This window comes from Haematobia irritans, chromosome 2, assembly GCF_050003625.1.
Source record: "Haematobia irritans isolate KBUSLIRL chromosome 2, ASM5000362v1, whole genome shotgun sequence".
In the NCBI taxonomy this organism is placed as follows: Eukaryota; Metazoa; Arthropoda; class Insecta; order Diptera; family Muscidae; genus Haematobia; species Haematobia irritans.
The window spans coordinates 226,711,022-226,855,200 of NC_134398.1; the positions used below are offsets into that span (position 1 = coordinate 226,711,022).

The 144,179-nt window shown below is 33.7% G+C and overlaps 1 protein-coding gene across 1 annotated transcript; it reads left to right on the forward strand.

Annotated features, from left to right (window-relative positions):
- The first annotated feature begins 7,220 nt into the window (after positions 1 to 7,220).
- Positions 7,221 to 117,221, forward strand: LOC142225310 (uncharacterized). The gene is made up of 6 exons (XM_075295084.1): positions 7,221 to 7,303; positions 52,772 to 52,922; positions 54,304 to 54,519; positions 105,983 to 107,773; positions 109,248 to 109,309; positions 117,101 to 117,221. The coding sequence occupies exons 1-6, from the start codon at positions 7,221 to 7,223 to the stop codon at positions 117,219 to 117,221; spliced, it is 2,424 nt and encodes an 807-aa protein (XP_075151199.1).
- The last annotated feature ends 26,958 nt before the right edge of the window (positions 117,222 to 144,179 follow it).

Consider the following 144,179-nt stretch of genomic DNA (forward strand, 5'->3'; position numbering starts at 1 on the left):
TATAAAAAGGAGGTCCCTTGTCATTGAGCTTAAAATGGAATCGGGCAGCACTCAGTGATAACATAGAAGTTCACCAATGTGGTGTCACAATGGACTGAATAGTCTAAGTGAGCCTGATACATCGGGCTGCCACCTAACCTAAGCAAATCGGCATAGCTTTTGGGCATAGCTCACATTTTCGAACTTCAATGGTTTTAGTCCAAGTGGTGCAGACAGATAGATGCTATTTGACGCTGTTTAAAGGAAGTTTCGCAGGTTGAATGCTGTGTACGATAAGTCTTCATCTGTATCGCCACTGCGCAAACAGATTTTCGCAGAATTTTGGAATTGGTTACAAACGAGCCGTTTTCATGTGGCCCACATTCTGTTATCGAATGGTTAAAGTGGCAAAAAACACTATTTCCTATTTAGGAGATAGCTGAAAGGGCATGCATATTAAAAGATCAAATAAGTCAATACCTTATGAAATTTGAGCCTCTTAATACTGTTGGCCCTGTAAGCGTTGCGTTGTCCTTCTCCGGACAAAAAGTGCATCTGTCAGACCTTTTTGTGGTAACTCGATATAATGTCTGCGTGTTTTCTCCATCCACTGGTACATACCGGATACCAAGAAACTAAGGGAATGGTGGGCTATAAATCGTGTACGAGATCCCAAGAAGGCAAAGACAATTCCATCGGTTGGAAAGGGTATGACAACCGTTTTTATACCATCCACCATAGAATGGGGAGTATATTAACATTGTCATTCCGTTTGTTACACATCGAAATATTGCTCTAAGACACCATAAAGTATATATATTCTGGGTCGTGGTGAAATTCTGAGTCATCTGAGCATGCCCGTCCGTCCGTCTGTTGAAATCACGCTAAGTTCCGAACGAAAGAAGATATCGACTTGAAACTTGGCACAAGTAGTTGTCATTGATATAGGTCGGACGGTATTGGACCACTTTTACGTATAGTCCCAAATAAACCGACCCCCAGATTTGGCTTGCGGAGCTTCTTAGATAAGCTCATTTCATCCGATCCGGTTAAAATTTGGCACGTGGAGCTGGTATATGGTCTCTAATGACCATGCAAAAATTGGTCCATATCGATCCGTTATTGTAAATAGCCCCCATATAAACCGATCCCAAGATTTGACCTCCGGAGCCTCTTGGAGCGGCAAAATTCATTCGATCCTGTTAAAATTTGGTACGTTGTGTTACTATGTGGACACTAACAACCATGCAAAAATTGGTCCATATCGTTCCATAATTATATATAGCCCCCATATAAACCGACCTCCCAGATATGACCCCCGGAGCCTCTTGGAGGAGCAAAATTCTTCCTATCCGGTTGAAATTTAGTACGTGGTATTAGTATATGGTATATAACAGCCATGCAAAAATTGGTCCATATCGGTCCATAACTATATATGGCTCCCATATAAACCGATCCCCAGATTTGACCCCCGTAGCCTCTAGGAGGAGCAAAATTCATTCAATCCGGTTGAAATTTTATACGTGGTGTTAGTATGTTGACTCTAACAGCCATGCCAAATTGGTCCATATCGGTCCATAATTATATGGTATATAGCCCCCATATAAACTGATCCTCAGATTTGACCAGCAAAGTTCATCAAACTTGGATTTGGTTGAAATTTGGTATATTGTGTAAGTATGTGGCCGCTAACAACCATGCCTAACTTGGTCATTATCGGTCTATAGTTATAAAGGGTGATTCTTTTGAGGTTAGGATTTTCATGCATTAGTATTTGACAGATCACGTGGGATTTCAGACATGGTGTCAAAGAGAAAGATGCTCAGTATGCTTTGACATTTCATCATGAATAGACTTACTAACGAGCAACGCTTGCAAATCATTGAATTTTATTACCAAAATCAGTGTTCGGTTCGAAATGTGTTTCGCGCTTTACGTCCGATTTATGGTCTACATAATCGACCAAGTGAGCAAACAATTAATGCGATTGTGACCAAGTTTCGCACTCAGTTTACTTTATTGGACATTAAACCAACCACACGAATGCGTACAGTGCGTACAGAAGAGAATATTGCGTCTGTTTCTGAGAGTGTTGCTGAAGACCGTGAAATGTCGATTCGTCGCCGTTCGCAGCAATTGGGTTTGTGTTATTCGACCACATGGAAGATTTTACGCAAAGATCTTGGTGTAAAACCGTATAAAATACAGCTCGTGCAAGAACTGAAGCCGAACGATCTGCCACAACGTCGAATTTTCAGTGAATGGGCCCTAGAAAAGTTGGCAGAAAATCCGCTTTTTTATCGACAAATTTTGTTCAGCGATGAGGCTCATTTCTGGTTGAATGGCTACGTAAATAAGCAAAATTGCCGCATTTGGAGTGAAGAGCAACCAGAAGCCGTTCAAGAACTGCCCATGCATCCCGAAAAATGCACTGTTTGGTGTGGTTTGTACGCTGGTGGAATCATTGGACCGTATTTTTTCAAAGATGCTGTTGGACGCAACGTTACGGTGAATGGCGATCGCTATCGTTCGATGCTAACAAACTTTTTGTTGCCAAAAATGGAAGAACTGAACTTGGTTGACATGTGGTTTCAACAAGATGGCGCTACATGCCACACAGCTCGCGATTCTATGGCCATTTTGAGGGAAAACTTCGGAGAACAATTCATCTCAAGAAATGGACCGGTAAGTTGGCCACCAAGATCATGCGATTTGACGCCTTTAGACTATTTTTTGTGGGGCTACGTCAAGTCTAAAGTCTACAGAAATAAGCCAGCAACTATTCCAGCTTTGGAAGACAACATTTCCGAAGAAATTCGGGCTATTCCGGCCGAAATGCTCGAAAAAGTTGCCCAAAATTGGACTTTCCGAATGGACCACCTAAGACGCAGCCGCGGTCAACATTTAAATGAAATTATCTTCAAAAAGTAAATGTCATGGACCAATCTAACGTTTCAAATAAAGAACCGATGAGATTTTGCAAATTCTATGCGTTTTTTTTTTAAAAAAAGGTATCAAGCTCTTAACAAATCACCCTTTATATAGCCCTCAGATAAAGCGATCCCCAATCACACAAAAATTGGTCCATATCGGGTCATAATTGTATATAGTCTCCATATAACATACAGCGATCCCATGTTCTCTAAATACCGTGCAAAAGTTCATATCGGTTCGTAATTATTTGTAGACTTCCCTTTATATAACTTTTTTTGGCTAATACATACCACAAATGGACTAACTTACAATTTACAAGACGGCGTTAAGAAGTTTTAAGATACCTGGCCTTCAGTAAGCATTACCGAAATCACAATCTTTAGTAGAAGTTTCTACGCAATCCATGGTGGAGGGTACATAAGATTCGGCCTGGCCGAGTATACGGCCGTATATACTTGTTCATAAAATGAAGTCCTCATTAAACCGATCACAGGGCTGTACTTATTGTACCTCCAATTGCTACTTTTTTCTACTATGATACATTTCTGTCATTAAATGCCATACTTTTGAAACTTTTTAGTCGCGTTATGTCAACGGTTGCCATAGTTGGTAGAATTACACCAAAAATTGTAGATTTGTTACTGTTTGGTGGATTGGTAGAATTCTTGATGTTTTGGGAGATTCTGCAAAATATTCCTCTCCAACTAAGACGTACTTGACACATTTTTTATAGAATAAAATTTTGACAAAATTTTCCATGTTGACAAAATTCCTATAGAAATAAAATGTTGACAACATTTTCTATAGAAATAAAATTTTGACAAAATGTCCTAAAGAAATAGAATTTCAACAAAATGTTCTATATAAATAAAATTTTGACAAAATTTTCTATATAAATAAAATGTTTACAAAATTTTCTATAGAAATAAAATTTTTATAAAATTTTTTATAGAAATAAAATTTTGACAAAATGTACTAAAGAAGTATAATTTTAACAAAATTTTCTATGGAAATACAATTTTGATAAAATTTTCCATAGAAATAAAATGTTGATAAAATTTGGTATAAAAATACAATTTAGACAAAATTTTCTACAGAACTAAAATTGTGACAAAATTTTCTATAGAAATAAAATTTTGACAAAATTTTCTATAGAAGTAAAATTTTGACAAAATTTTCTATAGAAGTAAAATTTTGACAAGATTTCCTATAGAAATAAATTTTAATTTGTTACTGTTTGGTGGATTGGTAGAATTCTTGGTGTTTTGGGAGATTCTGCAAAAATATCCTCTCCAACTAAGACGTACTTGACACATTTTTTATAGAAATAAAATTTTGACAAAATTTTCCATAGAAATAAAATTTTGACAAAATTTTCTATAGAAATAAAATGTTGACAAAATTTTCTATAGAAGTAAAATTTTGACAAAATTTCCTATAGAAATAAATTATGACAAAATTTTCTATAGAAATAAAATTTTGGCAAAATTCTCTATAGAAATAAATTTTTACAAAATTTCCCATTGAAAAAAAAATGTTGACAAAAATTTCTATAGAAGTAAAATTTTGACAAAATTTTCTATAGAAATAAATTTTGACAAAATTTCCTATAGAAAAAAATTTTCTATAGAATTAAAATTTTGACAAAAATTTCTATAGAAGTACAATTTTGAAAAAATTTCCTATAGAAATAAATTTTGACAAAATTTCCTATAGAAATAAAATTTTGACAAAATTTCTTATAGAAATAAATTTTGATAAACTTTTCTATAGGAATAACATTTTTGACAATAGTTTCTATAGAAATAAAATGTTGACAAAATTTTCTATAAAAATAAAATTTTGACAAAATTTTCTATAGAAATAACATTTTGACAACATTTTCTATAGAAATAAAATTTTGATAAACTTTTCTATAGGAATAAAATTTTTGACAATAGTTTCTATAGAAATAAAATTTTGACAAAATTTTCTATAAAAATAAAATTTTGACAAAATTTTCTATAAAAATAAAATATTGATAAAATTTTCTATAGAAATAAAATTTTGACAACATTTTACATAGAAATAAAATTTTAACAAAATTTTCTATAGAAATAAAATTTTGACAAAATTTCCCATAGTAATAAATTTTGACAAAATTTCCTATAGAAAAAAATTTGACAAAATTTTCTACAAATAAACCAAAATAAACCCAGCCAACTGCACTCAAATCGATGATTTGACGGTGGCAAAGGAAAAGAGATATGTTTGTAGGAATTTATTTCGGAATAAGCCGGCTATCATGTAAAACCTTTTGTCGGAAGGTTAAAGTGTGGTTCATTGTTGGGTTTAATGAACTGCCTGAATTTATTCTGATAATTGGTTGATAGTTTTGCTGCAAGTAGAGGATGCTGATGAGGAATGTGGTAATTCCGAAACGTGCGTCCATCCAACCATCTTGCAGTCTATAGGGCTTTGCCCAAATAAATTTGACAAACATTATTTTCCTCTGTTGGTTTAGCTACACTTGTAGTTTAGTCAATGCATGGTTTTTAGGTGAAATCAAAAAAAAAAAAAAAAAAAAAAAAAACAGAAATAAATTTTGACAAAATTTTCTATAGAAAAAAAATTTACAACATTTTCGAATAGAAATAAATTTTTGACTAAATTTCTTATAGAAATAAATTTTGACAAAATTTTCTATAAAAAAAAATTTTGACAAAACTTTCTATAGAATTAAAATTTTGACAAAATTTTCTATAGAATTTATATTTTGACAAAATTTTCTATAGAAATAAAATTTTGGCAAAATTCTCTGTAGAAATAAATTTTGACAAAATTTCCTATTGAAAAAAAATTTTGACAAAAATTTCTATAGAAATAAAATTTTGACAAAATTTTCTATAGAAATAAATTTGACAAAATTTCCTATAGAAAAAAATGTTGACCAAACTTTCTATAGAATTAAAATTTTGACAAAATTTTCTACAGAAATAAAATTTTGACAAAATTTTCTATAGAAATAAAATTTTGACAAAATTTTCTATAGAAGTAAAATTTTAACAAAAATTTCTATAGAAATAAATTTTGATAAGCTTTTCTATAGGAATACAATTTTTGACAATAGTTTCTATAGAAATAAAATTTTGACAAAATTTTCTATAAAAATAAAATATTGATAAAATTTTCTTTAGAAATAAAATTTTGATAAAATTTTATATAGAAATAAAATTTTGACAAAATTTTACATAGAAATAAAATTTTAACAAAATTTTCTATAGAAATAAAATTTTGACAAAATTTCCCATAGTAATAAATTTTGACAAAATTTCCTATAGAAAAAAATTTGACAAAATTTTCTACAAATAAACCAAAATAAACCCAGCCAACTGCACTCAAATCGATGATTTGACGGTGGCAAAGGAAAAGAGATATGTTTGTACGAATTTATTTCGGCATAAGCCGGCTATCATGTAAAACCTTGTTTCGGAAGGTTCAAGTGTGGTTCATTGTTGGGTTTAATGAACTGCCTGAATTTATTCTGATAATTGGTTGATAGTTTTGCTGCAAGTAGAGGATGCTGATGAGGAAAGTGGTAATTCCGAAACGTGCGTCCATCCAAACATCTTGCAGTCTATAGGACTTTGCCCAAATAAATTTGACAAACATCATTTTCCTCTGTTGCTTAAGATACACTTGTGGTTTAGTCAATGCATGGTTTTAAGCTGAAATAAAAAAAAAACAACAGAAATAAATTTTGACAAAATTTCCTATAGAAAAAAAAATTGACAACATTTTCTATAGAAAAAAAATTGACAACATTTTCGAATAGAATTAAATTTTGACAAAATTTTTTATAGAAATAAATTTTTGACAAAATTTTCTATAGGAATAAAAATATATTGGATTGAATAAAATTCAGGAACTAAGAAGTTAATTTTCAAAGTGACAGTGTATCTCCCAACTACCACTTTAACCTTAACCTAAGCTAACCATCTCCCAACTCGCTACGGCCAAATTGGGTTATGGACTGCTATATATTTTGGTAGACTTAATACTTCTCGTAGTATAGTCGGCCCCAGTCGTTTTTTTCAATTATAGATGTTTCTGCAGTTTTTTCTAACGTTTATCTTATTCAATAATCCTTCATTGATTATATTGCATTTTTATGCCATAGACAATAGATGGTTTTCCATAGATACATTAACAATAACAAAATTCCTTTGGGTCATTTGTTGGAATTTTCAGTTTAATGCAGCATCATCATTATCAATACCGTGACCACACTTCATGGTATGAATAACAAAATCCAGATATCGATGACGATGGTCGTCGGTGATGATGATGGCGATGACGATGATGATAATGCAAATGTTGATATGATTCGCAACAATGAAAAGCTATTCAAGTTGACCACCAAATGAGTGCGTGTGTATGTGGTTTTAATTAAATGCAATTAATTATATTTTAATACATTATTAATCGAGATATTTTCATATGGGTGTTGTCGTTGTTGTTGTTGTCAATGCAGTTTGCTTTGGTATTGTTTTTGGTTTCACAATACAAACAGGAAGGATACTTAGCTCAACTAGCACTATAGCAACAATCAAGCATGACCAATACCACAATAGGTAAAAGGGATGTCATACATAGATAAAAATATTACCAATATTTTTCCAATTGAGATTTTAAAGATTAAAGACAAGTATGGAAAGTCTTAAGTCGGGCGGGGCCGATTATATTATAACCTGTACCACTTTGTAGATCCACATTTTCAATACCATATCAAATCTAAAGGTTTGTCCCAAATACATACATTTAAATCAGGACAGAATTTGTTAGACTTCTACAAAATCTATAGACTTCAAATTTAAGTTGGCTAATTCCCTGAGGTGAAACACAAGGTTAGTAAAAAATATGGGAAACATTTAAATCTGATTTATTGGTCGATAAATATGTTTTCGAAGTATAGGAAAATTTAAGTCATTCTTACATGTTTTCGACTTAGCAGCGACGTATTTTCAAGGAAAATGTGGGTATTTTGGCCATTTTTTCCCAAATTGGAAAAACATATATATGAAAGTTATATCTAAATCTCAACCGATTTCAATAAAATTTGATATGCATACTTACTAAGATAATTTTACTCCCTGTACACAATTTCACGTAATTCAGAGTACAACTTTGGTCTCTGTGGTCGTATTAGACGTAATCAGGCGAAAGATATATATGGGAGCTATATCTAAATCTGAACCGATTTCAATAGAATTTAGCACACTTGACTATACAACTAATTGTACTCCTTGTGCAAAATCTCAAGCAAATCAGGGTAAAACTCTGGCTTCTGGGGCCATATAAGCCTATATCGGGCGAAAGATAAATATGGGAGCTGTATCCAAATCTGAATCGATTTCTTCCAAAACAGAAGCTTGTGCCAAATTTGAAGTCGATTGGACTAAAACTGCGACCCGGACTTTGACTACAAAAATGTGTTCGTAGACAGACGGACATGGTTATATCGACTCAGGGGCCCACCATGAGCATTTTTTGCCAAAGACACCATGTGTCTATCTCGTCTCCTTCTGGGTGTTGCAAACATATGCACTATTATACCCTAGGCCAAAGGGGGTGGGTGGTAAAATAATTAGATAATTTTAAGCTTCTTTTTATTTGTTAGAAATTAATAATTCAATTAATTTTAGTCATTTTTTTTTTCAATATTTTAATTGTTATTTGTGATTTGTTCTTCAACATAAATTTATCGAAAAGTCAATTGTTAGTCGATATTTTCGCAGATAATGGGATTTTTTTTATATTTACTCCGACTAGAACGAGATCTTTCTTTCGTTTCGTATTGGCCACTGGACCATCATGGTCCATAAAATCAATTAACAAAAGTTTGTTTAATTACCAAAATTGTTAAACCTTTAAAAAAATCAATCAACAAAAATCAATTTTCCATACCGATGTTTTACATAATGTGGTGATTTTGTATGCTAACTTCGACTTCGATTTTTTTCTCATACTTAATCGATCTTTTTATTACGATTCAAATCTATGATGTAATTCTACCCAAATCACCCAATTATCGAAAATCGATGTAGACATCGCAAATCGATTTAGTCATCGACTTTCATACCCCAGCAAAAAAAGCGTCGCCAAAAAAGTAATGAAGATGTTCTTTTTGGATCCAGAAGTAGTGCAAAATTGGCGCAGAAGCGATGAATTTAACATGAGCTTGTCATAGGACGGAAGTCCTCCATTTCAACAGCCGTTGCACTGAATTTGCATCACTTCTTTAGGTGTCATCCGAATTCAATGTTTTGGATGTAAATTAAAAAATTCTGTGATATTTTGTCAAATAAATAATTTTTATAATTTTTAATGGATTCTTACGCTTGTCTGAAACGTTTGACCTCAAATATTTTCAAAAATTCACAATTTTTTCAGATTGGATTTAGCATTTTTTTTTCGAAAAATTTAAATAATTTGTACCATTTTATGAATTCTTAAACTGTTTTTAACCAATCTGAAACAGAAACAGTTAAAATTACCCATTAAAAATATGAAAAAAGCATGTTATACAAAATTGAATGAAAAGAACTTCCTGTATAGTTAAAATAAAGAACATCATTAGGAGTACTTTGCTGGAAGAGGTTTTAAAGTTGTGCCTTTGGAAGAACTTCCATTTTTTTTTGCTGGGACCAAACCAAACTATCTATGATGAAGATGATATCCATATAAACACTTATATCCATTTTCAAAGCAACTTATTGGCAGTTTATCCACAGTTTTTTTTATTGTCAACCTAGGTTTAAAGTATACTTTGACTTTTTTTCATATGGGAGTTATTCTAAGATCTCTTCTGAAAAATTCTTAAAAATTTCTTATTTGTCTTAAAACATGAAATTTAACAAAATAATCCCTATCATCGCATATCCTAATCCCCACTTGTCTCATTATTTTGTGAAACCATCTCCCAATTGTCATACAATTCCCGTTTGGTCGATGATCATTTAACTTTTAAATGCATCTGAATTGTTAACATTTAATAACTTAAGTATTTGTTAATAAATTTGACATTTCAATTTATAAATGGTGAGCAGTTGTCCAATGCGAGTGGGTTGTAAGAATCACCAATGGAATCATATAAAAATTATAAAGATGTTAATAAATAAATAAATAAAATGTTTTCATTTTCAATTAAATTGAAAATAATACTCTGGATATGCAATTATCATAAATACATTTTAATCCATATATTGAATAAGAGAGATTCACATAAAGCAATATAAATAGAGTTGTCTAATTTTTATGAATGTGATTTGTATAACAAAATGTTTATGAAAAAAATGAAATGGAAAATGAAAATAAATGTTTTAGATATTAGAGAATATTTACATTACTCAGTAGTAAGGGAAATAGAGTCATATAAGAATTAACAAAACCTCTTGAAATCAGGTCTTGAGCACGGTTGTTACAGTTAGAAGAATTCTACCAAAAATGGTAGATTTTTTACTGTTTGGTAGCTTGGTAGAATCTTTGATGTTTTGGTAGATTTTGCAAATTATTCCTCTCCAACTGAGAGGTACTTCATAAATTTTCTATAGAAATAAAATTTTGAGAAATTTTTTAAAGAAATAAAATTTTGAGGAAATTTTCGATAGAAATTAAATTTTGACAAAATTTTCTATAGAAATAAAATTTTGACAAGATTTTTTATAGAAATAAATTTTGACAAAATTTTCTATAGAAATAAAATGTTAATAAAATTGTCTATAGAAATAAAATTTTGAGCAAATTTTCTACAGAAGTAAAATTTTGATTTAATTTTCTATTTTTGTCCTTTATTATATAAGCATTAACAAAACCTCTTGAAATCAGGTCATGAGTACGATTGTCACAGTTGGAAGAATTCTACCAAAATTTGTAGATTTTTTACTGTTTGGTAGATTGGTAGAGTCTTTGATGTATTGGTAGATCTTGCAAATTATTCCTCTCCAACTATGAGGTATATTACTTCACAAATTTTCTATAGAAATAAAAATTTGAAAACATTTTCTATAGAAATAAAATTTTGAAAAAATTTTCTATAGAAATAAAATGTTGAAAAAATTCTCTATAGAAATAAAATTTTGACTTAATTTTCTATATAAATAAAATTTTGAGAAAATGTTCTACAGAAATAAAATTTAGACAAATTTTCTGCAAAAATAAAATGTTGAGAAAATTTTCTACAGAAATAAAATTTAGACAAATTTTCTATAAAAGTTAAATTTTAACAAAAAATTATATATAAATAAAATTTTGAGAACATTTTCCATAGAAAAAAATTTAAAAACATTTTCTATAAAAATAAAATTTTAAGAAAATTTTCTACAGAAATAAAATTTTGACGAATTTTATATAAAAGTTAAATTTTGACAAATATTTTTATAGAAATAAAATTTTGACGAAATTTTTTATAGAAATAAAATTTTGAGAAAATTTTCTATAGAAATAAAATTTTTACAAAATTTTCTATAAAAATAAAATTTTGACAAAATTTTCTACAGAAATAAAATTTTGAGAAATTTTCTATAAAAGTTAAATTTTTAATAAAAATTTCTATATAAATAAAATTTTAAGACATTTTTCCATAGAAAAAAATTTTATAAACATTTTCTATAAAAATAAAATTTTGAGAAAATTTTCTACAGAAATAAAATTTTGAGAAAATTTCTATAAAAGATAAAATTTTACAAATATTTCTATAGAAATAAAATTTTGGCAACATTTTCTGTAGAAATAAAGTTTTGAGAAAATTTTCTATAGAAATAAAATTTTGACAAAATTTTCGATAGAAATAAAATTTTATTTGTAGAGTTTTTAAGGCTTGAGGTAATGTTATAATAAAACAAAATAAAATCTTAGTTTTTTTTAGTGTTTTATTTTTAATTTTTTCCAATATTTCGAAAACCATCGTTGTCCGTCCTCAGGGAAATTAACTTTAACAAAAGAAAATAAACACATGACCTCAAGCCTTACAAACTCTACAAATAATTATACTAAAAGGTCAACCATACAACAACTACAAGAAATAAAATTTTGAGAAATTTTCTATAAAAGTTAAATTTTTAATAAAAATTTCTATATAAATAAAATTTTAAGAAAATTTTCCATAGAAAAAAGTTTTATAAACATTTTCTGTAAAAATAAAATTTTGAGAAAATTTTCTACAGAAATAAAATTTTGACGAATTTTAAATTTAAGTTAAATTTTTTTTTAAATTTAAGTTAAATTTTGACAAATATTTCTATAGAAATATTTTTTTGGCAACATTTTCTGTAGAAATAAAATTTTGATAAAATTTTCTATAGAAATAAAATTTTGACAAAATTTTCTACAGAAATAAAATTTTGAGAAATTTTCTATAAACGTAAAATTTTTACAAAAATTTCTATATAAATAAAATTTTAAGAAAACTTTTTATAGAAAAAAATTGTAAAAACATTTTCTTTAAAAATAAAATTTTGAGAAAATTTTCTAAAGAAATAAAATTGTGACAAATATTTCTATAGAAATAAAGTTTTGGCAACATTTTCTATAAATTCAATATCTAATATATAAATAAATTCAATATAAATATATAACAAGTATATACGGCCGTAAGTTCGGCCAGGCCGAATCTTATGTACCCTCCACCATGGATTGCGTAGAAACTTCTACGAAAGACTGTCTTCCATCATCGAATTACTTGGGTTGTGGTAATACTTATCGATGGTAAGGTTTCTTAAAACTTCTTTACATCGTCTTCTAAATTGTAAGTTAGTCCATACGTGGTTTATATTTGACAAAAAAATTGTGTATAGGTAAGTCTACAAATAATTAAGAATCGATATGGCCTTTTGCACGGTACTTAGAGAGCTTTTATGGGGGCTATATACAATAATGAACTTGATATGGACCAATTTTTGTGTGATTGGGGATCGATTTATCTGAGGGTTATATATAACTATAGACTGATATGTACCTGTTTAGGCATGGTTGTTAACGGCCATATCTAGCACAATATACCAAATTTCAACTGACTCGGGTGAAATTTGATCCACCTAGAGGCTCAAAACCCAAATCTCGGGATCGCTTTATATGGGAGCTATATATGATTATGGACTGATATGGACCACTTTTGGCATGGTTGTTAAATATCATATACTACACCCACGTACCAAATTTCAACCAGATCGGATGAATTTTGCTTCTCCAAAAGGCACCGGAGGTCAAATCTGGGGATCGGTTTATATGGGAGCTATATATAATTATGGACTGATAGGAACCAATTCCTGCATGGTTGTTGGATACCATATACTAATATCACGTACCAAATTTCAACCGAATGGGAAGAATTTTTCTCTTCCAAGGGGCTCCGGAGGTCAAATCTGGGGATCGGTTTATATGGGGCCTACACACAAAAAATTTTTTCTCTGATTCAATCACCAAATTAATTGATCCAATTAATTTTTTAATTGAAATGTCTTCAATCACGAAAATGATAGTATCAATCACAGTTTTAATTGGGCATAGAAAAAATTCTTGATTAAAAAATTAATTGATTTTTTCAGCAAAATTCAATTAATTTTTTAATTGATTCAATTAAAAATTTAATTGATGTTGATTGCAAAACGCAATTAATTTACTAAGGTAACTATTTTTAAAAAGGTAACTATTTTTAATTACTTAGTTAGATTGGCTTAGAGTTTTTATTTGGATTAACAAATGATTGTTTGAAATACATTTTTAATTAAAAAAGTAAAAAAAAACAGCACTTTTTTAACTGAATTAGTCTTCCGAATTTGATTAAAAAGTTAATTGTATCAATTAATTTTTTAATTAAACATTTTAAAAATTTCAATCATTGACTTAATTAACTTAATGTTTCTATCATGATTAAAAAGTTAATTGTATCAATTAATTTATTAATTGAAAAAATTTTCAACTTCAATTAACTTTTTAATTGGAATTATTTTGGTGATATTTTTTTCTGTGTATATATAACTATGGACCGATATCGACCAATTTTTGCATGTTTGTTAGAGACCATATACTAACACCACGTACCAAATTTCAACCCAATCGGATGAATTTTGCTCCTCTCAGAGGCTCCGGAGGTCAAATCTGGGGATCGGTTTATATGGGGTCTATATATAATTATGGACCTATATGGACCAATTTTTGCTTGGTTGTTAGAGACCATATACTGACACCACATATCAAATTTCAACTGGAATTTTGCTCCTCGAAGAGGCTCCGGAGGTCAAATCTGGGGATCGGTTTTAATGGGAGCTGTATATAATTATGGACCGATTTGGACCAATTTTTGCATAGTTGTTAGAAACCATATACTAACACCACGTACTAAATTTCAGGCGGATAGGAAGAATTTTGCTTCTCCAAGAGGCTCCGGAGGTCAAATCTGGGAGGTCGGTTTATATGGGGACTATATATAATTATGGACCTATATGGACCAATTTTTGCTTGGTTGTTAGTGTCCACATAGTAACACAACGTACCCAATTCTAACCGGATCCGATGAATTTTGCCCCTCCAAGAGGCTCGCGAGGTGAAATCTGGGGATCGGTTTATATGGGGGTCATTTACCCAATTTTTGGCATGGTTATTAGAGACCATATACCAGCACCACGTGCCAAATTTCAACCGGATCGGATGAATTATGCTTATCTAAGAAGCTCCGCAAGCCAAATCTGGGGGTCGGTTTATATGGGGGCTATACGTAGAGGTGGTCCGATATGCCCCATTTGCAATACCATCCGACCTACATCAATAACAACTACTTGTGCCAAGTTTCAAGTCGATAGCTTGTTTCGTTCGGAAGTTAGCGTCATTTTAACAGACGGACGGACGGACATGCTTAGATCGACTCAGAATTTCACTACGACCCAGAATATATATACTTTATGGGGTCTTAGAGCAATATTTCGATGTGTTACAAACGGAATGACAAAGTTAATATACCCCCATCCTATGGTGGAGGGTATAATACAATTTTTAATTTCCGTGTTAGATCGTACTACCAGAATCCATTTTAAGTTCTCCTTTTTTGTAGACGTAGATACTTTCCTATGATGGTGCAAGGGATATTTATGCACCCAAATTGTCGCTAGTAGGAGAGATCAAAATATATAATAAATAAATAAATTTATAAACTAAAATAATAGTACATTTGTTTTGAAGAAATTTTTTTTATACACAGAAAATTTTACGAAAAGTTCAAAATAATTTCTTTGGTAAAATTCAATGTTTTTTTGCAGGTATAATTACTACTATAGAAGATTACATTTATCAAAGTTGAGTAAGATAGGTTAATAATTTAGGGGTTTATATTCAAATTTGCTAAAGTCGGGCGATACATATATATGCGAACTATATCTAAATCTGAACCGAATTTGATGAAATTTGGCACACTTTAAGGGTACTACAAAAATTAGTTTGTGTTAAATTTGAAGACAATCGGGTAATAAATAAGCGCACTATGATCTCATTTGTCGAAATTGGGCGATACATATATATGGGGACTATATCTAACAATGATCCAATTTTTCCCAAAACCAACAGCGCTAGTCCTTTAGCCAACACGTTGTACCACATTTTATAAAAACAACAAACTCAGAAATTAGAATTACATACTGAAGAAAGTGATTTTGATGGTTAATATTTTTTAATATATATGTAATAAAATTAATTTAATAAAATGAGAACTGCTTTCTACTATTTACATCAAGTTCTTGGTATATGACACTTTCTTAATAAAGAAAATAGGAATAGTAAAAAATATTCCAAGTGGAATTATAATTCTGATCCCTCTATAGTAACGCACTTGGAATAAGCGCGATTGACTCCTATTTTGTTGGTAACATTTGATTTTGATAAGAAATATCTATATACCATGTTTGAAGATACTAGATTGATTTTTACATAATTTTTGTCGCAAATTTTCAATTTCCGTAATATAAAAATTCCTCAAAAAAAAAACGCAAAGTTAGGAGGGAATATTTTTTGTTAATATTAAATTTTATTAAAAATTTGTACTTTTCTTGCATTTCTAACATTAAAAAAGACAAAGACATTCCTAAGTATGATTCCAGCCAAAAAAATGTGGTTTTATAGTCTCGACTATGTATGAGAAGTCTTCATTTCTTTGCCCCACCAAAAAAAAAAAACAAAAAGTGTTTTTCATTTGTTTACTTGTGCGGTGATTTTTTCCGCTACATTTTCCATTTTGCCATTCATTTAACATGAAATTGTTTTGCCCTCGTCTCAAAACGAAACAAGGAAAATATGTTGAATTAGCAAAAAAAACAAAAAAAAACACCAGTAGAAGAAAATGTAAAATTCATCCAACACCAAAAAAAATGAAATTTTTTCATTTACTTTCCCCACAAAAAAAAACTTTTGTTCCACAATAAAGATTCTGATGAGATTTACCTCCTAGAATCAATTTTCGTTTAGATGCTGGAAGTATGTTTTTGAATTCAAATTATTTCTTCTTTTATTTTTTTTTTCTTTTCGTGGATATTTTGAATGGAAATGCCGTTTCCTGTAGATATGTCTGCCACGACTGAAACATACCACAGCCGATTTGTGAAAATTGATTATTCCAGGGGACAGAGTCAATTTGTTAGCAATTGATCCTTGGCGTAAATAAATTAAGCTCATTGTAGAGAAAACAAACGTAGATTTTAGCATAATATATTTCGCTTTGCTAGTACGGTAATTTAATCGACATTCTGTTTTCGGTTTTTGGCGAAAACGAATTTTTTCTTTAAGATGAGCTAAAATAATTGCATATTTTTTAGAAAACAAAAAAGAGAGTAGAAGGTTGTTTAATTTTAACATGAAAGGGATTTTAAAGTTAATTGAATGACATTTTGTCTTCCAAAAATAAAGATCATAAGTTCCTCATTAGAAATCTGTTAGAGTCGAACAATATAGCCATGGCTGTCCATCTCCTGATATATTGGAATATTGAAATAATTAGGGACGCAAATTAAAAATTCTATTTTTTTTTTGTAATGTTTGATAATTTATTTTGAAAAAAGTGTAACAGACTGATTGAATCGAAGCACTGGCCATTGCTAGCCATTACTCTTTCCCATCTTGCTGAAAACATACGGATATCGCGACGAGAAAACTTGACTTTTGATTGAATCTGCCAATCGGCCAAATTTTTGGCTTTCTCATAAGAACGGGTTTGGGAACATGTTTTCCAGCGTTATCGTGCTGCAAAATCACAATGTCATGACTTTGCAAATACTGTGGCCATTTATCACGCTCCAATGCAACAATTTAGTTCGACTCCTGTTATCGTTTCACTCGGTGGCAACTACATCACACCCAGCTGCTGCCATAAAATATACATCATAAACTAGCAAGCCATGGTGCACTGGAAAATGCTGAAACGAAACGCGACTGTCAACAATGAGGTCTACATTGCCCAGCTAAACCGTGTAAACGAGGCTGGAAAGACCCCATAGACAAGACTAATGGCGATTTCGATTGGGAAGAAATGTGCAACATTCTCGAAATTGATTGCAAAATACGAAGGACACTGTCAGAGCTTTTTGATCCTGTATCCCTCACAATATTATGAATTAACAATAACTGTGGAATGACACTATTAGTTGGACGAAAGCACAATAAGGGAAAAAGTAGTGTAAAATCAAGGCAACATATGTTTTGTGAAACGAAAACGTCCTAAGTCATCTTGATTCTTCATAAAATCAGGCTCCATGATGCCCAAGTCGTTAAAACAACACTCCAAGAGTTAGAATGGAAGGTTCTCCACTGCTTCTTCTTCATTCACCTGCTCTCCGAATCAAAGATTCAGCGAATAGTCTTCTTTAGATCTTTGATGAATGTTTTACTTTCAACGGTACATCAGTGCGTATGTGGAACTCAAAGGAATCCCCCACATACAACATACGCCACCATGGCAATGTTTTGGAAGCCATTGCACAGTGCTCACCACTCGTGCTAAAAATAATCTACCAAAATTTTACCAAAAACCTACCCATTAAAAACCTATTTAAGTTTTTCATGAAAATTTTGTGGTTAGTGTGAAAAAATGTTTTTTCTTCGAAATAAATGTTTTATTATTTTATTTTAGCTATTTCAGTTACTACTTCTACCTAAAGGGCGAACTAACTCACAATGGACTTTGATAGTAAGACCTAACACGAAAATTAAAACTTTTAAAAATATTGAATATATAGAACATTTTGTCAAAATGTTATTTCTATAGAAAATTTTGTCAAAATTTTATTTCTATAGAATTTTTTTTTTAATTTTATTTCTATAGAAAATTTTGTTAAAATATTATTTCTATTGAAAATGTTGTCAAAATTTTATTTCTATAGAAAAATTTGTCAAAAATTTATTTCTATAGCAAATTTTGCCAAAATTTTATTTCTGTAGAAAATTTTGTCAAAATTTTATTTCTATAGAAAAATTTTTTAAAATTTTATTTCTATAGAAAATTTCGTCAAAATTTTATTTCTATAGCAAATTTCGCCAAAATTTTATTTCTATAGAAAATTTTGTCAAAATTGTATTTCTATAGAAAATTTTGTTAAAATTCTGTTTTTATTGAAAATTTTTTTCAAAATTTTATTTCCATAGAAAATTTTGTCAAAATTTTATTTCTATAGAAAATTTTGCCAAAATTTTATTTCTATAAAAATTTTTTGTCGAAATTTTATTTCTATAAAAAACTTTGTCGAATTTTTATTTCTATAGAAAATTTTGTCAAAATGTTATTTCTATAGAACATTTTGTCAAAATTATATTTCTGTAGAAACTTTTGTTAAAGTTTTATTTCTATACACAGAAAAAAATATCACCAAAATATTTCCAATTAAAAAGTTAATTGAAGTTGAATTTTTTTTCAATTAATAAATTAATTGGTACAATTAAGTTTTTAATCAAGATAGAAACATTAAGATAATTAAGTCAATGATTGAAAATTTTAAAATTTTTATTTAAAAAGTTAATTGATACAATTAACTTTTAATGAAATTCGGAAGACTAAGTCAGTTAAAAAAGTGATGAACATTTTTTTTTAAATTTTTAATTAAAATTTTTTTCAAACAATCAATTGTTAATCCAAATAAAATTTCTAAGCCAATTCAGAATGTAATTGAAAATAGTTACCTTTTTTAATTACTAAATTAATTGAGTTTTCCAATCAACATCAATTAAATTTTTAATTGAATCAATTAAAAAATTAATTGAAATTTGGTAATGAAATTAATTAATTGTTTAATCAAGAATTTTTTCTATGCCCAATTAAAACTGTGATTGATACTATCATTTTCGTGATTGAAGACATTTCAATTAAAAAATTAATTGGATCAATTAATTTCGTGATTGAATCAGAAAAAGTTTTTTTTTGTGTGTAGACACCGCAATTTTTATCAGATTTGCCTGAAATTCAAAAACTAGAGGTATTTTGGGTCCAATAATAAGTGTGCCGAAGATGGTGTGTCGGTCCATGTTTCAGTATAGACCCCATATAGCCCGATCTTGTTGGGCTTCTCGACCACGGTTGCCACAGTTGGTAGAATTTTACCCCAATTAGTAGATTTGTTACTGTTTGGTAGATTGGTATGATTTTTACTGTTTTGGTATTTACACACAAAAAAATTTCATTAAAATTGAGCAAACGAAAAATTTTCATTGATATAAAGAAAAATTTTCATAAAACAGACAGAATTTTCTATAGAAATAAAATGTTGACTAAGTTTTCTATAGAAACAAAATTTTGACAAAATTTTCTATAGAAGTAAAATTTTGACATAATTTTCCATACAAATAAAAATTTTGACAAAAATTTCTAAGGTAAAAAAATTTGAGGAAATTTTCCATAGAAATAAAATTTAGACAAAAATTTGTAAAGAAATAAAATTTTTAGGAAATTTTCTATAGAAATAAAATTTTAACAAAATTTTCTATAGAATTAATCAATTGTTAATCCAAATAAAATTTCTAAGCCAATTCAGAATGTAATTGAAAATAGTTACCTTTTTTAATTACTAAATTAATTGAGTTTTGCAAACAACATCAATTAAATTTTTAATTGAATTAATTAAAAAATTAATTGAAATTTGGTAATGAAATTAATTAATTGTTTAATCAAGAATTTTTTCTATGCCCAATTAAAACTGTGATTGATACTATCATTTTCGTGATTGAAGACATTTCAATTAAAAAATTAATTGGATCAATTAATTTCGTGATTGAATCAGAAAAAGTTTTTTTTGTGTGTAGAACATTTTGTCAAAATTTTATTTCTCTAGGAAATTTTGTTAAAATTTTATTTCCATAGAAAATTTTGTCAAAATTTTATTTCTATAGAAAATGTTGGTAAAAATTTTTTTCTATAGAAAATTTTGTTAAAATTTTATTTCTATATACAGTTTTGTCAAAACCTTAATTTTTGCCAAAATTTTATTTCTATGGAAAATTTTGTCAAAATTTTATTTCTATACAAAATTTTGTCAATATTTTATTCTATGGGAAAATTTGCCAAAATGTTATTTCTATGGAAAATTTTGTCAAAATTTTATTTCTATACAAAATTTTGTCAATATTTTATTATGTCAATATTTTATTTATTATACTATGTCAAAATTTTATCTCTATAGAAAATTTTGTAAAGATTTTATTTTTATAGAAAATTTTGTCAATATTTTATTTCTATGGTAAAATTTGCCAAAATATTATTTCTATGGAGAATTTTGTCAAAATTTATTTCTGTAGAAAATTTTGTCAAAATTTTATTTCTATACAAAATTTTGTCAATATTTTATTATGTCAATATTTTATTTATTATATTATGTCAAAATTTTATGTCTATAGAAAATTTTGTAAAGATTTTATTTTTATAGAAAATTTAGCAAAAATTTTATTTCTATGGAAAATTTTGTCAAAGTTTTATTTCTATGGCAAATTTTGTCAAAATTTTATTTCTATAGAAAATTTTGTCAAAATTTTATTTCTATAGAAAATGTTGTCAAAATTTTATTTCTATAGAAAAATTTTTCAAAATTTTATTTCTATAGAAAATTTTGTCAAAATTTTATTTCTATAGCAAATTTCGCCAAAATTTTATTTCTATAGAAAATTTTTTAAAATTTTATTTCTGTAGAAAATTTTGTTAAAATTCTATTTCTATTGAAATTTTTTTTCAAAATTTTATTTCTATAGAAAATTTTGTCAAAATTTTATTTCTATAGAAAATTTTGCCAAAATGTTATTTCTATAAAAATTTTTTGTCGAAATTTTATTTCTATAAAAAACTTTGTCGAATTTTTATTTCTATAGAAAATTTTGTCAAAATGTTATTTCTATAGAAAATTTTGTCAAAATTGTATTTCTTTTGTTAAAGCTTTATTTCTATAGAACATTTTGTCAAAATTTTATTTCCCTAGAAAATTTTGTTAAAATTTTATTTCCATAGAAAATTTTGTCAAAATTTTATTTCTATAGAAAATGTTGGTAAATTTTTTGTTTCTCTAGAAAGTTTTGTTAAAATTTTATTTCTATGGAAAATTTTGTCAAAATTTTATTTCTGTAGAAAATTTTGTCAAAATTTTATTTCTATACAAAATTTTGTCAATATTATATTATGTCAATATTTTATTTATTATATTATGTAAAGATTTTATTTTTATGGAAAATTTTGTCAAAATTTTATTTCTATAGAAAATTTTGTAAAATTTTGTTTCTATAGAAAATTTTGTAAAATTTTGTTTCTATAGAAAATTTTGCCAAAGTTTTATTTCTATGGAAAATTTTGTAAAAATTTTATTTCTATGGAAAATTTTGCCAAAATTTTATTTCTATGGAAAATTTTGTCAAAATTTTATTTCTACGGAAAATTTGTCATAATTGTATTTCTGTAGAAACTTTTGTTAAAAGTTACTTTTATTTAGTTTATTTTATATATTTCGGCAAAGGGCGGCTATTATAAATCTTTTTTTCGGAAGGTTCAATTGTGGTTCACTTTGGGTTTAGTGAACTGCCTGAATTTATTCTGATAATTGGCTGATAGTTTTGCTGCAAATAGAGGATGCTGATTAGGAATGTGGTAATTTCGAAACGTGCGTCCATCCAACCATCTTGCAGTCTATAGGGCTTTGCTCAAACAAATTTGACAAACATTCTTTTCCAATGTTGGTTAAGCTACACTTGTAGTTTAATCAATGCATTTTTTTTAAGCTGAAATCAAAAACCACAAAATGATTGAAGAATAAACCAACAATAAATTTTATGTCTATGGAAAATTTTGTCAACATTTTATTTCTATAGAAAATATTGTTAAAATTTTATTTCTATAGAAAATTTTGTCAAAATTTTAGTTCTACACAAAATTTAGTAAAAATTTCATTCAAATAGGCAATTTTGTCAAAATTTTATTTTTATAGAGAATATTGTCAAAATTTTATATCTATAGAATTTTTATATCTTTATCACAATGGACTGAATAGTCTAAGTGAGCCTGAAATTTAATCGGGCTGCCACTTTAACCTATCTATAGAAAATTTTGTCAAAATTGTATTTCTGTAGAAACTTTTTTCTATAGAAATTTTGTTAAAATTTTATTTTTATAGAAAATTTTGTCAAAATTTTATTTCTGTAGAAAATTTAAAAATTTATTTTTAGAAACAATTTTGTGAAAATTTTATTTCTACTCAAAATTTAGTGAACATTTTATTCCTATAGACAATTTTGTCAACATTTACTTTCTATAGAAAATTTTGTCAAAACTTTATTTTTAGAAAGAATTTTGTCAAAATTTTATTTCTATAGAAAATTTTGTCAAAATTTTATTTCTGTAGAAAATTTTGTCAAAATTGTATTTCTGTAGAAACTTTTGTTAAAGTTTTATTCCTGTATAAAATTTTGTTGAAATTTTATTTTTATAGAAAATTTTGTCAAAATTTTATTTCTATGGAAAATTTTGTCAAAATTTTATTTCTATAGAAAATTTTGTTAAAACTTTATTTTTAGAAAGCATTTTGTAAAGATTTTATTTCTACACAAAATTTAGTGAACATTTTATTCCTATAGACAATTTTGTCAAAATTTTATTTCTATAGAAAATTGTGTTAAAATTTTATTTTTATAGAAAATTTTGTCAAAATTTTATTTCTATGGAAAATATTGTCAAAATTTTATTTCCGTAGAAAATTTTGTTAAAACTTTTTTTTAGAAAGAATTTTGTCAAAATTTTATTTTTAGACAGAATTTTGTCAAAATTTTATTTCTATCGACAATTTTGTCAAAATTTTTATTTTTATAGACAATTTTGTCAAAATTTTTATTTTTATAGAAAATTTTGTGGAAATTTTATTTCTAAAGAAAATTTTGTCTTAATTTTTATTCCTAAATAAAATATGTGTAGTACTCCTTAGCGGGAGAGGAATATTTTGCTAAATCTACCACAGTTGCCAACTGTGGCAGTGCTTCGAAAGCGGCAAAAAAAAAATATGTGCTGCGATTTTTATTCTACTTTCTGTTGGTTGGACTATATGGATGTAGAGCTTCGAAAAAATAAAATGTTGTCTATAATTGACTAGACCTATTTGTAAAACATATTTGAATTTTAACCTTTTTTGGTCGAAAATGGGGTTAAACTACGTGGATGGTGTACAAGAACAAATGGTCCGATTTTAGCCAAGTTAAATATTTTGTGTAAGTATTGGTAGTGGTTTTTGAACCAAAAAAAGAGAATAAAAACCAAAAAATAAAATAAATTCTTTGTTTTGTTTTTTATTATTGGTTTGTGCAGCTTAAGACCATTGTGTTGACTAAACTACAAGCGTAGCTTAACCAGAGATGGTCTGTATCAAACTTTTTTAGGTTTGCGACTGTCGCAAAGTTGTAAACGTCACATACATGTCATAAATGTAGAAAAAGTAACAAAAGTCGCAAATTCATGATACTTTAGTCGCGTCAGCTAGGCAGCAAATTCGATGTTATTCAAGACGATGGTATGTGCGAAGAGAAGGTTTTAGTCCCCACATTTTCCCTATTGCCTTTTGCACGAGTACAGGATAACCGTGGATTTTCTCGTCCTTTCTTAGCTTTAAGTTCAGTCTCCTGTCCAATATAACCCCAAGGTATTTTGCACACTCCCCAACGGGAATTTCGATACCACCTAAGAAAATAGGCTTGACCGTGGGAAAACTTTCACAAATTTCTGCAGAAACTCACAGCGAATGCTGTCAAGCTAAATTAAAAAATGTTCAGGATTTCTTCTATTCAAAATTATGTTTTCTACAGTAGGTTTACAACTTTTGCGACATACGTATTATACCGTCGCAAATGTATGTCGCAAAAGTCACAGTTTGTGACAGGCCAACCCTGACTGTGAACCGTCATGGGCTCATGGGCTCAATGCCACACCCGGAGAAAAAATACTTTCCTCCGAAACGAAATTTTAGACAAAGGAAATTCTCCTTTATTGTAAGTTAGTTTTAATGTAAATTAGTGTAGTTAATTAGTAAATTAGTTAAAAAAAGTTAATGTTTGTCTAAAATTTCGTTCCTCATAATAGAAAATTCTTCTTTGAGTGCCATTTCGACCAAACACCAAAAAAGGTTTCCTCCCTGCCCTCTTAGTAATACTGGTGACATTTATGAGTGTTTCAAAACTTCTCTAAGTGGTTAAAAAGGAGGTCGCTTGTCATTGAGCTAAACTTATAATCGGGCAGCACTCAGTGATAGGAGAGAAGTTCACCGCTGTGACTAGGGTTAATGACGTGAACAAAAGACACAGTAGTGAGCTTCCTGATAATTGAGTTAAATATAGAATCGGGTAGCACTGATTGATAAGAGAAAAGTTCGTCATCAATAGTATCACAACGGACTGAAATATCAGATTGCCACTATAACCTAACTTAACGTCGGATTTATTTTTTCAAATTAACGGTTATGTTTTCCATCGCCTTATCCGTTGAACCGACTGCAAATGAACACCAGTATGTAATTTAAAATTGGTTCATTCAACGAAGTCAAATTTCAATGGCATCGAAGAAAATTATACGGGAATTTTTTGTGGAAATTGTTGCAATCTTGATTTACATTTCATCACCACCCATCCCATATTGCTAGACAGTAATACCAACTCCTTTTGCCTCCGATAACTTACAAATACAAAGTTCTACATTTTCGCCAGATTGCTTGGCACAATCCAATTTGATGGGGGGAGGGAAGCTGAAATAACTGTTCCCATGATTGGCATAGCTGGAATGATGTTGATGTTGGAATGGAATGGTAGTGACTGCCTTCTTTTCCATTGACTAAAACATCAATGCTCCGTGTCGCAAATAAATGAAAACAAATTTAATGTAACACTCATTTGGATACGGTGGTCATGACGGTGGTCATGACGGTGGTCTGGTACCACAAGAATCAACAGACGTTTGTTTCTTCTTCATTCATTTACAATTCTTCTGAGGATGGCAAATGATTTTTGCTGTCTCTGCAAGGGGATGGATGGAGTGAAATAAATGATGATATTCTGATTTGTTTATTATTTGACAATTCCAATGCAAATGCTGCTCGATGTTTGGGTATTATTCCAAGACTCCAGTATACCAATGCGATTACTTGAATGGATGAATGAATCCAGAAACCAAGAAGTCAGTCAAGCCGACAGTAAGAAAGAAGGACGGACAGACTAACACAGAATTGAGCATTGTAGCATATCACTCTTACAAAATAAATACGTGCTACAATGATTGGATTGGGGGAAAAGAATTTCTTTGCCCGCGTTTTTTCGTGTAAAGAGCTCTTCTCGAGGACCCATACTTCATGGTAAAAAATTGTCATTACCTTCTGAACGTTGCTGTACTGCATTTAATTTACCTTTTAATTGTAATTGTGTAAATATTTATTAAGACTCCAACAATTTACATTTGATCTTGAGAATAAAATATTTCACTATAGGAGTTTTTTTTCCACAAGAATAAATGTCCTGTGTTCGTTATGTACCTTGGTAATCATGAATGGAATCTGAATCTTCGATAAGAGTCATTGAGCAAAGATTAATTTTTATCCAAACCATTGACTATTACCACTAATGTGGTGCCATTGATATTGACAATGAATGCCATATATAGGTAAAGTATAATTATTGTGTTCATTGTCGCCAGTATTTGTGTGGCTCTTGTTCCCAAATTGGGAGGCTTCCTTTCGTCACCAATAAATTTTGGACAAAATTTTATGAAAAAAAAAAAATAAAAAATTAGGTTTTTCAGCAGAAAACCAATAATAATTTAAAAATGTAAAAATATATATTATTTTTTGTCATACCAGCTTGCGAGCTGCAAGTAAGATCAAGTTTCCGAAACACAACATATAGAGGTCGGTGATCGTCTTCCAAATGTTCGCAAAATGAAAATGAGAGTTCGGTTACCATTATTTCTGAACGAAAATTTACTTCTTAACACCCAAGCAATAAAATTAGATGGTTCGTAAATATTAAGGTGGATCCTTATTCATTATTTCTATATTTATGGGATATATTTTGGCCGTGATGGACACTGATGAGAGGGCAATATTTAGGCCCGAGTTCTCACGAAAGAATTTCACAATTATAGAAAAATGTCTTAGCCCAGCAGAGTAAAATTAGAAATTAGCGTTTGGGTCTCCGAAATAAAATCCTGTGTCCATTTATAGTCAAAATTGTATCTCTATAGAAAATTTTATCAAAATTGTATTTCTATTGAACATTTTGTCAAAATTATATTTCTTGAGAAAACTTTGTCAAAATTTTATTTCTATTGAACATTTTGTCAAAATTATATTTCTTGAGAAAATTTTGTCAAAATTTTATTTCTATAGAAAATTTTACCAAAATTTTATTTGCTCTGTTGGTTAAGCTACACTTGTAGTTTTAAGCTGAAATCAAAAAAACAACAACACTGATTGAAGAACAAAACCAACAATAACAAAACAAAAGGAATAAAAAAATTTGTCAAAATTTTATTTCTATGGAAAATTTTGTTAAAATTTTATTTCTATTGAGAATTTTGTTAAAATTTAATATCTACAGAAAATTTTGTCAAAATTTTATTTCTATAGAAAATTTTGCCAAAATTTTATTTCTATAGAAAATTTTACAAAATTTTATTTACATAGAAAATTTTTTAAACATTTTATGCCTATAAAAAATGTTGTCAACATTTTATTTTGATAAAAAATCTTGTCAAAATTTTATTTCAATAGAAAAATTTGTGAAATTTTATTTCTGTAGAAAATTTTGTCAAAATTTTATTTCTATAGAAAATGCTGTCAAAATTTTATTTCTGTAGAAAATTTTGTCAAAATTTTATTTCTGTAGAAAATTTTGTCAACATTTTATTTCTATAGAAAATTTTGTAAAAATTGTGTGTTCTATAGAAAATTTTGTCAACATTTTATTTCCATAGAAAGTTGTGTCAAAATTTGATTTCTATAGCAAATTGTGTCAAAATTTTATTTTTATTGAACATTTTGTCAAAATTTTATTTCTTTAGAAAATTTTGTCAAAATTTTATTTCTACTGAACACTTTGTCAAAATTTTGTCTAAATTTTATTTCTATAGGAAATTTTGTCAAAATTTTAATTTCTATAGAAAATTTTGTCAAAATTCTATTTCTATAGAATATTTTGTCAAAATTTTATTTCTATAGAGGATTTTGTTAAGATTTTATATCTACAGAAAATTTTTATCAAAATTGTTTTCTATGGAAAATTATGTCAAAATTTTATTGCTACAGAAAATGTTGTCAAAATTTTATTTATATTTAATATTTTGTCAAAATTTTATTTCTATAGAGGATTTTGTTAAAATTTTATATCTACAGAAAATTTTATCAAAATTGTTTTCTATGGAAAATTTTGTCAAAATTTAATTTCTTTAGAAATTTTTTTCAAAATTTTATGTCAATAGAAAATTTTGTCAAAATTTTATTTCTATAGAAAATTTTGTCAAAATTTTATTTCTATTGAACATTTTGTCAAAATTTTATTTCTTTAGAAAATTGTTTCAAAATTTTATTTCTATTGAACATTTTGTCAAAATTTTATTTCTATAGAAAATTTTGTCAAAATTTTAATTTCTATAGAAAATTTTGTCAAAATTTTATTTCTATAGAATATTTTGTCAAAATTTTATTTCTATAGAAAATGTTGTCAATTTTATAGAAAATTTTATCAAAATTTTTTCTTTTTTTATTTCCAGTGAAAATTTTGTAAAAATTTTATTTCTATAGAAAATTTTACCAAAATTTTTAGGCTGTAGCCAACTATCAAACCTTTTTTCGGAAGGTTGAAGTGTAGTTCACTTTGGGTTGAGTGAATTACCCGAATTTATTCTGATAATTGGTTGATAGTTTTGCTGAAAATAGAGGATGCTGATGAGGAATGTGGTAATTCCGAAACAGCTGTACATCCAACCATCTTGCAGTCTATAGTCCTTTGCCCAAATAAATTTGACAAGTATACTTTTCCTCTGTTGGTTAAGATACACTTGTAGTTTAGTCAATGCATGGTTTGAAGCTGAGATCAAAAACAACAATAATGAAACCAACAATAACAAACAAATCGAAAAAATTTTTTTCTATAGAAAATATTGTCAAAATTTTATTTCTATAGAAAATTTTGTCAAAATTTTATTTCTATAGAAAATGCTGTCAAAATTTTATTTCTATAGAAAATGCTGTTAAAATGTTATTTCTATAGAAAATTTTGTCAAAAATTTATTTCCATTGAAAATTGTGTCAAAAATTTTTTTTATAGAAAATTTTAACAAAATTTTATTTCTATAGAAAATTTTGTCAAAATTTTATTTCCATAGAAAATTTTGTCAAAATTTTATTTCCATAGAAAATTGTGTCAAAATTTTATTTCTATGGAAAACTGTGTCAAAATTTTATTTCTATAGAAAACTGTGTCAAAATTTTATTTCCATAGAAAATTTTGTCAAAATTTTATTTCCATAGAAAATTGTGTCAAAATTTTATTTCTATGCAAAACTGTGTCAAAATTTTATTTCCATACAAAATTGTGTCAAAATTTTATTTCTTTAGAAAATTTTGTCAATATTTTATTTCTATAGAACATTTTTTCAAAATTTTATTTCTATAGAAAATTTTGTCAAAATGTTATTTCCATAGAAAATTTTGTCAAAATTTTATTTCTATAGAAAATTTTAACAAAATTTTATTTCTATAGAAAATTTTGTCAAAATTTTATTTCCATAGAAAATGTTGTCATAATTTTATTTCTATAGAAAGTTGTGTCAAAATTTTATTTCTATAGAAAATGTTGTAAAAATCGTATTTCTATAGAAAATTTTGTAAAAATTGTATTTCTATAGAAAATTTTGTCAAAATTTTAATTCCATAGAAAGTTGTGTCAAAATTTTATTTCTTTAAAAAATTTTATAAAATTTTATTTCTGTAGCAAAATAAAAATATAGAATAGTTGTTACTTATTAGTTGGGTAGGAATATTTAGCAAAATCTGCCAAATCATCAGGAATTTTACGAATCTTCCAAACAGCAAACAATCTGTAAATTTTGGTAGAACTCTATCAACTGTGGATACACTGGTGGTGATTCCTCAACCTCAAACTGATATTAAAATTGAATTCAGATATTTTATATTCACTTGAAATTTTGGTCCAATAAGTACGATCACAGGACTCTCATAGGACGAATTAGAACGCTTCGATGGTGAAATGAAGAAAAACTGGTTTGCATAGCAATAAAAGTGCAATGACTCGTACCACCCGATTCTTGTTTCGCAACCGCCAAATTGGGAGCCATCGTGTTGCAATGGTGAGCATACTCGCCTGGCTTTAATCCCAGTTTTAAACAAACATCAAACATTTTTAGCGATAAATTATCCGCTCTCAGTAGTGCTGGTGGCTTTTTCGAGTGTTTCAAAGCTTCCCAATTTTTGGGTATATGGATGAGAAGGAAGAAGTATTGCTTTATATTTTTTTTATTAATTATACCACGGTACATTCAGGATAAATTAACTTTCATTAACTTTCAACTTCAGTGTCTTTAGATAAAAAATAGCAATGAAAGATTCTGTTTTACCTTTGTGTGGTGTCAACCCAAAGTCTTAATGAGGAAGACCACAAATTACATTTACAAAAAATAGATTTACATCGGAATTTATTTATTTTATTCAAGGCATCGACTCACGCATATATAAATCAGGTATAAACATGAGAAACGCATATAGAACAACTCACCCAATAAGAAGGAAGGAAGCAGTTTTTTTTGTATGCATTTCCAACTAACACCATGACCAAAAATTCACACATACACACATACATGGAACGTTAAATATCAGATTGAATGAAAGATGTGAGAGAAGCACATATTTGAAAATAGGAAGACAGACACAGACGTACGCATACAAATAAAGCAAATGTCATTGCAAGGATATCACCGCTCTTCACTGTACGCACCCATTTCGACTTGTCTGTCATTTCCGTTCAAAGGCAATCAGTGCTTAAATGGTTCACCATAAAAACAAAATTCACTGTGGAATTGACTTTAAAAACACTCCGCAGTGCTTTTTGTGGCATTTATTCGTTTATTTGAGAAGTTAATAATGGGTTTTTATGTGCGTCTCTTCCTTTTGGGATTTTCCTCATGGGTGGATTTTCTTTTATGGCTAAGGCGTGTATTTGTTTAGCTGCGTTGGTTAAGGGGGGGTGGGAGGGGCGAAGAGAAGACAAATGAATGAATTGCCAGGGATGGGTTAAAATAATGTGCGATGAGAATGTGTGTGGTGATATTCTAGGAGCATATTCTAGGAAATCAATTCGGTGTTTATTTTATCGAAATTAAATTTTCATGAAATTTCCTATGCGAAATATTTCTTATGAATGTGATAATTAAATTTTAAAAAGGTTATTAAATCTCGAGTAAATCTTGACAATCGATTTGATTTGTGGAAAGAGAAAATGTTTCTACTGAATGACATGTTTTTTTAACGGTCGTTCTCAAGGAATAGAAGAAGGACTTTGTCAATATAGTATAATAATTGAAATGTGTGGAACATCTAGTCAAGGAAACCGATGTGGAAATCTGTAACAAGAATATTCCCCTTCGCATATAAAACAAGTAAGGAAAGTCTAAAGTCGGGCGGGGCCGACTATATTATACCCTGCACCACTTTGTAGATCTAAATTTTCGATACCATATCACATCCGTCAAATGTGTTGGGGGCTATATATAAAGGTTTGTCCCAAATACATACAATTAAATATCACTCGATCTGGACAGAGTTTGATAGACTTCTACAAAATCGGTAGACTCAAAATTTATGTCGGCTAATGCACTAGGGAGGAACACAATGTTAGTAAAAAGTATGGGAAACATTTAAATCTGAAGCAATTTTAAGGAAACTTCGCGAAACTTTATTTATGATTTATCGCTCGATATATATGTATTAGAAGTTTAGGAAAATTAGAGTCATTTTTACAACTTTTCGACTAAGCAGTGGCGATTTTACAAGGAAAATGTTGGTATTTTGACCATTTTTGTCGAAATCAGAGAAACATATATAAGGAAGCTATATCTAAATCTGAACCGATTTCAACCAAATTTGGATCGCATAGCAACAATGTTAATTCTACTCCATGTGCAAAATTTCAAGTACATCGGAGTTAAAAATTGGCATCTGTGGTCATATGAGTGTAAATCGGGCGAAAGCTATATATGGGAGATATATCTAAATCTGAACCGATTTCAACCAAATTTGGCACGCATAGCTAAAATGATAATTCTACTCCCTGTGCAAAATTTCAACTAAATCGGAGTTAAAAATTGGTCATATGAGTGTAAATCGGGCGAAAGCTATATATGGGAGCTATATCTAAATCTGAACCGATTTCAACCAAATTTGGCACGCATAGCTACAATGCTAATTCTACTCCCTGTGCAAAATTTCAACTAAATCGGAGTTAAAAGTTGGCCTCTGTGGTCATATGAGTGTAAATCGGGCGAAAGCTATATATGGGAGCTATATCTAAATCTGAACCGATTTCAATAAAATTTGGCACACTTGACTACGCTACTAATTGTACTCCTAGTGCAAAATTTCAACCAAATTGGGGTAAAACTCTGGCTTCTGGGACCATATTAGTCCATATCGGGCGAAAGATATATATGGGAGCTATATCTAAATCTGAAGCGATTTCTTCCAAAAGCAATAGGGTTCTATTCTGAGTCAAAACACATGCTTGTGCCAAATTTGTCGATTGGACTAAAACTGCGACCTAGACTTTGATTACAAAAATGTGTTCACGGACAGACAAACATGGCTATATCGACTCAGGAGCCCACCCTGAGCATTTTTGCCAAAGACACCATGTGTCTATCTCGTCTCCTTCTGGGTGTTGCAAACATATGCACTAACTTATAATACCCTGTTCCACAGTGTGGCACAGGGTATAAAAATTACAAATGAAATTACGATATTGGGAGTGAAATTTAAAAATGCACGATTTGAGAATTTATTCCGAAAATAATTATAACAAACAGTTGTCCATCAATAGCCATTACCTTTTCCCATTTTTCTTGGAACATACGAATATCGCGACGAAACCCCGACTTGTCTTTTGACTCTATAAATCGATCCAATGTTTGGCTTTCTCGTAAGAACGAAAATGCTGATCATCCAGGTCAGTGTGGCCAGTATTTTTCTGGATTTTTCACCAAATTTGAACGCTTTCGTCCCCAAAAATCATCAATTTAAATTAAAATTCCTCACAAAAATCCCCAATAAATATTTGACAAGCTTTTATACAATAAATAAAGAAATAGGTTCTGCTGTAGAAAATCAGTAAAATTGAAAAATATGCAAAAGTTTTGCCGTACTATATAGGGAACTGCAATAAGATCAAGATTTCAAAACACCAGGAGACGGTGAGAACACAAAAACAACAACAAGAGACGGCCGAGATATGAAAATGGGAATTTAGTAACCGTGTATTTATCATCGAAAATTTACTTCTAAATACTAAAGTTATAAAATGAGGTGGTAGATCAATATGAAGATGAATCATGATCATCATTTCTATATTTATAGGATATATTGTCCAAATCCGAGATGAATACTAATAAAGGGTAGTACTTAGACCTGAGTTCTCACGGAAAGATTTAAAAATTTAGAAAGATATTTTAGCTAAGCTGAGTAAAATTATAAATTCAAGTTTGAGCCCCCAAAACGAAATCGTGTATCCGTTTCTAAGCCAAAGGCTCCAATTGCACCCATTTTTATACCATCCACCCTAGGAGGGGGGGGGGTATATTAACTTTATCATTCCGTTTATAACACATCGAAACTTAGCATAAGTAGTTGTTATTGATGTAGGTCGGATGGTATTGTAAATGGGCCACATCGAACCACTTTTTCGTATAGCCCCCAGATAAACCAACCCCCAGATTTGGCTTGCGGAGCTTCTTAGAGAAGCTAATTTCATCCCATCCAGTTGAAATTTGGTACATAGTTTTAGTATGTGGATCCATAATTATATATAGCTCCCATATAAACCGATCCCAAGATTTTACCTCCGGAGCCCCGTGGAGGAGCAAAATTCAAACGATCCGATTGAAATTTGGTACGTGGTGTTGCTATATGGTCCTTTACAACCATGCAAAAATTGACCCATATCGGTCCATAAATATATATAGCCCCCATATACACGATCCCCAGATTCGACCTCCGGAGTAGAGGTGTGCACGTGACACGAAATTCTCGTGACACGCGTGATTCACGATAAGACAAGGACTCCAAATCGGGAGTTCGGTTTATATTGGGGACCATACCAAATCATGGACCGATGCTCACCATTTTTGGCACACCTCTTTATTGTTCTAAATAAAAGCTACGATTTCTATAAGCCCAAGACCCCAAATCGGGTGGTCGGTTTATATGGGGACTATATCAAAACCTAAACCGATATACCCCATCTTCGAACTTGACCTGCCTGCAGACAAAAGACGAGTTTGTGCAAAATTTCAGCACGATTGCTTCATTATTGACGACTGTAGCGTGATTACAACAGACGGACGGACGAACATGGTTATATCGTCTTAGAATTTCTCCCTGATCAAGAATATATAAACTTTATTTAGTCGCAAATCGATATTTCGATGTGTTACAAACGGAATGACAATCTTATTATACCGCCATTATCATTCTATGATTGTGGTGGGTATAAAAATATGAATAAAAATTTAATTAAAAGAATTTTCTGTGTACTTAAAAAAAAGAACATCTTTGGGAAAACATTTGAGTAAATGTCTTTAAAATTGTGCCTTTAGAACATCATACAAATGTTTTTGCTGGGTAGCTTAATGACTCGAATCTGGAATCTGAAGCTTTGTATATTTGTATATATTATATAGGCTCACTATTGTCTATAACCAATATAGACGACGATTCTCCGAATTTTAATTTTTCTATAATTTCAAAATTTTCATACAAATTTTCGGAAATTTTGAATAGGATATATTTTTAGGCCCATAAAAATATGTCCTAAAACGATTCAATTTTTTATTAGAAAATAGGAAAATATAATCAAATGCGGTTTATATTTAAGCAACTTAGGTCAGATAGTTTCTAAATAAAATCTTGACACAGTATTAATTTTTTTATACCCTCCACCATAGGATGGGGGGTATATTAACTATGTCATTCCATTTGTAACACATCGAAATATTGCTCTAAGACCCCATAAAGTATATATATTCTGGGTCGTGGTGAAATTCTGAGTCGATCTGAGCATGTCCGTCCGGACGTCTGTTGAAATAACGCTAACTTCCGAACGAAACAAGCTATCGACTTGAAACTTGGCACAAGTAGTTGTTGTTGATGTAGGTCGGATGGTATTGCAAATGGGCCATATCGGTCCACTTTTACGTATAGCCCCCATATAAGCGGACCCCCAAATTTGGTTTGCGGATCCTCTAAGAGAAGAAAATTTCATCTGGTACATGGTGTTAGTATATCGTATCTAACACCCATGCAAAAATTGGTCCAAATCGGTCCATAATTATATATAGCCCCCGTAGAAATCGATCCCCCGATTTGGCTTCTGGAGCCTCTAAGAGAAGCAAATTTCATCCGATACGGCTGAAATTTCGTACATGGTGTTAGTATATGGCCATGGTCATTAGAGACAATGCAAAAATTGGTCCACATCGGTCCATAATTATATAAGGCCCCATATAAACCGATCACCAGATTTGACCTCCGGAGCCTCTTGGAAGACTAAAATTCATCTGATTCAGTTGAAATTTGGTACGTGGTGTTACTATATGGCCTCAAACACCCATGCAAAAATTGGTCGAAATCGATCCATAATTATATATAGCCCCCATATAAACCGATCCCGAGATTTGGTTTTGGAGCCTCTTGGAGGAGCAAATTTCATCCGAGTCAGTTGAAATTTGGTACATTGTGCTAGTATATGGCCGTTAACAACCATGCCTAACTAGGTCCATATCGGTGTATAGTTATATCCCAGCAAACAATGGTGCACTATTTCAGCAGGATTGTAAGGGAGAGAGGCAGTACCAACTGCTTACAAAACAACCGAATCAGCGCTGATTTTTGTGGGCGATGTCCCGATTAAGAGCAACTTCCACATAGCGCTGATATAATTGCTCATTTTAATAGAAATATTGCTTAGAAGTGATATATAATCTTGAGTATAGCATTGTTGGCGTGAAGGAAAAAATCACTACTTTTCATGCATCTATACTGCATGAATTGGTTGCAATAACGTAAACGAATGATCATAAACTAGTTTGATTACTCGTTTACGTTATTGCCACCGATTCATGCAGTTGCTGGGTTATAGCTCTCAGATAAATCGATCCCCAATCACACAAAAATTGGTCCATATCAAGTTCATAATTGTATATAGCCCCCATATAAGCGACCCCCATATTTCAAGTCCATGTCGGTTAGTAATTATTTGTAGACTTACCTTTATACACCTTTTTTGTCTAATATATACCACGTATGGACTAACTCACAATTTAGAAAACGATGATAAGAAGTTTTAAGATACCACAACCCAAGTAACTCGATTGTGGATGACAGTCTTTCATAGAAGTTTCTACGCAATCCATGGTGGAGGGTACATAAGATTCGGCCTGGCCGAATTTACGGCCGTATATACTTGTTTTTATTTAAAACAGACCGCTTATGTAGATGCTTTCAATTTCTTTTGTTTTGTTAAAAATGTAAATGAACATTTTAACACTTGTACATACTCACACGCACACATGAACACACATAAAATTGTGTTGTAATGACATATTGGACTATGTTGCATTTGATGTAAATTTAGAACACACACACATACTTTAAAAAAAGAACAAAAACAACTTACCGGAAAGTGTTAAGGATTGTATTGAGGATATTGTGTAGTTAACATATAAACATACATAAATCAATATGTGTTAGAATATGCATGGGTGTGTGCGAGTGTGTGTGTGCGTATGTCTGCAAAACAGGATATTCATACTTTTTCCTACCAAAGAGTGTGAATACATGCAATACATTCACACTCTCCGTTTTAACATCTCATGTAGCTGATGTTTCTCACTTTGATGACTGTCGTAACTGTTGTTTGGCTGCTACCATTTTTCTTAAAATCCGATTTGCTTCTAATGGAACCCCTTTGCAATGGCCAAGTGTTGTCAATGATGGTTGATAGAGAGTATGAGAGTATGAGGTTCTCCTTGAAATATCCTTTACTTCTTGCCTTCCTTGTGTATTTTCTGTTGTTGTGTTGGTGTATTTTATTGTTGCTACGTGAGAATTGTATTTGAAGGAGTTTTTTTTTTTTCTGTTTGTTAGTTCGTTTTCTTTCAGACAAATTGAACGAGATTTATTGGAGTTGTTAAGTTAAGTATTTCTGTTATGGCTGGGACCTGCTAACACAATTTATTGTGATTTCTTTATACCCTGCACCATGGCATGTGAGTGTAATCGGATAGTTATTTGGTTTGTAACCAAATAAAATATTGGTTTTTGGGCTACACAAAGTAAGGTTTTCTTTATTAGTATGTAATTCTTAGCCATGTCTGCTGGACGATCTTTTGTATGAAATCATTTTGGAATATCAGAGTTGTTTATAAATCCAATAACAATAGATGAGTAACGGTATGTTTTTATTTATTTTAAGGAACATTTGCCTTACTTCAAAGATCTACAACTTCAACAGAGGGACGCAAAATTTCAAGATTTGTGTCCTAAATTTAATAAAAAAAAATTTTTTTGAAGCAAGGATTATAAATTTTCTTTTAATTAAAATGTCATTATTTTAAAGAATTTTGTCCTTAGCAATGTGTAAATTTCGAGTACTAAAATTTAAGTTGCACACTCTTCCATATTAGGTCAATACTTTTTTCAGTGCAGAGGAGTATTTTTCAAATATTTCGTAAATGGTCCAAAAAAAGTTTGACATTCATTATGGTCAAAAATTTGCCTAATGTGAGCACAGCCTAAGATAGGAAAACAAAGTGTATGAAACTATCGAAGGCGTTCGATATATACTACAATTTTTTATTCCATAAAAATAAGAAGCCAGAAAATGTCAAAGAAAAATTGGACAAAAATTTCTCGTTCCTAATTAGACAGGGTGGCTGATATGTAATGCAACAAAATTAAGCTATTTTTTTTAATTTTATTGTTTGAAGCAAAAAATATCAAAAATACCATCAAATTTTTAAATAAGTTTACATTTGTTCGAAATGGCGATATTTGGTCCCATTTCCGTCGGAGAGCCATCATGAGAAAATCGACACTTTGGTATTTTGTAGTGCCAGCCTTACTTTTCAAACTCTCTCATTCAAAAATTCCAATAGATTGAAATCCAGAGATTTTGGTGGCCATTGTGCGGTAGAAGTCAAGCGAGGAACCGACTTTTTAAGCCATTTTTGGTTGACACTTGCTGAGTTCGATGGTGCTCTTGGAATGTTCAGGGTCTGTGACCTAATTATTTTTCTGCCTAAGGCTTCAATACTGCCTTTAGGACATTTTCCCGATAAGATTCGGCATTTATTTTAACTCCAGGGTCAGTGAGTAAGAGCGGACGCTGTATTTGGTAAAACTTACATATCGACATACCCGCGACACCTTACACGAAAATTGCTCTGCGGTATTTTGGCCCATTCCCGGCAAAGCGACGTCTTGAGACGATCAGCACTTTGGTATTTTGTAGTGCCAACCTTACTGCCTAAAAAGCACCAAGTACACAAGTCCAAAGGAATGAGATCCGGAGATTTTGGGGTCCATTGAGCAGTAGAAATAACAAGTATATACGGCCGTAAGTTCGGCCAGGCCGAATCTTATGTACCCTCCCCCATGGATTGCGTAGAAACTTCTACGAAGGACTGTCATCCACAATCGAATTATTTAATTGGGTTGTGGTATCTTAAAACTTCTTACCGTCGTTTTCTAAATTGTGAGTTAGTCCATACGTGGTATATATTAGACAAAAAAGTTATGTATAGGTAAGTCTACAAATAATTACGAATTGATATGGACTTTTGCACGGTACCTAGAGAGCGAGAATTGAAATATGGGGGTCGCTTATATGTGGAATATATACAATTATGAACTTGATATAGACCAATTTTTGTGTGATTGGGGATCTATTTATCTCAGGTCTATATATAACTATAGACCGATATGGACCTAGTTAGGCATGGTTGTTAACGGCCATATGCCAGCACAATATACCAAATTTCAACTGACTCGGACGAAATTTGCTCCTCCATGTGGCTCCAAAACCAAATCTCCGGATCGGTTTATATGGGGCTATATATGATTATGGACTAATATGGACCACTTTTGCATGGTTGTTAAATATCATGTACTAACATCACGTACCAAATTTCAACCGAATCGGATGAATTTTGCTCTTCCAAGGGGCTCCGGAGGTCAAATCTGTGGATCGGTTGATATGGATGCTATATATAATTATGGACCGATTTCGACCAATTTTTGCATGGTTGTTTGAGGCCATATATTAACACCACATACCAAATTACAACCGAATCGGTTGAATTTTGCTCTCCCACGAGGCTCCGGAGGTCAAATCTAGTGATCGATATATGGGGGCTATATATAATTATGGACCGATGTGGATCAATTTTTGCATTGTTGTTGGAGGCCATATACTAACACCATGTCCAAATTTCAGCCGGATCGGATGCAATTTGCTTCTCTTAGAGGCTCCGCAAGCCAAATCTGGGGATCGGCTTATATGGGGGCTATATATAATTATGGACCGATGTGGACCAATTTTTGCATGGTTGTTAGAGACCATATACTAACACCATGTCCAAATTTCAGCCGAATCGGATGCAATTTGCTTCTCTTAGAAGCTCGGCAAGCCAAATCGGGGGATCGGCTTATATTGGAGCTATATATAATTATGGACCGATGTGGACCAATTTTTGCCTGCCCAGAGCTTCAATATTGAACTTAGAATATTTTATCGATAATACTCGGAATTTATTTTGATCCCATGGTCGATAAATACAAATGGGTAGCGACCATCGGCCGCTACAGAGGCCCACATCATTACCAGTGGCGGAGATAGAGTTCTGTTGGCCAATAGATGTAAATTTTCAATTGAGCTCTTTGGTCAGCAAACCCGATCGTTTTGTTTATTCACAAACTGTTCAATTTGCAAGAGCTTCTCATCGGAGAAAGCTCATTTCGGTAACTTGCAACTCCTTTGCTCTTTCCAGTCTTACTTTTTTTGTGCATCGAGGCGCAAAAAAAGTAAGAGCACATTTGGGAACTGCAATTGCTTCAGTCCAAGTTCATTTTTCAATATGTGTAGCATTCTTTCTGACGATATGTTCAACTCACGGACAAGTTTTCTACCACTCGGTAACATATTTCGATCAAATCGGGCTTTCTCTTTTCAGATCATTTCTGGTGCTGTTACCATTTTGTCGTCCACTTTTTGGAGTCAATGTAAAACTACCAGTATCACGGTAACGATTTATTCGCATATAAAGTCTGATGACCTTTAACGAAAGTCATTTGTGGTTTTCCAGCCTAACATAAAATAATCGCACTATCACGCCAGAATTCCATATTGAAACTCTTTTCAAATGTATGCGATTAAAATGATTTTCGTAAAAAATAAAATTAATTGTCACTGAAATAAATCTGTCAGCTGTCAATCGAGCGGCTTAAAATGTTAGCAACCTGAATTTGGTTGAAACACATATCAGCCACCCTTTATGTATCGAACGAACATCGTGTATGTATCAAATTCTTTTTCTTTTTCTAGCATTTTTTAATATGTCTTCCATAAAAACCAATTCCAAATTTTGGGAGGGTGTATGATATTCGACCTGGCTGAATTTTCTTGTTTTTTAATCTCGTTTCCCTCTCATTGGTTTTGCCATCACATATTGAAAGTTTTACCTTTTCTGGGTGAAAAATTTCCCCAAAGTCGTATATTGATATAGAAAAAGCAAAACACATATATTTGTTTTTGGTGGAAACGTATGTAGATTTTCCTAAATAGACATATTCTACGTGAGTGTTTTGATGCGAACGGAGATGATTTAAAGGGGGAAAAATCACTTACACGTAATGATTCTTGTTATTTTTATGTTCTCATAAGGGGGAGACGACCCTTCGCCATTAAAAAATGCCTTTTATTTATATTTGCTACCCATGAAGCCATGGGATGCTATTTTAAAAGCAATTGCAAAAGTATTGGCATATTTTAATTAATCGATTAAATGAATTGACTGAAATTTAGATTAAAATGAAAGAGTCATTTTTTTTTGATTTATTTTGGATAGGGAGACAAATCGTGACATTTTGAACATTTAACTTAAATTCTCGAATTTAGTAGAAATTTGTTTTTTTTTATACATATTTGGATTATGAGGAAAACATCAATGCACTTCGCTATTTTTAACGTTATTTATTAAAGGTAAATTTTTACTGTTTCTACCAAACAGTAGAATTGTTTTGTTTTGGTAGATTTTACAAAATGTTCCTCTCCAACAAACAGTAGTACCTCACAAATTTTCTATGAAAATAATATTTTGACAAAATTTTCTTAGAAATAATATTTTGACAAAATTTTGTATAGAAATAAAATTTTGACAAAAATTTCTGTGAAAATAAAATTTTGAGCAAATATTCTATAGAAATAAAATTTTGACAAAATTTTCTTAGAAATAATATTTTGACAAAATTGTGTATAGAAATAAAATTTTGACAAAATTTTCTATAGAAATAAACTTTTGACAAAATTTTCTATAGAAATAAAAGTTTTACAAAATCTTCTATAGAACTAAAATTTTAACAAAATTTTCTATAGGAATAAAATTCTATCTGTTGTTCTGATCCCAGCTTAAAAACAATTGCGTTGACTAAACTACAAGTGTACCTTAAACAACAGAGGAAAATAATGTTTGTCAAATTTACTTAGGCAAAGCCCTATAGACTGCAAGATGGTTGGATGGACGCACGTTTCGGAATTACCACATTCCTCATCAGCATCCTCTACTTGCTGCAAAACTATCAACCAATTATCAGAACAAATTCTGGTTGTTCACCAAACCCAAAGTGAACCACACTTGAACTTTCCGAAAGAAGGTTTATGATAGTGACAACATTTTCTGTAGAAATAAAATTTTGAAAAAATTTTCTATGGAAATAAAATTTTGACAAAATCTTCTAAAGAAATAAACTTTTGACAAAATCTTCTATAGAAATAAAATTTTGAAAAAATTTTCTATAGGAATAAAATTTTTTTCATTCGTTTTGTTTTGTTATTGTTGGTTTTTATTCTTTAATCATTGTTGTTGTTTTTTTTTTATTTCAGCTTAAAACCATACATTGACTAAACTACAAGTGTAGCTTCACCAACAGAGGAAAATAATGTTTGTCAAATTTATTTGGGCAAAGCCCTATAGGCTGCAAGATGGTTGATGGTGGCAAAGGAAAAGAGAGATGGTAGTACGAATTTATTTCGGCATAAGCCGGCTATCAATGTAAAGCCATTTTTCGGAAGGTTCAAGTGTGGTTTATTGTTGGGTTTAATGAACTGCCTGAATTTTTTCTGATAATTGGTTGATAGTTTTGCTGCAAGTAGAGGATGCTGACGAGGAATGTGGTAATTCCGAAACGTGCGTCCATCCAACCATCTTGCAGTCTACAGGGCTTTGCCCAAATAAATTTGACAAACAGTCTTTTCCTCTGTTGGTTAAGCTACACTTGTAGTTTAGTCAATGTATGGTTTTAAGCTGAAATCAAAAAAAAAAAAAAAAAACAACAACAAGGAATAAAATTTTGACAAAATTTGCTATAGAAATAAAATTTTAAGAAAATTTTCTATAGAAATAAAATTTTGATAAAATTTTCTATAGAGATAAAATTTTGACAAAATTTGCTATAGAAATAAAATTTTAAGAAAATTTTCTGTAGGAATAAAATTCACTATAAGAATAAAATTTTAACAAAATTTTCTATAGAAATAAAATTTTAAGAAAATTTTCTGTAGGAACAAAATTTGACAAAATTTCCTTAGAAATAAAATTTTGACAAAATTTTCTATAGGATTAAAATTTTGATAAAATTTTCTGTAGAACTAAAAATTTAACAAAGTTTTATATAAGAATAAAGTTTTGACAAAGTTTCCTTAGAAATAAAATTTTGACAAAATTTTCTAGAGAAATAAAATTTTTACAAAATTTTCTATAGAAATAAAATTTTGACAAAATTTTCTATAGGAATGAAATTTTGAAAAAATTTTCTGTAGAACTAAAAATTTGAAAAAATTTTCTATAGGAATAAAATTTTCACAAAATCTTCTTACAAATAATTTTGACAAAATTTCCTTAGAAATAAAATTTTGACAAAATTTTCTACAGAAATAAAATCTTCTATAGAAATAAAATTTTGACAAAATTTTCTATAGAAATAAAATTTTAAAAAAAATTTCTGTAGAACTAAAAATTTGACAAAATATTCTATAGGAATACAATTTTGACACAATTTTCTTAGAAATAAAATTTTGACAAAATCTTCTATACAAATAAAATTTTGAGAAAATTTTCTAAAAAAAAAGTAAAATTTTGAGAAAATCTTCTATAGGAATAAAATATTGACAAAATTGTCTATAGAAATAAAATTTTTATAAAATTTTGTATAGAAATAAAATTTTGACAAAATTTTTTATATAAATAAATTTTTGACAAAATTGTTGATCTTGACAAAATTTTGTATAGAAATAAAATGTTGACAAATTTTTGTATAGAAATAAAATTTTTATAAAATTTTTTATAGAAATAAAATTTTGACAAAACTTTCTATAGAAATAAAATTTAGACATAATTTTCTTATAAATAAAAATTTGACAAAATCTTCTATAGGAATAAAATGTTGACAAAATTTTCTATAGGAATAAAATTTTGATAAAATTTTCTATAGGAATAAAAAATTTACAAAATTTTCTATAGAAATAAAATTTGTATACAATTTTTTATAGAAATAAAATTTTGATAAAATTTTCTATAGAAATAACATTTTGACAACATTTTTGATCTTGACAAAATTTTGTATAGAAATAAAATGTTGACAAATTTTTCTATAGAAATAAAAATTTTAAAAATAAAATTTGGGTTTGGTAAAATTCAAGTTTTAGTAGATTATTTTTGGCTCGAGTGGCAACAATGATCCCGACCCTACCAATGCCAAAAAACGACATATCCCTAAAGTTCATTTGTAAAGACCATCTAAGTCTCTGATATCTAAAAAAATACTTATATTTTCACAAAAACATCAATATTACCATCAAATATAATTAAATCCAATTGAACTTTGCATGATTATAATCATGATTAGCATGTCAGTCAACGTTTACTTTAGTTGGGTTTATGCTCCTTAGTTTGCCTTTTAAGTTTAATTATTTCTTCTATACTATAATCCCAATTTAGTATTCTAAGAAATGGAATTTATGTACACCTGTGATTCTTGAGCAAATACCACAAAACTCTTTTATACCACAAAAAATCTTTATCCTTTCATCATATCGTTAACCAAAGAAATAAATAAAACAAATATTCTAACGTTGCTTGAATTTCTATCAAAATTTTATTTCAATATTTATTTGACTAACTTGTATCATCTCAGAATGAAAAATGATTTTGCCACAAAATCGTTAAATGATTTACCAATGTCAAGGAAGATAAGGGAGAAACGTAATCTTAAAATCAATAAATAGAAAGCAAAGGATCAAGGGACCAAGTTTGGCGTAAGCGATACAGGGTGACTGATGTGTATTGCAATCAACTTTAAAACTGCTCGTCTGACAGCTCACAATTAAGTTAGTTTTTTTTTAAGTGTAGCATTAAAACAAGCTGACAATATTTTCCCACCAATTATTTCCCCTTCATATATTTGTATATAGATGTAACATTTAAGTTTGTTTACTTTTGCAATCGAAAGGATTTATGCTGACACAAGTTAAATTCCCAATGAATTTCTTCACCACTGCGATGGGGGAAACTACAACGATTTTCCACTCCAATTCAAATATCACCTTGTTGCAATGTGAGTCTAAGTATTGGCAAAGCAATACAAACTGTAATGCCAATGCCATGGTTTCATTCATATACACCAGCAATTGGATAGGATGGAGCAACCTTGGGATGCATTCCAATGCATATCACTTGAGCATCTGAACGATTTCTATGAAAATGTCAATCATGTGAATGGAATATGCAAATTGTGACATAAATGACATTTTAGATATCATAACATACAAATTTCACAACAAACACACACACACAGCCTTGCAATAATAAGTGTGTGGGAGAGATTTGATATCTTTCTCTACCATTGCTTATGCTAAGAGTTAAGTGAAGATGCATAATAGTAAGACTAACATGCATACAAATGTCAGTGTTTCGTTATCTGGCATAGTGAGTTGTGAGATCTTTGTATACAAATACAGAACCACCCATACACTTAGGCAAACTCGAACGCATTTCCCATTGTTCGATTCAATGACAGAGAAAGTGAAGAGAGAGAGAGAGCGAGTGAGGAAGAGACACGACATCAATGTACAAATATTTACTAAGATTTGTTGCCTTCATACACTCATTTATGTATGTGTAAGGTGGCTATACCATAATGGAAATGCATGCTGTGTGGGTGTGTATATGGGCTAGGGATTTGAGAGATCTGTGAAACAATCATCATAACAGAATTTGAAAATTATTCAATATTAGATTTGAAGATTTCTATTATCTCCGTCTTGGGTGTTTACATCCAATGCAATCTTAAAATTCTTGATAAGGATTTTCATGAAAGGTAAGTACAAGAAATTGTGTGCTTAAGGAAATGCATCATTAAAGATGGAAGAAAATGTCAATTAGGCTGATAAACAATTGACATAGAAGATTAGGGAAATCTTAAAAGGGAATGATTTCTTGTTCACAGGCCTAGAAAGCAACAGAACGTGATTACAGTCGATAGATAGGCAGATAACTGCCGATGGGTTTAGCATTTTACTCTGATCAGGATTACATATACTTCATATAGCAAAGAATCTATATTTGGATATTGCCAATCGAGTATTTAATTTACCCCATCTTATTTTATTTTTTTAATTTATAATTAATTTTATTTCAAAATAAAAATGTATTTACAATTCATATAATTGCCCCAGTTCAATTCATAATTGCCCCATTTTTGAGGCTATTGCAAGAAAAACATAAATCTGACAGACAGTTTACGATATTATTTTATTTTTTTAGGCTCTTTGGAAAATAAAACATTATTTTAATTAATTTTTAGTAAATAAAACAATTTGTTTCATTTTATTTTTTTTCGAGTTTTCTTTATTTACTTTATATCCAAAACTTCATTTATTTATTCATAAAATCTTTTTATTTTTATACCCTGTGCCACACTGTGGAACAGGGTATTATAATTTAGTGCATATGTTTGCAACACAAAGAAGGAGACGAGATAGACAGATAGTATCTTTGGCAAAACTGCTCAGGGTGGACTCCTGAGTCGTTATAGCCATGTCCGTGAACACATTTTTGTAATCAAAGTCTAGGTCGCAGTTTTAGTCCAATGGACTTCAAATTTGGCACAAGTTCTTGTTATGGGTCAGAATAGAACCCTATTGATTTTGGAAGAAATCGCTTCAGATTTAGATATAGCTCCCATATTTCGACGAAAAATACCAACATTTTCCTTGTAAAATCGCCACTGCTTAGTCGAAAAGTTGTAAAAATTACTCTAATTTTCCTAAACTTCTAATACAAATATATCGAGCGATAAATCATAAGTAAACTTTTGCGAAGTTTCCTTAAAATTGCTTCAGATTTAAATGTTTCCCATATTTTTATACCCTCCACCATAGGATGGGGGTATATTAACTTTGTCACTCCGTTTGTAACACATCGAAATATTGCTCTAAGACCCCATAAAGTATATATATTCTGGTTCGTGGTGAAATTCTGAGTCGATCTGAGCATGTCAGTCCGTCCGTCCGTCTGTTAAAATCACGCAAACTTCCGAACGAAACAAGCTATCGAGTTGAAACTTGGCACAAGTAGTTGTTATTGATGTAGGTCGGATGGTATTGCAAATGGGCCATATCGGTCCACTTTTACGTATAGCCCCCATATAAACGGACCCCCAAATTTGGTTTGCAGACCCTCTAAGAGAAGCAAATTTCATCCGATCAGCCTGAAATTTGGTACATGGTGTTAGTATATGGTCTCTAAAAACCATGCAAAAATTGGTCCACATCGGTCCATAATTATATATAGCCCCCATATAAACCGATCCCCAGATTTGGCTTACGGAGCCTTTAAGAGAAGCAAATGCCATCCGATCAGCCTGAAATTTGGTACATGGTGTTAGTATATGATCTCTAATAACTATGCAAAAATTGGTCCACATCGGTCCATAATTATATGTAGCCCCCATATAAACCGATCCCCAGATTTGGCTTGCGGAGCCTTTAAGAGAAGCAAATGCCATCCGATCAGCCTGAAATTTAGTACATGGTGTTAGTATATGGTCTCTAATAACTATGCAAAAATTGGTCCACATCGGTCCATAATTATATATGGCCCCCATATAAACCGATCCCCAGATTTGACCTCCGGAGCCTCTTGGAAGATCAAAATTCATCTGATTCAGTTGAAATTTGGTACGTGGTATTAATATATGGCCTCAAACACCCATGCAAAAATTGGTCGAAATCGGTCCATAATTATATATTTCCCCATATAAACCCATCCCTAGATTTGGCCTCCGGAGCCCCTTGGAAGAGTAAAATTCATCCGATTCGGTTGAAATTTGTTACGTGATGTTAGTATATGGTATCCAACAACCAGGAATTGGTTCATATCAGTCCATAATTATATATAGGCCCCCATATAAACCGATTCCGAGATTTAGTTTTGGAGCCTCTTGGAGGAGCAAATATCATCCGAGTCAGTTGAAATTTGGTACATTGTGCTAGTATATGGCCGTTAACAACCTTGCGTAACTACATAGGTCCATATCGGTCTATATAGCCCTCAGATAAATCGATCCCAATCACACAAAATTTGGTCCATATCAAGTTCATAATTGTAGCCCCCATATTTCGGCCCCGCCGGACTTTAGACATTCTTTACTTGTTTTAAGTTTAAATTTTTGAAGATTTTTTGTTTTGTTTGTTGAGGGTGTTTGATTTCCCCATATAAAGGTATACTCTATCAGTTAGCTAGAGTATATATATGTGTGTATAGATGTGTATGTATGTGTACAATATATTTTAGATATATGTCTGAGTGTTGGAATTTACAATTTTAATTGCATAAATATGCAAAAGTAGGCAAATGTTATACATGGATACATTATGGCAATGTGTGGTATCATAACGACCACTAAACCACCAACTCAACGAGATTGAAGCTGTCGCATAAGAGATATCAAAAGGCTTATCAACAATCCCTTCTTCTAACTAGGATGGGCGGAGAGGGATTTGGGTCTTCTGGCAGGTGTAAGGGATAGCGATTTTCATCCAAATTTAATTTTTACAGGTGGGGACAGAAGTTGTATTTTGTATGCACGTGAGATTCCTATTTCGTTTTAGGACGCTGATATGCACAGTGGTCTTAAATTGTACCATATTTTGGGCGGGTGGCACATTTTAAAATAGAACTGGAAAAATTTCGTTAACTTTTATTTTTTATTTACTTGCTAACTTAATTTAGTAATAGTTTATTGGCCATAAATGGTCAATAAGTAGCTGGTGGGATGTATCCAAAAGATTTAAGCCTATTTTGGATATATGCTACCTATAGATATATGGTTTCACCATATTTTGAAACCCATTCGGATTCAGCTATGATATGGAGGTCTCTTGTCATTGAGCTAAACATTAAAAAAGGAAGTTTTGGTCAGCATATGGTTCGATTCATGGTTTTGACAGGTAGACTCCTTTCCTGCGATGGATATCACCTACATTTGTTCAACCAGATTCACTGTGATCGAATTAGGATAAAGTTGCAAAAATTCAGAATGTTGGACATGCATAGACTTACTTATAATTAAATCTAATAATAGGAATTTTTACTGGAAACATCAGATTTTGGATAATAACCACATTGCAGTTTTAAAGGAAACATACAATTCTCGTCAAAATATCTAAGAAAAGGCGATGAATTTGGAATAAAAATTTGTATAGCCACACAGAAAAAAAATATTTGTTGTCGTCAATCACAGAAACCAAAATCAAAAACAAGTAAGGAAAGTCTAAATTCGGGCGGGGCCGACTATATTATACCCTGCACCACTTTGTAGATCTAAATTTTCGATACCATATCACATCCTCAAATGTGTTGGGGGGCTATATATAAAGGTTTGTCCCAAATACATACATTTAAATATCACTCGATCTGGACAGAATTTGATAGACTTCTACAAAATCTATAGACTCAAAATTTAAGTCGGCTAATGTACTAGGGTGGAACACAATGTTAGTAAAAAAATATGGGAAACATTTAAATCTGAAGCAATTTTAAGGAAACTTCGCAAAAGTTTATTTACGATTTATCGCTCGAAATATATGTGTTAGAAGTTTAGGAAAATTAGAGTCATTTTAATTCGACTCCCTGTGCAACATTTCGACTAAATCGGAGTTAAAAATTGGCCTCTGTGGTCATATGAGTGTAAATCGGGCGAAAGCTATATATGGGAAATATATCTAAATTTGAACCGATTTTAAACAAGTTTGGCACGCATAGCTACAATTTTAATTCTACTCCCTGTGCAAAATTTCAACTAAATCGGAGTAAAAGATTGGCCACTGTGGTCATATGAGTGTAAATCGGGCGAAAGCTATATATGGGAGCTATATCTAAATCTGTACCGATTTCAATAAAATTTGGCAGACTTTACTACACTACTAATTATACTCCTAGTGCAAAATTTCAATCAAATTGGGGTAAAACTCTGGCTTCTGGGACCGTATTAGTCCATATCGGGCGAAGATATATATGGGAGCTATATCTAAATCTGAACCGATTTCAATGAAATTTGGCGCACTTGACTACAGTACTAATTGTTCTTCTTGTGCAAAATTTTAAGCAAATTACGATAAAACTCTGGCTTCTGGGGCCATATAAGTCCATATTGGGCGAAATATATATTTGGGAGCTATATCTAAATTTGAACCGATTTCTTCCAAAATCAATAGGGTTCTGAGCCAAAACACATACTTGGGCCAAATTCGAAGTCAATTGGAGAAAACTGCGACCTAGACTTTGTTTACAAAAATGTGTTTACGGACAGTCGGACATGGCTATATCGACTCAGGAGCCCACCCTGAGCATTTTTGCCAAAGACACCATGTGTCTATCTCGTCTCCTTCTGGGTGTTGCAAACATATGCACTAACTTATAATACCCTGTTCCGCAGTGTGGCGCAGGGTCATTTTTACAACTTTGGTATTTTTTGTCGAAATCAGAAAAACATATATATGGGAGCTATATCTAAATCTAAACCGATTTCAACCAAATTTGGCACGCATAGCTACAATGCTAATTCTACTTCCTGTGCAAAATTTCAATTAAATCGGAGTAAAAGATTGGCCACTGTGGTCATATGAGTGTAAATCGAGCGAACGATATATATGGGAGCTATATCTTAATCTGAACCGATTTCAATAAAATTTGACACACTTGACTACATTACTAATTGTACTCCTAGTGCAAAATTTCAACCAAATTGGGGTAAAACTCTGGCTTCTGGGACCGTATTAGTCCATATCGGGCGAAAGATGTATATGGGAGCTATATATAAATCTGGGAGCTATATATATATATATATATATATATATATATATATATATATATATATATATATATATATATATATATATATATATATATATATATATATATATATATATATATATATATATATATATATATATATATATATATATATATATATATATATATATATATATATATATATATATATATATATATATATATATATATATATATATATATATATATATATATATATATATGGGAGCTATATCGAAATCTGAACTGATTTCTTCCAAAATCTATAGCGTTCTATTCTGAGCCAAAACACATACTTGTGCCAAATTTGAAGTCGATTGGACTAAAACTGCGACCTACACTTCGATTACAAAAATGTGTTCACGGCCAGACGGACATGGCTATATCGACTCAGGAGTCCACCCTGAGCAGTTTTGCCAAAGACACCATGTGTCTATCTCGTCTCCTTCTGGGTGTTGCAAACATATGCACTAACTTATAATACCCTGTTCCACAGTGTGGCACAGGGTATAAAAAAACAATAAGTTCAAAAACTAAATTTTACAGGAGAGCAAAAATACACCTTTTAGTGGTCACAAAAACTTCTGTAGAAAACATCTGGAAAATGCTTAATAATTATTTGGGAGACCTTTTCAATATAGCTTATTTTTCCACTTAACCAAATTCATCTAGCACCTCCCGATCGAGAAAAAATTGGCAATTACTGATAACTTTGCAACAGTGTATTTTATCAATCGATAGATATGTACTAGAAGTATAGGACAATTTAGGGCATTCTTACATGTTTTCGACTTCAATTTAAGGCATTCTTACATGTTTTCGATTGGACTAAAACTGCGACCTAGACTTTGACTACAAAAATGTATTCACAGACAGACGGACATGACTATATCGACTCAGGGGCTCACCCTGAGCATTTTTGCCAAAGACACCATGTGTCTATCTCGTCTCCTTCTGGTAGAGGTGTGCACGTGACACGAAATTGTCGTGACTCACGAAAATTTTCGTGACTCACGTGTGAATCGTGTGTCACGCTGATGGCAAATAAAATAAATAATTTCTTCGTGAGTGTGCGTGAGTAACGAATTTCGGTAAAATAAGCTCACGAAAATAATCCCGCCTACGGACACAAAACGCTTACGAGTTGAATTCATTTACAACTTAATGGAACCTGGTATGTTAAGAGTTTAATATTGATCTCGATTTTAATCCTGTTCATGTTTTCAGAAACGTCTCTAAGGTAAATTACTCATAAAGTTATTCGTGAGTCACGACAATTTTCGTGAGTCACGGTATTTTTCGTGAGTAATGGTATTTTCGTGCGTGATTGTGCGTGAGTTCAAATTTTCTTTTCGTGAGTGTGCGTGAGTTCTACCAAACAATATCGTGCGTAAGTAAGATTTTTCCGTCGTGAGTGTGCGAGAGTAATACATTACAAACATATGCACTAACTTATAATACCCTGTTCCACAGTGTGGCACAGGCTATAAAAATTCGAGAGTTATGCTGCTTTTCACGATTCTATATCTCCCGATCTAGGGCAGATATAAAAAATCTGTAAAGACAGGAAGAGGCGCCTTCAAAAACTATACACAACATAATTTTGAAAAATTGTTCTATCTCGACTTATGGGGTTTTGTCATAATTCCACAGAAATTTAGCATAAGTTTAATAATGGACTTCTTTTCTGTGTGCATTAGCATGATAAGAAAATTTAAATTTTTTTTTTATTTTTTTATATTGCATTTTGCTTTTAAACCACTGTGCTTTGTATGAAATTCTTTTGCGTTTTCGTTGTAGCGTTACGTTGCGTCATTTCGTATGCTAATGTAAAACAAAGTGTGATAGCACATTTTTTCGTCTGGTTATGATACTTGTTTGTATTCCATGTTGTAAGTACTAACTTCCCTCATATAGAGGTGGAAATAAAATTAGAGTGTAATGAAATCGAACATAAGATCAGTTTTTGTCAGTGTGAGTAATTCTTAAATAAGAAAAACCAATAAAGTCTCAAGACCTGATTGAAATAAATTACGAAAAGACTGTGTGAAATTAATAACAGTACACTAAAAAAATGTTGACCTATATTGAAAGATTATATAATCGAAATTAGGGCACACAATTTTGAATGGTCTCCAAAAAAAAACTAAATATTTGTTTTGTACATACATAAAATAACTTTTGGTTTTTCGGTTTGTTCTCCAACATTTTAATTATCCCATTTGATTGTCTGAAGTTTTTCTGAACTTTCATAACACCCTAATATCTCACGCTAAGTGTTGCAACAAAATTCATTTAAATATCTACCTAAATATGTGTATAGATGAATGGCCGTTGATATGCATGCATAGGAGGTGTGTGTGTGTGTGTGTGCGCGCGCCTTTCTCTCTTGAAAATCTATTCTCAAAGCCATGAGAGTGTAATATCCCATCATCTCTCATCATCTCTTTATGATGATAGAGTAGAACACCAACACGGAAGGAAGCTGTATGCTGCTGGTGATGCCGCTGTTACCTTAATGCATTTACAATGTTTTATGCATGACAATAACTTTTTCATAGTTTTTTTTCGGTTTTGTTGTTGTTGGTGTTGATTTTTTTTCAGAGGGCTTTGTTCAATTGTTTGCTAAAAATTAATTAATATTTTGTTGTAAACAGGATATAAGCAATTTCCAGATGATGATAAAATCCTAAAGTTATGAATTTATAAATTTATGAAATAGAGCTTAGCTATTGAAATCGCATTTGGTAAATTAGAAAATTTTTGGAAAGTGCTTAGGTAGAGAGCATTACATAATGCTCGGAACATTTTCCAAAGTTTCTGTGGAAGAAGTAACAAATAAGGAAAGTCTAAAGTCGGGCGAAGCCGACTATATCATACCCTGCACCACTTTGTAGATCCACATTTTCGTTACCAGATAAAATCTGTCAAATGTGCTGGGTGATGTATATAAAGGTTTTTGTTCCCATATACATATACATACATTTAAATCTGACTCGATCTGGGCAAAATTTGTTAGACAGAATCTATAGACTTAAAATGTAAGTCGGCTAATGCCCTGAGGTGGAAAAAATATGGGAAACATTTAAATCGGAAACTTTACAAAAGTGTATATATGATTTATCGGTCGATAGATATGTATTAGAAGTGTAGGAAAATTTGAGTCATTTTTATAAGTTTTCGACTAAGCAGTGGCGATGTGACAAAGCAAATGTTGGTATTTTGACCATTTTTGCTGAAATCAGAAAAAAACATATATATGGGAACTATATGTAAATCTAAACCGATTTCAATCAAATTTGGCATATACAGTTACAATACTACCTGTGCAAAATTTAAATCGGATTACAAATTTGACCTCCTAACATATATACGAGGGCAGTTCGGAAACTTCTTAGCCTAGCACAAAAAGCTCGATATGTCATATTAATGCCCAGATTTTCAATAACAAAATTGGTGAATTTGGATATATTTTTGATAACTCAGACATTGATATTGTATGTGTATCGGAAACATGGTTTAGGAGTTCGACACCAGGCTCTCTCGTGGGTTTGAAGGGATACAAGGTATTTAGGGCAGACAGATCTAGTCGTGGAGGGGGATCCGCAATATATGTCAGGGATTACCTACGGTGCAATTTGTGTATGAAATCTGGCGATGGGCAGTCAATTGAATATGTTTTTGTGCAAATTATTTCCTCCTTGAGCAGGATTCTGATTGGTTGTGTTTATAGACCTAACAACTCCATTGATATGACGTGTTTCTTTCCTTATAGTGATGTTGTAATCTCTGGCGATTTTAACTCTAATATTATAGTCGATAGTCCATACTCATAGATATTTTGTTTCGTTAGTGAGCCAACCAAAGTTTTGTTTTACGATCAGATTTCTGCCTCGTGTTTTTCGAAGCACGATTTGATGTTTATGTTATATCGCTTTCAGGTCCGTAGGAAACAGACAACGTACACCTTTAGGGATTTTAGGAATATTAATTATGTCCTCTTGGAAGCATTGGCTTCGTGTGTAAATTGGGATCTAATGAACGGTATGGTATCCGTGGATGACCAACTCTTTTTTCTGCAGGATAATGTTAAATGTCTTCATGACACGTTATTGCCTTTGAAGGCAATAACGTGTCTCTTCGAATTCAAAGCCATGGTTCAACGATGAGGCCGGGATAGCTATAAGGGAACGAGACTTAGCCTTTTCAAGATGGAAACGGTTTAGAATGTCTTCTTTGCGGGAGGAATTTCGTGTGCTTAGGAAACAAGCGAATGTCGTGATAAGACGCGCTAAGACACGTTATTTTTATGACCGATTCTCCTCGGCTTTGGGATCGAAACATACATGGAGGTTAATACGGGAGATTGGATTAGGCAAGGACTCAGGTAGCGATTATTTATGTAATAGAACGCAGTCTGTCTGTAGTAATGAGATGGTTTCAGAAGTTTTGTCCATAAATAAAGAGGTTCGACAGGGGTCAATTTTGGGTCCACTACATTTCTCCATGTACACAAATGATTTACCGTGCCAACTTTTGTTCAGTAGGCGGATGACGTCCAGTTGTATATTTCGAGCCCAGTTGCGGAACTAGATGATTGTATTTGCAAACTGAACTTTGACTTATCTCAAATATACACTTGGGCGACGGCGAACGGGCTTTGTCTCAATCCTCCGAAATCGAAATACATCGCGATTGGTTGGAGGCTCTCTAGTTCAATACCTTCTTTGGATGTTAGGATCAATAATGAACGCATTTTAAATGTAACGACTGCTAGGAATCTTGGCATTGTTTTTAACAACACCCTCACCTGGTCCAATCATATAAGTGCTGCAATCGGACAGGGTTATTCGAAGCTGAGTACACTTTGGTCGACTCATTGTTACACTCCTCTTTTTGCAAGCTGCGATTCGGTTAGTAGGCGCAGATTGAATGTATTTTTATACCCTGCGCCACACTGTGGAACAGGGTATTATAAGTTAGTGCATATGTTTGTAACACCCAGAAGGAGACGAGATAGACACATGGTGTCTTTGGCAATAATGCTCAGGGTGGGTCCCTGAGTCGATATAACCATGTCCGTCTGTCCGTCTGTCTGTGAACACATTTTTGTGATCAAAGTCTAGGTCGCAATTTAAGTCCAATCGCCTTCAAATTTGGCACATGTTCCTACTTTGGGTCAGAATAGAACCCTATTGATTTTGGAAGAAATCGGTTCAGATTTAGATATAGCTCCCATATATATTTTTCGCCCGATATGCACTAATATGGACCCAGCAGCCAGAGTTTTATACCGATTTGCTTGAAATTTTGTACAAACATAACACTTAGTTGTATAGTCAAGTGTGCAAAATTTGATTGAAATCGGTTCAGATTTAGATATAGCTCCCATATATATCTTTCGCCCGATATGGACTTATATGGCCCCAGAAGCCAGACTTTTAGCCGAATTTGGTTGAAATTTTGCACTAGGAGTACAATTAGTAATAAAGTCAAGTGTGCAAAATTTGATTGAAATCGGTTCAGATTTAGATATAGCTCCCATATATATCTTTCGCCCGATATGGACTAATATGGTCCTAAAAGCCAGAGTTTTGGCCCAATTTGGTTGAAATTTTGCACAGGGAGTAGATTTAGCATTGTAGCTATGCGTGCCAAATTTGGTTGAAATCGATTCAAATTTAGATATAGCTCCCATATATATCTTTCGCCCGATATGGAGTTATATGGCCCTATAAGCCAGAGTTTTGGCCCAATTTGGTTGAAATTTTGCACTAGGAGTACAATTAGTAATATAGTCATGTGTGTCAAATTTGATTGAAATCGGTTCAGATTTAGATATAGCTCCCATATATATGTTTTTCTCATTTAGACAAAAATGGTCAAAATACCAACATTTTCCTTGTTAAATCGCGACTGCTTAGTCGAAAAGTTGTAAAAATTACTCTAATTTTCCTAAATTTCTAATACATATATATCGAGCGATAAATCATAAATAAACTTTTGTGAAGTTTCCTTAAAATTGCTTCAGATTTAAATGTTTCCCATATTTTTTTACTAAAATTGAGTTCCATCCTAGTGCATTAGCCAACTTAAATTTTGAGTCTATAGAATTTGTAGAAGTCTATCAAATTCTGTCCAAATCGAGTGATATTTAAATGTATGTATTTGGGACAAACCTTTATATATAGCCCCCAACACATTTGACGGATGTGATATGGTATCAACAATTTAGATATACAAAGTGGTGCGGGGTATAATATAGTCGGCCCCGCCCGACTTTAGACTTTCCTTACTTGTTTTTACTAAAATTGTGTTCCACCCTAGTGCATTAGCCAACTTAAATTTTGAGTCTATAGATTTTGTAGAAGTCTATCAAATTCTGTCCAGATCGAGTGATATATAAATGTATGTATTTGGGACAAACTTTTATATATAGCACCCAATACATTTGACGGATGTGATATGGTATCGAAAATTTAGATATACAAAGTGGTGCGGGGTATAATATAGTCGGCCCCGCCCGACTTTAGACTTTCCTTACTTGTTTTTACTAAAATTGTGTTCCACCCTAGTGCATTAGCCAACTTAATTTTTTTTCTCGCACTATATATGGAGTTTCACTTGATGAACTAGTGTCAATTAGGGGCCTTTTATTTCTACACAAGATAATACACTCGGAAGTTCCGGCATACCTATTCGATAGACTTAGATTTGCTCGTTCTAACAGAGGAAAAATACTTATACCACTGGTGCATCGTTCATTGGTCTCTGATTGGTTTGATTTTTCATATCATCCATACGTCTCTGGAATACACTTCCACATAATATTCAAACAACAAGTGACATTTTCCAATTTAAAAAGATATTATTTGATTATTTTGGCTTATAGCAGAGGATAAATTTCTATTGAATGCTACATTTATTTTTTTTTCTTTTATTTAATTTTTGATTAATAATTTCTCGTTTTTTGATATTTGTTAATTTTTTATTGGTTTATTTTTTTCTTTTTATGGTTATTTTTTTATTTTTCTCCATTTCATACACCTTTCAATTTTTATTCACAATAATGTAATTTTTATATCAATTCAATTTGAATCGTATATTTTTTTTTGTTTTAATTTAACTACTACTTATTTTATATAATTTCGTTCAGTTTTTTTCTTCTTTTTTTTTCTTCATGGATTCACAATATCAAATGTAAATTTACCAAAACTTTTATTCTTAGGTATTATAATGTTATTATTTTATATTAAATGGATAATTGTAACATGTAACTGTAATTATAAGAATCTTGTTGTACATGTCATAAATAAAACAATCAATCAAAACAGAAAAAAGTTAAGTGTTTTCGAAACGTCCATCTCTGTTATGAACACATGTTAAATTTTGTTAAGATCTGGAAACTCCTTCATATAGAAGTAGGTGTTCAAAAAAGGCGCATCCGAAATTTTTTTACAATGTAAAAATTAGAAATGCGTGATGTCATTAAATATTTACATAAAAATGGTTTATCGGGATAAGAAATTCATAATGATATGGTGAATGTGTTAGGTGAAGAAAGTGCTCCTTCATATGCAACAGTAAAAAATTGGGTTGCTGAATTTAAACGTGGTTGTACAAGCATTGAAGATGAACCACGTAGTGGACGTTCAAAAACAGCAACAAAAACATAAATTGTAGCCAAACTGCATGATATGGTATTAAATGATCGACGAATAAAAATGCGTGAAATTGCTAAAATCATGGGCATCTCAAATGATCGAGTCCATTGAATTTTGCATGAAGAACTACAGATGAAAAAGCTTTCTGCAAGATGGATGCCGCATTTATTAACAGTCGATCAAAAACGCATAAGAATGAACATTTCTCAAGCTTGTTTGGATCGTTTTAAGCGAAATAAAATGGATTTTAAGCGTCGTTTCATAACTGTTGATGAGACATGGAACCAACACTATACGCCAGAGATAAAAGAACAATCCAAACAATGGACTGAAGCTGGATGAAGTGCCCCAAAGAAGGCAAAAACAATTCAATCGGATGGTAAGGTTATGGCAACGTTTTTTTGGGACTTCAAAGGTATTTAATTGATTGATTATCTGCAAAAGGGTAAAACAATAAATGCAGAGTACTATTGCAACCTTTTGGATCAATTAAATGTACAAATTCGAGAAAACGTTGCTTGAGTTGCTTGCCCCTGATTTAGCTCCCAGTGACTTTTACCCAAATCTAAAAAAAATCCTTGCTGGCAAGCGTTTTACCTCAAATGAAGATGCAATTACAGTTGTAAACCACTATTTTGAAGACCTTGAGGAAAACTGTTTTAATCAAGGGATAGAATTGCTATTTAGAAAAAAATTGTTGACAACATTTTCTATAGAAGTAAAATTTGGACAAAATTTTTTATAGAATAACAAGTATATACGGTCGTAAGTTCGGCCAGGCCGAAGCTTATATACCCTCCACCATGGATTGTGTAGAAACTTCTACTGAAGACTGTCATCCACAATCGAATTACTTGGGTTGCGGTAACACTTGCCGATGGCAAGGTATTTTAAAACTTCCTAACACCGAAATATATACCACATAGTCCATACGTGGTATATAGTAAAATAAAAAAGACCGATTAAATACGTATATAATTAAGTATAAAGTTTCTAAAGAAATATAATTTTGACAACATTTTCTTTAGAAATAAAATTTTGACAAAATTTTCTATAGAAATAAAATTTTGACAAAATTTTCTATAAAAATAACATTTTGTCAATGTTTTCTATAAAAATAAAATTTTGGTAGATTATTTTTGGCTCGAGTGGCAACCATGATTATGAACCGATTTGGACCAATTTTTGCATGGTTGCTAGAGACCATATACTTACACCATGTACCAAATGTTAGCCAGATCGGATGAAATATGCTTCTCTTAGAGGCTCCGCAAGCCAAATCTGGAGGTTCGTTTATATGGGGGCTATACTTAAAAGTGGACCGATATGGCCCATTTGCAATACCATCCCACCTATATCAATAACAACTACTTGTGGCAAGTTTCAAGTCAACAGCTTGTTTCGTCCGGAAGTTAGCGTGATTTCAACAGACGGACGGACGGACGGACGGACGGACGGACATGCTTAGATCGACTCAGAATTTCACCACGACCCAGAATATATATACTTTATGGGGTCTTAGAGCAATATTTCGATGTGTTGCAAATGGAATGACAAAGTTAATATGCCCCCCATCCTATGGTGGAGGGTATAAAAATCAATTCAATCAAAAAAATGTTATAATCGTTTAAAAGTTTATATCAGATTGTGAATAACTATGAATGAGTAACTGTAATATTTTCACAAAATCGTTTATCGTATACTAGCTTGTAATGCCTTATTTGAAATTTTCATATTTGTTCACATTTGCAATCATTTTCTCTGTAAAATTTATATCCATTTCCCCCGTCCCCCATATGTACATATATATTTTCTGTGGTATATCAGCAGCAACTTGTTGAATTTTTTTTAACAAATTGTTATCCTATATTTTATTGCTTTTCAAACAAATACATGCACATGTACAACTCGATCGGACATGTACAACTCGATCGGATCGCACATGTACAACTCGATCCTGAACACATCCTATGTTGTTACAGAAATTAAGTGGAGGTTTGTGAATCGTCTCTCTGTCTGTCTCTCTCTCTCCCTTTTTTTCATTCTGTTGCATGCTCTTGCAGTTTGTCGTGTTGGAGTTAGTCATACGTTTAGTGTTACATGTTGTAATGCTCCATAGTAAATTGTCGTAAATCGCATTTCCTTTGTACTCCTGTTCGAATACTTGCAACACTCTATAAACACTTCCGTTTGGCTTTCCGTGACAAACATAGTCCTGCGTATAGTTTGAAAAGGAATGGTTTGTTGTTTTTTTTTTTTGTACTATTTTGTCAATGGTCTTTGGGGCACAGTGTACCTGGATGTTGAATTTACTAAAAACGGTGATACATTTGGATAAATTTGAGACCATTTTCGAGATTGAGTATTTCACAAATACCCCAGCAAAAACTTTGGTATACAATAAATTAGGCAGTGCATCCACACTGCATGAATCATTGGCAATAACGTAAACGAGTAATCAAACTAGTTTATGGTCATTCGTTTACGTTATTGCAACGAATTCATGCAGTATATATGCATGAAAGGTAGTGCTGTTTTCCTTCATGCCAACAATGCTATATCACTTCTTAGCAATATTTCTATTAAAATAAGCAATTATATCAGCGCTATGTAGAAGCTGCTCTAAATGGGGACATCACACACAAAAATCAGCGCTGATTCGGTTGTTTTGTAAGCAGTTGGTACTGCATCTCTCCCTTACAATCTTGCTGAAATAGTGCTCCATTTTTTGCCTAGTTCAATTACTGAGGCTTTCGTTTTATTTTCATTAACGGTCCTGTAATTGAAAGTCTGAAGTTTGGGTTTGAATCTTAAACATTGAGATTTTGGTCTCTTCGCTGAGCTTCCGGCAGTTTATACGCTGAGATTTTGGTGAACAGTTTAATCATTGAATTTGTAACGTGGTTTTGTCGTCGGCTGAGGTAGACCAGTGGTCGTCCAGGATCAACTTTAAGGACCCACAAACCTTAAACTAAGAACACACGATTTGGTGGTATTTATACAATAATGCTACTATTATCGAACTTTATTTATTTGACCTTATATACGTATAATGTTTATGTTTGCACGGTATGCTGAGGGGTCGGTGATTTATTACGTAGCCTCTTAGTACTGAAGTCGGTGTATCGGTTGTTGACGATTTGGTTCGGCTAAAGTCTTTGTTGCGGTGTTCGATGATGATCGGTTGGTGATTCGGTTGATGGTTCGGTTGTTGATTCGGTTGATGATTAGGTTAATGGTTCGGTAGCGGTGATAGTAGTTGCTGGTCAGCCGTCGGTGGCTGCCGGGTGTCGATGAGTCGGTTGTGTTGGTTTGGTCGGCTGTCGATGGTTGGCCGATGTTGATGATTCGGTTGATGCGGCGGTATGTTGATGGTTCGGGTGATGTGGCGATTCAACGTTGATAGCGATGTTGACAATCCGAGTGATGTGGTGATTCGGTGTTGATTGTTGATTCGTGGTTAGGTTAGTAACAAAACTACAAACTAATTGTCGAAGCTATTAGTGCGGAAGCAAGCTAATAGCCGAAGCTATTAGTGCGGAAGCAAGCTAATTGCCGGAGCAATTAGTGCGAAAGCAAGCTAATAGCCGAAGCTATTAGTGCGGAAGCAAGCTAATCGTCGGTGAAACAATTAGTGCGGAAGCAAGCAAATAGCCGAAGCTACTAGTGCGGAAGCAAGCTAATAGCCGAAGCTATTAGTGCGGAAGCAAGCTAATAGCCGAAGCTATTAGTGCGGAAGCAAGCTAATAACCGAAGCTACTAGTGCGGAAGCAAGCTAATAGCCGAAGCTATTAGTGCGGAAGCAAGCTAATAGCCGAAGCTATTAGTGCGGAAGCAAGCTAATCGTCGGTGAAACAATTAGTGCGGAAGTAAGCAAATAGCCGAAGCTACTAGTGCGGAAGCAAGCTAATAGCCGAAGCTAATAGTGCGGAAGCAAGCTAATCGTCGGTGAAACGATTAGTGCGGAAGCAAGCTAATTGGCGAAACAATTAATGCGGAAGCAAGCTAATAGCCGAAGCTACTAGTGCGGAAGCAAGCTAATCGTCGGTGAAACGATTAGTGCGGAAGCAAGCTAATTGCCGAAACAATTAGCGCGGAGGCAAGCTAATAGCCGAAGCTATTAGTGCGGAAGCAAGCTAATCGTCGGTGAAACAATTAGTGCGGAAGCAAGCTAATAGCCGAAGCTACTAGTGCGGGAGCAAGCTAATAGCCGAAGCTATTAGTGCGGAAGCAAGCTAATCGTCGGTGAAACGATTAGTGCGGAAGCAAGCTATTTGCCGAAGCTACTAGTGCGGAAGCAAGCTAATAGCCGAAGCTACTAGTGCGGAAGCAAGCTAATCGTCGGTGAAACGATTAGTGCGGAAGCAAGCTAATAGCCGAAGCTACTAGTGAAGCAAGCTAATAGCCGAAGGTATTAGTGCGGAAGCAAGCTAATTGCCGAAACAATTAGTGTGGAAGCAAGCTAATAACCGAAGCTATTAGTGCGGAAGCAAGCTAAATGCCGAAACACTTAGTGCGGTGGTAGAGTTCCTGCCGCTTAGTGTGAACTGACTGAGGTCGTGTCACTCGTCGTGTTCAATACCCTTCGGCTGTCGGGACTCTTGCTCGTTGTTCAAAAATATCGAGTTTATATTCTCCCACAGCCACAACGTAGATGAGAATTATGCTCATAGCAAGCAAAAATAAATGTTTCTCAAAGTCAGATTGCCCTATGTGTCATTGACTTCATACCCACACATACTGAAGAGAACGACAGTTGGTATGTGGAGAGTAGGGCAGTGGGTATGTGGCCATAAAAGGCACACATACGTTAAACAACAGGAGGCACAATCAAATAAATCTATGTACGGACGAATACAATACAAAAATGTATTTCGTTCCGTTACAAATTTTCAGTGTTTGCTTTTTGAATTGCAATTTGAAGTCTCAGTGAAACCTGATTGATTGATACTTTGATCTGCAGTTTAGACTGTGAAGCCTAGCCTTACAGTTCAATCACTGCGAATTTGGTACGGTAGTTTGACAGCTGATATTTTGGGCTTACAATTCAAACATTAAATTTTCGATCTATGAATCAATGGCTGAGGTTTTGGCCTACAGTTCCACCACGATGCCTAGAATTGAAATTCATACACTGAAGCTGAGGTTTTTGGTGCAAACGCTAATCTTTCTGCTGGTAGTTCTTAGACTGAGGTTTTGGGATGCCACTCAATCAGTTCGGTCTTCAGTTCAAATAGAGAGTTTTCGACCTGTTACTAAAAAAGTGAGAGTTCGGCCTTCAAGTTAAGCAACTACTGGAACTTTGTGCTGCAGTTCAATCACTGAGACTTCGGTATCAATTTTATATATAGAATGGTGGGGTCTGTTCTTGAAACGCTAAGTTTTCCGGTTGTAGTTCAATCACTAATGTTTCGTCCTGCAGTGCATTCACTGACTCGACTCGTTATTCAAGTATTGAGAATTCGGTCTGCTGAGACTATAGTCTGCAGTTCAAACATGAAATGTAAGCCTGCAGTTGCACTACTGGTGATTGATCTGCACGTCAATCACTGAGACGGTGTTCTGCAGTTTAGACCTATAACTCAACCATTTATCCACAATTCAATCAATGAGTTTTATGTGTTTTGTTCACCAGATATAATTACTAGTGTTCCTATTCCTTAGGCTAAGTGCCTAATTACGGAGGCCATGGCAATGATTAAGTTACTCCTCAAGCAACTTGAAAATCACTTTACAGTCAGTTGGAACTTTCCAATAGTGACCGATGATTTCTTTGATCCAGCAAACCATACTTCTTTATACTTTTCAAGTAGCTCCGTTAGGCTTTACATTCAAGTAGCTCCGTTAGGCTTTAAATGACAGTTAACAGAAAAAATTGCAAGTATCTTCTCTCCGTTTAACTTTATCAGAGCAATATTCAGCAGTTAAATTCGATAGCTAGATCTTCATGAAAATAGGTTATGTTACGCATATATGTTATGTAATGAATAACTTCATTGTATTAATGAAAAATGTTCATTTTGAAAATGAAAACATTTCGTTAGCTTAATTATACCCTTCACCACTACTGTGGTACAGGGTATAATAAGTTTGTGCATTTGTATGTAACGCCAAGAAGGAAAAGTCTGAGACCCATCGTTTAGTATACCGATCGTCTTAGAATTAAATTCTGTGTCGATTTAGCGATGTCCGTCTGTCTGTCAGTCCGTCTGTCTGTCTGTTGATGTATTTTTGTGTGCAAAGTACAGCTCGCAGTTTTAGTCCGATTGTCCTAAAATTTGGTATAGGGTCCTCTTTCGGCTCAAAGACGATCCCTATTGATTTTGGAAAAAATCGGTTCAGATTTAGATATAGCTGCCATATATATTTTTCACCGATCTGGTCATAATTGGCGTGTATATCAACCGATCTTCTTAAAATTCCGTACATCCGAATATTTTATGAGTCTCGAAAAACTTGCAAAATATCAGCCAAATCGGTTCAGATTTAGATATAGCTCCCATTTCGACCGATTTACACTCATTTGCCCACAGAGGCCAATTTTTTGCTCCGATTTAGTTGAAATTTTGCACAGGAAGTATAATTAGCATTATAGCTATGCATGCCAAATTTGGTTGAAATCGGTTCAGATTTAGATATAGCTCCCATATATAGCTTTCGCCCGATTTACACTCATATGACCACAGAGGCAAATTTTTAACTCCGATTTAGTTGAAATTTTGCACAGGGAGTAGAATTAGCATTGTAGCTATACATGCCAAATTTGGTTGAAATCGGTTCAGATTTAGATATAGCTCCCATATATAGCTTTCGCCCGATTTACACTCATATGACCACAGAGGCCAATTTTTAACTCCGATTTAGTTCAAATTTTGCACAGGCAGTAGAATTGGCATTGTTGCTATGCGTCCCAAATTTCGTTGAAATCGGTTCAGATTTAGATATAGCTCCCATACATACGTTTTTCTGATTTCGACAAAAATGGTCAAAATACCAACATTTCGTTGTAAAATCGCCACTGCTTTGTCGAAAAGTTGTAAAAATGACTCTAATTTTCCTAAACTTCTAATACATATATCGAGCGATAAATCATAAATAAACTTTTTCGAAGTTTCCTTAAAATTGCTTCAGATTTAAACGTTTCCCATATTTATACCCTTCACCACTACTGTGGTACAGGGTATAATAAGTTTGTGCATTTGTATGTAACGCCAAGAAGGAGTAATCATAGACCAACCTTTTAGTATACGGATCGGCTTAGAATTAAATTCTGAGTCGATTTAGCGATGTCCGTCTGTCTGTCTGTCCGTCTGTCTGTCCGTCTGTCTGTCCGTCTGTCTGTCTGTCTGTCTGTCTGTCTGTCTGTTGATGTATTTTTGTGTGCAAAGTACAGCTCGCAGTTTTAGTCCGATTGTCCTAAAATTTGGTATAGGGTCCTGTTTCGGCTTAAAGACGATCCCTATTGATTTTGGAAAAAATCGGTTCAGATTTAGATATAGGTGCCATATATATTTTTCACCGATCTGGTCATAATTGGCGTGTATATCAACCGATCTTCCTCAAATTCCGTACATCCGAATATTTTATGAGTCTCAAAAAACTTACAAAATATCAGCAAAATCGGTTCAGATTTAGATATAGCTCCCATATATAGCTTTCGCCCGATTTACACTCATTTGCCCACAGAGGCCAATTTTTTGCTCCGATTTAGTTGAAATTTTGCACAGGGAGTAGAATTAGCGTTGTAACTATGCGTGCCAAATTTGCTTGAAATCGGTTCAGATTTGGATATATCTCCCATATAAAGCTTTCGCCCGATTTACACTCATATGACTACAGAGGCCAATTTTTAACTCCGATTTTGTTGAAATTTTGCACAGGGAGTAGAATTAGCATTGTAGCTATGCGTGCCAAATTTGGTTGAAATCGGTTCAGATTTAGATATAGCTCCCATATATATGTTTTTCTGATTTCGACAAAAATGGTCAAAATACCAACATTTTCCTTGTAAAATCGCCACTGCTTAGTCGAAAAGTTGTAAAAATGACTCTAATTTTCCTAAACTTCTAATACATATATATCGAGCGATAAATCATAAATAAACTTTTTCGAAGTTTCCTTAAAATTGCTTCAGATTTAAACGTTTCCCATATGTTTTTACTAACATTGTGTTCCACCCTAGTGCATTAGCCGACTTAAATTTTGAGTCTATAGATTTTGTAGAAGTCTATCAAATTCTTCCAGATCGAGTGATATTTAAATGTATGTATTTGGGACAAACCTTTATATATAGTCCCCAACACATTTGACGGATGTGATATGGTATCGAAAATTTAGATCTACAAAGTGGTGCAGGGTATAATATAGTCGGCCCCGCCCGACTTTAGACTTTCCTTACTGGTTTTTTACTAACATTGTGTTCCACCCTAGTGCATTAGCCGACTTAAATTTTGAGTCTATAGATTTTGTAAAAGTCTATCAAGTTCTGTCCAGATCGAGTGATATTTAAATATATGTATTTGGGACAAACCTTTATATATAGACCCAACACATTTGACAGATGTGATATGGTATCGAAAATTTAGATCTACAAAGTGGTGCAGGGTATAATATAGTCGGCCCCGCCCGACTTTAGACTTTCCTTACTTGTTTTAAATTATCTTTGTGTCTGCCACTGTGCCATGTTCTAATAAAGAATTCATTGTGTTAGCTGCTGCTTACCTTCCGCAATCGCCAAAAGTGAAACATATGTGAGCACACAGAATAAATTCACTTAAACCTGGCTGTTATAGAGAGAGTTCATAGTAGAACGTCTTTCTCCTTTTAAGCGTGAACGAAGCCAATTCCTATGCTATATTCGCTATTCTATTCCATGAACATGGCTGGTGACGATACCCAACAACTCCCATGTGCAACACCATTAAATCGTATTATTTAGTTAGTATTAAAGCTTACTGAACATAATTTATTTGGTGTAAGCTCCTTGGCTAGCTACCAAGCTCCTCTATTCACTGCGTACAAAGCTCCACAAATTGTTGCTTTGGTCTTTGGTGTTGCCCGCATTAGTTGGGGAAAAAATATCGTGACATTTTCTTCTTTTTGGTCAGAATACCATTTAAATAAAGTGCGATTTATGTTATGTGTCTCGGTGACATTTTTTCTGGTGTTTTATTCCATGTAACATTATTCACTTCTGTTTTCATCTGGTGGAGCTGCTACCTACCTGTGAGCCAACGAAATACCAGTAGGATTTATGGATCGCAAAGAGGTGAGGAGGTATGGTAAATTTGTCTTGAAGTTTTTGGGAAACATGAGGAAATTTTCGTTACCTTTCATAGCAGTCATCTCCCATCTATTCTGGATAGAAATTTTAGGTACTTTATTTCATTTTTTGTTAATATTTTGTAACTGTCTCTTATATTTTGTCTTCTCTAGCTCTCTTCTAAGCTGGAAACTATTTGTCTGAATGTATTTTTGCTTGTCTTTATGGAGTTATGGTATGAGCGGATATTATGTCATCTGGATGTGATGTTTAAACATCTTGATGCTATAACGATGACTATGATGATGATGGTGGTGGTGGTTTAAAATTTCCGGATATAAATATATTTTATGATGGATATTTAAGATTATTCATTGTTTGTGTCTTTTTTTTTTAAATCAAACACCCAGGAGAATTTTTGGTATCTATGGGCGGGCAGAATCTTATGTACACTGAAGAAATATTGACGGCCGGGCCATACGTGGTATATATTAGACAAAAAAGTTATGGATAGGTAAGTCTACAAATAATTACGAATCGATATGGTCTTTTTGCACGATACGTAGAGAGCCAGAATTGAAATGTGGGGATCGCTTATATGGGTGCTATATACAATAATGAACTTGATATGGACCAATTTTTGTGTGATTGGGGATCGATTTATCTGAGGGCTATATAAAGGGTGATACGGTCAAAATTTGGTCAAGGGAAAACGCGTGTAAATCGGTCGTCCATTACCACGCAGTCAAACTTCGCCAGCATCGTCGGGGATCGCGCTTTGGCCGTCGTATTTTGTTTATCATCGCGATTTGGAGTGACTACCTTCTTGTAAGTCGATAGTCCGGCTCGTTTTTTGGCTCGATGCACGGTTGTAGACGATACACCCAGCTTATTTGTAGCATCTCGGAGAGAGAGGTTAGGGTTTCGCTTGAAACTACCGGCAACTCTCTTTGTCGTCTCAGCGGCTTCCGGTTTTCGATTTCCCCCCGATCCAGACTTCCTGGCTGTCGACAAACGTTCCCCAAACACTTTAATTACATTTGTAACGGTTGATTTGACAACTTTTAGCGATTTTGTCAGCTTTGCGAGTAGCTCGGATTTTCGCGATGCGCGAGCAAAATTTTGATACGCTGCTCTTCTTGCTTAGACGGCATTTTGACAACTGAAGAGTGAATTCCAAAATCCAAATAGGAGCAACATTCTACACACACACACCTTCAAAATGAGGGGTGTTCAGGTTTTTTAAATGCAAAATTGAAAGAAATACGTCAAGTTTATATTGACCAAATTTTGACCGTATCACCCTTTACAACTATAGACCGATATGGACCTAGTTAGGCATGGTTGTTAACGGCCATATACTAGCACAATGTACCAAATTTCAACTGACTCGGATGAAATTTGTTCCTTCAAGACGCTCCAAAACCAAATCTCGCGATCCGTTTATATGGGGGCTATATATGATTATGGACTGATATGGACCAATTTTGGCATGGTTGTTAAATATCATATACTACCACCACGTACCAAATTTCAAGCAGATCGGATGAATTTTGCTTCTCCAAAAGGCACCGTAGGTCAAATCTGGGGATCGGTTTATATGGGAGCTATATATAATTATGGACTGATATGAACCAATTCCTGCATGGTTGTTGGATACCATATACTAACATCACGTACCAAATTTCAACCGAATCGGATGAATTTTGCTCTTCCAAGGGGCTCCGGAGGTCAAATCTGGGGATCGGTTTATATGGGGCCTTTATATAATTATGGACTGAATTCGACCAATTTTTGCATGGGTGTTTGAGGCCATATATTAATACCACGTACCAAATTTCAACTGAATCAGATGAATTTTGGCCTTCCAAGAGCCTCCGGAGGTCAAATCTGGTGATCGGTTTATATGGGGGCTATATATAATTATGGACCAATTTTTGCAGGGTCATTAGAGACCATATACTAACACCATGTACCAAATTTCAGCAGGATCGGATGAAATTTGCTTCCCTTAGAGGCTCCGCAAGCCAAATCGGGGGATCGGTTTATATGGGCGCTATATATAATTAATGTCCGATGTGGACCAATTTTTGCATGGTTGTTAAAGATCATATGCTAACACCATGTTCCAAATTTCAGCCGGATCGGATGAAATTTGCTTCTCTTAAAGGCTCCGCAAGCTAAATCGGGGGCTCGGTTTATATGGGGGCTATATATAATTTTGGACCGATGTAGACCATTGTTTGCATGGTTGCTAGAGATCCAATACTAACATCATGTACCAAATTTCAGCCGGATCGGGTGAAATTTGCTTCTCTTAGAGGATCCGCAAGCCAAATTTGGGGGTCCGTTTATATTGGGGCTATACGTAAAAGTGGAAGTCCGACCTACATCAATAACAACTACGTGTGCCAAGTTTCAAGTCGATAGCTTGTTTCGTTCGGAAGTTAGCGTGATTTCAACAGACGGACGGACGGACTTGCTCAGAATTTCACCACGACCAAGAGTATATACTTTATGGGCTCTTAGAGCAATATTTCGATGTGTTACAAACGGAATGACAAAGTTTATATACTCCCCATCCTATGGTGGAGGGTATAAAAAAGTTTCCATGATTTTAAAATGACACGTTGCCGGTAATAGGCCAAAATAAGGCAGAGCCATTTTCGAGCAGCTTCGTTGTTTGTCGGTCATAATTCGTGCTAAATATAGCCAATTTGACCAAATCTAAACGGTTTTAAAGCCATCCTGTGTCACACGGTGCCAAGTCAGAACTATACGGCGGATGACCTATCAAATCGATAAAGTGTAGTAGTTAGAAACGATGTGTGAGAGCTGCCATTGTCGTGGTGAAGAGCGATATGTATTCGGCAGTTGGTTTTCCTGACAAAAACCTGGCAAACAAATGTGTGTCATTCAGAATTGTGTGGTACGATTGCCAGATGTCCAGTTTTTCCGAAAAACCCAGCGATCATTTGCTTGGAAGTGCTAATCTTGAAACGTCCATACAGCCGAATGCTGTTTACTTTCGTGCTCATATGCGTATCATACACTTTTCATTGCGAAAACATTAATGATTTCCGGAACAACAACTGATTTTGGACGAGCTTTACGAAATTCGCCGTAGAGTGAACGTCAACCTCGGTTGAATTCATCATACACTGGTTCTTGACGGAACTTTATTGCCAAAAATTTAATTAAGTTCATCGGTGCACTTTTGTTGAGTTAATCCACGTCAAAAGTTGAAAAAATATTATAAGTTTGATGATATTACCTATGATTTGATTATACAGGACTCTGGGCTGCTCCCGCTTCACTCTCTTGTATATATTTCCAATAACATCCTTTTCCAAGTGATATGAAACTTTTACTTTCAATGAAAATTCACGACACGCACATCCTGATGACTTTTGCCGAGAAAAATCCTTGTAAAGCTCTTCATAGGATACCAAAAAAGGATGCTCTCCCGTTGGTCATTCACATTAAATATTTCAAGTAATAAAAATATCTCATATCAATTTCATGCTGTGCTAAATAACTTCCGCTGGTCATATCCGAAGGAAAAATTCATTCTCTAGGAAAGATAGAGAAAAACACTAACATTTTTCTAGAGAAAGTTTTCGAAGAAAAAGAAAATTCATAAAAATTCTGGGTAAACGGAAAGATTTGAGAAAAATGATTTCTCCGTTTGCCCCTACATATGAGAGATGAACAAAGTCTAAGAATTTATGCATTGAAGTAGAAAAGTGAGTTTAGTTGCAAGAAGAATATGGTCAAACAATAACATATGCAAAATATTGCATATTATTCTCACACACACACACACATACACACAGTGTGGAGGAAAAGAGGAAATTGTTTCACGTTCCAGGATTCAAGGCATACACTTGAACACTCATCGATTGCCTTAACATGGCACTATGGTGATGGCTATGGATGTATGTTAGTTGTCTACATATGTGTGTGTGTATGTGGGGGTTATGTAAATGCTAAGTGGGAAAATATCTATTGCTTACTTCCGCTTCAATTGAAATGCCGTTTGGTCAACCGAGCATATAAAATATCCTTAAGATATGAAAAAAAAAAGTTTTACATTGCATGGGGAATAAATATGAGCATGAGGACAAACCAGAACTCCAAGGAAATAAAACTCAAATCTTAAATCGCCCAGCTCCTTTAGATTTTCTTTACAGCATTCCCCTTTTCAAACATAAAGCTATTTGAAGTCATTGCTGCAGTCCTTAGCAATCCAATGGCCATTGCATAAAAATCCCACTCTAGACTAAAGCATAGAGGCACCAAGTGGTTGCAGCCAAATAACAAAACACACAAATGGATAAAAGATTCTTGAGAATAGAATAAAAAGGATATGCAGTTATGCTGATTTCCATTAAAATGGAATATTCATCCCTTCCAGCAATTGCCGATAAAAAGTCAAGAAAAAAATTTCGCAAAAGCGTTTGAAGCCAAATCGAGCTGTTCCTTATTCCTTATCGTTTTGCGATTTCGGTAATGTGGATGCCCGCTCTTGTCCATGGCCATGGACAAATGGACCATGAAACATTTTTATATGATTTTATATATGTAGTTTTATTGCCTTGTAATCGTTTGGCTTAGTAGTGTCATAATAATAGATAGTATGCAATAATAACACAATAATATAATCCCCAGAGTGCTAGAGTCAGTCTTTAGAAATGCATTTGCACAGTGGTTGGGAAAAGTCGTTGTGAGAAGGAATTATAGACATTTTTGAAATCCAAATAATTTTTATTTTCAGAATTTTACACACAATATTGAGAGGTTTTTATACAGGATGTCTGATATGCAATGCAACAATATAAAGTACTATATTTTTTAATTTTTATTTTTTTTTTTGTTCAACAGATGTCGAAAATAATATAAAATTTTAGAATCGGTTAAGATTTGTGTCTCTGCGGCATTTTGGCGCAGAGATCATCCCGTCTTGGGATGATCGACACTTTGAAATTTTGTAAAGAAAAATTGGGGACTTTGGGGATTTAATAAAATCGGATAAAGTAGAAGTAAATTTAAATTGGAGCTGTATCCGAGTAGTGCGATCAAGTTAACTTTAAAGAAAAAAAAGTAAGCTATGTTATGGGAAAAATGAATTATCTCGTGCGAAAATTGAACTAAATTGTATTCCAAATTTTGAGATTAATTAAATTAACGAATAGTTTTAGACATTTTTGGATTTTTAACTAGTACTTACGAAATGGATTCTTCTCGAAATTCCAAATCATTACCATTTTAATCACGCTGTAGCTCATTCTTACTATTTTTGAGAAGTCTATGAAAAACTTTTTCTGCTTTAATTAGCATTGAACTAATTTTTTATGCTATTGACATTTTGCTGGCATTTAGTTCGTGTGATTTTTGAGACATACTTGGAATATCGAAAAATTCGTGAGGCTGGAGAAAATTTCTTACAAAATTATAAAAAAACAGAAATTTTTTGCAATAAATATAAGTTCTTTTCAGCATTCATTTTACAACGGTTTTTTATACCCTCCACCATAGGATGGGGGTATATTAACTTTGTCATTCCATTTGTAACATATCGAAATATTGCTCTAAAACCCATAAAGTATATATTCTGGGTCGTGGTGAAATTCTGAGTCGATCTGAGCATGTCCGTCCGCCCGTCTGTTGAAATTACGCTAACTTCCGAACGAAACAAGCTATCGACTTGAAACTTGGCACAAGTAGTTGTCATTGATGCAGGTCGGATGGTATTGCAAATGGGCCATATCGGTCCACTTTTACGTATAGCCCCCATATAAACGGACCCCCAAACTTGGCTTGCCGATCCTCTAACAGAAGCAAATTTCATCCGATCCGGTTGAAATTTGGTACATGGTGTTAGTAAATGATCTCTAACAACCATGCAAAAATTGGCCCACATCGGTCCATAACTATATATATCGCCCCCATATAAACCGATCCCCAGATTTGACCTCCGGAGCCTCGTGGAAAAGCAAAATTTAACCGATTCGGTTGAAATTTGGTACGTGATGTTAATATGTGGCCTCACACACCCATGCAAAAATTGGTCCACATCGGTCCATAATTATATATAGCCCCCATATAAACCGATCCCCAGATTTGACCTCCAGAGCCCCTTGGAAGAGCAAAATTCATCCGATTCGGTTAAAATTTGGTACGTGATGTTAGTATATGATATTTAACAATCATGCTAAAAGTGGTCCATATCAGTCCATAATCATATATAGCCCCCATATAAACCGATCCCGAGATTTGGTTTTGGAGCCACTTGGAGGAGCAAATTTCATCCGAGTCAGTTGAAATTTGGTACATTGTGCTAGTATATGGCCGTTAACAACCATGCCTAACTAGGTCCATATCGGTCTATAGTTATATATAGCCCTCAGATAAATAGATCCCCAATCACACAAATATTGGTCCATATCAAGTTCATAATTGTATATAGCCCACATATAAGCGACCCCCATATTTCAATTCTGGCTTTCTACGTACTGCGCAAAAGTCCATATAGATTCGTAATTATTTGTAGACTTACATACCTTTTTGTCGAATATATACCACGTGTGGACTAACTCACAATTTAGAAAACGATTTAAGATACCACAACCCAAGTAATTCGATTGTGTATAACAGTCTTTCGTAGAAGTTTCTACGCAATCCATGGTGGAGGGTACATAATGTTCGTCCTGGCCGAACTTACGGCCGTTTATACTTTTTTTTTTTTAATGCAATATGCCCAAATGCTTTCGTAGGCTCGTATACAATAAAATGAAATGTAACTGAAATTTATTTGTGAACTGTCCGACGAGCAGTTTCGAAATGATAGCAACCTCAAATTGGTTTAAATACATATCAGCCACATTGTATATGACATAATGTGAAAAAAAAGAAACCCAAAGAAATTCCACTTCGGGTGCCTGTTTTTCCTTCGAATGGGATTTCGAACGATTTACACGTACTGGGCACAAATGTAGACCCCCTACACAGAAAAAAAAATTTTGAGATTTGTACTCATTTTGAGGTGTATTTTTTAACTGCAATTCTCGAAATTACAGCTTGAAGAAAAAATCATTGGTGCCAACTCAAGACCATTTTAACCATGTTGTAGTTCATTCTTGTTATTTTTGGGAATTGTACGAAAATTTTCCTAGGTTTTTGTTCATATTTAATGAACTTATGTGTACAGTATTTGATCTTTATACCCACGCTTAGTTCATAAAATGTCTGAGACGTACTTAAAAAAAAGAAAATTTCATTGAGCTGAGGAAAATTTGGCAAATAATAATAAAATTTTTTTGCAATAAGAAAAATAAATATTGGCTTTAACTACAGACCTTTTTTTTGGTGTATGCATTAAAAACTATGTAATATTTACTACCTCTAAAAGTTCATTGAATGGTCTTATCAACTCCACTGTTCAAAAGTCAAACAGAGGGGTGGTATGGATCAAATAGCACAGATGATCGGTTGAATGATAGTAAGACTAGGATGGACGAACGTGAAAAAGTTCAATTTAAAAATAATTTGAAGAAAAAAATAAAAACCAAAATGAAAAACGAAAGAACCAAAAGAAGAACCATAGCACAAAGAGAATTGATAGAAAAACCTAAATGCCAAAGCAGTGTATGTCCAGTTTCCTGTTCTATAAATCCATGAGATTATGTATAGATGTGTTAGTCTGCTTCCGTCTAACAAAAAAATCCATGAAAAAAAAAAAGATACGAGTATGCTTGCTAAAGCGTTTCTATAATGTCATACTCTCCAGGCTTCGTCAAAGTATCCTTTAAAAGTGTCCTCTGCTTTTCTTTGATTCTTCTTCAAGAACTTCTTAAATATCCCAAGAATATGATTCAAGCTTGGGGGAGGAAAAAAATCATAAAAGGATATCCTTTTCCTTCTTGTCTTGAACATTGTTTTTTTTTGTTCACTTCCAAAATACAAAAGGCAACTTTAGAGTAGCATTGCACAAAATTTGTTTCCATTTACATTGGAATGAGCAAAGAAACAGAAAAAAAACCAAACGTGTAAGTTCTTGTAAGTTTTGACAATCCTAAATACCCAAAGAGGCCTTTTGGATATTGGACATTCTTGAATTTAGTTTTTCATTTCACCAATTCTCTGGTTTGCTTGTTTTTCGATTTTTTGTGTGCTCGTTTTTTGCCTAAGAGCTTAAAAAGTTTATAGATTTTTTTATTGAAATGTTTTAGATTGTTTTGGTGCAATAGCTTGTATGGCTGGCTACAGTGTTGCTAAGAGGTAGGTATAAAATTCAATTCAACATTCGCTGGTGTTTCCGTAAGTACTTGGTGCCTAAAAAACAAGTAAGGAAAGTCTAAAGTCGGACGGGGCCGACTATATTATACCCTGCACCACTTTGTAGATCTAAATTTTCGATACCATAGCACATCCGTCAAATCTGTTGAGGCCTATATATTAAGGTTTGTCCCAAATACATACATTTAAATATCACTCGATCTGGACAGAATTTGATAGACTTCTACAAAATCTATAAACTCAAAATTTAAGTTGGCTAATCCACTAGGGTGGAACACAATTTTAGTAAAAAAATAAGGGAAACATTTAAATCTAAAGCAATTTTAAGGAAATTTCGCAAAAGTTTATTTATGATTTATCGCTCGATATATATGTCAGAAAAACATATATATGGGAGCTATATCTAAACCTGAACCGATTTCAATCAAATTTGGCACACATGATTATATTACTAATTGTACTCCTAGTGCAAAATTTCAACCAAATTGGGCCAAACTCTGGCTTCTGGGGCAATAAAAGTCCATATCGGGCGAAAAATTTATATGGAAGCTATATCTAAATCTTAACCGATTTCAATCAAATTTGGCACACATGACTATACTACCAATTGTACTCCTTGTGCAAAATTTCAAGCTCATCGGGATAAAACTCTGGCTTCTGGGTCCATATAAGTGCATATCGGGCGAAAGATATATATGGGAGCTATATCTAAATCTGAACCGATTTCAATCAAATTTGGCACACATGACTATATTACTAATTGTACTCCTAGTGCAAAATTTCAACCAAATTGGGTCAAACTCTGGCTTCTGGGGTCGTATAAGTCCATATCGACCGAAAGATATATATGGGAGCTATATCTAAATCTGAACCGATTTCAATCAAATTTGGCACACTTCACTATAGTTCTCTTTGCGCTAAATTTCAAGGAAATTAGGGTAAAACTCTGGCTTCTGGGTCCATATAAGTGTATATACGGCGAAAGATATATATGGAAGCTATATCTAACTCCGAACTGATTTCTTCCAAAATCAATAGGGTTCTATTCTGACCCAAAACAGAAACATATTCAAAATTTGAAGTCGATTGGACTAAAACTGCGACCTAGACTTTGATCACAAAAATGTGTACACAGAAAGACGGACGGACGGACAGGCGGACGGACGGACAGAAGGACATGGCTAAATCGACTCAGGGACCCACCCTGAGCATTATTGCCAAAGACTCCATGTGTCTTAGTGCATATGTTGCAAACATATGCACTAACTTATAATACCCTGTTCCACAGTGTGGCGCAGGGTATAAATATGGGAACATTTTAATCTGAACCAATTTTGAGGCAACTTCGCAAAAGTGTATTTATGATTTATCGGTCGATAGAAATGTATTACACGCAAAAAAATAATTCTTTCCTCCCAAACGAAATTTTAGACAAACAAAGTTCGTTTCTTATTTGCTTTTCGCTGTAAGGAAGTGTATTTGGAAGAAAAGTATATACTTTTTGTGATAAACATTTATTCTTTTCCAGGATTTAACAACAATTTCATAAAGACTAACTAAAAAAAATTTTCTTGCTAATTGCATTTTCCCTCACATCTTTCTCACATCCACAAGTTTTTTTAGTTCTTAACACATTTTCCTGTAATACCAACAATGTTGAAGAAATTATACGAATTTATAAATTTTTAAATTTTTTTTACCTTTCGCCTGGACAGAGAATCGAACCGCGGGCCATGCACTTTGTAAGCCAACACACTAACCACTGAGCTATGTACCTGTTATGGTCATCAATAGATAATTATCCATATAAGTTATATTTATATAGCATAGCTTGCGGCGCCCACGAACCGAATAAACAAAGTTTATTTAACAGAAACAAACATTTAGTTTGGCACCGTGGAACAGTGGTTGCTACGTCTGACTCTCATGCCAAGGGTCGATCCCTGCTTCGACCAAAGATTTTTTTTTTGTTTTTTTTTTTTTACATACATTCTACATATGTTCGGAAGATTCCGAAAAAATTTTCAACATTACATTGTACTATATTAAATTTTGAACTGTAAAATGTGTTTTATTAAAGACCAAGAGTCAGAAAAGAACAGTGTTTGATATAAACGAAATGGATTCTGTTGTTGTTTCAAAGATAAGTTTTTTTTATTGAAAAAATTAAAATTTTCTAACAAACGAATTTTTTGGTGATAAAAGTTTAAAATTTTCGAAGCAATTCAAAAAACTCTAACAAAAGAAAAACGTTTTCGGTACACGTTTACCAAACGTTTTTTTTTCTTTGCGTGTAGAAATAAAGGAAAATTTGAGTCATTTTTACATGTTTTCGACTTAGCAGTGGCGATTTTATAAGGAAAATGTGGGTATTTTTGCCATTTTTGCCCAAATCGCAAAAGCATATAAAGGGTGATTCTTTTGAGGTTAGGATTTTCATGCATTAGTATTTGACAGATCACGTGGGATTTCAGACATGGTGTCAAAGAGAAAGATGCTCAGTATGCTTTGACATTTCATCATGAATAGACTTACGATCTGCCACAACGTCGAATTTTCAGTGAATGGGCCCTAGAAAAGTTGGCAGAAAATCCGCTTTTTTATCGACAAATTTTGTTCAGCGATGAGGCTCATTTCTGGTTGAATGGCTACGTAAATAAGCAAAATTGCCGCATTTGGAGTGAAGAGCAACCAGAAGCCGTTCAAGAACTGCCCATGCATCCCGAAAAATGCACTGTTTGGTGTGGTTTGTACGCTGGTGGAATCATTGGACCGTATTTTTTCAAAGATGCTGTTGGACGCAACGTTACGGTGAATGGCGATCGCTATCGTTCGATGCTAACAAACTTTTTGTTGCCAAAAATGGAAGAACTGAACTTGGTTGACATGTGGTTTCAACAAGATGGCGCTACATGCCACACAGCTCGCGATTCTATGGCCATTTTGAGGGAAAACTTCGGAGAACAATTCATCTCAAGAAATGGACCGGTAAGTTGGCCACCAAGATCATGCGATTTGACGCCTTTAGACTATTTTTTGTGGGGCTACGTCAAGTCTAAAGTCTACAGAAATAAGCCAGCAACTATTCCAGCTTTGGAAGACAACATTTCCGAAGAAATTCGGGCTATTCCGGCCGAAATGCTCGAAAAAGTTGCCCAAAATTGGACTTTCCGAATGGACCACCTAAGACGCAGCCGCGGTCAACATTTAAATGAAATTATCTTCAAAAAGTAAATGTCATGGACCAATCTAACGTTTCAAATAAAGAACCGATGAGATTTTGCAAATTTTATGCGTTTTTTTTTTTAAAAAAGTTATCAAGCTCTTAACAAATCACCCTTTATATGGAAGCTATATAGAAATCTGAACCGATTTCAACCAAATTTGATATGTATACTTAGTATTTTAATTCTACTCTCTGTGGAAAATTTCACGTAAATCGGACTACAACTTTGAACTCTGTGGTCATATGGCGGAAAATCGTGCGAAAGATATATACGGGAGCTATATTTAAATCTGAACCGATTTCAATAGAATTTAGCACACTTGACTACACTAATAATTGTACTCCTTGTGCAAAATTTCAACCAAATTGGGCTAAAACTCTGATTTCTGGGGCCATATAAGTCTATATTGGGCGAAACATGTATATGAGATATATATCTCAATCTTAACCGATTTCAATCAAATTTTGCACACTTGACTATACGACCAAGTGTTATATTTGTGCAAAATTTCAAAGCAAATCAGGGTAAAACTCTGGCTTCTGGGTCCATATAAGTGCATATCGGGCGAAAGATATATATGGGAGCTATATCTAAATCTGATCCGATTTCTTCTAAAATCGATAGGGTTCTATTCTGACCCAAAACAGGAAATTGTGCCAAATTTGAAGGCGATTGTACTTAAGCTGCGACCTAAATGTGTTCACAGACAGACAGACGGACGGACAGACGGAAGGACAGACGTACATGGCTAGATCGACTCAGGGACCCATCCTGAGCATTATTGCCAAAGACACCATGTGTCTATCTCGTCTCCTTCTGGGTGTTGCAAACATATGCACTAACTTATAATAGCCTGTTAGACAGTGTGTCGCATAAAAAAAAACAAGTAAGGAAAGTGCCCTGCACCACAAGTATGTAGATCTACATTTTCGATACGATCTAAAACCCTTCAATTTGGGTAAAGACAAAATCTTTAGAACCGGACATGTTTTTTTTTCTGTTTATAAAGGTTTACGTTCCCATATATGGTGCACTTATTTAAATCTGAACCAATTTGAACAATATTTTTTAAACTTCGGCCAAAACTCTATACTTAAAATGCTTAATGCTCAGAGCACAATGTTAGCCAAAAAATATATGAGAAATATTTAAATCTAAAGCCAATTTTGCAAAAGTGCATTTATGATTTATCGGTCGATAGATTTTTACAAGCTTTCGACTTAGAATTGGCGATTTTACAAGGAACTGTTATGGATATATTTACCAAAATGAGAAGATCACATATATGGGGCTTTGTCTAAATCTGTGTTGATTTTTAGCAAATTTAGCACATATTGCTAAAATGTTAATTGTTCTCTCTGTGCAAAATTTCAAAATTTTCGGAGTGACATTTTGATCTGTCGTGGTCATATACACTCATATGACCGGAATCAGACAGTATGGGAGCCACTTTTAAATATGAACCGATTATGACAAATTTGTGATGCATATCTAGATTGGCTATTCTACTCTCTGTGCTATTCTACTCTCACGTAATTCGGAGTGAAATTTGGAACTCCTCTAGACATAGGGGTGTAAATCGGGCGAAAGATATACCTGTGAGCTATATCTAAATCTGAATCGATTTCAACCAAATTGTTAATACTTTAGGACACTATGAATTGTACTCCTTGTGAAAATGTAAAGAAACTCAGAAAAACTCTGTCTTCAGGGACCACATAAGGGCATATCCGGTAAAAGTTATCAATATGTATAAAATATATGCTCAAATTTTTATTCTAATTTCTGTTTTTATTATGCTATAATATCGAGATTCGAAAACAAAAATACAATTTTGCTATAATTGACAAGAACTATTTTTAAAAAAATATTTGAATTTTAAGCTTTTTTGGTTGAAAATGGGGTTAAATTAGGTGGACAGTGTAAAAGAGCGAAATGTCAAATTTTAGCCAAGTTAAATATATTGTGTAGGTATTGGTGGTGGTGTTTGAACTAAAACCAAATAAAAACATTTGAGAAAATTAAAAGGTTGACAATTTTTTAAAATGTTGGGATTTTTCTACCCAAAAATTATAATTTACAAAGGACGCAAAAAAATATATATATCTCAATTTTATTTTCGCACTATTTGTTGGGTTGATTATAGAGTATATTTTTGAAGAAAAAAAAATAAATAAAAATAAAATTATGCTATTTTTGATTAGAAATATTTTAAAAATATTTTTACTTTTGGAGTATATTTTTGGCAAAAACCCCTCAAATGTAACAACGAAGGGATTATATATGAACTAGTTTTTGACGTGTATTGCGTTTTTTTTTTTGGTAATTTTATGAGGCTTGAGTTTGCGATTTTTAGTATATGTTTGTTGTTAACTATCATCCATAAAAACAAAATTCTGTAAACTTTAGAAATTAACTTTATTTGTGATTTTTATACCCTCCACCATAGGATGGGGGGTATATTAACTTTGTCATTCCGTTTGTAACACATCGAAATATTGCTCTAAGACCCCATAAAGTATATATATTCTGGATCGTGGTGAAATTCTGAGTCGATCTAAGCATGCCCGTCCGTCCGTCTGTTGAAATCACGCTAACTTCCGAACGAAACAAGCTATCGACTTGAAACGTGGCACAAGTAGGTCGGACGGTACTGCAAATGGGCCATATCGGTCCACTTTTACGTTTCAGACCCTCAGATTTGGCTTGTGGAGCCCTAAGAGAAGCATATTTCATCCGATCCGGCTGAAGTTTGGTACATGGTGTTGCTATACGTTCTCTAACAACCATGCAAAAATTGGTCCACATTGGTCCATAATTATATATAGCCCCCATATAAACCGATCGCCAGATTTGACTTGCGGAGCCTCAAAGAGAAGCAAATTTCATCCGATCCTGCTGGAATTTGGTACATGGTGTTGGTATATAGTGTCTAATAACCATGCAAAAATTGGGCCACATCGGTTCATAATTATATATAGCCCCCATATAAACCAATCACCAGATTTGGCTTGCGGAGCCTCTAATAGAAGCAAATTTCATCCGATCCGGTTGAAATTTGGAACATGGTGTTAGTATATGGTCTCTAACAACCGTGCCAGAATTGGTCCATATCGATCCATAATTATATATAGACCCCATATAAACCATTCTCCAGATTTGACCTCCGGAGCCTCTTGGAGGAGCATAATTCATCCGATCCGGTTCAAATGTGGAACGTGGTGTTAGTATATGGCCGCTAACAACCATACCAAAATTGGTCCATATCGGTTCATAATCATGGTTGCCACTCGAGCCAAAAATAATCTACCAAAATTTTATTTCCACAGAACATTTTGTCAAAATTTTATTTCTATTGAAAATTTTGTCAAAATTTTATTATTTCTATAGAAAATGTTGTCAAAATTTTATTTCTATAGAAAATTTTGTTAAAATTTAATATCTATAGAAAATTTTATCAAACAGTATATACGTATTTAATCGGTCTTTTATAATTTAATATATAAGCTTCGGCCTGGCCGAACTTACGGCCGTATATACTTGTTTTTGTTTAATATATACTCCGTATGGACTAACTTACAATTTATAAGACGGTGCTAGGAGGTTTTAAGATACCTTGCCATCGGCAAGCGTTACCGCAACCCAAGTAATTCGATTGTGGATGGCAGTGTTTAGAAGAAGTTTCTACGCAATCCATGGTGGAGGGTACATAAGCTTCGGCCTGGCCGAACTTACGGCCGTATATGGTTGTTTTTTTTAATTTTAACACATTTGTCTTTTTGGCCATTTTGGGGACTTGTAATAAAAAATGGTATGTCTGAATTTCATTTCATTTTTTGATGTTGTCTTATAATTGTTGTTAGTTTTCCATTAAAAAAATAAAATTGTGCAACTTTTGAGGAAGTAACGTTTTTTGACAGAAGTTTGTAAAACATATAAAATGTGAAAATGTTCCCTGTTTGGCCACCAACATTTTTGAATTGGATGCTTACAACAGATTTTAACCAAAATCAAAGAGTGAAATGAAATTCAGAGATATTAATTTTTCTACAAATCCTCAAGTCCTTAAGGCCATAGCAAAATACACGCAGAGAAGGAATATGATCACTCCCAACATATTTCTAGAGCATAATGTTTCTTCTTCAAGGGGAAATGTAACGTCTTTATATCGGACCATTTGAAGGTTTATATTTATGGAGGCTATAGCCACATAAACCATTCCCCAGGTGTGATTTCCTAAGCCTTTTAAACCACGATTTGATTTCCCACCAATGAACATATGTACCTCGTTCACTCTATACACATTGATTGCAATTTCTATGTCGTTGTCAACAGCAAATGAGTGCCAGCGATTAAATTGTTATTTGATGCATGTTGTATAGCGTGTTTTGATTTTATTGGATGCAATTTTTTCTAGTTTTATTCTCCCTGCTCCCCTCCCCCTCAACATCCTTGACCATTTGTTTACCACTTTAGCTTTGGGCAATGGAAATTGATACATTTTTAGACATAGTCTGAGGACTAGAGGGGCTCGTTTTCCCATTTTCTATGATTTCCATGTTTTTCTTCTTCTTCTTTTCGATGGAAGAATTTTCCATGTAGATGGTGAATGCAAGGGAATGAAGAGGACACCGAGAGGAGGGAGGCGCAATTTTAGTTTTATAGCGACAACTTTATCCTCTGTAACAATTGTTTAACATTTTCCCGTTCCAGTTGAGATGAAAGCAACAATTTGTGTGATTTGCATGTCAAGTGCTTTTTGCATTCTACGATATTTTATAGGATTTATTTCGATCCGTGTTTGTCTCCCACTTTTTATTTGATGCTCATTTTATGTAGCTGCCTTGTTTTGTTGTTGGCTTTAGTTTTGTGTAGCACATGCTTATTGTTGTTGTTGTTATGCTCCGTAATCAGAATTTCAATTGAATTGAATGTGAACAACAAAGCAAAAAAACAAAAAATGCCAGCAACAACAATGTCACATACCTTTTAAAATTCATTGGCAATGTGTATTAGGGTGTAATTAGAATTTATAGCAAAATCTGAAGATAGAGATCACTAACATAGTCGATTAGCTCATGCGGGATATATAAGCATGTGTCCCGCTTGAGCTAATTGACTGAAATAATATAAGCAATACTGAACAAGTAAAGAAAGTCTAAAGTCGGGCGGGGCCGACTGTGTTATACTTTGTAGATCCACATTATCGATACCATATCAAATCTGTCAAAGGTGTTAAGTGCTACATATAAAGGTTTTTGTTCCGATATACATATATTAAATCTGACTCGATCTGGCCAAAATTTGTTAGTCTTCTACAAGATCTATTGACTTTAAGTCGGCTAATGCTCCCATATATATAAAAATCTAAATCTGAACCGACAATACATTTAAGAAGTATAAGAAAACTGGAGTCATTTTTACAAGTTGGGTATTTTGGTAATTTTTGCCAAAATCGGAAAAACATATATATATATATATATATATATATATATATATATATATATTAAATACCCACCACCATGAACCAATTATTAGGGTTTCCTTTGGAATTTCAGGAGGGCTTGAGGACTTGAGGACACTTCCCGATGATAAATTTAAAGATTTCACCTATGAGGACTATATCAGATTCTGGATTTAGTTCTAAATTTCAGGCAAATTGGATAAAAACTACGAATTCTATAAGCCCAAAAAGAAAAATCGGGAGATCGGTTTATATGGGGACTATACCAAACAATGGACCGCTACTCACCATTTTTGGCACACCTCTTTATGGTTCTAAAATACCTCTAGAATTTGAAATTGAGGCAAATTGGATAAAAACTACGGATTCTATAAGCCCAAGAAGTAAAGTCGGGAGATCGGTCTATATGGGGGTATACCAAAACATGCACTGACACTCACCATTTTTGGCACACCTCTTCAAGGTCCCAAAATATCTCTAGATTTTCAATTTCGCGCAAATTGTATGAAAACTACGGTTTCTATAAGCGAAAGACCCCAAATCGGGAGGTCGGTTTATATGGGGGCTATACCAAAACATGGCCCGATATAGCCCATCTTCGAACTTGACCTGCGCGCAGACAAAAGACGATTCTGTGCCAAATTTCAGGACGATAGCTCCATTATTGAATGCTGTAGCGTGATTACAACAGACAGCCAGACAGACAGACAGACGGACAGACGGACATGCTTATATCGTCTTAGAATTTCTCCCTGATCAAGAATATATATACTTTATATAGTCGGAAATCGATATTTCGATGCGTTACAAACGGAATGACAAACTTATTATACCCCGTCACCATTCTATGGTGGTGGGTATAAAAAAAAGACTAAAAACATCTCCTACTTTTGTAGCCATGATGCAATTTCATTAATTTTGAAGAATTTTTCTGAAGTATTAAACAAGTATATACGGCCGTAAGTTCGGCCAGGCTGAATCTTATGTACCCTCCACAATAGATTGCGTAGAAACTTCTACGAAAGACTGTCATCGACAATCGAATTATCTTAAAACTTTCTTAAAACTTTTTAACATCGTTTTCTAAATTGTAAGTTAGTTCATACGTGGTATATATTAGACAAAAAAGTTATGTATAGTTAAGTCTATAAATAATTACGAATCGATATGGACTTTTGCACGGTACGTAGAGACCCAGAATTGAAATATGGGGGTCGCTTATATGCGGGCTATATACAATTATGAACTTCCCAGGAAAAAAAGTGCTTCCAAAAAAGTAGTTTGGATCCCCAATCTGTGATCCGGAAGTAGTGCAAACTTGGATCATCTCCAATGAATTTTACATGGGCTTGTCATAGGACGGAAGTACTCCCTGTTTGGATCCTTTGCATTGCTTTAGAAGTTGTGCCCTGGAAGTTAATTTGTATGAAGAAATTTAAAAAGCGAAAAAAAATTTTTTTTCAACCAATTTCACTTTTTTTCATCAATATGCTATTACACAATTATTTTCCTATTATCTAATTTTTACAATTTGAAAAACTTTTTCGCTCCGACCAGGGGTTGAACCTGGGTTAGCTGGCACCATAACAGAACGCCTTAGCACACTCAGCCACAAACGCCATTGAACATAAAGCGTCGAAAGGTCAATTCAAATGTTTGTGATATGATCGTAATACGACACCAAGGAATAACATTCTAATTTTTATTTTTTATTTTCGGCATATATTTTCGTATAAATATATTTTTTCCATTAAAAATCAACAAAAAAAATTAAAAATTCTCGTAATTTGTAAAACCTTCTCAAAAGAACTTCCATGGAAGCGAAAAAGTCAAACGGCACAGGTTCAAATCCCAGCGGGGATGAAATTTATTTTTTTTTAATTATTTTTTATTTTTTATTAATTTCTATTTTTTTTTTTAGTTTTTTATTAGTTTTCTATTTTTTTGTAAAATTTAATTATACAAAATTTGCACTTAAAATAGCCTGACTGCGTTCTTTCTAATACTTGTCCACAAGGACTGCATCGGAAGTAGAAAAAAATCATTGGGGGATCCCAAGATGCGCTTTAGAAGAAATGTATGTGCACTTGTCCAAAAGGACTGCATCGGAAGTGGAAACAAATTATTGGGGGATCCCACGATGCGCTTTAGAAGAAATGTTTGTGGACTTGTCCAAAAGGACTGCATCGGAAGTTGAAAAAACTCTATGGGGGAGTCTGGGATGGGTTTTAAGAGAAATGTTTGTGGAACAACTTCCAATTTTTTTTGCTGGGTTGATATGTACCAATTTTTGTGTGATTGGTGATTTATCTGAGGGCTATATATAACTATAGACCGATTTAGTTAGGCATGGTTGTTAACGGCCATATGGGTTGATATGTACCAATTTTTGTGTGATTGGGGATCGATTTATCTGAGGGCTATATATAACTATAGACCGATTTACACAGAAAAAAAAGTGTCTTGTAAATTTAAGGACCATTGTAACTTTCACATAGTTCAACAAATTTACTGTAATATAGTTCATTTTTCGTAACCACAACGAAAATTAACTTAGCTAAAGGAAAACTTATAAAAATTCAGTAAATGTTTTTTAGTTCACTAACTAAGAAATGGGAAGGATTTTTCCTTAAATAAATTTCCAACACAGTAGTTAATGCATCGTTGATTCTATTATAAAAATACATGGACAATATAAAAATCTTACTACGAAATGTGGACAATTTACTAAGAAAAAATTTTGTATGGAAAAAAATTTTTGTAGTAAAAATTAACTTAACGACATTACCGATTCGTATGATGGCTTCCTACAGATTATTTCCCTTTTTATTATAAGTTGGAGTGTTTTTCCTCACATTGAACATTTTAGATAAAGTAGAATAAAAAGTAGTTAATAAAGGGTGATTTGTTAAGAGCTTGATAACTTTAAAAAAAAAAAAAACGCATAAAATTTGCAAAATCTCATCGGTTCTTTATTTGAAACGTTAGATTGGTCCATGACATTTACTTTTTGAAGATAATTTCATTTAAATGTTGACCGCGGCTGCGTCTTAGGTGGTCCATTCGGAAAGTCCAATTTTGGGCAACTTTTTCGAGCATTTCGGCCGGAATAGCCCGAATTTCTTCGGAAATGTTGTCTTCCAAAGCTGGAATAGTTGCTGGCTTATTTCTGTAGACTTTAGACTTGACGTAGCCCCACAAAAAATAGTCTAAAGGCGTCAAATCGCATGATCTTGGTGGCCAACTTACCGGTCCATTTCTTGAGATGAATTGTTCTCCGAAGTTTTCCCTCAAAATGGCCATAGAATCGCGAGCTGTGTGGCATGTAGCGCCATCTTGTTGAAACCACATGTCAACCAAGTTCAGTTCTTCCATTTTTGGCAACAAAAAGTTTGTTAGCATCGAACGATAGCGATCGCCATTCACCGTAACGTTGCGTCCAACAGCATCTTTGAAAAAATACGGTCCAATGATTCCACCAGCGTACAAACCACACCAAACAGTGCATTTTTCGGGATGCATGGGCAGTTCTTGAACGGCTTCTGGTTGCTCTTCACTCCAAATGCGGCAATTTTGCTTATTTACGTAGCCATTCAACCAGAAATGAGCCTCATCGCTGAACAAAATTTGTCGATAAAAAAGCGGATTTTCTGCCAACTTTTCTAGGGCCCATTCACTGAAAATTCGACGTTGTGGCTCGTTAGTAAGTCTATTCATGATGAAATGTCAAAGCATACTGAGCATCTTTCTCTTTGACACCATGTCTGAAATCCCACGTGATCTGTCAAATACTAATGCATGAAAATCCTAACCTCAAAAGAATCACCCTTTATAATCCTTGACGGGTGTATATAATTTTTTATAGATTCCTCATAGATTTGGTATATATTTTACCTTAACTTATAGATAGAATTCCAACTAATCAATAAACGTGCTACTGGAAAATGTGAGTGCATCATGTGAGGGAGTTTTTAGAGACATTTTGTGTATATCTCGTATGATTGTTTGTGTTTGTTATTGCGTCATTTATGTTGTTGTTGGTTGTTTTGATTCTAGAGACAATGGAATGTTCCTTGTGTGTTGTTTGTATCTTTTGTGGTGAGAGTTGTTTTCTTTCAATAGCGAGATCAGAAAGGGATCGTGTGTGCGTGTGTGGAGTTGTTTTTCTTTACGGTATGTATCCTTTATGACTATTTGTGTCTTTGGGTTTTATTGCTGAATTCAGTTCTGTTGATGCATTTATGAAGTGCACACGTGGATTTAATTTTGCAAAATTGTACGTGCGGTGTTGGTGTTTATTAATGAAAATATATTTTAGAAACCGAGAAGTGAATGATGTGATGTTAGAGTAATCAAACACGCTTTTTATTGATAAAAAAAAAAACAAATAACAGATTAAGGAACTGTATATTTCTGTTAATAGTTTAAAATTAGTGCGGATTTTTAATTGATTTACATAAAAAATATACAACATGAGTGGTAATAGGATGATTTATATTTATTCTACATCTGGATCACAGGTTGGAGATGTAACAATTGTTACTTTTTATGTTACAGCAATTCCTACAGGTGAGTACTAAGTTCGAGTTTAGCCGCTAAAATTAAAAAAAAATCACTAAGAAAAGTATAAAACTATACGTCTTCGATACAAATTTACATACAAATGATGGAGAATAGCCCAAACCAAGTTTTTTATAAAGATTATTTTTTTATAATGGATTATTAAAGAAAACTTATCATGAAAATTTCGATTTTAGCTGCTAAACTCGAAATTAATATCCACCTTAAATATTAAATGCTATACTAAAAAGTGGAAATTATGTCTAATTTTATAATATTTTTCATTTCAAATATATTCTGAGAATAATTTCAATAACGCCCCATTAGTCCATGGATGTGATTCTAATAATGTACCTACTGGATGGATTTTTCAATGTGGTAAGTTTTTCTATAAACGGTATTTTGTCCGTTTTTAATAAAACCAAAATTTCAATTTATTAAAAATAATTCTTTTTATTTGCAGGTAGACAGGCCTTGTAATGTTAATTTTTTGGAGTACTCTTACTGTTTAATGCTAACTAAGCTGACGTCTTTATTGGCTCTAGAAAATACTCTTGAAAGCCGTAAGTTAAAAATGTGAACAATAGAATTCGATAATATTTTTCTTATATTTTGTATAACATTGCAATTTCAGATGCTTATAAGACAAATCCGCCCAACAAAAGTTAGCCAAAATCGATGAAATTGGACAACAATTCAATGAAAATAGCAACTTCTGCCGCATATATCTTTCATATGGATAGAAAACATGGAAATTTAAATTAATTAGTTAGTCCTAATAACATTGAATATTACTCTTTTGAATAAGCAATTACTAACTACCGACAAGTAACTGCATCCAACTTACGAATAAAAATATTTCCTTTATTGTATATCATAAGCCATAGTTTTGTGTAATATAATAATAATTTTTTGAAATAAAATACTGGTGGTTATAGAAAATTGACTTGTTTTGTACGAAAAATTTCTTAGTTGTATACAGGCTTGTTGTACCTTTGATTCCTCAATTTCTCTACTTTTTTGAAAATTATACCGACGAACAGTTTATTTCAAACCAATTTCTTAATATAAGCTTCCCAAAAAATTGTTCATTTTTCCGGATAGCAGTAATATTTTGAATTAGTTTAACTATATTCTTCCCACAGCATAGTAATAATGAACTAAAATACGATGCAATACATGAACTAATTTATAAGAAAATCATGAACTTATATAGATGAAAAAAATCTTTGGCGCCAAATCATGGTCATTCTTACTATGGGTTAGTTCATTTTTCATAAAAAATAGTAAACTTTTTTTTCGGTGTAGTTAGGCATGGTTGTTAACGGCCATATACTAGCATAATGTACCAAATTTCAACTGACTCGGATGAAATTTGCTCCTCCAAGACCAAATCTCGGGATCGGTTTATATGGACTGATATTGACCACTTTTGGCATAGTTGTTAAATATTATATACTACTACCACGTACAAAATTTCAACCATATCAGATGAATTTTGCTCTTCCAAAAGGCACCGGAGGTCAAATCTGGGGATCGGTTTATATGTGGGCTATATATAATTATGGACCGATTTCGACCAATTTTTGCATGGGTGATTGAGGCCATATATTAACACCACGAACCAAATTTCAACTGAATCAGATGAATTTTGGTCTTCCAAGTGGCTCCGAAGTTCAAATCTGGTGATCGGTTTATATGGAGGCTATATAAAGGGTGGTTAAAATTTCAAGGGCCGATGTTGATTTTGAATAAAACACAAACTATTTAGGAAACTATTGTAATTTTATTTTATTATGATATATTGGTATTACTCAATTATGTATGGAACAAGGTAACGGCCAAATGGGCGCCGCGATCTCGGTGGCACACCTTCATCCGATGGTCCAAATTTTCGATGACGCTGAGGCATAATGGAGGTTCTATGCCGTTAATGTGCCGAATTATCTCATCCTTTAGCTCTTGAATTGTTGCTTGCTTATCTACGTACACCTTTTCTTTCAAATAACCCCAAAGAAAAAAGTCGAAAGGTGTCAAATCACATGATCTTGGCGGCCAATTGACATCGCCATTACGTGAGATAACACGGCCATTGAATTTGTTGCGCAAAAGAGCCATTGTTTCGTTAGCTGTGTGGCAAGTGGCACCGTCCTGCTGAAACCACATATCGTCCACATCCATATCTTCCAATTCGGGCCATAAAAAGTTCGTTATCATCTCACGATAGCGGACACCATTCACAGTAACTGCCTGACCGGCCTCATTTTGAAAAAACAAAAATACGACCCGATGATGCCGCCAGCCCATAAACCGCATCAAACAGTCACTCTGTGGGTGCATTGGTTTTTCGACAATCACTCTTGGATTCTCATTCGCCCAAATGCGGCAATTCTGTTTATTGACGAATCCACTGAGGTGAAAATGTGCCTCATCACTGAAGATGATTTTCTTCGAAAATTGATCATCCACTGTTGCCATTTCTTGGAACCATTTAACACGTTGTTGGATTGTGTATCTCTCCATGGTTAAAATTGAGTAAGTCTGAAATAGAGAAATGTCAAATAAAATCCGGAAAAAAAACTTGGCGTTTTGGTGTGGTTCACATTCAACATCGGCCCTTACAATTTAACCACCCTTTATAATTATGGACCGATGTGGACCAATTTTTGCATGGTTCTTAGAAACCATATACCAACACCATATACCAAACTTCAGCAAGATTGGGTGAATTTTGCTTCTCTTTGTGGCTCCGCAAGACAATATGGGGATAGGTTTATATGGGGGCTATAAATAATTATGAACCGATGTGGACAAATTTTTGCACGGTTGGTAGGGACTATATACCAACACCATGTACCAAATTTCAGCCGGATCGGATGAAATATTCTTCTCTTAGACACTCCGCAAGCCAAATCTGAGGGTCCCTTTACATCAATAACAACTACTTGTGCCAAGTTTCAAGTCGATAGCTTATTTCGTTCGGAAGTTAGCGTGATTTCAACAGACGGGTGGACGGACATGCTTAGATCGACTCAGAATTTCACCACGACCCAGAATATATATACTTTATGGGGTCATAGAGCAATATTTCGATGTGTTACAAACGGAATGACAAAGTTAATATACCCCCCATCCTTTGGTGGAGGGTATAAAAACTGAACCGATTTCTTCCAAAATCAATAGGGTTCTGTTCTGACGCAAAACACATACTTGTAATAAATTTGGACCAAAATTGCGACCTAGACTTTGATCACACAAATGTGTTCACAGACAGACGGACGGACATAGCTCGATCGACTCAGGGGCCGACACTGAGAAATATTGCCAAAAACATCAAATCTATCTATCTCGTCTTCTTCTGGGTGTTGCAAACATATGCACTAACTTATAATAACCTGTTCCACAGTGTGGCGCAGGGTATAGAAAAAGCTTACCCGGTTCCAATGATTTTGTATTTACACTAACGATTTTGGTATTGATTCCAATTAAAAGAAGCGGAATATTGATGTAAGGAAAATGAGACATAATTCTCTTTTAAATTTGAGTTTTACGTCCTTGAAATAAAATCCTTTAAATATGTGTTAACGACAATTTAAATTACCAAATTCAGACTAGACTAAAGTAGAAATTATGCTATATTTGAAGTAAAAACGTATTTAAAATAAAGTGTTGAAAAACTGATCCTACTTTTTTACCGCTTTTTTGCTTTGTAGTCATGATGCAAAAAGACAACAAATTTAAATACAATTTAATTAATTTTGAAGAATTTTTCTGAAGTATTAAAAAATTCAATTAAATTTTAATTGAAATGTCTTCCAACACAGAAATGATAGTATCAATCACTAAAGTCAATTAAAACAATTAATGGTTCCAATTAAAAAAATAATTGATACCATTAATTTTTGTGATTGATTTTTGTTTTAATTAAAAATTTGGTTGGACCAATTAAATTTGCAATTAAATATGTTTTAAAAATCAATCAAAATTTTAATTCGGAAAATGTTGGTGTTATTTTTTTCTGTATATAGCACAGCCACTTTACAAATTTCATGAAAATGGATAGAGATCTGTAATCGTACACGCAGAAAAGGAATATCATCTCAGCAAACATGTTTCAAGAGCAAAAGTCTTATTCTTAGATGGAGAACATGAATCATGTTTATCCCAAAAGGGTTGTTTTCTCGCCTAATATATGTATGGTTGTCGAAATCAGAGAAAATAAAATGGTTGTGACAAACATGTTACATGTTACATGGGAGCCACCGTGGTGCAATGGTTAGCATGCTCGCCTTGCATACACAAGGTCGTGGGTTCGATTCCTGCTACGACCGAACACCAAAAAGTTTTTCAGCGGTGGATTATCCCACCTCAGTAATGCTGGTGACATTTCTGAGGGTTTCAAAGCTTCTCTAAGTGCTTTCACTGGAATGTGGAACGCCGTTCGGACTCGGCTATAAAAAGGAGGTCCCTTGTCATTGAGCTTAACATGGAATCGGGCAGCACTCAGTGATAAGCGAGAAGTTCACCACTGTGGTTCATTGTGATACCACAGTGGTGAACTGAATAGTCTAAGTGAGCCTGATATCGGGCTGCCACATAACCTAACCTAACCTAACATGTTACACGTTTCCCGCCCAAAAATAACATTTTGCTCTTGAAACATATTTGAGGTGATCATATTCCTTCTCTGGGTGTAGTTGTGGCTGTTATCTCTTTTAAAACGAAATATTTAGACTTCCTTCTATTTATCTCAAAAGAAATTAAATTTATATTTAAATACCAATAAATACATATCATTCAAATCCACCCTAATCTGCATGTCAAACAAATAACATTTTTGCTAAATATTTAGAATAAATTGCAATGAATATTTGTGAACACATCAACAAACTTTGCCAATATTGTCAATTGAAAAATTGAATGAATTGTGGGTGTTTGAAGTGGAGAATGTCCCTCTAATGCCAGGATATTATCATGAAATGGCCAATTGTGAATAATCATTTACGAAGCATTTTCATGGATTCTGGATTAGTTTATTGAATAAAAATTTATGTCTACTGATAGTTTTGCTAATAGAAATAGAAAAATCCGATTATATAATTTGATTGGTTTCGGATTAAGAGAATAGTGTTTTTTTTTTTGGCAAAACATAGAAAAAAAAAAACAATTTTGTTGACACTTTTCAGAATAGAGTATAGCAAATGAATTTAATGTGCATATTGCTTATGATGTCTTTAATTTGGACATACTTAGCAAACTTTCATTATACTGTGGAAAATTAACTAAGAAACAAGTATATACGGCCGTAAGTTCGGCCAGGAGGGTACATAAGCCGAAGCTTATGTACCCTCCATCATGGACTGCGTAGAAACTTCTTCTTAACACTGCCATCCACAATCGAATTACTTAAGTTGCGATAACGCTTGCCGATGGCAAAGTATCTTAAAACCTCCTAACACCATCTTCTAAATTGTATGTAAGTCCATACATGGTATATATTAAATCAAAAAAAGATCGATCCAATACGTATATAATTCAGTTTGACAAAGTAGACAAAAATTTTGACAAAATTTTCTACAGAAATAAAATTTTAACAAAATTTTCTATAGAAATAAAATTTTCACAAAAATTTCTATAGAAATAAAATTTTGACAATGATGAAAATTTTATTATGAACCGACTAAAATTTTAACAAAATTTTCTCTAGAAATAAAATTTTGACAAAATTTTCTATAGAAATAAAATTTTGGTAGACTATTTTTGGTTCTAGTGGCAACCAAGATTATGAACCGATATGGACCAATTTTTGTGGGATTGGACCAATTTTGGTATGGTTGTTAGCGACCATATACTAACACCACGTTCCTAATTTGAACCGGATCGGATGAATTTTGCTCCTCCAAGAGGCTCCGGAGGTGAAATCTCAAGAACGTTTTATATGGGTGCTATATAATTATGGACCGATATGGACCAATTCTGGCACGCTTGTTAAAGATCATATACTAACACCATGTTCCAAATTACAACCGGATTGGATGAAATTTGCTTCTCTTGGAGACTTCGCAAGCCAAATTTGGGGATCGGTTTATATGGGCGCTACATATAATTATGGACCGATGTGGACCAATTTTTGCATGGTTGTTAGAGACCATATACCAACACCATGTACCAAATTTCAGCCGGATCGGATGCAATTTGCTTCTCTTTGAGGCTTCGCAAGCCAAATCTGGAGATCGATTTATATGGGGTCTATATATAATTATGGACCGATGTGGACCAATTTTTGCATGATTGTTAGAGACCATATACCAACACCATGTACCAAATTTCAGCCGGATCGGATGAAATATGCTTCTGTTAGAGGCTCCACAAGTCAAATCTGAGGGTTCCTTTATATGGGGGCCATTAGCGTAGCTAGACAATTTTCCTAGGGGGGGCTATAGCCCCCCCTAGCTAACACTTTATAGACTGAACTTATAGGTTCAACTAATGTTTTATTTCATAAAATTGAATAAAAAATAGACATCAAAATAACTCGAGAATCAATTTATAATAAAGCAACTAAAAGTACCCTACGGGAAATTGGTGCAAATTGCCACTGACGGACCTATCACAGAACTGGTACCTGTGCTCCAGTTAGTTGCAATTTTCGCATTTAGTGAAATAAAATTATCAGAATAACCTTTTGTTCGATATATTTAAAAAAAAAAATTTTTTTCATTTCGGGTTCGATTAGGAGCCCAAATTGAAAGAGATTTCTAAGAGATTGTCCGAGACTGGTTCCTCAGGACCTGTTTATGGGTTGCTCCTGCTAAATTGTCCCAGGACGTGTCCTTTGGGGTGAGTCCAAGACGCGTCCAAAATGTAAGTTTACTCCGTCAATGACAAACCCATGTTAAGGTGGACGGTCCCTTCCATACGTTTTGATCAGAACTGGGACTGGTCCATACACACCAGGGACTAGTCCTGTACCAGTTCTGTGGTTGATCCATTTCCCGTAGCATAGTTCCACACTTTTCCCAGCAAAAAATTGGGAGTTGTTCTAAAGGCACAACTTTAAAGCACTTCCCAAAATGTCCTTACAAAAAAGTTAACTATTTTAACTACACAGGAAGTTTTTTTACTTGCATTAAAAATCACAAAAAAGTATAAAAATTATTTATTTGGGAAAATATCACAAAATTTTTAATTCACATTCAAAACACTAAATTCAGATCACACCTTAAGAAGTGATGCAAATTCATTGCAACGGTTGTTGAAACGGTGGACATTCATTCTATGATAAGTTCATACTACATTCATAGCTTCTCCGCCAATTTTGTACCACTTCCAGACCCAAAAAGAACATTTTCACTTCTTTTTGGCGACGCTTTTTTGCAGCATTATTAAGATATTAATTTATGAAAGGTTAGGTTAGGTTAGGTTAGGTTATGTGGCAGCCCGATGTATCAGGCTCACTTAGACTATTCAGTCCATTGTGATGCCACAGTGGTGAACTTCTCTCTTATCACTGAGTGCTGCCCGATTCCATGTTAAGCTCAATGACAAGGGACCTCCTTTTTATAGCCGAGTCCGAACGGCGTTCCACATTCCAGTGAAACCACTTAGAGAAGCTATGAAACCCTCAGAAATGTCACCAGCATTACTGAGGTGGGATAATCCACCGCTGAAAAACTTTTTGGTGTTCGGTCGTAGCAGGAATCGAACCCACGACCTTGTGTATGCAAGGCGGGCATGCTAACCATTGCACCACGGTGCAATAGTTCTGAAAGAATAGTTCTGATATCAATTACTATTTTTTATTCAACTAAATCATAAGTTCAACCACAGCTTTATTTCATAAATATAAGACTTCTACCACATCCCAAGTAATTCGATTGTGCATGAAAGTCTTTAGTGGAACTTTGTGCGTTGTACGAGTATATACTTGTTTAATTTTTATAAAAATGTAAAATCGTAAATAGGTTTTCAAATTCTGGGGGGGCTAAAATTTTTCTGGGGGGGTCTAAGCCCCCTCCCCAGAGGCCTTCCTACGCTTATGATGGGGGCTATACGTAAAAGTGGACCGATATGGCCCATTTTCAATACCATCCGACCTACATCGATAACAACTACTTGTGCCAAGTTTCAAGTCGATAGCTTGTTTCGTTCGGAAATTAGCGTGATTTCAACAGACGGACGGACGGACGGACGGACGGACGGACATGCTTAGATCGACTCAGAATTTCACCACGATCCAGAATATATATATACTTTATGGGGTCTTAGAGCAATATTTCGATGTGTTACAAACGGAATGACAAAGTTAATATACCCCCATCCTATGATGGAGGGTATAATAATTTATTTGTTTTAGTAAAAACAAAATAAATTTATCATAAGTTTTCGGTGTACATTTTCGATCTCAAATCCGTCAATGTTATTTCTACTCCCTGCGTAAAATCTAACGTAAATCGGAGTAAAACTTTGACATATGATTGAAAATCGGGCGAAAGACTTTGTGCCAATTTTGCGGTAATTCAAAGCAACACTGTTGCCCCTGGGGACAATTAAGACAGGCGGACATGATTATATCGACTCATGGGCCGGGCCGGGCCGGGCCTGACCAACATAGCCAAAGATACCATCGGTCTATTTTGTTTCCTTCTGCACCCTCAAAAAATCGCTTCTGTAACATATACCCCAAATGCATTTTTCTTCAAGCATATATATTTTCAGGATTGGTCCAAACAAAATATTGTTTGTATTGTTCAAACATATTATGTTTCACCTTAGGGCATACACTGGTAGTAAAAAATTTTAATGATTTTTTTTTTGTGTGGATATATTTTTAAGGCGCCAATTGGTTACTTCCATTATTTTACTTGCAGCATACTCGCTAGGTTTCTCTTTCTAAACACATATATGTTTATAGGCTATTTCAAAATTAACATATGTTTGCATCTAAGCATATTATATTTACAAACATTTTATGTCCTAAACATAATATGTTCTAACATATTAACATATATGCCCAAACATGTTATGTTAGTTTATGAAAAAATTTGAGTTCCAAACATATAATTTTTACATCCAAACATATGAAAAACAGTATTTTTCGTCCGTGTGGGTGTTGCAAACTTATGCACTAACTTATAATACCCTATTCCGCAGAGTGGTTCAGGGTAAAATTAACTGATATTGGGATCGCAAATTAAAAATGTGGAAGTTTTTCAAATGTTAGAAATTTTTTTCAGTTAAATAGCAATTGTTAGAGAGTTTTTTGCCGAATTGAAAAAAAATGTTTGTAGACTCATAGCGATTTTTCTGGCAATTGTTTCAATCTGCGAATGGATCCAATTTTTGATTACTTCACAAGAACGAAAACTGAACAGTCGCAACATTTTAAGCAAATTAGGGTAAAACTCTGGCTTCTGGGCCGTATAAGTCCATATCAGGCGAAATATATATATGGGAGCTATATCTAAATCTGAACCGATTTCTTCCAAAATCAATAAGGTTCTATTCTGAGCTAAAACACATACTTGTGCCAAATTTGAAGTCGATTGGACTAAAACTGCGACCTAGACTTTGATTACAAAAATATGTTCACGGACAGACGGACATAGCTATATCGACTCAGGAGCCCACTCCTGAGTCGTCTCCTTCTGGGTGTTGCAAACATATGCACTAACTTATAATACCCTGTTCCACAGTGTGGCGCAGGGATTAATTAATTTGATGAATTAATTTCGTGATTGAAGTAGAACAATTTTTTCTGTGCTGTGAAACAATCCAAATTAAGACACTCTGAGAAAAGCGGACAACTCTCAATTTTCGACAAAAAATTTCTGTATAATCACTTGCAAATTAACCTCTCAAAAGTAGACACCATCCAAATGTGGCGAAAATTAGGCAACCATGGTATGTACTGTTAAAAGGTTTCAGTGGTTATGAAAAATTTCCGCCTTTTTAAAGCAAAACTAAATAAATGATATATTTTCAGTACAAATCTAATTTGAGAAATAATTTTTCTTATCTGACTATAGTAATGTGTATACACAATTCCCACATACAAAATTTGTCTATTAGCATTGTTGGTAATTTCATGAAGTTATCAAATGATAACACGACCACCTGAACTGACAATGAATGCATAGTCCTTACATCCAACAATCACTATTCCATCTAAAACCAACAGTTAGATATTTTGCGTAAATTCTTCTTGTAATTGTGTCCCATTTTTAACTTCTGACCGGAAATTGCCTCAACACATTTGTACCAAATTCTACCCCATAAGGGGAAATGTTTATTACAAATGACTTGATTCTTTATCACTCCTTCGCAATCTCACTAAAAGGCCATACAGTTGGGTTGGTATGGTCTGGCAAACTCGCGGCTATGGCCCTCTGGTCTCCATAATTGCTTCAATTCGTAATTCGCAAACATACATTAGTCCGACTACAATCATGAAGACATAAATAACTTGAAGCAGAAATAGACATTAGATTAAATTTGTGGCATCATAATTTATGGGAGTACAAATGTATGCGAAAACACACTCACACAAATTGTATGCGTATATACATTCTACCATGCTAACATTGGTATACGCACCAGACCAGACCAGAGAGAGAGAGAGAGGGGGAGTTCCGTTTCCTTTTGTTCATTTGATTTAAGATTTTTCTACAAAGCTTTGACTATGTCGGCAACAAGTTTATTGAACTGTTAATAGCTGTTTATATGTTTTTTTTACTTGGCGTTTGTTGTTTTGGTCGTTGAATTGGCGACACTTTGCAAGTGTCAATAAAACAAAAATAATTGTTTACGATTTTTCTTTACACGGAAAAGGGGAAAGAAATGCCATACCCATATGTTCTATTTCGAGTTCAATAAAATAATAATTTCAATGTTTTGTGGAAGGAGGGGGTAAGGAATGATGTCTTTGGAGGGAAGTTGTCAACGACAAATGCTTGAAATAAAACAATTAATTTTGAAAAAAAAAACAGAAAACTCATTTTTAAGATTGTGTGTTTTGCTATGATCATTTATTCCAATCTATAAAAGGGTTGTATTTTCCCATAAATTTATTGAAAATATTATGATTTAGAGCAGCTTGTTCTAGAGTAAAAGCAAGCAAGAAAACTCTTGTTTAATATTATGTAGTAAGGTCTAGTCACTGGAAGACAGGTCTGGTGTCCGTCAATTTATAAGATTTTATTTTTTTGAATTTAATGACACAATTTTAAAATATCTACCAGAAATGTCCTCCCAAAGATGTTCTTTATTTTAACTATACAGGAAATTCTTTTAATTCAATTTTTTAACCATCTTTTTTCATATTTTTAATGAGTAATTTTAACTTTTTTGTTTAAAATAGATTAAAAACAGAGTAAGAATTAACAAATAAGGAAAGTCTAAAGTCGGACGGGGCCAAATACATATATTTAAATATCACTCGATGTGGACAGAATTTGATAGTCTTCTACAAAATCTATAGACCCAAAATTTAAGTCGGCTAGGGTGGGACACAACGTTAGTAAAAAAACAAGTATATACGGCAGTAAGTTCGGCCAGGCCGAAGCTTATTTACCCTCCACCATGGATTGCGTAGAAACTTCTGAAGACTGTCATCCACAATCGAATTACTTGGGTTGCGGTAACTTTTGCCGATGACAAGGTATCTTAAAACTTCCTAATACCGTAATATATACCACGTAGTCCATACGTGGCATATATTAAACTTAAAATGGCCGATTAAATACGTATATAATTAAGTTTGACAAAGTTTTCTATAGAAATAAAATTTTGACATTTTCTATAGAAGTAAAATTTGGACAAAATTTTCTATAGAAATACGATTTTAACAAAATTGTCTATAGAAATAACATTTTGACAAAATTTTCTATAGAAATAAAATTTTTACAAAATTTTCAAAAGATTTAAAATTTTGACAACATTCTCTACAGAATTAAAATTTTGACAACATTGTCTACAGAAATAAAATTTTGCCAAAATTTTCTATAGAAATAAAATTTGATAAAATTTTCTATAGGAATAAAATTTCGACAAAATTTTCTATAGAAATAAAATTTTGACAAAATTTTCTATAGAAATAAAATTTTGCTAGATTAAAATTTGATAAAATTTTCTATAGGAATAAAATTTCGACAAAATTTTCTATAGAAATAAAATTTTGACTAAATTTTCTATAGAAATAAAATTTTGCTAGATTATTTTTGCTCGAGTGGCATGATTATGAACTGATATGGACCAATTTTTGTGTGATTGGGGATCGGCTATATATAACTAAAGACCGATATGGAACAATTTTGGCATGGTCATTAGCGACCATATATTAACACCACGTTGCAAATTTCAACCGGATCGGATGAATTTTGCTCGTCCAAGTGGCTCCGGAGTTCAAATCTGGGGATCAGTTTATATAGGGGCTATATATAATTATGAACCGATATGGACCAATTGTTGCGTGGTTGTTAGATACCATATGCTAATACCATGTACCAAATTTCAGCCGGATCGGATGAATTTTGCTCCACTAAGAGGCTCCGGAGTTCAAATCTGGGGATCAGTTTATATAGGGGCTATATATAATTATGAACCGATATGGACCAATTGTTGCGTGGTTGTTAGATACCATATGCTAATACCATGTACCAAATTTCAGCCGGATCGGATGAATTTTGCTCCACTAAGAGGCTCCGGAGTTCAAATCTGGGGATCGGTTTATATGGGGGCTATATATAATTATGGACCGATATGGACTAATTTTTGCATGGTTGTTAGAGATCATATACTAACACCACGTACCAAATTTCAACCGGATCGGATGAATTTTGCTCCTCTAAGAGGCTCCGGAGTTCAAATCTGGGGATCGGTTTATATGGGGGCTATACGTAAAAGTGGACCGATATGGACCAATTTTTGCACGGTTGTTAGAGATGATATACTTACACCATGTACCAAATTTCAGCCCGTTCGGATGAAATTTGCTTCTTTTAGAGCAATCGCAAGCCAAATTTGGGGGTCCGTTTATATGGGGGCTATACGTAAAAGTGGAGCGATATGGCCCATTTGCAATACCATCCGACCAACATCAATAACAACTACTTGTGCCAAGTTTGAAGTCGATAGTTTGTTTCGTTTGGAAATTAGCGTGATTTCAACAGACGGACGGACGGACGGACGGACGGACATGCTCAGATCGACTCAGAATTTGACCACGACCCAGAATATATATACTTTATGGGGTCTTAGAGCAATATTTCGATGTGTTACAAACGGAATGAGAAAGTTAATATATATATATATATATATATATATATATATATATATATATATATATATATATATATATATATATATATATATATATATATATATATATATATATATATATATATATATATATATATATATATATATATATATATATATATATATATATATATATATATATATATATATATATATATATATATATATATATATATATATTAGAAGTTTAGGAAAATTAGAGTCATTTTTACAACTTTTCGACTAAGCAGAGGGTGACTATTTTAGAGGGTGATACGGTCAAAATTTGGTCAAGGGAAACGCGTGTAAATTCGTGAAAACGTTTATTTAAAAAATCAAATTAAATTTCTTTTTCAAGTTCAATTAGTATAAAATTCAGGAAAAATATTCAGTTAGGCTTTCGCTTTTCCAAATCCGAATTGCCGAGCCTCACGCTTGACACCTGCCATCAGATTTTGTACAGCCACCTTGTCCACCTTCTGCGCCGAAGAAAGCCAGTTTGCCTTGAACTGCTGCAGCAGTGGTCTTCTTTAGGTTCCGCTTGACAATAGCCCAGTATTTCTCAATTGGGCGGAGCTCTGGCGTGTTGGGAGGGTTCTTGTCCTTGGGAACCACCTGCACGTTGTTGGCGGCGTACCACTCCATGGCCTTTTTACCGTAATGGCAAGATGCCAAATCCGGCCAAAACAGTACGGAACAACCATGTTTCTTCAGGAAAGACAGCAGACGTTTATTCAAACACTCTTCCACGTAAATTTCTTGGTTGACAGTCCCGGAAGCTATGAAAATGCTGCTTTTCAAGCCACAGGTACAGATGGCTTGCCAAACCAGATATTTCTTTGCGAACTTTGACAGTTGTATGTGCTTGAAAATATCTGCTACCTTTCCCCTTCCTTTTGCCGTATAAAACTCTTGTCCCGGAAGCTGCTTGTAGTCGGCTTTGACGTAGGTTTCGTCGTCCATTACCACGCAGTCAAACTTCGTCAGCATCGTCGTGTACAGCCTCCGGGATCGCGCTTTGGCCGTCGTATTTTGTTTATCATCGCGATTTGGAGTCACTACCTTCTTATAAGTCGATAGTCCGGCTCGTTTTTTGGCTCGATGCACGGTTGTAGACGATACACCAAGCTTATTTGCGGCATCTCGGAGAGAGAGGTTAGGGTTTCGCTTGAAACTACCGGCAACTCTCTTTGTCGTCTCAGCGGCTTCCGGTTTTCGATTTCCCCCCGATCCAGACAACCTGGCTGTCGACAAACCTTCCCCAAACACTTTAATTACATTTGTAACGGTTGATTTGGCAACTTTTAGCGATTTTGCCAGCTTTGCGTGCGAGTAGTTCGGATTTTCGCGATGCGCGAGCAAAATTTTGATACGCTGCTCTTCTTGCTTGGACGGCATTTTGACAACTGAAGAGTGAATTCCAAAATCAAAATAGGAGCAACATTCTACACACACACCTTCAAAATGAGGGGTGTTCAGGTTTTTTAAATGCAAAATTGAAAGAAATACGTCATGTTTATATTGACCAAATTTTGACCGTATCACCCTTTAATTCCCGTTCTACCTTTCGTCAAAATTGTAGACCTACGAAGTTTTCTATTATTTGTAAATTTGTATCCTTTTGTTTGTTTGAACATATTAGTAAAGGATATGAAATGATAAAATGATATGTTAAAAATTTATTTAAAATATTTTTTAACCATATTTTTTTTTTGAATATTTACAAGAAATAATTGCCCATTTCTTTTCATCTCATAATTATTCAATTAAATTTTGTAAAATCTCTTAAAATGAAAATAATTTTATTTAACCTTTTTCTTTCATTTTAAGTCAGCCTCGTTGCCAATCTAATACTAATTAAGCTTAACGAGAAACAGATGCAAGCACATCAAATGATGATGAGATGAAGTGAGGCAACCTCTAGAGTATTCAATGAGGGAAAAAGCAATCCTTTTACCAACATCAATGCCATTAACCGCAAAGTTTCATTATCTCGAAATTAACCACAGAATAATTGCCCTAATGAAATATTATCATCGTATACGTCCATGACCATCAAATGCTCTAGTGTTCTATAGAATGTTGGATGTGTCTGTGGCTAGGTAAAGAAATGCGTCAGGAGTAGATTGCAAGCAGACATGAAAAACCAGAAAATTGAATTAAATTGGAGATTTTTTCTTGATAGATTGATGATAAAAACTTGAAAATCAAATAAAATGCTAGACAAAAAATTGTTAGAAAAAATATCAATGAATTTGCTTTAACACACATGTATTGAGGTCAATATCCTTCAAGTGCATATATCTGCATTTTCAATACAAATAAAATTCTATTTTACGACTGTTTTTTATTATGATAGAAATTTCTTTTTAGTCTATTAAAACTTTTCCAATAAAGCCTTAATTAACAACAACGTATGCGTGTTTCCATTCTATATTCTTGTTAACAACCAAATATTTTAGGTTAAAAATTAAATCATGCATGAGTAGTTTCTGACATAAAATGTCCAAACTTTTTTTTGGCAAAACAAATATTCAAAATATTTGTGGTTTTTTCTAATAAGGATGTGACTTAAAAAAGCCATATAGAGCCGAAACGATATACAACGTTTACTATTGTGCAAATGAGAAACAATTTTCCCCAAGTTCACCATCATAATAGTTGGATTGGAGTATGATTTAGTCGCCTTCAAGGTCTCCATAAGCAAGGGATGGTTAATAATCTGGAATAAGATGTTGTCCTGATGTAAGACGAAGCTATATTTGTTAATCATTTTCATAGGTAAACATCAAACTGCTTCTTTTTAATAATTCCATAGAATTTTTCAGCGATATATTGTCAAGAGTGGGATGAATCTTTCACATCGAAAGAAACTTAATACTCAAAAATGTTAGCGGTCGTATTTTTGGTCCGAATACCTTAGTGGGAATACTGAACTGATAGAAAAATTACCTTCCTAAATCGTGAACGGACGGTAACAAAATGAAACGGAATATTCAAGGTTTCGCCATCGGGCGTTGACGATTTCATGAACTGCTTTCATTTTTCTTTGCTATAATCAGCAGTGTAATATAAATATATGAATAATAATGGAATTTTTATGTGATTTAATTGAAATTTTATCTCTTACATTATTCTCTCGGTTCCCCAACCTAATATTATACCCTGTGTTTGATGTCTTTTAGCGAAAATCTTGGTCCCATTGTGCGTGGTAGCTCATATATCAAATCTAAACTTTTACCTTACGGTGGTCAACTGAATGTAGGGCACCTCAACTGTAGAAGTATCAAATCACCTTGTAAGTTTGATGAACTTAAATGTATACTTGATGGTAGCTCTTTTGGTCTGTTTGCCGTTACGGAGACGTGGCTCTCGGATGATATTGCGACCCGCTCTTTTTCCATTTCTGGTTACAAGCTATGTCGTAATGATAGACAATTCTCATCGAGGGGGGGTGGAGTTGCTGTCTATATTAGCAATGGATTAAGATTTAAATTAATCTTCAAGTCGTCTGATTATCTTTGTGAGTCCTTATTTTTAGAGTTTACTTTTAACGATATTGTACTACTGTTCGGTGTTGTCTATCTGCCATCAGGTAATCTGGAGCAATTTGAGACATTCCACCGCGATCTTTTTTGGAGATATAACCATATTGTAGTACTTGGTGATTTCAATTGTAACCTTTTTGATTATTCTAGAGCTAGTATCCTTCGTAGTCTTTGTACTAGATATAACTTGTCTGTTGTACACAATTCAGCTCCGACTCATTTCGATTTATGCAGGAGGTCCACATCACTTATTGATTATATGCTTATAAGTGATATTTCTCTATGTAACTTCTCGCATCAGGTACAGTGTCCTTCGATCTCAGATCATGCCTTAATTTTTTCTAGTCTGTTATTCGAATTTGCTTCCATGACTGAGTACGTTGAATATAGAGACTATCGGAACATTGACTGGGATCCATTGGCTTTATATGTGGATTCATTTGAATCTAGTCGAATTTTTAATGCTACTGATGTTGATACGAAATGCACGTTTTTGTCTGCTCTACTTAGTGATCTTTTTAATTTCGTACCAACTGTTAGGAAAAAGCTTCGCAGAGATGAAAATTGGATGAATTCCTCCCATATAAGGTTGGCCAGATCACTTAGAGATCTTTCGTTTTCCGCCTTTCTATCTGATAGATCCCAGGAGAATTGGACAACGTATCGTAAATACCGAAATAGAGCTAAGGCTATGATTCGCAAAGCGAGAAGGTTGCACTTTTCTGCTCGGTTTGAATCTTTGGACTCATGTGACATGTGGAGGATTTTGCGTAGGTCTGGGTGTGTTACTGATGACTTCGTGGAAACTAATTTGGATGTCGAATGTATCAATTCTTTTTTTGCTAACGGTTCGGCTCTTGGCAGCCGAATTGAAGAATTTGATTTTGATAGTTTCCGTGAGTCAGATTCGCCGTTTTCTTTTTGTGGTGTCAATGAGCTTGAGCTTCTTGAAGCGATGGGAAAAGTTAAATCGAGGTCGGTAGGATTGGATGGTGTGCCTATTCATTTTATTAAGTCTATTTTCCCGCTTGTATCAAGCTTTATTTTGGATTTGGTGAATTGCATTCTGACAACGTCCACTTTTCTTTCCGCTTGGAAGAAAGCTCGTGTAGTTCCTATACCGAAGTCTCGAGTTGTTTCTGAACCTGCTGATTTACGTCCAATTTCAATATTACTTGCAATTTCTAAAATTGTTGAGCATATTATGAAGGGGCAGATACTTATGGCTACTTCTAATCTTATTCATGAGTCTCAATATGCGTTCCGCCAAGGTCTAAATACTACGCATCTGCTCTTGTCACTGACGGATCATGTCCGCACAGATATTAACAATGGTTGTTCGAGCTCTCTTGTTTCTCTTGATCTATCTAAGGCCTTCGACTCCGTGAGTTATGCTAGATTAGTTGCTAAACTTGGTGGGCAGTTTGGATTTTCGTTATCGGCGTGTAAGCTTATTTATTCATATTTGAGAAATAGGGAACAATTTGTTGCTATGAATGGTGCAGAATCTAGCATTCTTCCGCTTGCTTCTGGTATACCTCAGGGTTCGGTCTTGGGCCCACTCTTATTCATCCTGTATGTTAATGATATCCACTGCTACACTGATTCTAGGGTGTGTAGAACGTTCGTTTTCGCGGATGATGTTTTCTTGTTGTTTAGCGGTTGTGGTTCTTCTACTGAGAACTTTGAGATTGAGATTAATGCCGTGTTGGATCGTTTTAGACATTGGGCATTGATGAATGACTTGTTGGTTAATGTGGCTAAGACTAAAGCCTTGATGTTTGGGTCGAATAGGGGGCTCCCTCAATTACCCAATTTGTTCCTTGGATATGAACGCATTGAATTTGTTGATAGGCATCGTTGTTTGGGTGTTGTACTTGACTCGGAGCTCTCGTTTCAATTCCATATTGATGCTCTGTCTGGTAGGATCTGGTCTACATTGCGTAGGATTTCTTCATCGAATTTATTTTTACCACTCAATGTCAGACTCAAATTGGCTCACTCGCTCTTAATGTCTCAAGTTCTTTATGGTCTTGAAGTTATCTCAGGCTGCTCTGGACAACTTTTTGCGAAGTTAAGACGAACTGTGAATGTGATTGTGCGCTTTATTTACAATGTTCGAAGGAGGGATTCTATTTCTGGGTTCGTAAGGCGTTTTCTTGGTCTCTCTTTTCGCAATTTTGTTGACTATCGGAATCTGATTTTATTTTATAAGGTTATATATTGCTCTAGGCCTGTATCTTTACGCTCTTCCTTCTCCTTTTCGCGCTCGTCTAGGAATCCACAGCTATTTGTTCCCCGTATTAGGAGAAGTATTTTTGCTAAATCTTTTCAAGTGAGAATTATACGTTGTTGGAATGGGTTACCGCTTCAGTTGCGAATATTTTCACAGTGTAATAACTCCTTTCGGTTGAAACTGATGCAGTATATGGATTCGATCTTGCCACATTGAAACTACTCTTGGTCTATTTGTATATGTCTACCTCGTGCGGGACTAATATTATTTATTTATTTTTTACATTTTTAATACTGCTAATTTATAGTTAGGCTGGGGAGCCGACAAATTGAATACTGTTACAAAAATTTGTTAAGAGTGCAGAAAAAAGAAAACAACTTATAATGTATTTTGGTACTTGATTTTATTTAAATCATTTAAGTTAGATATATTATAATTTTAATTAGTTATTTTTATATTCAGTTAAGAATTTTGTTTTGTATTCAGGTATTCTTGCTAAGTAATATATATATATATATATATTGGCCTATGAAAGGCTTTGTATTACTAATTGTTAAATAAATGAAATGAAATGAAATGAAAAGTCTTAATATATTCGTTAGATGTTCTTATGGAAACTTCAACGGTGGTGCAATGTGCTAAGGCGACTGTTCATGCGAACGGAGCAGACAATCCAGGTTCGAGTCACTGTGGCGGATTTTGTTTTTTAAATTCGTAACCATTACGTTTTCAGATCATGAACGCTGGTGTTTTTTTTTTTTGCCAAAGTATGGTGCCATTTTATCGTTGTCAGATTGACATCATCTGTTCTTCGTTTGACACCACAGGCGTGTTGATTTACTTTCAGGGAGCCACCGTGGTGCAATGGGTAGCATGCCCGCCTTGCATACACAAGGTCGTGGGTTCGATTCCTGCTACGACCGAACACCAAAAAGTTTTTCAGCGGTGGATTATCCCACCTCAGTGATGCTGGTGACATTTCTGAGGGTTTCAAAGCTTCTCTAAGTGGTTTCACTGCAATGTGGAACTCCGTTCGGACTTGGCTATAAAAATGAGGTCCCTTGAGCTTAACATGGAATCGGGCAGCACTCAGTGATAAGAGAGAAGTTCACCAATGTGGTATCACAATGGACTGAATAGTCTAAGTGAGCCTGATACATCGGGCTGCCACCTAACCTAACCTTACCTACTTTCATAAACGGATCATTTTGAAATGTGCACGCCGTTCAGTACTGTGGATCCGATGATCTCAGTGGAGAATTTGCAGGTCCAAAGATCTCAGTGAAGATCCCAAGGTAACCATGGAGTTACCGTACATTCAAAAAGCTAGGTAGCGGAACTGTGGTCCGAAGCTATCTGTGGTGAAGCTAAGGGCCTAAGAGTGACAGTGAGGTAAGTTTAGGTCTAAAGATTTTAGGGGTGGTATTGTCGGCCCGATTATCTCAGTGGGGAAATTTGAGATCCACGACTTCAATGAGAAATTTATAGGATCGATGCAGAAAATGTAGACATAAAGGTATTAGTGATGGAAATGTGGATCTTAATGTCACAATTGAGAGGGTGTATAACCAAAAATCTCAATAGAGGAACTATATGCCCGTAGGACTCAGTGGTGGTACTGCAGCCCCTAAGATCTCAGTAGGGAAATGCAGGCTAAAGCTCCTCTGTAGGGGGACTATGGGTCCAATGGCATCAGAGGGGAATTTATAGGTTAAGAAACTGTAGGATAAAAGATATCAGTGATGTATCTGTGGATCCCACGGTCACAGAGGAAGGACTGTACCTCTCTATAGTGAGACTGTGGGTCTGGCAGTGACAGTGAGGGATCTTCAGCTCTGAAGATGTTAGTGATGGTATTGTAGGTCCGAATTACTCATTAGAGGAACTGTGTGCCCATTGATCTCAGTGTGGAATTCATAGGTCGGAAGATGTCAATGCACAAACTGCAGTAAAAAGAGTGGAACTGTGGATCCTATTGTCACAATGAAAGGCTAATTGAAAATCTCGGTGGTGGAACTGTAGGCCCGAAGGTCTTATTTGGGAACTGCAGGTACATCTATGGGGGAACTGTGGGTCCAATGATCTCAATGAGGGGGGGAGGGGGGTTAGAAGAAACTTTAGACAACAAGTATCAGTGGTTAAACTCTAAGGTCACATTGGAGGGAATGTAGAACCGAAGATCTCAATGGAGGAACTGCAGCCCGGAAGGTCTCAGCGGGGGAACTGTAGGGTTAATGCCCTCTGTAGGGGAACTGTGGTCCCAATGATCTCAGTGGTGGAATTATAGGTCAGGAGATCTCACTGAGGAAACTTTAGACTAAAAGGTATCAGTGGTTAAACTCCAAGATAACATTGGAGGGCATGTATAACCAAAGATCTCAGGCCCGAACTTCACTGTGGTAGAATCGGTCGGAAAATTAGAGTGTGGGAACTTCAGGTTCGGAAATGTCAGGTTAATGGAGGACTATAGCTCCGTTGATTTCAGTGGATGTTCTTTTATGTCCGAAATTACTGAGGAAACTATCGGCAGAAAGGTAGTGGTGATTGAACTGTGAGATCAAAGGTCTTAGTAAGGAACTGAAGTCCTTAGGGGTTTAGAGCGAGTCACCACGAGAGCTATAGGACCAAGGATAATTATGTATATCAAACACAAGAACGTCACTCTACATTTAAGCCAGAAATTTGGAAGTCCGTGGAGATGGAACACAGGAACGTCATTATACTTTGAGGCCAAAGACCTTGAATTCCATTGGGGAAAGTATGGGAGCATCCACCCGACCGAATATGATGCGGTTCTTCTTATCTAAAATCTTGAATTCAAATCAGTGAATGAATTTAACTTCGAATGATAATTAATCAGTCTAAATTCAAAATTACAAACATCAATCAATTTCTTGATTATAATCAAAAACTTTGGTTGCTTCCAAATATTCTCTTACATTTTATGCCTTCAACTCCTCGATAATTTGCCATTATTTTAAGTAGTATTTAACCATGCATTTAAATCACTAAACCAGGGCACCTCCCGATAATTGTAATCCATTTGCTCTATGCCCTCACACTGGCATTAGATGGGAGTAATTGAAATGATTGCTGCTATTATTCTGCTCCAGATCCATTTGTCGTTGAGACAGACCCTTTAATTTTTTCTAATTCAGTTATAAATAATTCACCAAAAGACAAGGAAAAAAAAAAGAAAAAATATGACACAAAAGGATTCACCAAAAGTAGTGGGAGAGAAAGAGAGGTAGAAACTAAAGCAGCTATGCATGTGGATCTGTGGCCAAACGTGGGCATTTTTAACGAAGCAAAAGTCCGGATATGTTCTACCATGTCAGCCATAGACTTTGGCTGCATTTGAGGGCATAATTTGCATTTTTGTTAATGGCATGATTAGACCAATGGAGTGGGTGAATATACAAAGGTTATTTATTTTCAACTTTATACCACGTTCTTTGGCAGCTAGAGGTTTGTGGAGTCAATGGGGGGCAAAAAATATGTGTGAGACCTGATATAGAAAGGATGCGAAAGGATATTCAAGTACACGTATTCATGGAACTTTAGATGTCGCTAAAAACTGTCATAGTTTTATCTTAGAATTAATATAAAGCATGTCTGTGTGCGGCATTCACAAGTAAATTGTGTGTTATGATTTCTCAATGGTCCGACTGCACTTTTGGTTACAGTGGTTAATAATAGTGATTTAGATAGCCGGCCAGGTATCAGGAAAGAATTAAAGGTCGTCCTCCATTTTATAATAACAAATCAAATGCGCCCCCCTAGAGCTTGTAACTCACTATAAGGGTTTTTTTTTTTCTTTAAATACACTGAGCTTGATTTGAAGCTTGGATATTTAAATAATAATTGCCACAATCCATTGACTTTGGTAGCAATTTGTGTGCTTGAAGTCCCTGTGAGACGAATATTGAACTGCCAATCCATCTCGTTGAGAGATAATTCTAAATATCCCAGCAAAATATAATTATAAAATTGGAAGCACCTAAATTATTGTGTCCATACTGTAGGCACTAATATTTTGCGCAAATTTGTAAGGTTCATTTAAAGTGGGCGACGCACTTAATTGTTTTATTTTTTTGCTGAAATTAGTGCATTTTTTTTGCACTAAAGTAAGCGGGTGCTTCTTTCTTCGCTTACCAAGTTGCACTTCTATAAGAAAGATCATTTTGTGTATTGTTTATCACAACTTAGAACGATTTTGTGCGAAGATATATTTGAAGGAATATGACGTGTGTTGCGGACGATTCAACTCATTATACCCACCACCATAGAATGGTGACGGGGGTATAAAAAGTTTGCCATTCCGTTTGTAACACATCGAAATATCGATTTCCGACTATATAAAGTATATATGTTCTTAATCAGGGAGAAATTCTAAGACGATATAAGCATGTCCGTCTGTCCGTCTGTCTGTCTGTTGTAATCACGCTACAGCTTTCAATAATGGCGCTATTGTCCTGAAATTTGGCACAGATTCGTCTTTTGTATGCAGACAGGTCAAGTTCGAAGATGGGCTATATCGGTCCAAGTTTTGATATAGTCCCCATATAAACCGACCTCCCGATTTTGGGTCTTGGCCTTATAAAAACTGTAATTTTTATCCAATTTACCTGAAATTGGAAATCTAGAGGTATTTTAGGACCATCAAAAAGTGTACCAAAAATGGTGCCTATCGGTCCATGTTTTTGTATAGGGCCCATATGGATTCTAGGAAAATAAAGAGAAAGTGCCGAAAATGGTGATTATCGGTCCATGTTTTGATATAGCCTCCATATAGACAGATCTGCCGATTTTACTTCTTGGGCTTCTATAATCCGTAGTTTTAATCCAATTTACCTGAAATTTGAAATCTAGAGGTACTCTAAGACCCTAAAGGGGTGTGCCGAATATATTGAGTATCGGTACAGTTTTTGATATAGCCTCCTTATAAACCGGCCCTCCGATTTGGTGTGTAGATTCTAGAACTACAATTAAATGCGCTGAATACTGTGTGTATTCTTCCATGTTTTGGTATAGCCCCCATTACACCGAACTCCCGATTTAACTCCTAGGGTTTCTAGAAATTTTAGTTTTTATCCGATTTGCCACAAATTGAAAATATACTGGCATTATACTGGCCCATAACAAAGTGTATATGATTTAGTTTTATCGGTCCATTTGGTAAGGCCTCCATATAGTCCGATTTCACTTATTGAGGGTATAGAAGGCGTACTGGTCATGAAAATTGCTTGAAACTGAATGCAAAATTTCCAGATTTTACTTCTCGTACGCATTTATATAATTGGGATGAAAATGCACAGATTTTAGATTTCAAATCAAGGCGTTATTTCATCATTTGCTTGCACTTACAAGAAATGTTTATGATTTCTCCAAAACTCAAACAAAAAATGGTTCTTATAAATTCAGAATCTGATCTAGTCTTCATAAGTAAAATCTTTACATTTATCTGTGGGAAGCCTACTGGTTGAACTGATCAGCTTGGGAAAATATCTGTCATCAAACCCCCCTGAAATTTTCAAAGGAAACTATTATATTTGATTCATGGCGGTGGGTATTTAAGATTCGTCCCGGCCGAACTTACTACTGTATATACTTGTTTTGTATTCTCTTGTTTTGTATATTGTTTAAATTAATGAAAGCTAAGAATAACTTTTGGGGCCAGCCACGCGGACCGGTCACAGCTAGTATAATTATCAAAAAGGAAGACTGTTAAAAAAGTTGTTCATTTCATTATTGTTAAAAGCAGTATTTTACTGCAATCTGGCAGTAATTTAGCGCTATTATTGTTCCATTATTCGAAATTATTATACACATTCTTAGGCGCACTAAAGTTGCAATGATTTCCTCATGTTAATTTATTGCTTGAAAGCGCTGAAGTTCATACAAAAAAGAAGCGAATTCTTTTGCTGGAATAACATATATTTATGCCAATATTTGTTGGAGTTTTGTTACAAAGTCAAATTGTTTTGTATTGCAAATTAAACGGTGATTGACAGGCTTAGAAGTACTTTGAGATTCGCACTGTGGCAGGGCTCTTTGTCATCTACAGCTTTCCTTTCTGTCCTTGTTTTATCAAACTATTTGACCACTACATTTAAAGGTAAAACAATGGTAATAAGAGATTCGGTACATACCTTACTTCATGCGCCTGTCTTAAAATCGTCCATTCTATCGATTGCTCACTATTTGACAATTTTCCCATGTCCGAGGAATACGGAGCGTCCCCTGATCCTCAACTCTAATTGTGTATTTACCTCTGATTGCCAGAGTCGTATTATCTTCGTATTGTAAATTTTTTCCTCCCTTTCTACATTATGTATATAATAGAATTTTAAGCTTCAGTTATTATATTTAAGTAGAAAAAAGTAAATTATCTTTAAGCTCTTTAAATTTGTATGGATTATATGTATGACAAAAACCGTTTGATACCAAGGAAACAATAAATGAGTGAATGAACTATCTTCGTATATCACCTTCTAAGGAGAGCCAAATACAAATATAACAACATTCCAAAGTAAATATACTATTGTCAGTAAAAAGTAAGGTGAATTTGAATGATACATCTCTTCTAAATCAATTGCATACCCTCCCGATAAACTACACTTATGGTGAAATTATTTCCGACTCTCGAAAGTCCCTTCCCAGTATAGTCATCAGCGCCTTTTTCTACTCAGCGTTTGTCTCTCGATAAGTGTTTCCCGAATCTCTTGAGTTTTGGTGAACAGCCAAAAATCACACTGAGACAAGTCAGGTGAATACGGTGCTTGTGGAATGACGTAGGTTGCATTTTTGGCAAAATTGACACTCAGAACAAGCGCAGTGTGCAACGGTGCATGGAAAAAGGTACTCCTGGTCGTTCGGTCAATTTAGTACTGATAATGACACTGACGTGAAACCGGACCCAAATGTCATTAGCAGTCCTTCGAACTCGTAAAACTCTAACTCAAAATGTAAAGCTCGTGAAGTTTAAAAATAAATTTTAAAATTTAGCAAACCCACAGTCGCAGTTCTGTCTAATCCACATATAATTAAATGTTTGTTTTCTCTATAGTGGCCAAAATACTTCTCTCGCATCATCAACATTTAAAGTTGGCAATACATGAATTATTTGAACTCGGTGTGACATGAGGAATGAGTCCTTCGATATCTATATTTAAATCAAATTGTGTCTTCGTCAACAAATACAGAGAAACATCTTAAATTTGGACACTCTGAAAATCGGATACCTTCCAGAAGTGATCAATTTTCTTTCGATGTTTCGTATATTATAACATTCAAAGTAACTTCTGATAAGCGGACACTTTTCAAATGTTGCAAGGACAAAAGTCGCCAGAAAGCTTGTTTTTAACCACAAAAGTCATGGAGAAGAAAAGTATTGTCTTTCTAATAGTATTCTTTTTGCTATTGAATTTTTATTATACCCTCCACCATAGGATGGGTGGAGGGTATGTCATTCCGTTTGTAACACATCGAAATATTGCTCTAAGATCCCATAAAGTATATATATTCTGGGTCGTGGTGAAATTCTGAGTCGATCTGAGCATATCCGTCCATCCGTCCGTCTGTTGAAATCACGCTAACTTCCGAACGAAACAAGCTATCGACTTGAAACTTGGCACATGTAGTTGTTATTGATGTAGGTCGGATGGTATTGCAAATGGGCCATATCGTTCCACTTTTACGTACAGCCCCCATATAAACGGACCCCCAAATTTGGCTTGCGATTGTTCTAAGAGAAGCAAATTTCATCCGATCCGGCTGAAATTTGGTACATGGTGTTAGTATATGGTCTCTAACAACCATGCGAAAATTGGTCCATATCGGTCCACTTTTACGTACAGCTCCCATATAAACGGACCCCCAAATTTGGCTTGCGATTGCTCTAAAAGAAACAAATTTCATCCGCTAAGGCTGAAATTTGGTACATGGTGGTAGTATATAGTCTCTAACAACCATGCAAAAATTGGTCCATATCGGTCCACTTTTACGTATAGCCCCCATATAAACGGACCCCCAAATTTGGCTTGCGATTGCTCTAAGAGAAGCAAATTTCATCCGATCAGGCTGAAATTTGGTGCATGGTGTTAGTATAGGGTTTCTAACAACCATGCAAAAATTGGTCCACATCGGTTCATAATTATATATAGCCCCCATATAAACCGATTCCCCGATTTGGCTTGCGGAGCCTCTACGAGAAGCAAATGTCATCCGATCCGGCTGAAATTTGGTACATGGTGTTGGTATATATTCTCTAATGACCATGCAAAAATTGGTCCACATCGACCCAAAATTATATATAGCCCCCATATAAGCCGATCCCCAGATTTGACCTCCGGAGCCTCTTGGAGGAGCAAAATTCATCCGATCCGGTTGAAATTTGGAACATGGTGTTAGAATGTGGTCTCTAACAAACACGCAAGAATTGCTCTATATCGGTCCATAATTATATATAGCCCCCATATAAACCGTTCCCCAGATTTGGTCTCCGGAGCCTCTTGGAGGAGCAAAATTCATCCGGTCGTGCGTTCAACTCCAATTTCGACCGAATACCAAAAAGTTTTCAGCGATGGATTATCCCCTCTCAGTAATGCTGATGACTCCCCCCGCCCCCAGTAATGCTGGAGTTTCAAAGCTTCTCAAAGTGGTTTCACTGCAATGTGCGACTCCGTTCGGACTCGGCTATAAAAAGTAGGTCCCTTGTTATTGAATTAACCACAGAATCGGACATCACTCAGTGATAAGAAAGAAGTTCACCACTGTGGCTTCATAAGGGACTGAATATTCTAAGGGAACCTGAAATATGCCTAACCTAACCTAACATAGGGGTGTCCACTTCTAGTATATGTAGTATGAAAACAGATTAGTTTAGGCAATACAGTCTCCATAAAGCTGTCGTTATTAATTTGAGAGCAACCTTGAATCAAACAACGTTTATTTTATATATTTGTTTTAAATATATAATTTATATAATAAACATATATATTATTATTTTTTTTGCTTATCTCTCTATATTGATTTTACCCATCCCACTGTATGGCCGACTTTGTTCATGCCAGAGATAATTCTCAAACATGACAATCTGATTTATTATGCAAGTAATTGTTCTGTTCCCATTTCCTTTTGATGTTGTACGCTGATGATGTGTATCCTGCCGGTTACTCTTAGGTCTCCGAAATGCGGCCTGGACAAGAGCACTTGGCCAGACATGCAGGCAGACAAACCAAATGGCGGGTGTTGTATACACTCATCCATTAGAGCATCGTATGAAAAAGCCTTGGGACTTTAACACATACTCATAATGGAGTGCTGTTTACTCGCGCTGATTAATCAATATCCTTATAATGTTATCTAGGAGGACAAAGGCCAAATGAATAATAGATAATAGAGAACGAGAATGGGAGGAAAAGAAAAAAACAAATCTCTTAATAATTAAAATTCATACATCAATATTTGCTGTATCATAATGTGGAATAAATCCAATTTTTTTTCTTTTATAAAAAAAAAAAAACAAATGAAAAGAAGAGCAAACAACATAATCATGTTTATATTATATTAGCTTTTTATCTTGATAGGTGAAAAAACCGTAAATAACATTATATATTCATGAAATAGAGCACTGTTAAAAAAACAATAATTAAAAATTATAATAGGGTTTCTAACAACCATGCAAAAATTGGTCCACATCGGTTCATAATTATATATAGCCCCCATATAAACCGATTCCCCGATTTGGCTTGCGGAGCCTCTACGAGAAGCAAATGTCATCCGATCCGGCTGAAATTTGGTACATGGTGTTGGTATATATTCTCTAATGACCATGCAAAAATTGGTCCACATCGACCCAAAATTATATATAGCCCCCATATAAGCCGATCCCCAGATTTGACCTCCGGAGCCTCTTGGAGGAGCAAAATTCATCCGATCCGGTTGAAATTTGGAACATGGTGTTAGAATGTGGTCTCTAACAAACACGCAAGAATTGCTCTATATCGGTCCATAATTATATATAGCCCCCATATAAACCGTTCCCCAGATTTGGTCTCCGGAGCCTCTTGGAGGAGCAAAATTCATCCGGTTGAAATTTGCAACGTGGTGTTAGTATAAGGCCGCTAATAACCATGCCAAAATTGGTCCATATCGGTCTATAGTTATATATAGCCAATCCCCAATCACACAAAAATTGGTCCATATCGGTTCATAATCATGGTTGCCACTCGAGCCAAAATTTTATTTTTATAGGAAACATTGTCAAAATGTTGTTTCTATAGAAAATTTTGACAAAATTTTATTTCTATACAAAATTTTGTCAAAATTGTATTTCTATAGAAAATTTTTTCCAAATTTTATTTCTATAGAAAATTTTGTCAAAATGTTACTTCTATAGAAAATGTTGTCAAAATTTTATTTTGTCAAAATTTTTTTCTATAGAAACTTTAAACTTAATAATATACGATTTAATCGGCCTATTTTAGTTACCATAAATGGACTATGTGGTATATATTACGGTGTTAGGAAGTTTTAAGATACCTTGCCATCGGCTTCAGGAGAAGTTTCTACGCAATACATGGTGGAGGGTGCATAAGCTTCGGCCTGGCCGAACTTACGGCCGTATATACTTGTTTTTTTATTTAAATTAAAAGAAAATTCAATAACGTTTTCTTTGAAGTTAAATTTTTGTATGGAAGGGAAAAGTGGTTTGGATAACGCTATCCAGTGGATTTGAATAGCAACAATCATTTGGACAGTCAGCTATTTATGGCAACAGCTGTGTGAGGCGTGCGTGGGCAACCAAATAAGATCGAATTTTATTTGGAGCAGAGTAAATCTCAGCCTCAAATAAAATAACTAAACCTCTGAAGAGTACCACCGTCTCAGCGTAGCATCACCTGCGAGGTATAATCTTCGTTGGACAAACTCCTCCTTCATTTGCATGCGAAGTAGAATCTGCGACAGGCTAACTTCTTCCCCAGCGTATGCCAAGTACAATCTTCGACAGACAAACTCTTCTTTCCCTCTTCGTCAGCGAAGTATAATCTTCGTCTGACACTCCTTTCCTTCCGCCTGCGAAGTATAATCTTCATCAGACAAACTCCTTCCTTCGCGTCTGCGAAGTATAATCTTCGTCAGACAAACTCCTTCCCACTTCTGTGCTAGTTCTTTATAAGCGTCGTTAGGCACATTCTTCCCCCCTCTGTACCCGAAATATTATCTTTGTTAGGCATATATTTATCATTATTGTGTGATTTCTTTTGTATAAACCATGTGTCAATAAATAATTGTATTTGTGTAAGAAAGAAATACGCAGTGTTTCTCTCTCTGGAAGTCTAATAAAAAATGGTTTCTAATGACGTTGGAACCCACTCAGTCTATCCTGGTTAACAGTCTCGAAAACATTTCGTTAAAATATAGACAAAATTGTAGGCGACTATGGGTGTCCACTTGGTAGTCACCGTGATGCAATGGTTAGCTTGCCCGCCTTCCATGCATAAGGTCGTGCGTTCAACTCCAATTTCGACCGAATACCAAAAAGTTTTCAGCGATGGATTATCCCCTCTCAGTAATGCTGATGACTCCCCCCGCCCCCAGTAATGCTGGAGTTTCAAAGCTTCTCAAAGTGGTTTCACTGCAATGTGCGACTCCGTTCGGACTCGGCTATAAAAAGTAGGTCCCTTGTTATTGAATTAACCACAGAATCGGACATCACTCAGTGATAAGAAAGAAGTTCACCACTGTGGCTTCATAAGGGACTGAATATTCTAAGGGAACCTGAAATATGCCTAACCTAACCTAACATAGGGGTGTCCACTTCTAGTATATGTAGTATGAAAACAGATTAGTTTAGGCAATACAGTCTCCATAAAGCTGTCGTTATTAATTTGAGAGCAACCTTGAATCAAACAACGTTTATTTTATATATTTGTTTTAAATATATAATTTATATAATAAACATATATATTATTATTTTTTTTGCTTATCTCTCTATATTGATTTTACCCATCCCACTGTATGGCCGACTTTGTTCATGCCAGAGATAATTCTCAAACATGACAATCTGATTTATTATGCAAGTAATTGTTCTGTTCCCATTTCCTTTTGATGTTGTACGCTGATGATGTGTATCCTGCCGGTTACTCTTAGGTCTCCGAAATGCGGCCTGGACAAGAGCACTTGGCCAGACATGCAGGCAGACAAACCAAATGGCGGGTGTTGTATACACTCATCCATTAGAGCATCGTATGAAAAAGCCTTGGGACTTTAACACATACTCATAATGGAGTGCTGTTTACTCGCGCTGATTAATCAATATCCTTATAATGTTATCTAGGAGGACAAAGGCCAAATGAATAATAGATAATAGAGAACGAGAATGGGAGGAAAAGAAAAAAACAAATCTCTTAATAATTAAAATTCATACATCAATATTTGCTGTATCATAATGTGGAATAAATCCAATTTTTTTTCTTTTATAAAAAAAAAAAACAAATGAAAAGAAGAGCAAACAACATAATCATGTTTATATTATATTAGCTTTTTATCTTGATAGGTGAAAAAACCGTAAATAACATTATATATTCATGAAATAGAGCACTGTTAAAAAAACAATAATTAAAAATTATAACATGTGAGGCTATCAAAACAATTAATACACAGCAAACAATTAAATTGAACAATTAATTTTTCTAATATGAAAACCAGATATCCTTCACGGAAATTTAACCATTACAAATTAAAGACATCAAAAATATTTCTGAATGTATATCCTTGGTAAGAAATTTAATAATATTTAAGAGATTAATTAACACTTGATGGATATTGATTGAATATTGTTGATAACCTATCAATTATGTTTATATGTTTCTATTTTAGTGTTTGATGCATGGGATCTCCAGAGTAGAGATAAACACAGAAATTGTATGACACCAACAATGACAAAACCACTTCAAAAGACATCAATGTGATCTATAATTTATTTACATATGAGTTAAAAGAGAGGTTGTTGTGAGAATAGATTGAGAAATATTTTGTAAGATAACTAGTAAGAAAGAAAAATTTAAAATAAAATCAGTGTTTTCATCAACAACCAAAAAGAGTAAACCTCTGTTTATTCAACGACTAACGGTAAAATTGTATTTGATGAGAATCCCGTACTTAAATAAAAAAAGATTTGGCTTGTTATGCAGGGCATCATTAAATAAAACTTAATAAAAAGGGAAATTGTGACTTAATGGGGTAGCTAAGGGAAATCTGAGAAGCTACAACAATCCCGCAAAGACATCCCCTTTTTATACCCACCATCATAGAATGGTGACGGGGGTATAATAAGTTTGTCATTCCGTTTGTAACACATCGAAATATCGATTTCCGACTATATAAAGTATATATATATTCTTGATCAGGGAGAAATTCTAAGGCGATATAACGATGTCCGTCTGTCTGTCTGTCTGTTGTAATCACGCTACAGTCTTCAATAATGTAGCAATCGTGCTGAAATTTTGCACAAACTCGTCTTTTATCTGCAGGCAGGTCATGTTCGAAGATGGGCTATATCGGTCCAGGTTTTGATATAGTCCTCATATAAACCGACCTCCCGATTTGGGGTCTTGGGCTTATAAAAACTGTAGTTTTTATCCAATTTGTCTGAAATTGGAAATCTATATGTATTTTAGGACCATAAAGAGGTGTGCCGAAAATGGGGAGTATCGGTCCATATTTTGGTATAGCCCCCATATAGACCGATTTCCCGATTTTACTTCTTGGGCTTCTAGAATCCGAAGTTTTTATCCTATTTGCCTGAAATTTTAAATCTAGAAGTATTTTAGGACCATAAAGAGGTGTGCCAAAAATGGTGAGTATCGGTCTATGTTTTGGTATAGCCCCCATATAGACCGATCTCCCGATTTTATTTCTTGGGCTTATAAAAACCGCAGTTTTTATTCAATTTACCTGAAATTGGAAATCTAGAGGTATTGTAGGACCACAAATACGTGTGCCAAAAATTGTGAGTATCGGTCCATGTTTTGGTATGGTCCCCATATAAAACGATCTCCCGATTTGGGGTCTTGGGCTTATAAAAACTGTAGTTTTATCCAATTGACCTCAAATTGGAAATCTAGAAGTATTTTAGGACCATAAAGAGGTGTGCCAAAAATGGTGAGTATCGGTCCATGTTTTGGTATAGCCCCCATATAGACCGATCTCCCGATTTTACTTCTTGGGCTTATAGAAACCGCAGTTTTTATTCAATTTACATGAAATTGGAAATCTAGAGGTATTGTAGGACCACAAGTACGTGTGCCAAAAATTGTGAGTATCGGTCCATGTTTTGGTATAGCCCCCATATAGACCGATCTCCCGATTTTACTTCTTGGGCTTATAGAAACCACAGTTTTTATTTAATTTACCTGAAATTGGAAATCTAGAGGTATTGTAGGACCACAAATACGTGTACCAAAAATTGTGAGTATCGGTCCATGTTTTGGTATGGTCCCCATATAAAACGACCTCCCGATTTGGGGTCTTGGGCTTATAAAAACTGTAGTTTTATCCAATTTACCTGAAATTGGAAATCTAGAGGTATTTTAGGACCATAAAGAGGTGTGCCAAAAATGGTGAGTATCGGTCCATATTTTGGTATAGCCCCCATATAGACCAATCTCCTCATTTTACTTCTTGGGCTTATAGAAACCGCAGTTTTTATTCAATTTACCTGAAATTGGAAATCTAGAAGTATTGTAGGACCACAAGTACGTGTGCCAAAAATTGTGAGTATCGGTCCATGTTTTGGTATAGCCCCCATATAGACCGATCTCCCGATTTTACTTCTTGGGCTTATAGAAACCACAGTTTTTATTCAATTTACCTGAAATTGGAAATCTAGAGGTATTGTAGGACCAAAAATACGTGTGCCAAAAATTGTGAGTATCGGTCCATGTTTTGGTATGGTCCCCATATAAAACGACCTCCCGATTTGGGGTCTTGGGCTTATAGAAACCGTAGTTTTTATCCAATTTGTCTGAAATTGGAAATCTAGACGTATTTTAGGACCATAAAGAGGTGTGCCGAAAATGGTGAGTATCGGTCCATATTTTAGTATAGCCTCCATAAGAACGATCTCCCCATTTAACTCCTTGGGTTTCTAGAAACCGTAGTTTTTATCTGATTTGCCTGAAATTGTAAATATTCTGGTATTTTAGGCTCACGAAAACGTGTATCGGATTAAGTTTTTATCGGTCCATTTGGTAATGCCTCCATATAGACCGACTTCACTTCTTGAGGGTGTAGAAGTCGCACTGATCATGAAAATTGCTTGAAACTCAAAGTAAAATTTCCAGATTGTACTTCTACAGATTTAAGATTTCACACACTTACATGAGATGTTAATGATTACTCTAAAACTCAAACAAAAATGGTTCTTATAAATCCAGAATCTGATATAGTCCTCATAGGTGAAATCTTTAAATTTATCTTCGGGAAGTGTCCTCAAGTCCTCAAGCCCTCCTGAAATTTCAAAGGAAACCCTAATATTTGGTCGGTATTTAAGATTCGGCCCGGCTGAACTTAGTGCTGTATATACTTGTTGAAATATACTCTTGTTGCACAAAATCTTCAATACTTAAATATTTTCCAAAATTTATATTCATTAAATTTCCCTACCATAAATGTAATTACAATAATAAGCAAAAATGGTTAATAATTGGCCTTTATTTTTGTTAATGATGTTATAGCAATTCCGATCTCCCGTTGCCAGGCAATAACCATCTGTTCACTCTCTCTCTCTCTCTCTTTAGTATTTCAGTCAACTTCACTTAAAGATTCATAATTGAGACATTGACGTTAACGAAAAAACAAAACGTTGAATAAATATTCACACTCTAGGGAAAAAATCCCCCATTTGCTGGCGGAAAAGAAAATAAAGCACTTGCGTTTTTTTGTTTCCTTCAACTCCAGCTGTTGCACATTTCTTTGTCAGTAAGTCAGTCAGTTAAACATTGTGAAATACCCGTAATTGAAGTGTAAGAAACTTCAATTGTCTGTGTTGTGTTTTGCTTTCTTTAACACAAGTGAAATGTTTTCTCAAGCATTCACTACTATAAGAAATATGACAAAGGATGGTCTTATCAAGACATTTGTGACACGTCGCAAAAAATTTTAGCAAGTGAGATCACATCGAAATAGAGTACTGAAAATATAATTTTAGGGAAGAGATTTAAACAGTATTGGATCAAATTTTGGGTTATTCGAATTACGTAGAGTTTTGCATCTTATGCATCGGATTAAATGCAATTAATGTTACATGGGATTATCGTTTTTATACAGCATCTTCGGCAGTGATTTCACATTTATTGGATTTCATTTGAAAATATAAGAAAAAACTTTAATTTTTTTTATTTTTTTCTTCGATTTGTTACCTCCATATATATATAGATATTTCGAACCATACTAGCACATATATTATGGCAAATTATGCGTTATCCGAGAAATATATTGGTCCATTTTGCAGATATTTGTTGGACATTTCTGCCGAAAACAAAGGATTTTTGTATATCACCTCAAAAAATTAAGTTGATCTCTAGAAGATTATATTTGGATGTACTTTAAAAATAATGACATAAACAGAACATCCTTTTTTATAGTGCTTACCTGTGCTACATTCATTTTCACGATATGTTCAGATTCAGTTTTCTACCACTGCGACGTGAATTTCGATTATATCTTTCTCGTCCACTCTTGGAAGCGATACCAGTATCCTGGTTACGAGCAATGATACGAGAAACAAAATATTGATTCACGTTTAAATGATGGAGGGTTCAAACGATGGCCGCTTGTGATTTCTCACCTAAATATAAAGCAAGCACACTATCAAGCTCGAATTTCATTCCGAATTACTTTATATCTGTATCTGTAAGCTTGTAATACAGAAAATGATATCAAGATGGTTGCAATACATATCAGATCCTCTGTATACGATTATTGCCTTTTATTTGACGGGATTGTGCAACCCTAGTGTTGCTATCTCCCAACTACCAGTTCTATCGTAAAGCTTGACGTATTTGGGATTCTACGTGATCAGAACGTTTTAACGTCGTCCCAAAAAATTAAACTAAATCATGAACATTTTCGTGCGATTATTTATTACATATTTCGACGTGGATTAACTCAACAACAGTGCATCGATGAACCTAACTCAATTTTTTATGATAAATCTCCGTCAAGGGCCAGTGTTTGTCGATGGTATGGTAAATTCAACCGAGGTCGTAGTTCACTACAAGACGAATTTCGTGAAGGTCCATTGATCCATTGATGATATGTGCCAAATGATTTTGAGATTGAGACAATTCTGGTGACATTTCTGAGTGTTTCAAAGCTTCTCTAAGTGGTTTCACAGCAATGTGGAACGCCGTTCGGACTCGGCTGTATCCACGATTGCCACAGTTGGTACAATTCTACCAAAAATTTTTGATTTTTTACTGCTTGATAGAATTTTTAATGTTTTGAAAGATTTTGCAAAATATTCTTTGAAAAATCTACAAAATTTTATTAATTTTTTTCAAAAATAGATTTTTTTTCATAAATAAAATTTTGACAAAATTTTCTATAAAAATAAAAATTTTGACAAAATTTTCTATAGATATAAAATTTTGACAAAATTTTCTATTGAAATCAAATGTTGACAAATTTTTCTATACAAATAAAAACTTGACAAATTTTTCTATAGAAATAAAATTTTAACAAAATTTTCTATAGAAGTGAAATTTTGATAAAAATTTCTATTGAAATAAAATGTTGACAAAATTTTCTATAGAAATAAAATTTTGATTAAATTTTCTATAAAAAAAATGTTGACAAAATTTTTATAGAAATAAAATTTTGACAAAATTTTCTAAAGAAATATAATTTTGACAAAATTTTCTATAGGAATTAAATTTTGACAAAATTTTCTATAGAAATAAAGTTTGTCAAAATTTTCTATAGAAATAAAATTTAGAAAAAAATTTCTATAGAAATAAAATTTTGAAAAAATTTTCTATAGAAATCAAATTTTGACAAAATTTTCTATAGAAATAAAATTTTGAAAAAATTTTCTATAGAAAGAAAATTTTCACAAAATTTTCTATAGAAATCAAATTTTAACAAAATTTTCTATTGAAATAAAACTTTCACAAAATTTTCTTTAGATATAACATTTTGACAAAATTTTCTATAAATATAAAATGTTGACAAAATTTTCTGTAGAAATAAAATGTTGATAAGATTTTCTGTAAAAATAAAATTTTGACAAAATTTTCTATAGAAATAAAATGTTTACAATTTTTTCTATAGAAATAAAAATTTGACAAATTTTTCTATAGAAATAAAATTTTGATAAAATTTCTATTGAAATAAAATTTCGACAAAATTTTCTACAGAAATAAAATGTTGACAAAATTTTCTATAGAAATTAAATTTTGACAAAATTTTGTATATAAATAAAATGTTGACGAAATTTTCTATAAATTTTCTTTATATAGAAAGAAAATTTTGGCAAAATTTTCAATAGAAATAAAATTTTGACAAAATTTTCTTTAGGAATAAAAATTGTGAAAAAAATTTCTATAGAAATAAAATTATAACAAAATTTTCAATAGAAATAAAATGTTGACAAAATTTTCTATAGAAGTAAAATTTTAACAAAATTTTCTATAGAAATAACATTTTGACAAAATTTTCTATAGATTTTCTATATATAGAAAAATTTCTATATAAATAAAATTTTGACAAAATTTTCTATAGAAATAAAATTTTGACAAAATTGTCTATGGAAATAAAATTTTAACAAAATTTTCTATAGAAATCAAAGTTTTTTTTTGTTATTGTTGGTTTTGTTCTTTAATAATTGTTGTTGTTTTTTTATTTCAGCTTAAAACCATGCATTGACAAAACAAAAAAATGAATGAAGAAGAAGCACGCTCAAAATAAACCCAGCCAACTGCGCTCAAATCGATGATTTGATGGTGGCAAAGGAAAAGAGATATGTTTGTACGAATTTATTTCGACATAAGCCGGCTATCATGTAAAACCTTTTTTCGGAAGGTTCAAGTGTGGTTCATTGTTGCGTTTAATGAACTGCCTGAATTTATTCTTATAATTGGTTGATAGTTTTGCTGCAAGTAGAGGATGCTGATGAGGAATGTGGTAATTCCGAAACGTGCGTCCATCCAACCATCTTGCAGTCTATAGGGCTTTGCCCAAATAAATTTGACAAACATTCTTTTCCTCTGTTGGTTAAACTACACATGTAGTTTAGTCAATGTATGGTTTTAAGCTGAAAAAAAAAAAAAAGAAATCAAATTTTGACAAAATATTCTATAGAAATCAAATTTTTTATAGAAATCAAATTTTAACAAATTTTCTGTAGAAATAAAATTTTGATAAAAATTTCTATTGAAATAAAATATTGACAAAATTTTCTATTGAAGTAAAATCTCTATAACAAAATTTTGCAAAAAAAAAAATGTTTGTATGGTAGTTTTTTTGGTAAAATAATCTCCAATTTTAGACCATTTCTGGCTCGAGTGTTAACCGTGCTTACCATCCACTTTAACTTGTCGTCAGGTCCAGAAATGACATTAGCGCTGCTTGAGGTCTGGTGGTCAATCCGAGGTGTAAGTTTTCAGCTGACTTCTTCGGCAAATAAACCCGTACATTTTATTTGTTCACAAAAAAACTTCTCAATTTGAAATGGCTTATCATGGGAGAAAATCAAATTCGGTGACTGGCTACTTACGATCAAGCCCTGCAACTCCTTGGCTATTTCTCGTCTAACTTTCGTCGTGGATCGGGGAGCTTTTGCATTTTTTAGATCTTTAATGGTTTTAGCCCAAGCTCATTTTTCATCAATATGTGTTGCATCTATTCTCGCGATATGTTCAGTTCGTAAGCAAGTTTTCTACCACTGCGGTGTGGTTTTCGATAAAACTTGGGCTTCATTTTTCGGATCATTTTTGGTATTTTTGCAGTTTTGTGTCCATTTTTAGGACGCGATGCAAAACTGTCTGCATTACGCTAAAAGAGGAATGCTACGAGAAACTTAGAAATGTATTCTCATTTAAATGCAAGAGAGCCCCAACGATAGCTTTTTGTGGTTTTCCAACCAAATAAAGGGTGATTCTTTTGAGGTTAGGATTTTCATGCATTAGTATTTGACAGATCACGTGGGATTTCAGACATGGTGTCAAAGAGAAAGATGCTCAGTATGCTTTTACATTTCATCATGAATAGCCGAACGATCTGCCACAACGTCGAATTTTCAGTGAATGGGCCCTAGAAAAGTTGGCAGAAAATCCGCTTTTTATAGACAAATTTTGTTCAGCGATGAGGCTCATTTCTGGTTGAATGGCTACGTAAATAAGCAAAATTGCCGCATTTGGAGTGAAGAGCAACCAGAAGCCGTTCAAGAACTGCCCATGCATCCCGAAAAATGCACTGTTTGGTGTGATTTGTACGCTGGTGGAATCATTGGACCGTATTTTTTCAAAGATGCTGTTGGACGCAACATTACGGTGAATGGCGATCGCTATCGTTCGATGCTAACAAACTTTTTGTTGCCAAAAATGGAAGAACTTAACTTGGTTGACATGTGGTTTCAACAAGATGGCGCTACATGCCACACAGCTCGCGATTCTATGGCCATTTTGAGGGAAAACTTCGGAGAACAATTCATCTCAAGAAATGGACCGGTAAGTTGGCCACCAAGATCATGCGATTTGACGCCTTTAGACTATTTTTTGTGGGGCTACGTCAAGTCTAAAGTCTACAGAAATAAGCCAGCAACTATTCCAGCTTTGGAAGACAACATTTCCGAAGAAATTCGGGCTATTCCGGCCGAAATGCTCGAAAAAGTTGCCCAAAATTGGACTTTCCGAATGGACCACCTAAGACGCAGCCGCGGTCAACATTTAAATGAAATTATCTTCAAAAAGTAAATGTCATGGACCAATCTAACGTTTCAAATAAAGAACCGATGAGATTTTGCAAATTTTATGCGTTTTTTTTAAAAAAAAATTATCAAGCTCTTAACAAATCACCCTTTATAAAGCAATCACAATTCTGTAGGCAATAGTTCAAAATGCGTTTATGAGCTTGTAAACCATAAAATGCAATAAATCTGTCAGCTTTTGAACGAGTGGTTTAGAAATAATAGCACCCTGAATTTGGTTGCAATACATATCAGCCACTCTGTATATTCCCGAATCCTAGCCAGTTTGAATATATTTTCAGTATTGAAAAGGTTTTACTTATCTTCGAAAATATGATTATCATAAGTTCCTTGAAGGGTTATGGATCATTTGGAATTGTTTCATTAAGGTACAATTAACAATCGCTATGGCCGACTTTAACTCCTCCATCTCTCCAAGTCCTATTGGATTTTTTTTGTTATTTTTTGATTTAACCATTTTGTATTTGTTTTCCTTCTTAACTTCTATATTAATACAACAATGATTGGGGAGAAAAGAACACAAGTGAGGGAAACGCATTCAGGATACCAGATAAAGAGTTCACAAAAGAAAGAGCTCTTAAGAAAGGAAACCCTACCCATATAAATATTCATCCTTACATACTCCCCACATTCACTCCTCACATGGACAATTCGAAAAGAAACACCCACACACTTAAACAGCACGCACTCCCATTTTCGGGATCAGCAACAACAATTCACACAGGAAACAAGTGAAGCAAATGATACATGTTTTGGTTTCTTCTGCTTTGGCCTTGCTTTAAAGAAGAAAAAAAAAAGAAAAAAACATAAGAAAGGAAATTGCTTGAGAGTTGTGAATGGATCTTAGGAAAGGGTGGTTGGTGGTTGTGTGTGCCAGCGTAAAAAGAAGCGGAAATGTTTATTTTAATTAACCAGTCAAAATCATACAATCGTTACAAAAAAAAGGAAACGAACGAAAAAAGACTACGTGAAAGTAGAATTTCACAAGGAATCGTATCCTGGGGGGGTTGGTTTTTGAAGAGCATTGTAAGTGTTTTTCGGTGCTACTTGGCATTGGTGGTAAACCCCCATTGCAAGTACAATGCGGAAACGGAAATCAAGAAACCAAGACAATGAAGTAATTTCTTATTGTGGCATAATTAAATTTTCTTTAACTGTGCTGTCTTTTTTTTTCTGTGCTATTTTGTGGCATTCATTGCCATTTAGGACTTTTATATTTCTCAGATTTTTCTTGGATTGCTCGTAAACATTCAGTAGCTTTGATTTTTCACTGATTTGTGTTTTTGGCTATGTATCATTTTGATAAATCTGGTTTTGCCATAGATCCATGGAGGGAGAGAAAATCAAATGAATACTGTTTAACTTTTAAATTGTAAACATGGAAGAATGTTTAACGCACAGTAATCTTTTGTGGTTCAGATTTAGATCTAAATTTTTTTTTAAATTTTTTTAAATTGATTAATTTGTATTGATTTATATCAATTCGTTGATGGCCAAATGTATATACTTAGTGTCTGATGGATCTAAGATAAATTTTACATGGTATTGCCATATTCAAATCCTTGCATTGCTTTAGAAATTATGCCACGATAGATCATTGGAATGAAGAAATTTTGAAAACAATTTTAAACAATTTTTCCTTTTTATTTTTTAACAAGTTTTATAGTCATCCCCATAGAATGACTATGATTTGCCACCACGATTGCCTCTCTTGCCACAAATAATCTACCTAAATTTTTACCAAAAATCTACCAAAATTAAAAAAATTAAAGTTTTTATTTCTATGAATAATTTCGTCAAAATTTTATTTGTGTAGAAAATTTCGTCAAAATTTTATTTGCATACACTGAAAAAACAGTGAACCCTTTTCCATTGCAAAATGAACTAAACTGTAGTAATATTGACCATGATTTAGCCCTTAAGATTTTTTCAACTTGTCTAGTTTATAATTCTCTTAAATTTTAGTTAATCTATAACATTGTATTTTAGTTCATTTTTACAACACCATAAGATTTATATATCCCTACCAAGTTAAAAAGTCATTATTATTTTGGTTTACCTGCTTATTTTTTGGGAAACCCGATAATAAAAAGTGGTTAACAATCTCCTTAAAATGTCGACGACTAAACTATTTTTAAATCAATCATTCCACAATACAGAGAAATTAAATACTTAAAGGAACAACAACCCGTTTTAATATTATGAAAATTTTCATACATTAAAATTCAACTTTCTTTAAGCAAAAGTACTTTATTATAAAAACTTATGATGAGAGTTCTTAATACAATGTTTTTGTGAATAAAAATTATGACCACGTGGAACAAGAAAGTAGTTTATTTTAACTCGCTATTTCTTTAGTTTTTTATTCATCGTTAGTATATTCACATATCTTGCTGAAAAAAATGGAAGGAATAATGAAAATTGTTAAAAATTAACATGTAATAAACTATAATTTTTAATCTCTTTAAATTAGCTTGTAACTTACCAAATTTGGGGGCATTTTATTAAATGGTGTAAGGAATTCAACTTTTCTTAGATAAACGTACCTCATAAAGTTTGTAGCTGAAACAATTAGAGAAATAATGAATTAAGTAATATATTAACTCATAAAACTGTGTTGTTATCGATGTGAAGGACATAATACAATAAATATTCTTGTCAAAAGAAAGCCAAAGTTTTAATATAAAACTTACCAATTCTCTATTAAATTGTACGCTGAGGTTAAAAAGTTATCGAAATTCATTTGGGGATACTCTGAAATTAAATATTTATTTTTTACATTAAATAGAAAACATTAAATTGGTTTCCAAAAAATCTAATTAAAAAATAATATGCATAAAAAAACTAAATATTCTGGTTAAAAGAATGTTAAAGAAAGCTTACCAATTCATAAAAATGTTTCCAAATTGTTATTCTGAAATTAAATATTTGTTTTTTACAATAAAAATAATAAATTATAAATAAATAAGGTATTAAAAACATGTAATTTTGATAATAAAAAGGTCATAAAAATTTAAATATTCTAGTGAAAAGAAAGCCACATTTTAAAAGAAAACTTACCACTTTTCTATTAAATTATACGCTGAGGAGGAATATAAAAATATGCCCGAATCCATCTTGGGGTTGCTCTGAAATTAAATATTTTTTTACAACAAAGAAAAACATTAAACTAGTTTCAAAAAAAAAAAAATAAATAATAATAATAATAATTAGCAAATAATGATATAAATAAAAAATATCCTTTTTAACAGAAAACCACATTTTAAAAAGAATACTTACCAATTTATGATTAAACTATATGCTGAGGTGTAACAAAATTTTTCCAAAAATATTTGATTAAAGTAATACTAAAATAAAGTATTAAAAACTGTAATTTTTGACAATAAAAATGTCACTAAAACGTAAATATTCTAGTGAGAAGAATGCCAATTTTTAAAAGAAAACTTACCACTTCTCTATTAAATTATACGCTGAATCCATCTGGGGTTGCTCTTAACTTAGATATTTTTTTACAACAAAGAAAAACATGAAACTTGTTAAAAAAATAATAATAATAATTAGCAAATAATAATATACATAAAGAATATTATTTTTTTAAAGAAAACCACATTGAAAAAGAACTCTTACCTATTTATCATTAAACTATACGCAGAGGTGTAACAAACAAATTTCCAAATTCATCTGGAGTTACTCTGAAATTGAATATTTATTTTTTACATTGAATAATAAAAATTAAATTAGATAAAAGAATTTCAATATACTTTCCATTTCAGCATTTTTTCCTAAATATTGAACATTCTTAATAACTTTTTTCTAAGCTACCGATCATCACTCCGCCATCGTACATTTCATCGCTAAAATATTAATAACTTTCATTTCAAAGTTTTAATAAACAAACGCCAATATAAAGGGTGATTTGTTAAGAGCTTGATAACTTTTTTTTAAAAAAAAACGCATAAAATTTGCAAAATCTCATCGGTTCTTTATTTGAAACGTTAGATTGGTCCATGACATTTACTTTTTGAAGATAATTTCATTTAAATGTTGACCGCGGCTGCGTCTTAGGTGGTCCATTCGGAAAGTCCAATTTTGGGCAACTTTTTCGAGCATTTCGGCCGGAATAGCCCGAATTTCTTCGGAAATGTTGTCTTCCAAATCTGGAATAGTTGCTGGCTTATTTCTGTAGACTTTAGACTTGACGTAGCCCCACAAAAAATAGTCTAAAGGCGTCAAATCGCATGATCTTGGTGGCCAACTTACCGGTCCATTTCTTGAGATGAATTGTTCTCCGAAGTTTTCCCTCAAAATGGCCATAGAATCGCGAGCTGTGTGGCATGTTGCGCCATCTTGTTGAAACCACATGTCAACCAAGTTCAGTTCTTCCATTTTTGGCAACAAAAAGTTTGTTAGCATCGAACGATAGCGATCGCCATTCACCGTAACGTTGCGTCCAACAGCATCTTTGAAAAAATACGGTCCAATGATTCCACCAGCGTACAAACCACACCAAACAGTGCATTTTTCGGGATGCATGGGCAGTTCTTGAACGGCTTCTCCCCATCACTCGCTACCATGTCTCATTATTGCATTGCATGCTCTCACTCTCAAAAACAAATTCAAGTAACATCATCTTTACATTAAACATATTCCACTTTGACGAGAAGGATCTCTGTACTATGCATTAGTTCATCGCATCTGTCCACAATTTACTCTAAAAACAATACTCTTAAATGCATATCAGTATAAGAACGATGAAACGTTTAACTTAAAATTAGCAAAAACTTCATGAAATGATATCTACCCATTTTTGACGAAAATGTCTATAAATTTAATTACATGTGAACTAAAAATATTTCATTGGGAAATTTTTTACCAACAATTATTAACCATAGGAATTGTCAGTAAGAAATTGCTATCCACTTTCAAGTTCATTTTTCGTAAAAAAATATTTTCTCATACAAAAAAATCTTATGGTAAATTGCACTTATTATTTAGAAAATACTTTATATTGCACAAGTAGTTTTATAGCATGACAAACGAATTTTTAACTACCAGTTAAGAATTTTTTTAAGGAAATTTCCATCGCATTTTGTAGGCCATGAACTAAACGATTGCTACTTAGAATTTGTAAAATTTCCTTTCGAGTAGTTAGTTTTCGTTGAAGATACGAAAAATGAACTAAAATTCTGGAAAATTCTTGTAATAAATTATTGTAAAAATCTTCTTAAATTTACGAGACACTTTTTTTTCTGTGTAGGAAAAATTTTTTTTTATACCCTCCACCATAGGATGGGGGGTATATTAACTTTGTCATTCTGTTTTTAACACATCGAAATATGGATCTAAGACCCCATAAAGTATATATATTCTGGGTCGTGGTGAAATTCTGAGTCGATCTGAGCATGTCCGTCCTTCTCTTGAAATCACACTAACTTCCGAACGAAACAAGCTATCAACTTGAAACTTAGCACAAGTAGTTGTTATTGATGTAGGTTGGATGGTATTGCAAATGAGCCATATCGGTCCACTTTTACGTATAGCCCCCATATAAACGGACCCCCAAATTTGGCTTTCGAGGCCTCTAAGAGAAGCAAATTTCATCCGATCCGGCTGAAATTTGGTACATGATGTTAGAATATGGTCTCTAATGACCATGCAAAAATTAGTCCATATCGGTCCATAATTATATATAGCCCCCATATAAACCGATCCCCCGATTTGGCTTGCAGAGCCTCTAAGAGAAACAAATTTCATCCGATCCGGCTGAAATTTGGTACATGATGTTAGTATATGGTCTCTAATGACCATGCAAAAAGTAGTCCATATCGGTCCATAATTATATATAGCCCCCATATAAACCGATCACCTGATTTGACCTCCGTAGACTCTTGTAAGACCAAAATTAATCTGATTCAGTTGAAATTTGGTACGTGATGTTAGTATATGGTATCCAACAACCATGCAGGAATTGGTTCCTATCAGTCCATAATTATATATAGCTCCCATATAAACCGATCGCCAGATTTGACCTCCGGTGCCTTTTGGAGAAGCAAAATTCATCCGATCTGGTTGAAATTTGGTACGTGGTGGTAGTATATGATATTTAACAACTATGTCAAAAGTGGTCCATATCAGTCCATAATCATTTATAGCCCCCATAGAAACCGATCCCGAGATTTGGTTTTGGAGCCTCTTGGAGGAGCAAATTTCATCCGTGTGAGTTGAAATTTGTGGATGACAGTCTTTCGTAGAAGTTTCTACGCAGTACATAAAATTCGGCCTGGCCGAACTTACGGCCGTATATACTTGTTTTTCTCTAGCAAATTATGTCAAAATTTTATATCTATTGAAAAATTTTGTTATATTTTTTTCATAACAAATTTTGTCAAAATTATATTTGTATAGAAATTATTGTCAGAATTTTATTTTTATAGAAAATATTGTCAAAATTTAAATTTTATAGAAAAGTTGGTCAAAATTGTATTTCTATAAAGAGTTATGTACCTTTTAGTTGAAGAGATATATTTTGCAAAATCTACCCAAACATCAAGAATTCTACTAATCTAAATTCTAAAATCTAAAATTTGTGGTAGAATTCTGCCAACTGTGGCAACCGTAGTTGCTACTCCGTCTCTAAGCCATTGTAACAATATCCGTCTGTCCGTTTGTAACCAGATCAAATTCGAAGTTGGGTTATATCGGAGCAGGATTTCGATTTAGCCTCCATATAGTCTGATCCCACGATTAGACACAGCAATTTTTATTCGATTGACCTAAATGTAAAATATGTAAGTATTTTAACTCCAGAAAAGGGTGCTGGTATTTCCCTTTAATGAGAAGTTCAAATCAAAATTGTATTGGAGTCCCAGAGTATTTTTATTTTTTCTTAACAAGAAAAATAAATTCCTGCGATTCCAAAAATCAGAACATGGGAGACTGTAATTTTTATCCGATTTGTCTGAAAGTATATGAAGTATATTTATTCCAGTGACAGTTCATTTTTATTTTGCAAGCTTACAAAAGCATGTTGATCTATTGCATGCAGAAATAACTTTATTCGTTTTGGAATTCAGGCGTAATTGTGCGATTTCTTTATATTTGGCTGGAAAACCACAAGGGGTTTTCGTTAGAGCCCTTCAGTATTTAAATGTGAATAAATATTTTTTATACCCTCCACTTTGTCATTCCGTTCGTAAAACATCGAAATATTGCTCTAAGACCCCATAAAGTATATATATTCTGGGTCGTGGTGAAATTCTGAGTCGTCCGTCCGTCCTTCCGTATGTTGAAATCACGCTAACTTCCGAACGAAATAAGCCATCGACTTGAAACTTGGCACAAGTAGTTGTTATTGATGTAGGTCGGATGGTATTGCAAATGAGCCATATCGGTTCACTTTTACGTATAGCCCCCATATAAAGGGACCCTCAGATTTGGATTGCGGAGTGTCTAAGAGAAGCATATTCCATCCGATCTGGCTGAAATTTGGTACATGGTGTTAGTATATGGTCCCTAACAACCGTGCAAAAATTGGTCCACATCGGTCTATAATTATATATAGCCCCCATATAAACCGATCCCCAGATTTGAACTCCAGAGCCTCTTGGAGGAGCAAAAGCGTTAGTATATGGTCTCTAATAACCATGCAAAAATTGGTCTATATCGGTTCATAATTATATATAGTCCCCATATAAACCGATCCCCAAATTTGGCCCCGGAGCCTCTTGAAAAGGCAAAATTCATCCGATCCGGTTGAAATTTGGTATACTGCGCTAGTGTATGGCCGATAACAACGATGCCAAAATTGGTCCGTATCGATCTTTATTATATATAGCCCCCAAATAAACCGATCCCCAATCACAGAGAAATCACGATTGCCACTCGAGCCAAAAATAATCTACCAAAATTTTATTGCCATAGAAAATTTTGTCAAAATATTATATTACTATCGAAAATTTTGTAAAAATTGTATTTCTATAGAAACTTTTGTCAACATTTTATGTCTTTAGGAAATTTTGTCAAAATATAATTTCTATAGAAAATTTTGTCAAAAATTTATTTCTATACAAAATTTTGTCAGAGGAATATTTTGGAAAATCTTCCAAAACATCGAGAATTGTACCAATCTACCAAACAGTAAAAAAATCTGCCATTTTTGGTAGACTCGTGTTCATAATTGTATATAGCCCCCATATAAAGCGACACCCATATTTCAATTCTGGCTCTATAATTACAGCACAAAAGTTCATAACGGTTCGTAATTATTTCTTCCCTATATATACCGGTCAAAAACTAAATATATACTTATTTAATCGACCTTCCTTTTGTCTACTATAGATGATGATGTTAAGAAGTTTTAAAATGCCGCAACCCAAGTAATTTAATTGTGGATGACCGTCTTTAGTAGAAGTTTCTACGCAATCCATGTTGGAAGGTAGATAAGATTCGGCCTGGCCATATATACTTGTTTTCTGATACCGTTGTTCGTTACCATGATATTACCAGAAATAATTCGAAAAATGAAGGCCAGATTTGATCGAAAATCAGGCGTGACTAAAGCCATTGAATTCCAACAGTACAAAAGCTCACCGATACACAAAAAAGTGAGACTGGAAAGAGCCAAGCAGTTGGTTTCCTTGTACGAAAGTGGCCATTTACCGTATGTGCTTTTCTCCGATGAGAAGCCATTCCAAATTGAACAGTTTGTGAACGAAGAAAATGGTCGGATTTACTTGCCAAAGAGGTGAACTGAAAATTTACACTTTCGATTGACTACCAGAATTAAAGCGCCGTCGATGGTAATGACTTGGGCCTCGTTACCATGATATAACCAGAAATAATCCGAAATATGAAGGCCAGATTTAATCGATAATCACGTCGTAGTGGCATGACTAAAGCCATTGAATTTCCAACAGTACAAAAGCTCACCGATGCACAAAAAAAGTGAGACTGGAAAGAGCCAAGCAGTTGGTTTCCTTGTACGAAAGTGGCCATTTCCGGTATTTGCTTTTCTCCGATGAGAAGCCATTCCAAATTGAACAGTTTGTGAACGAAGAAAATGGTCGGGTTTACTTGCCATAGAGGTGAGCTGGAAATTTACACTTTCGATTGGCTACCAGAATTAAAGCGCCGTCGATTGTAATGGCATGGGCCTCCGTAGCGATCAATGGTTTCGTATTTCCGCAAGTATTCATCGACCGTGAGTTTAAAATAAAAATTGTAAATTTATTGGCAAAATATGTTTAGGACAGTAATAAAGTCATGGGCAGACAAATATTTTAGGCGCAGATCATGGACATTCCAGGACTCATCACTATCACACTCAGCATGCGTTAACAAAGAATGACTTAAAAGGAAGGTTCCTTACTTCGTTGGAGTTTTGTGCTTGGAACATTTTTGATAGTAAGGTTGGAACTAAAATATACCAAAGTGTCGATTATTTCAAGGCAGCGCTTCATCGTAAATGGGTCATAATGCTGCAAAGCAACTTTCGTCCAGCATTTGATGGCTTTGTCGGCCATTTGAAGGACATAATTCGTGCCACAGGGGGCCAATTCAAACAAATCTGAACTGAGTCTAAAATGTGATATTAGTTCCGACGACAAATTAAAATTTACTCTGTTGCATTACATATGGAATGAATCGGTCTATTTTTTGTTTTTTTTTTTTGCTAAGGTTCCCATATAGACTGACCTCCTGATTTGAAATCGTGGACAGTAAAATATATCCGATTTCCCTGAAAGTTGGAGTTATTTTGGGTCCACAAGGACGGGTCCTTGATTTTGGTTTATATCGATCCATGTTATAGTAAAGACTTCATAGGGAATGATCTCCCGAATTTACTCTTTTATACAATTTCCCTAAAATTTTAAAATTAGAGGTATTTTGGGAAACTATTCTAATTAATTCGTGGTGGTGGGTAATTAATATTTGGCCTGGAAGAAATGACAATCGTATTAACCTCTCAAAGACTCCGTTAAGGGTTTGTTAGTTTCAGAATCATAGGACCGCTTTATGTGAATTCCATTTTTGAGTTTTAAAAAAATATTCAATTGAAATAAAAATCGATCACAAAAATTAATAGTTTCAATTAATTTTTTAATTGATGCTATCACTTCTGTGATTGAAGATATTTGAATTAAAAAATGAATTGCCTCAATTAATTTCGTGATTGAATCAGAATTGTTTTTGTTTTGTGTAGTGAAAGATTAAAGATGCACCTCTATGGGCCGATATGGCCCACCTGGAAGGAGTTATGCAAAATTTTAAACTGATGGACCGACTATTTCAATTTTTTTTTTACAAATACAATTACAAGGTTAATAGAATTAAATTAATTAATTTAAATTAAAGTGACTATAATATTCTCATATTTTTCCTAGGTCAGACTATCATGCGTATGAACAACTTGACTACCAGTTCTGTTACTCATACGGTCCATGGGCCTATATGAATAACATTAAATGAAGTTCTCCATATAAACGTCTCTCCTTTAAGAAAACCAAAAGTTATTTGAAATTTACTTTTAAATAGTTTTTTTTATTTTTATTTAAAGTTTAAATAAAGTTTTGTTCCCACTCATAATTTTAGTAGTGTCTCAGAACTTGGCTTCTACACTAAAGCCTTACTGCTGCTTTATATTCTAGCGGAAATTAAAGTTTCCTTAACAAATTTTCGCTGTATTTTTCGATGAAATTCTAAAGAAAACTTTTTTAAGCGACATTTGTTAAGTCCAACATTCTACAGTAGGATTAACACTGACAACGAAAACCCAACCAAGGTCTGCTAACAGGATGTGGCCATGTTCATGTTGAGGACAGGGGAAGTGGCTGTGCACAACTGTATCTAAATCCAATATAAAAGGCTACCGAGACATTTTTGTCAGCATTAGTTTGCGATGGACAAGGAATTGAGAGGGGTGGATTGGGGGGGGTATTAACACCTTCTCAAGAGACCAAGGAAAACTTAAAAGTTATACATGGCCAATGAAATAACTTCGAATGGGTCTTTTGGAGGGCTTAAATTTCAACGACATGGAATAAATAAGTGTTGAAATAAGTACTGCCGAAAAGGGCCAAAACTTTTTTTTAAAGTCTTTAGTTATGGTAATAGCTAAGGAAGTGAAACCTAAGGACCACAGCAACACAAAATCATTGTTGAATTTATCATTTTGCGAAGGTTGTAATTATTTCCTAATTCTCTACCATTGAGCCGTATAAAATGCTCCCATATGGTCCATTATTTAAGTGCTAATAATTAATGAGCCGTCTTTTGGTATTTCCAAAGAGGGTAAATTATATATTTAAGGTATACTAGGAAACATGGGTTGCTTTAATTTTTTTACCAACAATTTTAGTTTTAATTTAAAATTTATTTAATTAAAAATAACACAAAATGTCAATAAGATGTTTAGGTGACTTTTGATATTTGTATTAGTGCACCTCCATTATAACCCCCCATATACAATATATTAATGTAAAGATTAAACCAACTTTTGCCATGGGAGCCACTGTGGTGCAATGGTTAGCATGCCCGCCCTGGATACACAAGGTCGTGGGTTCGATTCCTGCTTCGGCCGAACACCAAAACGTTTTTCTTCTCTAAATGGTTTCACTGCAATGTGGAACGCCGTTCGAACTCGGTTATAAAAAGGAGGTCTCTTGTCATTGAGCTTAACATGAAATCGGGCAGCACTCAGTGATAAAAGAGAAGTTCACCATTGTGGTATCACTATGGACTGAATAGTCACAGTGAGTCTAATACATCGGGCTGCCACCTAACCTAGGTAACTTTTGCCATATATCCTTGGATGAACTGTCAATATTTTTTGTATATGGGCCATAAAAATATAAATAGTTTTTATACCCTCCACCATAGGATGGGGGTACATTAACTTTGTCATTCCATTTGTAACACATCGAAATATTGCTCTAAGACCCAATAAAGTATATATATTCTGGGTCGTGGTGAAATTCTGAGTCGATCTGAGCATGTACGTCCGTCCGTCCGTCTGTTGAAATCACGTTAACTTCCGAACGAAACAAGCTATCGACTTGAAACTTGGCACAAGTAGTTGTTATTGATGTAGGTCGGATGGTATTGCAAATGGGCCATATTGGTCCACTTTTACGTATAGCCCCTTTATAAACGGACCCCCAAATTTGGCTTGCGATTGCTCTAAGAGAGGCAAATTTCATCCGATCCGGCTGAAATTTGGTACATGATTTTAGTATATGGTATCTAACAAGCATGCCAAAATTGGTCCACATCGGTCCATAATTATATATAGCCCCCATATAAACCGATCCCCAGATTTGACCTCCGGAGCCTCTTAGAGGAGCCAAATTCATCCGATCCGGTTGAAATTTGGTACGTGGTGTTTGTATATGGTCTCTAACAACCATGCAAGAATTGGTCCATATCGGTCCATAATTATATATAGCCCCCATATAAATCGATCCCCAGATTTGTCCTCCGGAGCCTCTTGGAAGAGTAAAATTCATCCGAACCGGTTGAATTTTGGAACATGGTGTTGGAATGTGGTCTCTAACAAACACGAAAGAATTGGTCCATATCGGTCCATAACTATATATAGCCCCCATATAAACCGTTCCCCAGATTTGATCTCCGGAGCCTCTTGGAGGAGCAAAATTCATCCGATCCGGTTGAAATTTGCAACGTGGTGTTAGTATATGGCCGCAAACAACCATGCCAAAATTGGTCCATATCGGTCTATAGTTATATATAGCCGATCCCCAATCACACAAAAATTGGTCCATATCGGTTCATAATCATGGTTGCCACTCGAGCCAAAAATAATCTACCAAAATGTTATTTTTATACAAAACATTGTCAAAATGTTATTTCTATAGAAAATTTCGTCAAAATTTTATTTCTATAGAAAATTTTGTCAAAATTTTATTTCTATAGAAACGGCCGAACTTACGGCCGTATATACTTGTTTTTATTTAACACGTCAATGACATACTAAACGAACCTAACTAAAGCTACCATGGATCAATGGTTATCATGCCCGCTTTAATCCTAGTTTCAACTGTGGTTTATCGCCTCCTTTTATGAGTGGTATCTATTGTATTCCGGGATTAAAGAACAATCAACAAATATTAACAGCCTATTTCTGTATGTCGAACGATCTCTATCGATCGACTGACATGCATAGAAACAGCTGATTTTTGGTTATAAATCCAGCTGTTTGTTTCCATTTCAGTCGATTGATAGAGCTCCATCGACATACAGAAAAAGTATGTAATAATTGAAAATCGTATTATTGTTTTCCAAAATGTTCGATATTAAGTTCTACACACTTTTTCATACGTTTTAACCAATTGTCGAATCACTTTTGCCACTATGGTTCAGGTATTTCCCAAACATGCATTCTGAATATATCAATCGCTCTACAGGTGTTGAAAACAGTTAACCTCTATTTTTATAAAAAGAAGTCATTCGGTGCCAAGTCAGGACTATAGGGCGGATAACCCGTCAAACCGATGGTTTAAGTGCTCAAAAATTCAGTTGCTTGAGCCGAGGTGTGAGAGCTCGCATTATCGTGGTGAAGAGTGAAGGCGATCATTTGCTTGGATGTAATGCGTGCTCCAGCACCTTTCGTTGGGCTGGGCTCATCATGAAGCACCCTTACAATAGACTGCTACTTACTTATATGCGTAAATCAACGATTTATCACCTTTTTCGAAGCACCACGATCATATTTTTGGATCATATATTTCGAACAATCGACACGAGCCTTATTTTGTTGGATCCAACGGCAACAAATTTTTGACGGTCATGCAATATTGAATGTAGTCTAGTCCCACTAATGTCTAAGGTTTTCTCCCGATAGATTACATGACGATCTTGTAATATCAGTTGGCTGCCAGCATCAATGGATTGCAGAGCAACAATTGATTTTGGACGACCTTCACAAAATTCGACTTGGAGTAATCTACGACCTCGATTGAATGCACCATATCATCGATAAACGCTGGTCCTGATCCTCGCATTTAAGTCATACATGAGTGGCACACTAAACTAAACTAACGTGAGCCACCGTGATGCATATAGTAGCGTGCCCGTCTTGCAGATAAAGGATCAGGGGGTTCAATCATAGTTTCGACCGAGTACCAAGAAGTTTGCAGCGGTTCTCGGCCTCGCAGTAATGATTAGCCTAGTTATAGTGGCAGCCCGATATTTCCGGCTCACTTAGACTATTCAGTCCATTGTGTTACCATACAGGTGAACTTGTCACTTATCACTGATTGCTGCCCAATTCTATGTTTAGCTCAATGACAAGGAATCTACTTTTTTATTGTCGAGTCTGAAAGGCGTTCGACATTGCAGTGAAACCACTTTGAGAAACTTTGAAACACCCAGAAATGTCACCAGCATTACTGAGAGGGGATAATCCATCGCTGAAAAACTTTTTGGTGTTTGGTCGAAACTGGGTTTGAACCCACGACCCTGTGTATGAAAGGCGGGCATGCTAACCATTGCACCATGGTGGCTCCCAAACCAAACCCCTTAGAGCAACTTTGAAACACTCAGAAATTTCAACAGCATTACTTATGGTGGGATAATCCACCGCTGGAAAACTTTTTGTGGTTTGGTCGAAACTGGGGTTGAACCCACGACCTTATTATGCGAGACAGGTACGATAACTATTGTACCACAGTGACTCCCCTTCTTAGTAATGCTGGTGACATTTCTGAGTATTTTAAGTTTTTGAAATTGGTTTCACTGGCACGAAAAGCCGTTCGGCTATAAAATGAAGGTCCCTTGTCATTGAGCTTAACATAAAATCGGGCAACACTATGGTATCACAATGGACCGAATAGCCTACGTGCTAAGTTCTGGACAAATTGATTGTGGGATATTTATATTTTTATGGCAATAAAATTATCAGTAATATTTTTATTCCAATTTAATGTGAACTTATTTCCAAGTTTCTTTTGGAATATCTGTCTATTTTTTCTTTTGTATAAAGTTGAGCTTAAAAGACAAATTGAAAACTTCATATTTCTAGCTTAACTTCTATAATCATAGTCAATCCAATGTGAATTGCCGATTGTAGACTCACATAAAAACAACTTTAAGAAATCCCATTTAAATCCAAACCAAACGAAGGAGCACATTATGTCGCTATGGCAATGTACTACATGTGTACGAAGGAACAGTGTTATAATTTGCACTTCTTATTGAAATCACATTATTTCGTATCTCGTGGAAAAATTTGCAAAAATTTTATCGTGAAAT

What these genes read in the sequence shown, in the direction of transcription:
- LOC142225310 (XM_075295084.1), top strand. Translation starts at nt 7,221, where the DNA reads ATGGTCGTCGGTGATGATGATGGCGATGACGATGATGATAATGCAAAT. An exon ending in AACAATGAAAAGCTATTCAA is followed by an intron (nt 7,304 to 52,771) that starts GTTGACCACCAA and finishes CTATTCTCAAAG; the next exon opens with CCATGAGAGTGTAATATCCC. An exon ending in ATGACAATAACTTTTTCATA is followed by an intron (nt 52,923 to 54,303) that starts GTTTTTTTTCGG and finishes TATCGCTTTCAG; the next exon opens with GTCCGTAGGAAACAGACAAC.